The 121,896-nt window shown below is 43.8% G+C and overlaps 4 protein-coding genes and 1 long non-coding RNA gene across 6 annotated transcripts in view; 3 read left to right on the top strand and 2 right to left on the bottom strand.

The window, feature by feature from the left end:
- Positions 1–6,293: 6,293 nt before the first annotated feature.
- LOC117766396 (protein shisa-8) lies at positions 6,294–78,176 on the top strand. Of its 2 annotated transcripts, XM_034593390.1 has the most exons (7): positions 6,295–7,356; positions 7,549–8,694; positions 9,121–9,759; positions 39,883–39,998; positions 70,648–70,764; positions 77,346–77,685; positions 77,782–78,176. In XM_034593390.1, exons 3-7 carry the CDS (start codon positions 9,197–9,199, stop codon positions 77,969–77,971), a joined length of 1,326 nt encoding a protein of 441 aa, XP_034449281.1. In that variant the 5' UTR covers positions 6,295–7,356; positions 7,549–8,694; positions 9,121–9,196; the 3' UTR covers positions 77,972–78,176. The 2 variants fall into 2 exon arrangements, with proteins under 2 accessions (XP_034449280.1, XP_034449281.1); XM_034593389.1 differs by having other exon boundaries at positions 6,294–7,356; positions 77,346–78,176.
- A 1,890-nt stretch (positions 78,177–80,066) lies between these two features.
- LOC117766402 lies at positions 80,067–82,348 on the top strand. Its single transcript, XR_004614708.1, has 2 exons — positions 80,067–80,264; positions 80,295–82,348. It is a non-coding gene; the product is annotated as an uncharacterized LOC117766402 (long non-coding RNA).
- Positions 82,349–102,224: 19,876 nt separating this feature from the next.
- Positions 102,225–106,564, bottom strand: desi1a (desumoylating isopeptidase 1a). The gene is made up of 6 exons (XM_034593394.1): positions 106,373–106,564; positions 106,121–106,142; positions 105,301–105,370; positions 104,989–105,098; positions 104,773–104,895; positions 102,225–104,494 (listed from the first exon to the last, which is right to left on the bottom strand). The coding sequence occupies exons 1-6, from the start codon at positions 106,461–106,463 to the stop codon at positions 104,404–104,406; spliced, it is 507 nt and encodes a 168-aa protein (XP_034449285.1). The 5' UTR covers positions 106,464–106,564; the 3' UTR covers positions 102,225–104,403.
- Positions 106,565–107,302: 738 nt separating this feature from the next.
- flii (FLII actin remodeling protein) lies at positions 107,303–119,771 on the top strand. The gene is made up of 31 exons (XM_034593385.1): positions 107,303–107,488; positions 109,020–109,130; positions 109,839–109,910; positions 110,103–110,183; positions 110,346–110,593; positions 110,724–110,827; positions 111,031–111,206; positions 111,495–111,652; positions 111,918–112,002; positions 112,370–112,517; positions 112,635–112,765; positions 113,039–113,146; positions 113,233–113,337; positions 113,473–113,652; positions 113,859–113,941; positions 114,172–114,246; positions 114,550–114,633; positions 114,761–114,932; positions 115,108–115,215; positions 115,316–115,507; positions 115,690–115,794; positions 115,899–115,988; positions 116,082–116,221; positions 116,502–116,769; positions 116,850–117,004; positions 117,126–117,186; positions 117,295–117,423; positions 117,573–117,679; positions 117,815–117,920; positions 118,018–118,083; positions 118,185–119,771. Exons 1-31 carry the CDS (start codon positions 107,426–107,428, stop codon positions 118,317–118,319), a joined length of 3,846 nt encoding a protein of 1,281 aa, XP_034449276.1. The 5' UTR covers positions 107,303–107,425; the 3' UTR covers positions 118,320–119,771.
- A 358-nt stretch (positions 119,772–120,129) lies between these two features.
- The window catches only part of llgl1 (LLGL scribble cell polarity complex component 1), a 31,108-nt gene continuing 29,341 nt past the window's right edge, over positions 120,130–121,896 (bottom strand). Inside the window, exon 24 of the mRNA XM_034593386.1 lies at positions 120,130–121,896. This exon is cut by the window's right edge and continues 407 nt beyond it. The gene's annotated coding sequence lies outside the window, so the exon portion shown is untranslated.

Below are 121,896 nucleotides of genomic sequence, written 5' to 3'. Positions count from 1 at the left end.
ACAACCACCAAGAAATCTGACTCTAGATGAGACAAACACACACAAAACTACAACCAAGAGACACACAACAAAAGCAGAGCAACACAAAACAGACATAACAATAATTCCCCTGGAGGGTTTGTTTCAGAATCCACACCTGATGTTTATACACCTCCTTACTTCTTATGTTTCCCATATCACCACCTCCGCCTTTCCTTGTTCACCTTCGGGCGACCTTTCTGTCTATCTTCCTCTCTCACACACAAACTCTTCCTACATCTCTCTCCATCCTGTCTCACTTTCTGAGGCACAAGTGAGGACAGATCTCATCTCTGACTGGCTGATTGAGTTACTGCGGCTCGTTCCCTGTTGACACACACACACACACACACACAGACACACACAGACACACACACAGTGGATGGCTTTGCGGGGGAACTGAGGCTGCATCAGGATGAAACCGAGACAGACAGTTAATAAAACCATGGACCTCCCACAGAGACGCAGTGGGATAATCCTCTGTTGACGTGGACTGGATGACTGCACGACTACTTAGCCGGTGGCACCTTGGGCCGATGGCGGTCTGGTTGGCTGATCGGTTGCTGTCTCTAAACATTTTCTGCAGTTATTCCACATGTAGCACATTTCCAAACGAGTAGTTTCTCACCTGCAGGAATTAGTAGCTTGCTTCTGTGCACCATAATGACCACAGACCATAAACTGACAGATGTCCACTTCCTCCCGCTGTCCAGAAATCAAGCCAAACTATCCTGGATGCACAATCTTGTGCTTTTGGAGCCAGGGTCTGTGCAGGATGGAGCCGCGGCATCCAGCCAGACAACCAATCACGAGTCAGTCTCAGCTGTCAATTCCACTTCTACTGGTTTTTGCTGCCTTCCCTGGTTCTCACGTCTCCCTGTTGCTCCGTCTGCACCGTCAGTCTGGAAGAGCCCGAATACAGGTGAACTGTTTTTGACTTTTTGGTGCATCTGAGTCCTTAATGGGATTACGCCAAAGCCCCCATAAGTGTTGAGATATCACCGGTTGACATTTGTCATTTTGATTTAGCGTCAAGCTTCCAGGAGCAAACTTTCAGAAGTCAGAATCGGATCATGAGCTGCCCCGAGTCTTGAAAACATTTTTCCGGGCTTAATGGCTGATGGGTAGAGCTGAAATGTTGGCAGATAAACTTCGTCTCCTGTTTACAGTCATCAAACTAAATGTCTGTTTGCATCGCTGACTGGAAAAACTGGATTCCGCTGGTTAACAATCGGCTAAAAGGAACCATCAATACTTAAGTACATTAGCATCAGTCATCGATCTGCCCTTGGAAGGGTGTTTTGTGTGGGGGTGCAAAAACAGACCAGACATAATATGCATCCTGTAGATTCACAGAGTATGACATTACTCCAAAGTTATCCCCTCCAAAATAAACCTGAAAAGTCCCCAACAGGAAATCCAAGACTCCCAATAGATTATCCTTTTTCTGTCTCACTCAAACTGACCCACATTGTCTTACAGCGAGGTTAGAGCCCGGCTCTCCTTTCACTACGGGGCCAGTTCTGTTTTTGCTCTGATGTGAGGAGGAGACAGGGTGAGCTCTCCGGGCACTTTCTGACTGGAGAAGAGGGAAAGTCGAGAAGGTTACAGACAAAGAGGGATCACAGTGTAGAAAAGGGAATTAGACCCAGATGAGGTTTTATCCGCCAATGAAACTCTGCGTATAAAGAGAGAGCTGAAACGACGACAGCTGGGGGACATCTTTAATCCACCGGTGGGAGAGTGTGTCACCTTCGAGAAGTTTTAGTTTTTATATTTCGCCTTTTTGAAAAGATTAGACTCAAATCTGCATCTGTAGATTTGAGTCAGATGCATATCTTTACATGTGAGTTTCATCCTAATGCACTGAGCCACAAATCAGTGGCACTTACATACATCAAACTTTCAAGGTTTATACCTGTTCTATAAGCTGAAAGATTTTACCGAGGGGTTTGTTCATATATCATTCATATTCTGATCTATACTTTATAACAAGTTATTTCTAAAACATGATATTATTGATGTTTTTCATAGCTGTCGATGATATTGTTTGCTCGACAGAGTGATTTAAAGAAATGTGCAGAATCCCCTCTGTAAAAACATTTGACTCTAATACCTGAACAAAATGAAACAAAATCTTTAACCTAGTAATAAATCGACACTTCAGAATTTTCTTTTGTAATTTATGAAAAGATTTGGGCATATTTTGTTAGATTATGCATCATTTGAGTTATTATGTTTTTGGTTTATCCGTCCATCCCATTCTTGTAAACACAATATCAACACATTGATGGAGTTTTTCCAAATGTGACAACGTTCATTCTTACTCAAGGATGAATCCTTCAAAATTTGAAGGGTTTAAATTTTGACCTGATTAGATTTCACTGGTCAAAGGTCAAAGGTCATGGAAAACTATTCTGTAAAAACAAATATGGCTTCTGGTTGGTGAAGGTAAACAACCTCAGAGCAGTAATTCTAGTTCCTTGCTCACCTGTAGAGTTTCGTCTTTAGGGCGAACAACTCAGCCGTTAAAGAACAACCTGTGTCCCTGCAGTGCAGCAGTGCCCAGGTGCGTATCAGGGTCGGGTGTGTGTGTGTGTGCGTGTGTGTGTGTGTGTGTGTGTGTGTGTGTGTGTGTGTGTGTGTGTGTGTGTGTGTGTGTGTGTGTGTGTGTGTGTGTGTGTGTGTGTGTGTGTGTGTGTGTGTGTGTGTGTGTGTGTGTGTGTAAGATGCAGTTGTGCTAATTGTGAATAGAAAAGAAAGCTTATAGATGACATCCTACAATCACTTGATCTTTTTCTTTCACTCCTTGCTTTGTTTGATTTCATCTCTCTTCTAATTCCATCATTTATTTTATTTCTTTTGCAGTTTTTACTTTCTCCTAAATTATTGCTGCTTCCATCCCATATTTCACGTCCCCCTTTAACCCCCTTTTTCCTCTGAGTTCTGTCACGGCCTTGTCTGACATACCCTGACGTACCTCCACCCTTCTTTCTCCACCCTGAACTCATCTATAGTGAGTGACAGTCAGAGAGCACAGGAACCACGAGCGGCTGTAGAGAGCGAGCGGAAGTGAAAGGGAGCGAGAAAAAGCCACGAGGCAAATTGGAGCGAGAGTGACAGGTGTGGTGTGGTGTGGCCCATACGCTGCGATCTGAGAGACACGTGAGATAGTTTGACGAGAGGATTTGAAGACGAGGGGAGAAATGTAGACAGGCCGAGGAAAGGATGGAGCGGAGGTAAAGGGGGGGTGCGGTTGAAGGTGGCGGCAGGTGACAGAGATGAAAACAAAGATTGAGGCTGACTTTGAGGAAACGTATTTACCCTCCTTGGGTTTTCTAGTAAAGTTAAAAGCAAGACGGAGATCAGAAGGAAAGGAGACGAGTGCCAGGGAAGGCGGAGAGAGGCAAGAGGAGAGGACACTATGTCCAGATTTGAACAGTGTAATTAAGTGAAACAGTTTAATATTCAGACTATTAACCTTATTCTGAATAAGACATTACTCTGATTATAATGCTCACATCAGCTGCTAATAGAATATTCCAATCATATCCTTGTTACCGGTTACAAAGTGTGACTATGCTCACGTCCACTATGTCATCAGCCGACATTCCCACCAGAATATTAAAACCCCCACCTGGAATGCTGGGAAAACTCCAGTAGTAAAGTATAATGCGATTAAGACGTATACATGTGTACATATTGTTGGAATACTCCACCTGTCCTACTTTAACTATTGTAAGAAATAAACATATAGGAAAAGCACTAATCACGGAAATTCGTAATTAGAAATTAATTAAATGACCACAGACGATAAAATGCTGGTGTCGATAAGTCCTCCATATTTCTACTATAATTATGAGCTGCTAATTGGGGAAAAAAATTAATTTAAACCCTTAAAAAGCAAATGATAAGAGGCCTAATTGGTAATAGAAGACTATTCAGTCTAGACTGCTGATGTAAGTCCACTTGGCTAAAGAGAGCGAGAGGAGAGGAGAGGAGAGGAGAGCGAGAGGAGAGGAGAGGAGAGGAGAGGAGAGGAGTGGAGAGGAGAGGAGAGGAGAGGAGAGGAGAGGAGATGATGTGTGCTATTAGACCACAGCCAAGCACCGAGAGAAAGGGGAGATTGAAATGATTTAAGACAGATCTCCCATTCAATCTGTTCTCTCCCCCAGGACTTCTCCTCCCATCCCTTTCTGCCTCTCCATCTTTTCTCATCCCTCCTTCCTTCCCATTTCGCTTTTCAGCCAACACCCTCTGCTCCCATGTCGCACCGCGCGCCTTCCTGAGCGCTGAGATGCGGCGACTTGTGCGTTTGATGCTGCATAGACCTGTCTTCATTCACAGCAACTTTGATATCTTCTCTTTTTGTAAACGAATGGCCTATTTTCCATTGGTAGAAAAAAAAAGCCTCTTTAATGTCAGACTGGGTGAAAAGGGAGGAGATGGGGGAGGGTGGGGGGGGGGGGGGGGGGGGGGGGGGGGATTAGCTCATTTGTGGCACATCGCATAGCTTTGGTGTGAAGTGTGTATCTGGCACGGTCGTTTGTGTGCATGTTGTAAACGTGCACGTATGTGTTTTTCTTGACACAAGTCCTGACGCACTGTGCCAGAGAATTTAGCCTGAGAGGTTTGGACAGAGTACAAACAGTGAGCAAAGAGGAGCCGCAGGAGAAATACCACAACAAAAGAAATGTGGCTCAGACACACGCAGGTTCATATTGTGTGTGTGTGTGTATGTGTGTGTGTGTGAGAGAGAGAGAGAGAGAGTGGAAATGAAAACTGAGAGAGGGGAATCAGAGAGATTAAAAAGAGAGATGGTGGCAGGGAAAGGAAAAAATGAGAATATAATTTCAGCCCCTTAAAAAAACAGAATTAAATATATGAACAAAGCAGCTCAGTTTGCTCATGAGCGCCCAGGTCATAGTCAGACCCCGGAGGCACTACTCCTTATTGTTGCCAAGGAGGAGGACTTTGTTTGTTTGATTGTCAGCAGGATTATGCAAAAAACGACTCGATCCGTGGATGCAGGAGTGATATGATTGTTTACAATTTGGTGCAGCGTGATTGAATTTAACGGGACGATGGGGCCTTGGCAGAGTTCTGCTCCACTGAGGGATGTTCTAGTTATCCTGGTGTTTGATCTGTAGAGAAGGTGAAATGTAAAAACTGAACATTGTTGTGTTACATCAACGTTTCTTGTTGATTTCTCAGAGAATAATTCATGGATCTTGATGAAGAAAGCCGTGTTTCGGGGACTGATACATGTGAGTGGGTGCCGATCCAACTAAAAATCTGGATCAATACTGAATTTAGATGTGGTTTCATCGGGGAACTGTTGCTCTTGGTGGAGGTGTGTGCTCATACTGAGTGCTCTACTAGTCACACTGGAATTCTCTCTCTCTCTCTCTCTCTCTCTCTCTCTCTCTCTCTCTCTCTCTCTGAATAATAATCCCTCCCTTTTCTCTCTGTTAAACCTCTATAGGTCTAATATGTCACTTTCCCTTCAGAGAGCTTTTCTTTATTTTCCTCCATATTGTCATCACTTACTTATTATCTCTTTTCCCGCACTTCCTACTACCCCTCCGTCACTTCCCATTCCACTTGCTATCCTTATGTTTCTTAATCCCCCCTCCCTTCCCTGTAATAATTCTCCTCTTTCCCTCTCCCTGCTTCTCTCTGTCAAGCTCCCTCTCTTTCTCCCCCTCTCTTTGGCAGCCGCTCCGCTGTCCTCTCCTCTCCTCTCCTCCCCTCCCTCTCTTCCTCCTTCCCTCCTCCTCCTCTCCATGCATCCATCCCTTTCCTCTCCCTCTCTCTCTCTCTGTTTCCCTCCCTCCCTCAATCAGCACTGCAGCACCACACATGTTCCAGACACGCTCACGCTCACAAAGACGAAGATGTGCAGGGGAATTAGCTCAGTAATTACACGCAAGCAGAAATAGGAGACACACGTGCATGCACAAAAAAAAACATGCCTCACACATGCTACTGCTCTGTCAGCACTAATGCTCTCATTTGTGGGGCTGACTGGCGTTTTGGGATTGAAGCACAGAAGAGCTGGAAGCAGGGAGTCAGGGAGAAGATGAGAAGATGAGATGAGATGAGATGAGGATAGAATCTCCAAAATAATGGCAGAGCAGAAAAAAGACAGGTGGGGGGGAGGCAGCCAAAGAAAACTGAAAAGGTTAGACAGACAGGACGTAAACAGAGATGAACAGATAAAAAAAAAAAAGAGTAAGAACTGGGGTCGGAGATGGAGAGAACAGGAAGGAGAAAGGACAGGGAGACATCGTGAGGAGCAGAAACAGAAAACACAAAACTGAGAGGAGAGAGTGTCAGTGACACATGATGATGGAGAGAGGAGGAGAGTGAAAGCGAGAGTCAGCAAGTGCTCATTTACCCACAAAGGATGAGTGTGTGAGAGGAAGGGGAAAGGGAGGAGTGAGCGAGAGAGGGAGGGAGGAGTGAGCTGGGAGAGGGAGGAGAGAGAGAGAGAGAGAGAGAGAGAGAGAGAGAGAGAGTGTGTGTGTGTGTGTCTGTTTGTGTGTGTGTGAGAGAGAGACATTGTCATCCAGTCCTGCCGGAGAACAGCAGCAGCAGCGAGAGCAGCAGCAGCAGCAGGAGCCGACGAGATTCAGACGCACTGAGCAGAGCGAGGGAATACGAGGAATACACACTGACGAAGAACAACAGCAACAAAGGGGGAGGATGGAATAAAACAAAAAAACTGAAAAAGCATTTTACTGCTTCTTCCACCCTCTTCTGTTTGGAGCATCCCACAAGCAGAGCACCAGTGAAAACACATACATATGATATATATATAAAATTCCTATACATATATATCAAATTATGCCTGTTTTCAAAGAAGCTGCAGCCGGACATGGACTGAATTGACAGCAGAGTGAATCCATTGCATGAAAAAAATTGGGAGATAATATGCAGCATTTTGCTTAAAAACTGTTGCATATTAATGCTTTGAGATTTTTTTTTCTTGGTTTTTTTTTTTTTAAAGCTAAAACTGGCAAGTGAGTTGTTGAGGCAACATCATCAACAACAACAACAACAACAAAGAGCAGCTGCTGCAGACAGTCCCACGTTTCCAAACGGGGGCTTCTCTTGAAAAAACAGGACATTTTTTGATCTGCCCTCGGTGCCACACGGCTGCTGCGTGGCTGTCGCATCTCCACTTGTCTCTGTCGTCCGCTCGGGCTCACGGGGGAGCATTATTCCCCGCTATAGGCTTGTGCAAGTGCATCGCTGAAAGTGCAGAGGGCAATCCACAGGCACTCTGACCCCCCCGAGCTGATATTTCCTCAGGGCATGAGAGCAGAGGGTGAGGTAAGTAGAAAAAGAGGCAGGGAGCTCAAAGAGAGGATAGATAGGGATTGAGATCATAGTGTAAAAAAAAAAGCCAAAAGCAAAGCCCAGGAAAGAGAAGGAGAAACCATCAAAGAACAATCCGTTAAACAGGACCCTCCACTCTGGTTTAGTAATTCCACCGCTTTTCTCTTTTTTTTTTTTTTTTTACAGCTTCTGTTGGATGCAGCAGCACCAAGACATTTAGATTAGAGATTCAGTATCAGCACATCAGCCCTCCCCTTCCTCTCTCTTTCTCCTCCCCTCAGTCTTCTGAGCACTTGTAGGGCAGGACCGAGCAGGGCTGATAGACAGAGTGCCCGGCTGGTGTCCTGGGTCCGCTCGAGACCCCGGGATCCACAGGGGGAGAGGAGGGGGTTTCAGTGGAGTGTGCACGGAGAGCGGCGGCGGCGGCAGCAGTAGGAGCCCTGCAAACGCCGAGCACCAAAAAGCCATTGGACTCCTTGGGTGTTGCTTAAAACCTGCAGAGTGACACTGACAGAGCACTGTCATCAGGGGGATTGGAGCTGATTGTGTGTGAGTGTGTGTGTGTGTGTGTGTGGTGTCTGTGTGTGCGCATGCATGAGAGAAAACACGCCTAAGGTGCAAGAGGAGACGCTTTTGGACTGGAATAGGATCTCTGGAGTCTGGAGGTGTGTTTTAAAGAGCAGCTGCTTTTACCTGTTGGCTGGAATTAGGAAGGAACTGTCCAACATAACCTTTTCAAAATAAAGGCTGAATATTTAATATCCCTCACAAAAGACCTCAGGAGCTGAGAGACTTGGAACCAAACTTCTCAAAGAGGGAGTCACGTTCACCAAAGTGGACCAAGGTGGCGGTGAAAAGATGCCCACCACAAAAATAAAAAAGCCTACTCTGAACAGTGCCACGGAGAGTAGGAGGATGATAGATGCGAGTTAAACTCTGAGAGGGAGAAGAGGAAAACACTGCACACTGGTTTCAGGCGTTTTCTTTTTTCTTTCCTGGACTTATTTGACTCCAGACTTGAGCATTAGAGTTGTGATCCACTCAGGAATACGAGTCCGTCTGCGGAGTCAAAAGCCTTTCATGTGGGAGCCTGTGACAATCTGTGAGTTTGAGAGGAATCTGCCTTCTTTCTCCGCCGTCAGGAACCCAGAGTTCTCTCCTTTCACGGATTACTCATCCACTCAGCATGGGAGCTTATTGCTAGAAATGCCAGAGGCAAGTCCATTCGTAGGTAACACGCCCTCCTAAACTGCGTTTCCCTCCAAGCCAGCGGATTTGGATTTGTCTTCAGCCGCCTCCGCTGTCTGCTTGTGACATATGGCTTTGTGAAAGGTGACATTTCCTGAATTTTAGAATATTTAATTGCTTTGTAACACACACACACACACACATATTCAGTCACACACACACACCTAGAGTAAATTGCCAGGGACTGTGATGTGTCTGTGCATGTGAGCTCCTGCCCACAAGGGACTCATTCACCCCCATTAGAAGCATGTTGAGATGAGAGATTGATTTCTTTCACTCACTTGTTTCTCTGCCCTTGGACGACAGTTTTCTGTAACTGTGCATTAACAACTCCCACAGCACTAATTAAAGGCTGTTTTATTTCTCTTCCAGGCATGAATATAGACTAAACTCCCTCTATTTGACCTCAGTGTTATCTTCAGTGTTTTCTAACAGATTGATTAAATGAATATAATTTGAAGCTCCGGGCGTATTTAACTTTCTACTTCTTTGTTGTTTTCTCTAACCTAGGAACTTTAATTTGGGCCTCTAATTAACAATTACACATCAGCTCTGAGCCGCGAGACACTGGAAGTGTAAGTTCAAGATGGCCACCTCCATGCATCCACTCTTGAGAAGCGCGTTGCTGGCCGTTCTGCTGGGTTTGACCTCACTGGGTGGACTGGGCTCTCGGCCGTCTGGTCAGGCTATGGCCCAGGTCCCCGCCAACAACCAGACTGAGTCCTCTTTGTTGTCAGAGGTCGCCCTGGCAACACCCACACCAGAAACCGAGGACCAAACGGCTCCGAGCGACGGCAAAAGATGCTGGGGTTACTATGATGTCATGGGCCAGTGGGACCCTCCCTTCAACTGTAACGCGGGCATCTACCTGTTCTGCTGCGGCTCCTGCTTCTACCGCTTCTGCTGCCAGTTCAAAATTCACAGTTTGGACCAGACGTCCTGTTCCAACTACGACACGCCTGTGTGGGCTAACACCGGGAAACCGGCGGCACCCGTCACAGAGGTCCACGAGGAACCAGACCGGGATCGGACCCACATGATCGTGTATATTATCTGTGGAGTGGTGGCCATCATGGTGTTGGTCGGGATTTTCACCAAGCTGGGGCTGGAGAAAAGTCAAGGAGGACAGACGGACATGACCAACTCCAGGTAGGAACTGAGAGCGGTGGAGGATATTGATACTGATATTGATCTTGGGTTTGGGGGGGGGGGGGATCCTTAATTGGAAGATAATGGGTGTCATTGTCATAGTTTAGCTTTGCATAAAGACTGGAAGCAGGATTACTGTAGTTGTACTGTATTGTTTACGTAACTAAAACTAAATTTAAACAAAAAAAAATCCAAAATGTAAAGTTTTATAAGATGTGCTTGTATGTTTGTGGACGGTTTCCTGCACGTAGCACAGCAACGTTTCATTTTTCCCATTCATTTTTTTTTTCATTGCTGTTTCCCTGTTTCCAGTCATAATCCTAAAATCAGCTAATTGGCTGCTGATTCCAGCTTCATGTCCCTCATGTCTACAGATAGTAAAGTGGTATCGGACTCACACGTGTGCATTAACACTTGACGGTGGTGAAGTACGGCTAAAACAACATCCACAACCAGATGAACACAAACCAGCTTCACCGGCCGTCTCTGCCTCCTCTTGCGCATTAACGTGATTTGATTGGTTGGTGCCTCCGTTGCCGCGTGAAACAATTGAGCTCTGCTGAACTTATGTAGCGCGAGCAACACGACACAAGGGAACCACAATGCAGTACGGCGACACATGACATCGCCCTGTTCACAGTGGAGCTCTAGGAAAACAGATGAATGGATAGAAATACTCGTCTATTTTGGAAAAGAAGGAAGACGAGTCCTCGTTGTCTACGGTTCAATGAGCTCATTTGAAAACAAACGTATGGAGGTGATTTCAAGCTTTACTCTGCTGACCAGCTACTGAATGATGAAGATGAGGGGAGGACAAGTTACTTAACAACTCGATTACTCATCTAAAGTAATTCACCACTTACTTTATTAAATTACTCTCATCATAAAGCATCAGGCTTCATGTCCGTCCCAGTGACTGTACGCACTGTACGAAATGAAGTCTGCTTTGTCAGGTGCACATCACGTTAGTGTTTCTGTGTGTGTGTGTGTGTGTGTGTGTGTGTGTGTGTGTGTGTGTGTGTGTGTGTGTGTGTGCAAGAACTCTTGTGCGCTTGTCTGCATATGTGCCAGAGGGTCACCGGCTGGATAATGAATCAAGTGTCTGAATCACAGTGAGGTGATAATGGCTGTGATGTCTGTTTGAAACCACGAGGGAAGGAGGGACAGAGAGGAGGAGGAGAAGGAGCGAGGAGGAGCGGATGGAGGTCAGGAGGGAGGATGGAGATTCAAATGGGTGGATGTCAGGTGATAGTAAGGGAGGAGAGTCTGTGACGGGGGAATGGAGCTACAGCGGTGTTGTGCTGTGTTTTTCTCTGTATTGGTGGAGCCTGTTTCACATTGATGGGTGATTGATTGCTGCTGTGACACAACTCTGACTTTGGCAATGTGCGGCCTCCAGTGAACGATGAGGAGGCAGAGGGTGGTTTTTTGGTAGGGTGGGATATCGAGTGGATCTCGCTGGAGCGCGTCCAACGGCTAATTCTAGTGCAGAGAACAGGGGGGTGTGTGTGAGTGAGGGGGGGGTGACCAGATCATTGGGTGTTAAGAGTCCGGAAATGGTGTCTCCTTTAAAATCCTATCATTGCTGGATCTCCTCTCACGCTTCCAGGGAAGGAGGAGGAGGAGGAGGAGGAGGAAGACGAAGAGGAGGAGGAGGATAGCCGTGGACATGAGTCAACCATAGCACAATGAGAGCTGTCTGCTTTTGGGACATTTTATTCCCTGAATCAAATAAATGTGTGAATTGAAATACTTGAATCCAACGTTTGCTTTGGAGACGTTCCTTTGTTTGCACAGTAACACGGCAGTGACAATAATTCAATACAATTGTATTTGTGTACCACTAAATCATAACAAACATTACCTCAAGGCACTTTACATAATAAGGTCGAGACCTAGAAAAAAAGAAAACCCCACAGTTTCACGATGTGGCTGCGTGAGAGAGGAAACAAAGACCACAGCACGGGAGCTAACCGCTGTGGTCATGTGACGAGAGCACAGCTGAAGCATTACGAGGCGAGAGATACAACGACGATGATGAAGGGAGAAAGTTATACAAGAGAGTAGGAGGTGGCGCCGAGTGAAGGGCTGTTACAATCCTGCTGAATCGTCCACCGAGAGCCGTGGAAGGCTGGTCGGCTCTGTGATCACGCTGCGTGGATAATGATCGTCTGAACAAGTCTATTGTGTGTTTATTTAATTGTCTGAAATGTCTGAAACGACCCCAAAATATGATAAATACCTCTGACAAGTAAGTTGTGTGTCAGCCCCGGGTCCGTTGGTTTGTTTGTCGCAATGGTTACACAAAAACTACAGATTTCCACGAACCTCGGTCAGGAGACGACCTCTTTTATTTTGGATTGGATCTGGATCAGGGGACAGACCCAGGATTCTTAGATTAAAGATTGTATTTGGACATTTTCATAGATTTCCAAAGGAATCATTTGTGGATCTTGATGAAAACAATTAGGGGATTGATATCTATAAAAGGCCGACACACCTGATGATGCTAAGGTGCACAACTGAAGACATGTCCCTAACATCTGGATTAGTCAGTGCGGTAGAACATATAAGGAACATTCTCCATCTTGTCAAATGTCCTAAAATGGAACAGTGTTTAGACTAAAAAGACATAGAGGTAATGACGTCTGATCTACTGAGCCGCCACATGGTTTTCATAGTGCTGCCATACAAGCCAGTAGCCAGTCAGATTTACTTTTAGCCTCAGCACACCCTCAAGTTCGGCCTGTACCTTTGATTAAAAGCCTGAAACACTCAATGACGCTAAGGTGCTCATGTCCCTAACATCCACTGGTAGTTGGTAACTTAAATTGTGCAGAAGACCTTCAAACTCAAGGGATATTCACCATCTTGTCCTACATTCTGAAATGAGTGTATGGATGATTGAATTTAAGGGGACTGCTGGGGCTTGGCTGAGATCTGGAATGTCTTCCTATAGCTGCGTATTGTGTGTCCACTTTGTGTCTCTGTGGATGAGGAGGTGAAACAGTGTGTCACATCGATTTAAGGACATCGCGTTTTTTTAAATCCATTCTCAACCTGCATACATTTGACAACGGGACACATTCACCCGGCTGAGAGCGGTAAAATGAATTGTGAGTCTACGTGCAGTCGTATGTGTGTGTGTGTGTCTGTGTGTGTGCACTCGACAAATAAATCCAAGCAGAAAGCAGCTAAGGTGGTAATGCGCTGAAACCTCGGGTCAGGCAATCACAACAGGCAGCGGCACAATGATACATAGCAGCACATGCACACATGAGCATGCACACGCCCCCTCCGTCACACTGCTGCTCATCTCCCAAGTAACTGTTTGTGTTGTGCTTTCAGTCTGTGTCTGTGGAAACCGCTGCAAAGCAAAATTAAAAATGAATTATATCCTTTGAAACACGATCCAGCCGTGGGGGAATAGATGTGACGAATCAAGTTTTTAAATTTGAGCGAGAGCTCGGCTCATGTCGTCGTCGTTGACTGCAGCTTCAGTGGAGGTTTAGACGGAGGAGGAGAGAGGAAGAGGAGGCAGAGAGGAGCACGTCACAGCACAGCGGTTAAAAGCTGACATTTTGCATCAGTGACTTTGCAAAGTGTATAGAAGTGAACGTCGCTAAATCTCAGTGCCGCACCAGCGTGATCCGAGACGCCCCCGCTGTGAAACAACCGTGCACGCTGCAGCGGTGATAAACAGAACCGGAGTAATTAAGGTGTTGGTCAATAAATATTCTGCACATAAACCTCTGCAGAATACAGTTGTAGAGCATTACTGCAAACACAGCTACTGATGCATTAAGCACTTTAAAAGACAATGAAACAGCCCAAAAACACAAATTATTGAAATGCCAGGCATGAATTAATTCCAGGGTTAGAAGAGTGAGCATCAAGTGAGCAGAGTATAAATAATCAGGCAACGTTTTCTACAAGCACAATTAAATAATCAAGGACAGTGGATAAGCCTTCGCCAATATTTACTGCAGGCTAGTACTTTACACTGTGCCGTAGAGTTAGGGTAAGAAGGTTTTCATGTCAAATTAAAGGTAGGATTGGTAAGTTGTGGGTAAAATATGTGAAATCATTGGCCAGCCTCGTCAAATCCAAGTTGCTTGTGATCAGTGTTGCATGTTATTGTTTGTGAGCGGAGAAGAGAATTGCTTTTATGAACATATTCACATTGTCTATGGTAGTATAACTTCCCCTTCCCTACCCTTAGCCACCCAAGTAAATAACACATATTATTTAATATGCAACATGCAGCTCATCATTTGGGGGCAAACAAAAGTTCACTCAACCGTAAGATGTGGAAGTTAAAGCTATTCAACTCATATGAGGGATTATCAATGATAATATTCTGTTTGTTATCTTCCTCTGTGACCTTTATAAACACAACGGTTTGTTACATCACACAGATCATGATGAGACATTTGGCCGATCAAGTGCTTTTGTTTTGGGTTTGGTGCAACGAGCGACCGCTTCATGCCTAAATCTATTTCATCTGATACCCACACACACACACACACACACACACACACACACACACACACACACACACACACACACACACACACACACACACACACACACGCACACACACACACACACACACACACACACGTCCCTCTCATTCCCCTTAACAGCATTGCACCACTTATCATAAGTTATTCCTCTGAAGGGCCATGTGCTCAAGGGCACAAACGATTGAATGACCCACCAGGGATCTAAACAACCGTTTCCATCGGCCGTTCTATTCCTCCACTGTATTGTGTTTCATCAACAGCGCTCCCCTCTTTCCGCTATTGTTCAACCGCGGCGGCGCTTTTCATCATCGCCCTTGACAGGTGTGTTTAGAGCCAAGAGATAAACATGTGCACGCAGCGGGGCGGTTACAGCGGCGGCCAGATGAACATTGCGTTGGGAGCTTTGTAGTCAGAATAAAGGCGTGTGTGTGTGTGTGTGTGTGTGTGTGTGTGTGTGTGTGTGTGTGTGTGTGTGTTTCTGCCATGTCATAACTTCAATAATTTTCTTTTTTCATCTAGAACAGAAAATATCAAGACCTGCTGATTAAAACGATCAAATAAAAAAATCAAGCAAATAACCCCCAAAACAAAACATCAAACTATTCCTCAAATTGACTTTGCACTTCACAAAGAAACTCATCACTAATGTAAAATGTGTCTCCGGGCGTCAGCGCTGATTTCACCTCTATTGTTCGAGCCGTTGCTTCTCTCACCCTCGCTTCAGCAGGAGCTCCAACAAGAGTCTCATTTGCCCTGTTAATTCAACTTCCTCCATCTGAACCCAAAATAAACTCTTTGATGCTGCAGCGGGACGAGAAAATAGACTCCCGAAGTGCAGCGTTAACTCAAACCGCCACGTAATTATAATTCCTCCAGTGTTGCTCGTCGTGCCGTTCGTTAGTCTCCGTGCATATTTCAGGCTTAGAGTGATAATTGTGAGTGTTTTTTTTTTAAACCTGGGCCTTATTTTTGTGCCATCTCTCACATTTGAGTTGTTAAAAACTTTCTGTGATCTTTGGCACTTTGGATTTTAAAAGGGATTTAAAACATTTTCACACACACACACTCACACACACACACACACACACACACACACACACACACACACACACACACACACACACACACACACACACACACTGCGGTTACTAAGCAGGGTGTTGGATTTCGGCCAGCTAACAGGCTTGAGAGTTTTCTTCCACGCAATTGACTTTTTGGATCGCGCACACATCCAAATTAAGGATTTAAAAAAGTTTTTGAAGTAAACAACTCGGAGGAGCAGCAGCACACTGTGGGATGGTGTCAGGTCAGGATGTGTTTTATCCTGGGTTAGTCTCCACCGAGCTAAACAATGCCAATCTGATCAGTTTCACAGCTTCTCGTGTGAACTGTGACTGACTCAGGATGACCTCACACATAATCAACATTTGACATCCTGTAACACAAACTGAAAGACGGACGACTCATCTCCACCTCCACACGCTTTCCAGGCTTGAAGCTGAAATATCGAGGATACGAACGCTGGCATCTCGTGCACTTGGAGCCTCATCATCAGTTTCTTGCCCAAGGACACTTCGGCACACGGAACGAGGAAGAGTGAGCCACAGCCAATCCGTTAGAGTGCTTCTAACCAACTTACCAAACCTGACCCGAACCCCACAGGCTTTCTGTTGTTTGCGTCTGAACCTGAACACGCTAGTACTAGTACAAATACTTATGCAAGATTGGTGTATTTTTACATCTAATATACTTGTTTAAAGGATCCCAATATGTCCTGCAGGCGTGTCTTTTCACATGCGTGTCCCACAGAGGCGGCGGTACCAGTTGTTGTGATTGTAACTCCGCACCACACCTCAGTGCAGCACAGCTCAGAGAGACAGATTGCTGCAGAGCGTTTGAGTTCCTCAGCTCATCTGTTGCTGCAGCGGCTCCACGTCAGCTGATCTCCATACTCTTCTTCTCCTCACGCTCCCGCTGTGCGCTGTTTTTTCTATTTCCTCCTTATTTCCTCCTTTCTTACATCCTGTTGTTTTCCTCTCCTCTTTATTCACCTCCATTGCGCGACGACACAGCATCTGCCAAAACTCAGGCTGAAAAGTATGACAGATGGTCAAAATTAAATCAAAACGGCCTGATATCATAAATATGTATTCAGTGTTTGAATGATCCCTGTAGACACTTTGTGCACATTAATAAAACAGTGAACATTTGTTGGAAAAATATATAAAATCATAGTTTTTTATTTCACACATCATAATAGTAACAATGGTAATAAATACCAATATTTCTGCACAATGTATGTAGTTTATCATACGTATTTTAAATGTAATTTATGCATAATAGCCTGATGGCTCATTGTGAGAGGAAAGAAGATGGAAGATGTCATCCATCTCCTGTTTGCTTTGATATTTTAAGGTCAATATTGTATTGAATTTAGCTCATGAGGGTTTTCAGAGTTTACAATATTTGCTTCACGAGTTGAAATCCTGAAAAGAGAAACTTCAAGCAAAGAGTCATTGTTACTCCTCAAAGCAAAAATGATTATGTCCTCCGTCTCTCTATTATTAGCTTTCTTCAACAAAAGCACAATATATTCTTTTAACCTTCCTCACATCTTCTCTTTCTCTGCGGTTATTTCAAAGAAATTTAAATGAAAATACAACAGCGAGGCTCAAACTCGCAGTTTCCGTGTCTCGGCTCCTGCAATTTATTTTCATACCAAACCAAGGAGGGGAAAAAAATTCCCAGAAGTCGCGGCTCCTCTTCACCACCATCATCATTTCTTATTTCCAATCTTTGCTTCGTATTAATATTTACTCATTCAATCAAGGGTTCTATTCGAATTACCTTTCAAGCCTTTGATTGAAAAATAAATAAATCATCCCCTCAGCAGGAGGCTGGACTCAGGGTCGAGTTCCACAACAAACTTGCATAAAAGTTTGTCTAATAATCTGATAACCCCCCCCCCCCCACACACACACACACACACACACACACACACAGCCGTCAATATCAATGTGGGCTGTGAACCAGCATCTGTGTCTCTTCTGACTCTGTCATGTGGAGGCTCTGTGGGAGGCTTGTGGGCGGAACCATTGTTGAAATGCATCGCCAGTCAATCAAAGCTTTGCCGTCTCCTGGGACAATTGTGTCAGTGTTGCTTTGTGGCTCTCTGTGTGTAAAGAGTGTGTAAACTTTGGTTGTGTGCGCTTGTGTGTGTAGCATCTACTGTACATGGAGTTTGGGTACACGCCGTCCACCGTGGACTCCATTTTCACTCCAGTGATCGCGGTAATGGTCTTGTCCCAGTGTAGAGTGACGCAGGCTCCAAGTCGCCCTGACAGAAAATCAAGTGCTTACATGTAACTGTTTGCTGGAGCGCGCAGAGTAACAAGCATCACCGCTGTCTGTGCACTGTAGCTGGTCTTCTCTCTCTCTGCTCGTCTCCTGTCTGTCCGTCTTTCTGTCCAGCCGTCTCATTTTTATTCATCACCATGTCACCTTTCCCATCTATTACCCAGCTCTTAATTTCTTTGCTATCTGCCCTTCGACCCGCTGGTTCCTTCTCAGCTTTTTAATATCTTTCACTCTGTGGAGGGAAGGAAACTGAAATATATCACCCGCAGGTAAAACAGCTGATACCTGAAGAATGTTGAGTATCCAAAAAGCTAGTCTCATGAAATTAATGTATTCATTCATGCATTTTACCATTGTTATTGCAATCCTGCCTCCTCCATGTTAGTTGACGTGGGCCAAATTAAAAAATCTGTCTATACAGTTAAATCATTATATTACTGATGGCACAAAGTTCAGTCTTTTCCTCCCTTTTTTATTCTAGCTTTCAAAACCAGAAACCAATATGTCGTGCTGCGTATGTTTTCCCCAGTTTCTCTCTCCTGTCGTCTTTGCCCCTCTCTTCCCCGCCTACATTTGCCCGTCATGGCTGTGCCTCTCGGCTCTTATCTCTACACAGCATCATATCTGAGAGAGAGAGCTTATACTTCACACGCAGATTAAACAAGAAGAAGAAGGATTTTCCTCCCAATCTATCCCCTATCCCTTTTCCCTATCGTCCAAAAAATAATTACCTGCTAGCTTGTTTTGCCCAAACCCTCGTGCATGTTCCGTGTTGTGGAACAGAGATGAAACGAAAAGGGGAGGATGAGTGTTGATGAAGAGGAGGGGGATGGCACTCTTGACTTTCATCCCTTACTGTTCATTTTACATTCGAAGGCTCGTGCTCCTCTCGTTCCTTTTCCTGTCTCGTGGCTCTTTCTCCCACTCAGTGCCACTGATTTCCCCACATTCATCAGCATGCTACAAGAACATGTATCGTGAAGAATGCCGCCAAAGCCGAGAGACACGTCGATGTAGCCGTCTGATATCACACGATTGTCACAAAGTACATTTTACATGTTACTTGATGTGTTTTTTGCAACATTTGGGTCAGAAAACTTGAGTTTAAATGTTTATAGAGCAGCAGAACATAGTTAGTTTGGCGTCAAGGCTCCGACCAGATACCGTATCATTCCATTGATAGTATAGGAAGTTGTAGGAAATATCTTTACCCCCCCGTCGGAGCCTACAGGTGGATGCTGGGGTGGAAGAGACGCTGAAAATAGACGGAGGATTGTGGAGAGTGAGACAGGTCACATGATTGGAGCAGTGCAGCTCCAGTTGGCGGCTGAACTAGCTACCAAAGCGTCGCTGCATTTATCCTAAAAACAATGGTCACGTTCTTCTGGGGCTGGTCTTTATCGTCACCCTCTTTTCAATCGTTTCCTCACCAACACACAGACTCTCTCTCTCTTTCATCTATGAACTCGGTTACACACTCAAACTTGTTGCGACAGGCTGCACTGGGCAGTTCCTGCGTTGGGAACAATCTCTGCAGCACTTTTTCACTGTTGAGGCCCAAAAAACCTGTGTTATTTATCTTCCTCTCATACAGACAGACAAGCAGGAAATGAGAAAATGTGCACGTTTTTCTAGTTGGTTCTTCTCCAACAGTTACAAGGTTCCTCCCATATTTCTACTCTTCTCATTATAACCCTTTAAAAGTTATCATACCATCAGCCCAGTTTCTATCCTTGGTTTGTATTTTTCCTTCTTTGTAAAGCGTACATTCAAGATTCCTGCTCCGTTCAATGATAATTCTGTGACACAAAAGAGAGTTTTTTCTTCCCACAGTGTGTTGTTGCTGTTCCCCGGCAGCTGAGTGGGGGTTTATTCTGTATGTTGGTGGTGTAACATGTCGTATAATTGATGAGACGGGACTCTGGGGAGGGAACAAGGCCCATAGTCGATAAAACCACGGTATGATTTTGTCTTCTGCTCGACTCCCATTAACCTCCCCCCTCCCAACCCTTCCACACACACACACACACACACACACACACACACACACACACACACACACACACACACACACACACACACACACACACACACACTGAGAATCACAAACAGCCTATTCAACAAACCAGCATTAACGGCATTAGCAGCAGCACAGAGCCGTGCTCGCAATTTTCACATTCGCGGTCTCAAAATAGACGTTTTTACACTTTTCTAAAAGGCGGCCGTCGCTTCAGAACAGACTGGAAGAGAACAAGATGTTTTCAGGGAATTGATGCTTTGGCAAAATAACAAACATGTATCTGATTAACACGCGCTCGGCCTCTCTCTCTCTCTCCTACTTTCTCTCATGCACACACAGAAACAAACCCGCTCTTTCCCTGTGCCTTAAAAATAATTTGTTTTTGTTTATGCTGGATAAAATATGCCTGTCCACCGTGTCCCCCGTCTCTCTCTCCATCACTCCCTCACTCGTACTGCAGCTATCCTATATGAGGACTCTGCATTGACTTCCATTCATTGTGGACCCACTAACCAAAACCCTTATCCCTTAACCTTAACCTCACCACAAAATATATTTGTATTTCATTATGTTGCCTCATGACACCAGACTCTTGTAACTGTTTTAAGTGTTTTACGATACGAAGAGACTAAGACAACAACCCGTGTGCTTCACAGAGGCAGCAGCAGCAGCGTGTATCTCTACTATCTGTGTACTGAGCAGGATTGTGTTTGCTCTTTGTACTCAGGATTAATAATACTGCGTTTGAGCTATAATGAAAATCAATCAGGCTTCAGCCCTGCAGTTACAAACGCATGATGACACTATCATAGTACACGAGAGCTGCTGTGCTGGAGGAGTTGTAATGTCGCTGCTCTGCCCAATTTAAATTCAATAACGTTTTCCTACCTGCGACTTCTAAGTACTTAGAAAAGCCTCTAATTATCACTGGAGACTCACCCAGTTTTTCTAATTCTCTGTCAACTCGTTCCAATTTATATTTGAATGATTTTTCTGCTGTGTCAATGTTGCCAATGTTGTGTGAAGCACTGGCCGCAATTATTGTTTGTCTACTACTCAAGTGAATGATGCACTTTTTGTTGTGTTATCGTTCCAGCAATTCTGGAATAACACCAAATAAAACAGAATAATAATGAGTCACTCAAGAGTGTTTTAAAGACAAAAAAACAGGGATGTCCTTTTGTGAATGAAAGGATTGGATCAGATTTAACATTTAAATGACTGGAAGTCGCATATGCTGAAAACCGGCTTTAGTTTGTATGTGAAACACACACACAGACACACACGCACGCACACTCAAACATACGCACACTCACACTTGGCAGCATGAGGCAGTCGATATGTGTGTTCTAATTATACTGATGTTGTATCAGCGTTTCAATGTCAGGGTGACGCAACACTGACGCTGGCCGAGGGAACCCTGTCACTGCGAGGAAGAGAGGAAGAAGGAAAGAATAGATGAGCAAGGGAGCAAGAGAAGAACCAGAGAGAGTAAAAAGAGAGTTTGATGTCTTGCCCTTGAGCCGGAGTGTGAAATAACACGGAGTGGATGGAAAATGACAGAGGGAACATAGATTCCTCATCGCTACACGACAGCCCTGATGGTCAAAATACAGCTCACCTTACACATCCATTCCTCCCTCTCTCCAGGCATTAGTCTCTCAATCCATCTCCCTCATCCATCAGCGTCAAACACCCCCCCCCCCCCCCCCCCCCCCCTGCTTCCTTTCTCCTCCCCCGTTCTTTTCGTTATTAACCTGCAGAGCTGTGATCCAGCAATATTTTCATACGGCCACAAATGTCGACACACCCTGTGGCTCCAAGTCACCGGCCTTGTGTTTTTTAGCAGATATCCTCGTCTGAGTGCCGGTATGAAATGGTTAAATCCAGATGTGTGCAGCTAAGTAAAGTGATGACCCTGCCGATTAGGGAGACCACCCTCTCCGTCGCCCTCCGGCTCGCTGGCAGGCTGCTCTGAGGGTCGCCATCGTAGATATTACAAGCTGCGTCTTCTGCAAATCCTCGCCTGAAAACATTCGAAAGGCCAACACCGGAGGACTGAAGGGCTGTACATGAAACATAATCTTCAAAGAGCACGTCTGGAACATACTCGGGCTGCAGAGTATTAAGCCGTTTGAAAAGAGTTGGCAAGTAGAGTCGGAAATGTTTTTTTCAGCCTCGGTCCACGCGAACATGTTCTCGTTTTTAAAACAAATAAGCTTTTTAGTCCGTCTTTATTAAAATACCTAAAAACAAACGCTCATCCGTGTACACTGTGCACGCTGCAGCAAATACGAAGCAGATTGTCGTGTTCGGTTGCTTGGCTGCATTTCAGTAATAATCTGTATGGGTTGAAGTAAAGTTTCCATCACACTTTGTGGGTTTTATGCAGGAAATGTTTATGTTTCTATGGATTCTGCCGTTAACTTCAAGCGAAACACTTTGGCTAATTGAATTTTTTTGCCATGTAAGTGGTCAGCAGCTCCTGTCCACAGTGTATCCAGGCAGCTATCACTGAGTTACTGTGATACTGAGGTAAAACACACAAAATGTGATGATTCTCAGGGAGGATCTGGAATTAGACTCTGAGCAGGAGCAGGATTTCTGAAGCAATTAGTGGCAATCAGGTGTTAAGTGTCTTGAAAGTGCCTTAAATACCACTGCTGCTGTTCCAACTGCTGTTTGTGTTCGTAAACAGGCGAAATCATTCTGCAGTTACTGGGGTTTTTAAAAAACATTCTCGGTTGTGATTATGGGAAACTTGGCCGCAGTAAACACACTGAAGAATATAAAGTGGAGTATGATGACTGCAGAAGAGCCGCTCAGGTTTTTTACAGAGGCTGATGTGAAACAAGCACTTTAGAGTTCAGCTACCGCTCCAGGAAACAAGGTCACTTCATCTGCTCTGCTCATCTTTGCCCTCCCTCCCTCTGTCCTCAGCGATGGAATAAAAAAAACACACCGGTTACCATTAGTCCTTACAACCAATAACCCCGGCCCCTGTTTCCCAGTGTTCATCTGCGTTGTTTAACCACACAGGCTCCCTCGCACCCCCCTACGAGAAAGTGGAGCACGAAGGCGCAGAACCGTGGTTACATAACGCGGCACAGGAGAAGAGAGTGTGAGAGCGAGACAGTTTGGGGAAAAACAGAAACAGAGAGGAGGGGAAACAGAGAGCAAGAAATGGATGGGAATGAAAATGTGAGATAAGCTTGCAGATATAAAAAGAGATCAAGGGAAATGAGGCAGGAGACCAATCAAACCTGTAAGAAACCAGAACTGAAGACGTGTCGTCCAAATGCAGGGTCGACTATTTATTTGCATGAGATTAAACTAAAATATAAGAAAATATATGAAATAAACATTCACCAACAAGAACTTGATGAAACCTCTGCACCACTGTGGAACTTAACAGAATCCATTACAATTTTCTACACTGAATAAATCCTATTTCTTCTTCTCTCCTCTCGTTTCCTCGCTCATAACCTTCTTTTCTCCTCTCCCCACTTCTATTGTACCTCGTCTATTCCTCAGTCAGTTTCCTCTCCCCCCTCCGCTTGCTGTGTTGATCAGTGTGAAATGTATACGGGACATTTACATTCCAGCCACATGGTTCCTCTCCTCCACACTTTTGTACAAATGAGTGCGATAAATCTTAAGGGAGGGGAGGACCGCTGTATGTGCTGCATACATAAATGTGGTAGGAAGGCGCAAGTGGAGAAACCAGATGTTCAGTGTTTTTGCACCGTTCACAACCGTTAACGCTGAAATAGCCACTTTACTCACCGACCGTATGTGGCGACATGAGTTTAATATGGAATACACACTGGATGCTGAACAATCTAATGAAATTGTGGCTTATTTATAGATATTTATGTGAAGAGTGATGGAGGGTGGCACAGTGGTGAAGGTAATTGGTTTGAATTCCAGTTCCTTTTGCATTTTCATGTGTTTCTCTGGGTTCTCTGGCTTCCTCCCACAGAATAAGTCCTGTGATGGACTAGCAAAGTGTCCTAGGCCGTTCCCTGTCTCTTGCCCAATTGGTTTCATGACCACCACCCTTAAAAGGATAAGCACTATTATATGGAAGTGTGATGAAAACTGGGAAAGAAAGAGAGGGAATGACATGATAACAAGCTTTTAAGATAAGAGCTCAGGAAGGAAATAAGATGCATGTAGGCCTACGTACATTTTGCATGTGTATTCATTTTTAAGAAATTATTTAACTTCTTCCTAGGTCCTTTTTTAAATTCATGGCTTGACTTCACTCTTTGCAAAAACCAAATACTTTGTTCTGATGATAAAAGACGGGTCTGTTGTCACTGTGGGTGTTTGTGTTAGGGGGGGGGGGGATTCAATAACAGCTCTACAATAAAGTAAGATTTTACCCATCTGAAATAAATGTATAAAAATAGAAAAATCAATATGAGGCAATCAATGTTGATATTGTGGCGGGCTGCCATAAAATAAATCGATTTTTGGGAAATTATGAGAAAACTAAAACCGTAGCTAAAACTGAAACTGTAGTTGAGTAGGAGGTTTGTCGACGTGGCCGAGGACTCATTTGCGATCTCACTGCAAACATCCCACATGTGGTTCGAGGGATCAGATCTCAAGTGACCACACAATCCAAACTGAAGCTAACTCTGGACTGTCAATAAAGATGATGATGAGCACAACAAAAATCGGAGGATATATTTGTTGTGACTTCTTGGTGTGATCCATGTCCTTTCCACTAACATGAAGGAGGCAGGATTTAGGACAGCCAGCCACCAGGGGGCGATCAAGACACTTTGGCTATAGCTTTCGTGTCGTCTATCTTTATATACACTATAAGGTCAGGAGCTAAAATATATTCAGTTAAGCTTGGCATGTGATAATCCCTTCATTACTTCTCATTCTGTTCCAGCCGCTATCGTTACAGTTTGTTATTTTGCATCTGTACGTTTTTATTGCAGAGCGCTGACATCCCACAAAACTGAAAATGCTCCTTTGGCTACAGTAAGAATACAACTGTCTCTCTTCCTGCTCACTGACACGTCTCATCCCTCCACTCGCTCTCCTGTCTACAGCCCTCCAACACCTCTAAAGAGAAAGGAGCATCCAGCATCCCGCATTCGCTCGTGACACCACACAACTGAAGTGTTGCACTTGCACTCCACTCACATAACACACCTGCTGCTGTGAGCGAGCGGGGACGATAGTTACGCACTTTAAAAAAGGCCCAGAACGCGAGCAGGGCAGGGACGGGGCGGGCAGCATAACTCAATGTGCCACGGTGAAGTGAGAGGAGGAAGATATCACATGGAGCCCAGCATGCATATGTACACACACACACACACACACACACACACACACACACACACACACACACACACACACACACACACAGAGTTGGCATATCAGGCAGGGTTGGTCATTACACGCTGTGGCAGTCCAAAGACCTCATGCTAATAAGTAAGCAGAGTGCTCATAGGCAGATAACTGACTGCAGCCTATTCTGTGTGTGTTTTAATGTGTGAAATGATCCAAAATGGACTCCGACAGTGGACAACTTCATTATTACGACTTCATTGCGACTATTTTTTTATAAAATTCTTGGAGGCCCGTAGTAAATTAGTGATCATATATATCACACGTTAAAATAGTAGTTGTTATGTCTCCTGTTCCATCAGAGGTCATGAAGAAAAACTTGAATTTTCTTTGTGCCCGATCATTAATCTTCTCTGCCACCGTCCTTGGAGACAAACTGACACTTTGGAACTATTTTCCTTTGTCTCTCTGAATTCTCTCAGCTCGGCAGCAGCAACAAGGCTCCTTCACATATATCCTCCTCCTAAATGAGGCTTCAGCCTCTCGGTTGTTAGCTCTGTCACGACAAAACTTGTGTCTGTCAGAATGGGATCTGGTGAAAGCTGCTTATCGGGCCCCAAACTCCGTCGAAGAGCGTTAAGTTGATCCGAGCACATTTGTCCTTCCAGCGCAGTCGTTTCCTGCTGTAACGATGCCTGAGATTTGCATTTTTCATCACGTTCCCTTCAAACTAGGTTACAAGAAAATATTGCTTGTCCATTTCTCTTGAACAGAATGACATTCCTCATCTGCCTGAAGATGTTGCTTGTGTTTCCTTCACCCTGACATTGACCTGGCAGGTACAGAGCCAGTCGGCACCCCCCCTGCAGGACATTAGTCAACTGTTGCACGTTGTCTTTTACCAAATACAATACTATAGCTTTAATGAGATGTGTATATAGGGTCTGGTATTCGCAGCTTCTGCTCTATCAGTCAGTCAATTAGTGAGTGAAAACAGACGGGCAGTAAATCCTGGGCTTTGCATTTTCTTCCTATGCCTCTGTTTCATGTGTCAGGAGACCACAGGTTGTCTGTGCATGCACCTCATCTGTATGTCCATAAGTATTCATTTACACAAGCGCATCGGCACTCTGCATATAATTTAACTACTTTCTGTTGTTTACATCCCGTCTGTAAGTGTGTCTGTACTCTGCCTTCCATCCATCTCGAAGTGATGAGCATCCCACCGGCTCAGCTCATGCTCCTATCTCCAGTCATTAAGTGGATTTATGGCCCCTTCTTTTCTCTGAGCGCTATAGGAACCTTTCAAAGGCAACCAATCAATACGCACTCTCTCCCTACATGTCGGCCCAACCTGATTTCATTAGAGAGGGGGGGTGGGGGGGTGGGGTATCAATAACATACAGCACACACAAGCATCGTGGTCGTTTCATAGCAAGAAAAGCAATATTGGTTCAATATAAATCTCTTCAATAGATTAAATACTTCTTTCAACATTAATAAATGTATGTATATTTAATGCAGACGGCAATGTAAACCGCAGGAAGGTCGCTCTGAGGGATTTTGCATGTTTTGCAGTGATTGAGTGGAAAAATAATAGCAGCTTGCAGAGAGTTTTCCACAGTGCACAGTTCTTCATGGTGCAAAGACCCGTTTTGAAGTACTCAGTTTTTAAATACTACTGTGCAGCTGACTGTTAAACTGAATTTGAAGATGTGGTATATTAACGGGACCTTTCTGCTTCTCATACCTTCTTCACCTCCGTAAGATTCAAATATCAGCCAATAGCAGAGAAAGGCAGCAGTAGACGAAGCCACGTTTCTTTGTGGTGGCGATTGTAACGTTGCACTTACATTTAGTTAGGTGACCTCTCCCCCCCCCCCCCCCCGGGCTACGGTGGATGTGTGAGCTGTTTTCAGGTTGTGAGCCTCGCTGCTCTTCTGGAGAGTCTCCAGGGTCTCGCCTGTTTCCTCTGCGAAAATAATCTCTCTCTGTCGAATATCTCACAAACTTAAATATTTGCCGTTTCAAAATAAAAGCGCTCCCGCGTTGCTGTTGACTGAATCCATTAGTTTTAACGAGGTTTTTATTGTTATCGTTGCAGGACCAGAAGATGCTTCAGTCCGTGGAGTCCTGGCGTTTAGCTGAGAAAATAATCCAACTTTTATCAGAGGAAATACAGTGATTATACCAAAAAAAAACCTTGTTGCAGTGAAATGTGCTGCACACGCACCCAGAGGGAGAGTCCGCTTCTAATCTCGTGATATAACCCATGATGCACCTATTTTTATTCAGTGGAGTGCCCATTTAATTAATACCTCGGAAACCAGTGTCCCGATGCAACAACTTTAAAATCTTTGTATCATAATTGAGACTTTTTCTTTCACAGCCATGAAGAATTAGTAATATATCAATTAAGATGATTTACTATTCAACAATCGATTTTCCTCATGTTCCCTCTGGAGCCACCGGATCATTTACATCGTCTACAATCAGTCCAGGGACACGTGTTTTATTCTGTCGTCTGTGTTCACATCTTAAGGCACAAAAGTTGGCACGAAGGAAACAGTACATTCATTTAAAAGTGTTGGTATTAAGACAGGCCTGCAGGTAACTGCAAGTGTGCATGGACACAAAGCAATAAGCCAGAGAGAGGGGATAGCGGGATGAAAGAGGGGTGGGGTGGTGAAGGCGGGAGGAGAAGATGCTACAAGTGTGTGTGTGCGCTTATATGTGTGTGTCTGTGTGCGTGTAAGTGAATCAGAGGGCAGTTTGTCATGTTGCTGCTCCACAGCCCTGATCCAAGCTGACAGGTGAAGCTAAGCGCAGCTAAACAGCACACGTAACAGAGGGCGAGAGAGAAAGAGAGGGGGGGGAGAGAGGGAGAGGCAGTCAGGAGGCAGCGGAGATAAGGAGAGACCATTAGACCAAAAAAAGAGAGAGAGAGAGGGAGATGAGGAAAGAGGGATGGACATGAAGTTGGGGGGGAGAAAGAGAAATGGAGGGATTGGGGGAGATAGTCGTCAGAGTACAAAGAGAAGAAAGAAACAGCGGAAAGAGGGAGTGACTTTGAGTCAAATGGAAAGCTCGGAAAATGTAGGAGTTCAGATTAACTGGTGAAAGAAATTGAGTAATTGGCATTTAAATAAAAATAGACAAGTGGGCAAGTTAATTCTTCAAACCATCACTCCATTAATCTGTCGCTCTCTCCGCTCAGTAGGCGACCATTGTGCGAGTGCGCTGGAAATGACTGAACGTTTAAATGTGAATTATTTTCTTTGATTCGAGAACACAAGGATAAACATGAATCATTGTCGTAAATACAATCCAAAGAAGTACACCAAGTACACTAACCCTGAGTACAAAAGGAGACAAAGGAGGACAAATAGCAAGGTACAAATATACAAGATAATATCATATGAAGTGAATATTTACTGTATTCATATATTTATGTTGTAGCCACTGGAATAGTGTATGTATGTGTGTGTGTAGTAATGAAACCTTAACAGGTGGGAGAGAAAGTCAACCAAGTAGTGTAGGTTATAAAAAGAGGATGAATGCAGACTGAGGTCAGAAGTAAAATGACACAAGTGGGACGGACTGATTCAAAACCTCCGAGGAAAATCGGACGTACGAAAAAGATGATGAGGAAGAAGATACAGGTGGAGGAGGAGAATGGGAAGGAGGAAGAGGAGGAAGAGGAGGAAGAGGAGGAAAGAGAGGGAGGAGTGTGTGTGTGGATGGAATTAGAAGCAGTCAAGCCAGACAGGCTGATAGATTAGAGTCATTGATGTGATCCATCCTGTAGGTATATGCACTCACTCACGTGAAGGGAAAAGCCGACCTCAGGCTCCTCGTGTGTGTGTGTGTGTGTGTGTGTGTGTGTGTGTGTGTGTGTGTGTGTGTGTGTGTGTGTGTGTGTGTGTGTGTGTGTGTGTGTGTGTGTGTGTGTGTGCGTGCGTGTGCATGTGTGCGTTTGATTTCATGACAAATGAGGAATTGAATGACAGAGTTGCTTATACATTCTGATATTAAACTGCGAGTGTGTCCTTGCACTCTCTCTGTGTGAGTGTGTGTGTGTGTGTGTGTGTGTGTGTGTGTGTAAGTAAACGCTGTGACACTCTACATATTGCGCGCAGGTTTGATGTGTGTGTCTGTGTACGAGGCTGAACTTTGAGCTGAATGCAGCATGAAGGGATTATCTGTGCATGTGTGAGTATATGTGAGCTAAACACAGGTTGACACCTGGCTCCCACTTCTGCTGCGCTGCGTTGCTAAGCCTTTTTCTGAGTGTGTGTGTGTGTGTGTGTGTGTGTGTTGCTTTCTGTTGCATTCATTGCATCGCGTCAATTTGTTGCACTGCATATGCTGACGGATGAATTGGATTTTCGTCATCATCATCACAGGAGCAATTAACTCATCACAAAAGAGGAGCTGAAATGCATCAAATTAGTAAAAAAAAACATTAATTTACAGGGTTTTAAATAACATTTTAAGACTCGAGTGCAGGATCTGAGCTAAATGAAGCAGAGAGAAAACGATGCTGAATGTTCTCAGCCACAGTTTGTTGTCCTTCATCGGAGTCTCCTTGTACATCTGAGCTACTACGTCTGTTTTCTTCTGTCACCTCACTAAACACCTTGCAGCAACATTTGAGGCACATCTCAAAAATGTGACGTCTTCTTAGATCCAGACGTCTTGTTTACAACCTCGGTCGTTCGTCCCCAAGCAGTCGGTAACTGACGTGTTTCCAATTTGCAAAATGCTGCAAAGTCTCCAACAGGTCATCATAATGTGATGAAAACGTTTACATGTCTATATAAAGCTGGAATACTCCACATTTCTAAATGTGTCTTAATCTGGTTAATATTGGAATATCTGTGTTAACATAGTAATAATGTGTACACTTATACTTTAAGAGGATCCGAAATATCTCTGAAGTAAAGTTAATTCCAGTCCAAGTTAAAATGGGAACACTCCTGCCATGAGTCATGAAAACTCCAACATCATAATAAAAGACGTTTCAGCACACGGATGCGAGACAAAAGTTAAAAACCTCCGCACACTCGGTTACATAAAGCTTGAGTAATTCACAGCAGCATGAGATCTACTGTATTCTATTCCGTTTGACGAGGAGCTCCAACGACTTCCCCTGCACCCAGAGGTGCTCCAGCTGTTTTGACAGTCAATGATATCTAATAAAAATAGGTCGATACCTTTCTGTCCATCTGGGTGTGGTGATGGATGACGGTGAGATAAGAGCATACTGAGAACTTTTATGAAATCAATAACGTCCAAGGCTCCACCGGGTGATAGATACTTAGCAGACGAGTATGTGTGTGTGTGTGTGTGTCTGTGTGTAGGTGTATTCATGCATGGGTTATGTGTGCGTCACACTGATGACTGTTTGAGAACAAATCCCTTGAGGAGAATTAATCTGTATGTGTGTGTGTGTGTTTCGTTGTTTCTAAAATAAAGACAGCCCAAAATAATGAGTGCAGGCGGTGACTCAGAGGTTGACATATGGTATTTTTTCTGTGACATCATCCGCGGCAGCTCCACAGCTTTAGCACTGAGATCCTGCCAGCGACTGGTTTATGCTTCTTCCAACATGCTGGCTTTAATTAATTAATTAATTAATTTTTCTATTCAGTTGCCTGTTTATTGCTCCTTCCACGTATCATGATACATATAATTGAGAGATTAAAGCGATTTGTTGAATAAACAGATAAAATAATCAGTCGACTAATTTGAGAATCAATTGTGTGTTTATCAGCTAGAAAAATATGACAAAATTGTGTATATTTACAGACTTTTGCTTCTCTCAAGTACATTTTTGTTGCTTTTCTTTGTTATACAGTTTATCATATAAATTGGATTATGAAGGATTGGTGTCTATTTTTGTTATTCAGAGCATTTTCAGGGACAAACAAATTCCAAATCACATGAATAAAGGACCAGTTTGAAGGATGGTATCCGAGTCTGGGCCTTTCATGTGATAGCTTGTGTTCTTAGCATGAAGTAACATGATCGTCTGCACCGTCTTTGTGGATATGAACAGTTTGCTCATTTAGTTGCTTCTGGAATTATATTTCGTTTAGATGAAACCGGGTCTGATTTTCTTAATTCACCTGGAGAAAACCGCGTTTGGATAAAAAGCTCCTCAGTCGACCTGAGAGTGAAATGTGAACAGAAGAGTGTTGTGACGCAGCAGAGAATAAATCCACTGCAGCTTTTTGTTGGCTCACAGAATACGAGAGAGAAGCGTTTGACCCACAGAGTCCGAGGCTGCTGCCGTGTTGTATGTGCCGCGCTGCCAGAGACCGACCTAAACATGTGACCCTACTATCAACACTGACTTTAACTGAACCGTCTGAATAACCTCAAACGTTCCCTGTGACCTCAAAACTTGATATCAAGTACCGAGACACCATTTTGTTCCAAATTTTTTAAGTGAAACTCCTCCGATGTGCGGTTACACACATGCAAACGCACACAATGAGACTATGAATAAACACACACAGGCCCTGGCATGGCAGGCACTCGGCCATGCCAAGGGACATTATTTGGCAGCTGTCAGCTCTAATCGGAGTAAGGCAGGGCGGGAGACAGATCCAGGCTCTGTACCAAGCCTACAAGGGTGCACTATCTGGCAGCTAAAACATATCAGCATGTCCGCTCCGCGTGTGTGTGTCTGTGTGTGTGTGTGTGCGCATGTATCAGTGCACGGATGTTTATGTGTCAGAGAGACTGGTGTATCAGATCCCCTCTGAGAAGATGCATGCCACCACTTGTGCCACTACAGTGCCCATTTAGCCTACTATCTGTGTGTGTGTGTGTGTGTGTGTATTTGTGTGTGTGTGAGTGTGTGTGTTGCAGTGGATTACTGATAAAGTGAGACTTCAAGTGTTGGGTCTGTCATTTCATAACGCCACAAGACAAAGAGAAGCGGGGAGAGATAAAGAGACAGATAAACTAACAGAGAACGGACACACACACACACACACACACACACACACACACACACACACACACACACACACACACACACACACACACACACACACACACACACACACACACACACACACACACACACACACACACTATATCTAAGCATCTCTCTCTCTCTCGTTTCTCCTCTTACCCACAAAAGCTTTATTTCACATTCTGGCTCAAACATCCCATTCAGAGGCAGCAGCTTTATAACAATAACTCTGAACTTCAGCTTCATTTACATAAGAATCCCACAGTTTGGAGAAGCTGCTCATTGTCGCCGACATGTAAGTGAGTGCGGAAATCCTACTTAATCCTGCAAAGTGTAAAAAAACTAAACACATAAGCACAGTGAGTAACGTTCCCTAAGTGGGCGGATGATCAGATCATTTGGTCATAAGGCGATAATGGATTTCTGTTGTTGTTTTTCTCATTTGCAGTTTTTTCCATTTGTAATCAAAGAGGGACAAAGAGAAAAACAGCCCTTGCGTGGTCGCAAACTCTCGTACGTCCTCCTGCTGCTTCACTCATGTGCTTATTTTGAAATTCACGCTCCCTGCCCTGGAGGACCGCACGCAAACACACACACACACACACACACACACACACACACACACACACACACACACACACACACACACACACACACACACACACACACACACACACATGCACCCATACCCGTACAACGCCCACCCACTGTAACCTCTCCAAATTACCACCCCTGAGAATTTAAGGGGTGAGTCACACCCGAGTGGCATCAATTATCTCCCTCTAGGCACAACTGTAGGTAGGAGACCAGCGGCTGTGTGTGTGTGTGTGTGTGTGTGTCTGTGTTTGGCAATGTGCGAGCAGTGATGTGTGTTTTTTTTTTTCTGTTTGTGTAGGCTGCTCGGGTGGCAACAAGCAGCGCTACACACAATTATACAGCATCAGTGTTTGAAAACAGCAGGGTTGTATCTGTGTGCTCCTCACTTGGTTACAGGCCCCTAGAATCATCCGTGGGGTGCCTCGTAATGTAAACTAACCTGCTGTGACAGTGAAGAGTGATTCAGCTACAGAGCACTGTGTTATAGACCCAGGGGTGTGAATGTGTTTGTGTGTTTGTGTGTTTGTGTGTGTGTGTGTGTGGAGCACAATAGTGAGTGTCTTTAAACGTGACCGTGGAGTCTTTTTTCTCACTTTAACTTTTAACGCTCTTTGACAATTGAAAAACAAAAAGTGCACGTTGCCACCGCAGAACAAACGGTGGCTGCAGCAGTTTGGTTTCAGGGTTCGACTGCATCAATGCTAAATTTGACCAGGGAAACAAAATGGCCGTCCTATTAGGGACGAGGTAAAGTAAAATGTGTTTGAACCAACTTCCTCAAAAGGTCTGATACTGAACCAGTGAGCTCTGTGTCAATCATATACAACTTTATTAATCCAGAAGGCAATTTGGTTAAAGGCAATTAGAAGATACAACAAGATACAAACATAACAACAATAACTATGATACACAATAAAAGAGCCAAGATATGATTTGGTAAACAACACATAAAAACATGTAAATGTAAAATCACTTTTTTTAGTTTTCTGTCGTGATGTGAATAACATTTTGACTCTTAAATATATATGTGTGAATGGATATAATAATATGTCTTATTAATGTATACAACAATGTATTATTCATGTATATAATTTTTATTATTTCAGTAAAATAACTATACTGTACCAAACAGTTAAATGTCAGTGAATAAATCTGTCAGGGAGGTTGAATTAACTTTAGTAAATTACAATGATTTACATCATAAACTCCACAGATTCCCACACACTTATATTTATAGACATGTATTTAAAAATGTTATCCTTCTCTCTGCTTTAGTCTGTTTTAAATAAGAGATGGGGACTCAATATGAAAGTTCCTCTGTGGCTAACTCTGGCATATTTGCAGAATTGTTATTAATCTGCACCGTCCCTGTCAAGTAAAGTAATAAAATAAAGTAATAAAGACTTCCCTGGATTGTCACAGTCCAATCGAGCGCCACATGTTAAGCAGGTTCCCCCCCACTGACTATCAGAGCAGCTTTCACAGGCTAATTGTTTTTCCCACGGACGTCTGAACGATCGCTAATTGCGCCCGACTGAAAAGATTCCGCGGCGGTAGATGGCCGACTCCATTTGAAGCAATTACCGCACGTATTAAAACAGCTTCACTTTGGAAACGCACTCGTGCTCAGTCAGTGGGCTCATGGGTTTTTTAATTTGTCACTGTTATCAGTTGGAGCAGCACCGCGGCTGCTGGCTCCTTTTTTAAAAAAGTTTTCATGTTTCATCAAATCAAGTTGTGGGTGCGACACGAGGAGCCGCTTGTCGTGTTTTGTGTTTTCTCACTCTGCGATGGTTCAGTCGGGATAAAGATGATCGCGAGCCGTCCGTCAAATCGCCTGGAGAGGAGTTTTCCAGAAGTTCCACGAATAAAACTCTCTGTGGTGGATTATTTACTTCCCTCTCTTAAATATGTTTTGTTTGAGAGTTTTGAAAAGTACTTTCATTAATCATTTCATTCATATCCTGCCTTGCATTAAAGGGGGGGAAATTCCGTTTGCAGTAATTTAACTGGAAATGAGGCTGATCCAAGGCTTTGTGTGAATTCAGACCTCATGAAATTCCTTACACTGATTCACAGTTCACAGCCGCTATTTATCTTGAGCTGCTTGTTGTGCAGCCCCGGCACTGAAAGAGGCCAAACCAGCTCCAGCCTTCAGAGGCCTCCTTAACAGACCACTTTCTAACTGATTGGCGGAGGATCTGAACGCCCGCTGAGCGGAACCCGGCTCCCGCGAGCTCCGCTTCATCCTCTCTCTGGTGTGGACTGTTTGAAGGCAAATTGTAAAACTCATTAATCACTGACGAAAACTAAAGTAATGGAGTCTTGAAGAGAATTCTCTAATGAAGTACACGCGGAGGCAGAATTGAAGAGGAAGGGTCTGTTTATTCCAGAAAGGACCACAGCTCTTATAGTCCAACCCACACTTCCAGTTACTTCTCACTTTAGGTGAGGGACTTTCTTATCGTCCAGCCAATTGTGTTTGTATGTGTTTTTGTCCAGATAAGGTAACAGCTGGGAATTGCTTTTTTTTTTTTCGTACTGCAGCCAAGTTTGGTCGAAACAGTTTGTGTAACACAGGTCATTTAGAGGTCGAGCTACACACAATAGGAGCGTAATTGCTTGGAAATGGCAACTTCTCCGATTCATCCGTACACGGTCGAGCCCGAATGTGAATGTGGAGGTGGAAAGCATCAACATCTGCATCAACACAGATTACAATAGGACGCCTGTTCAGTAAACCTGATGCCATTTACCTGCTCATTCGGTGTATAACTTTTTTCCGCTCATGCCCCTGGAACATGTGGGGAAATGCACTAAGACGCAGACTGAAGTGGAATCTGCTGGCAGGAAATTGTAAATTCAAAGAGGGATTTTGTCGTGTGCACTGCAGCCATCGTCGTTTGTGCGAGTTTACAGAATTCTGTACTCTCCTCGTTCATATATGTTTTGTTTGAAACGACACTCGCTGCTTCACCTCCTATCATGAAAGAGCCAGACTTGCCTCGGCACATAGACTGGATAGATGCTATTCTCATGTGGGTTTCACACTGGATTCCAATTTCTCTGCAACTTATAGTGTTTGCGCCTTTGCCTCATGCAACAGAATGAAAGTAGAGGTTTTGCTCACAGCATCGGGTGCAAAGCCGGTGGAGGTAGAAGTCGTCTTTTATGACTTTTTCCATATGTTTTGAGTCATTCAAGCCATTTTCGAGACAATTCCAGAACATTTTTCAGACAGTTTGTCTTTCCGTCGCACAGGAAAACGTCCAGAAGACTGAATTGAGGTGTGGTGTTTGGGCTGAGCAGCAGGAGGAGGGACATGACGTATAAATTGCGCTGCAGGAATGTTTTATCGTCTTATTTTTCAGTTTTGCGGCTGTCACGTGTTAGAAATTTGTATTCTCTCTCTTTCTCTCTCTCTCTGTGTGTGTGTGTGTGTGTGTGTGTGTGTGTGTGTGTGTGTGTGTGTGTGTGTGTGTGTGTGTGTGTGTGTGTGTGTGTGTGTGTGTGTGTGTGTGTGTGTGTGTGTGTGTGTGCCGTGCTCTGATGTCATAATATTGCTCTCCATCATTTCAATAATGCTAATATTGCAAGTTGGAATAGTTTATGTGACAGTTTCCTGCGGGAAGGGAAGAGAAATGAGGGAGGGAGGCCTGAGAATACTATGGAGAGGAGAAAGAAAGGGAAAGAAAGAAACTAGGCTAAAGGGTGAGACGCTGAGAGACGGACCAGACGCACTGATGAGCGAGTGAGTGCGAGCGAGGCACAATCGGAGGCCTGAGAGGAGAAGAAAGGCAGAGACGCAGGGTTGAGAAAGTGATAACAGGGAAAGATAAAAGGCTCGTAGCAACGAAAATGACAAAGGGCAAGAGATAACGGGGGGGGGGGGGGGGGGGGGGGGGCACAGAAAGTTTAGAAGATAAGACAGACGGGTCAGAAGAGGAGAGAAAGAAAGAGAAGTTGTTTTCAGGGAGATGGATGGTGGAGAGAAGTACAAGTACGCAACAATAGCGCTCTTAAACATTCTGCAGGGGACGGGGGGGAGAGACAGAGCGAGGGGTGGCGGGGGGGGGGGGGACGAGGGAGATGCAGCTTCAGCTCACTTTATTACCCACAGAATGAGATGGGGGGGGGGGAGTGGAAGACAAATGAAGTGGTGCCCTGGATGTGGACAGATATTAATGAGATGAGAGAGAGAAAATGGATTGGGCCAGCAGGCAGAAAATGCAAAGGTCAATTGAGATGCATGTGTGTGGCCAGGTTGTGTGTTTCTCATCCGCACACACTCTCCATGTTTATACAGTCAATGGACGGTGGCCCTGAAGTTTACATCACAACACACACTGACCGATCAGACAACACAACAACTAATCAGACAACACAACAGCAAATGATACAACACAACAACCAATCACATTACACAACAACCAATCACATAACACAACAGGAGATCATACAACACAACAACCAATCGCATAACACAACACATCATACAACACAACAACCAATCACATAATACTACAGTAAATTACAGAACACAATGACAAATCATACAACACAACAGTAAATTACAAATGACCGCAACAAATCACATAACAAGTCACATAACACAACAACATTCATTTCTATTGAAAAATGGAGGCACCTGCTGACGACAAAGATCTTGTCTTGATTGTGTAATTTTTTAATTTGTTGTCGAGTTTTCCCATCTGTGTGTGTGATTTTCACTTCAGGGCCACTGTTAGTATTTATTAATTCTCTCCAATCTCGTAGTTTGTGTTTTTACCATGAAAATAAATTACATCACTGACCTTCCACAGATTTACATGTTTTGGGGGGGGACGGATGAGATTATTTATCAATTCCAGCAGGAGACTAATATCAAATAAACTTTCTCCCGAACATTAATTTGTCCGGGAGAGTTTGTGCCGAGCTGAAAGCTTTTCAGCAACACCCTGTTTCCCACAGACACCAGGGAGCCGCCCAGAGCACAACCACAGACGACTGACATGTCGCTGTGCAGCTCCACTGGAGCGGCGGGATATTGCTTAATGGCACCTTCGCTGCGAGAACTGTGTCAAGGGAGGAAAAAACGAAATACCAGTTTAAATTTTTTTTCTTTCACCCCCCTGTCTGATACTTTAGATTTTGTGCTGCACTGTGCAGTTACTTAAAGTCTCTGCTCCCCGGCTGGTAAAAGCCCACATGGCCAGTTTCTATCACATCGCAGCATCTGCATTTAACATGAGATAACTCAAATCACCTCAGAGCATATTGAACAACTGTTTCCACGGGGTGAGGTGTGCCACTCATGTTGAGTAGATGAGTTTTGATAAGTAATGACGTGTCATATTGTGATAAATTGGCATCGCTACAGCCGTCGTCAATCATGAGCTCCAGAGGGTCCAGACGTTCTCATGTGAACAAAGAAATCTCTGGAGCGTTTAGCTGCAGGTAAAGACGTGACCGATTGATCCTGCTGCGGAGATCATGTGTTTTTCTTTACAGCACATCGACTCTGGCCTTGGCCTTCGTCACCAGAGGCTCTCCTGACATCTTCATCAGTCTCTGCTACGTGTATCGCACCGCTTCATCCTGGGATGTCTGTATTCCTTTAGTCCTTTTTTAAAGTTTTGAGTCCCGCTGTGTTCTCACATGGGCTCATTCAGACATTTTCTGGAGTTTTTACGAGAAGACGGGTGAAACTCCGACACTGACATTTGCGTTGTCACACACAGCCCCTCCAGAGAATGTCAGGGGGTTATCCAGAGTTCAGTTACTACAGGCATGAGCCAAAAGTCGCTGCTGAACTAATTACCATTGAACATTTTGTGCCTTCATTTGGGAAAAATGACACAAACAAAATAAAATAAAACTCACAACTTTGCCCACGTATTAAATCCTTTGTCCCCGTTGCAGATCTACTGCTTTGTATTGTGCTGGTGTTCATGCTTTTTTATGCTCACTGCTCTCGTGACCACGGGCAGTCGTTTCACAGCGGGCTAATAAAAAAAGACAATTGCTCCGTTGCATTTCCGAAGGTTGTGCCAAGGTTTCCACAGCGAGATTAACGGTGAGGAAATATTCATGGGTCTCTCGATAGCGGCTCTCGGGGTCACGGCTGATTTGTTGACGATGTTGCTGTAATTTCCTTGTCAACGGTGACGTGTTGATGCTGAGCCCTCACTTTTACTCCTCGTTAATATGTGCAGACGCTGCAAAGTTTTGCGGAGCCAATTAGAGAGTTTGAGGTCAACAGAGGAAATGAAATCAAACTTTTCAAACAAGGGGGGGGAGCTGTGTACAGGATGTGTGGTTATTTTAGCTTTTCTTTGTGGTATCGGGTGTTTTTAATCAGTGGTATTTGTCTGTCTGTCGGTTAGTTTAATCCAATGTGGATTCATCTTGGCCTGTTGGTAGGGGGCGGGGTCAGGACCAGCGCCACTGATGAGCAATTTAACATGTGAGTGATGATTGGAAAACTCTCTCCGAGGGCATTTCTAGTTTTTAGGAGCGGAGCTGACACTCTAAAAGAAGTAGAAGTCGTTTCCTTGTGTTTTCCATGGGATGTTTATAGCAGCAAACAAAATGCGATCACTCAAACAGCGATGAAGCCGCTTCGTATGAGACAAAATCAGATGAACATGGCTGAAACCACCTTTTTTACATTCAATTACTAATTGAGTTCTGTAAACATGTTGAAATGAGAGCTAGCAAATAAGTAAACTGAACAAAATCGACCAAAAACAGTGTGAATCCCAGTTTCCTGCGTCAGGGTCTGTGTGCTCCTGAAGAGTTAAGTCTTCCTGCTGGAAGGCTGCTTCCTGCCCCTGCTCCAGTTTTGAGGAGGCATCAAACAATAAAAAGATGGCAAGAGGGGAAGTCGTTTTTCTTTTTATAAATGATTGACGCGACCAGTTGGGAAACATCCAGAGACTTTTTCCTTTTTATCCTCGATTCCGACACCGCCTCGGATTTCACTCCGAGCGTCTCTGTCTGGGTTTGTTTTTGTGGGCACGATCTTCAATGATCACAATTTTGTTTCAAACCCCCGTTTTTCATCCTCAGGTAGATGAAGGCTGATTGGATATGATTAATGTACATAAAAAATTTAATTTCCATGTGCATTTATTATCATCTTTCTCCCTCTGTCCCAACTCGAACTCACATCTAACGCTCCCCCCTCAGCCCTCCTCCACTTTCATTGTCTCCTTCCTGTGTGCTGAGTACACATGTGAGAATCCACAACGTTTCAAGTCGTGTTTTCTTCTCAGCTTGTTTGCAGGAAGCTGTAAATGTGTGTTTTCTTCTCCCTCCAGGACTCTGACGGAGCTTCTGAAGCAGCCGGGGGAGGCAGGAGTGGTGGACGGAACCGGGGTTCATCATCCGATCGGCACCAACGGCATCTCGGCCAGGGCTCTGCGCTCCAACAACGGTCAGTCCTCAGCGCACGTCTTTCTTTCTTTACACGCCAGTTTTTATAGTGTATTTACTGTAATTACTAATATTCTATTTATTAACTTTTAAAGCCTTCAATAATTACTTGAATTACTTTTCTCCGAATTGAGAGCGAGTCAGAAACAAGGCGGCGGATTCACACTCACACACACACACATGGGTCTAACTCTCTTTTGCTGTAAACACATGTGCACACACACACACATACAAGCTCACATGTGTCATGAGGCGCAGGGACAGACAGGTCATTTTTAATCAGGATGTAATTAGCCGTGCTCCAGCTCCAAAACCACTGAGGGAAACGCTGCGTGACCCATCTGTCTCGCTCTTCCTCTGGATGCTCTGACCACACACACACACACACACACACACACACACACACACACACACACACACACACACACACACACACACACACACACACACACACACACGTACAACGTCAACACAACCCTGTGCGTCTTAAGTGGATTGAGACTCAAATTAGTGGGCGTACAGTATGTCCTGGGGGCTCATTTGTGTTGAGAGCGATGGCATGTTTTCAAGGACACAGGTCCCCGTTGCCTCGCAATTTGGTCCTCGTCATTAGGCTTAACAGGAAACTGCTTCGGTCCCGTTGTATCCGTAACCAGGTTGACTCATGTGACTGTGTGTAGCAGATGAAGGAGTTCATTGTAAACCACTTACGATCAAGTTAATCATCAGCGCAGCCGTATCCAGAAAGTCGATCAATTATCATTTACCGTGTGGTTCCCGAATGACTCATTCAAGTGCAATTTTTGTTATTTCACGCTCTTAAACACACACATGCACTTGCACGTGCAGCATTTACACACAAAGAGGAAATTGCCGAGGCTCATCCCTTCACTTTCATCTTCCCCCCAATTGCAATAAACAAGTTTTTGGCCTCTTTCTCACCCTGCGCGCTGCTTATTAGCACTTTGTTGTTTTCTGCACTGCATTCCCTCGCTCCCTCCATTTCTTTTATTTTAATTTTTTTACCTCCTCTGCTTTCTCACGTTGCTTTGTCTTGGTAAATCTTCCAAATGATATATATCATCAGACTCTCTGAAATATACACATGCATTTCCGTACATATGGAAAAAAGTATAACAGCGTTTTTTCTTGGTCTTTAATATAAATTGTATGTTGGGATAAACATATTTTATTTAATGAATCACTCCTGAGCTTTAAATCCGTGAGGAGCAAGAGTCATAACTGCAAAAGGATAAGTTGGTAACGTTAGAAAGAGGAAATGACAGTGGGAGAGGTGTTAAATTAGGAATAAACAAGGCAGACATATGGAGGAGAAGGTCTCAGTGTGTGCTGGGGGTTGGAATGGGGGTACAGGGCGATGACAGTCGGGACAATGGGATGAAGCCATCCTGATCCTGCTGTGTCAGCCGTCTACACATAATCACCTCTTAATTAAACACATTTAATCCTCCAGGCCAATTAGAGAGAGAGAGAGAGAGAGGGAGAGAGAGAGAGAGAGGAGAAGCGGAGATGAGTGAGAGCGAACGAGACCGACAGGAAGAAGAAGGCACGGCAGACAGATGGTTATAAATGCAGATGAATCTTTATCCCTTCACAGTTTAGATTAAAAAACTTTTCAGGGGAGATTTCTCGGCTGAATCTATTCTCCTTCTCCGTGAGTTGAATTTCTGGGTTCATCAAAAAAGACTTTCATGCTTCACTACTTGGTGCATTAAGCAGGGATTCAAACTCGCATTCAGCATCTTCAGTCAATGATATGTAGTAAATGTATTGTGTCTGCATAATGATGTCGTTGCTGCCTGTAAATGGGCGAAAACACTATGAGACTATTTAAATACATAAGTAAAAGCTTGGAAATAGATTCTGTGCTGTAGCAGTTTTATACGTATGTCAACTATTATACCGTTTGTTTTTTTTAAAGATTCATGGTCACCACAGGATGATCCCACCGGGTTTTAGAGATCCTGAAATATACCGTAACACCACTTGAATGTATTACAGTGAAATGTGGTAAAGCGTATCATGGCTCCCAGAGGACAGATCCTACTGACTGTGGTGATCACTTATTCCCTTTAGCGGCAACAGCAGGTGATTTAACAAAAACTTTCACTTTCACATTCATCACTTGGAAACGTTACTATGCTAAAATAAGGCAGCGTTTTTCTATTATGACAAAACTGTGACAAATAAGGTCCTGCACAAAATAAATGTCCACAAAAATAAATCTCTTCTTAAACTAATATGATAAAGTCAGATGATGGTAACTTTTACTTTACCTGCTGATCATCAGGATAATAACATTATTTTCTTTATTTCTGTTCCTATCCAGTGGATTTTCAAACTAAATGAAAAATCTCTAGCACAGCATTAAACAGCAACTGTTATCGTGCATATTTAACAGTTTTCTCCCACTTATCTTCTTCGTTTGTCCACACGCTGTCTTCGCTGCTCTGTGGCTGTCGCTGCACAAAGTTAGAGAGCAGTGAGAGGCGTGAGCTGATTAGGATGAAAATAGACCGAACAAGTTCTGAGCCCTTTCCCTAATGAAGACAGCAGCCAAATCCTCATGTTTCCTCTCTGGGAAAAGAGTGATCTGCCTTCCCACTTCTCTCCTGCTCTGATTTCCAAGGCAGATATATTTTTAATTCCATGTAAGAGTATGTATGAACCGAGGCACAAAAAAAGAAAAACGTGGTTTGATGTAAAGTCTAAAGCTGGAAAAAGGGAGAAAAAGGGAAGAAGGAGAAGTATTGAGGTCATATGACAGTTACAATGACTCAATCAGTGAGACGGGAAGACAAGGGATTTCTTTGTGGTTACACAAGACGGGTGATGTGGAGAGAAGAGGGAGGAAGAGGGGTTGGTGGACGGACATTCTTGAGGACAGTCGTAGGACGAGGTTTACGGGGGAGAGGAGGGAGACAGGAGGGAGGAGATGAGATGGAGATGAGGTTAAATTAGACAAGTGACAACAGGGATGTGGGGAATGGGAGGTGGAGCAAGTGAGGCGGGGGGGAGACTGTGAAGATGGAGAATGATGATGATGGTGATGGTCTATGGAGGGAGGGTCCGTCCCAGCTGAGATGATGAGGTGATTGAGGAATACGAGAAGGGAGTCTGAGGAAAAGGGGGAGGAAAGAGAAAAAGAGGGACAAATGTGTGTCAGAGAGAGGGAACGACCAAAGAATAAAAGGGTGAGAGAGAGCTGGATATATTAAAGTAAGACGGGAATAGAGAGAATGGATAGAGGAGATAACATGCTGCTAGCTGTGAGGGGGACAGCTGGTCAGATGCTGCTCGGCTCCGTTCTGGTGTGGAGAGCTGGCCTGAGGACAGTCAGGGCGCCACACACACACACACACACACACACACACACACACACACACACACACACACACACACACACACACACACACACACACACACACACACTCACACACACACACACACAAACCAGTATGCAGATGGTTGCATGTATGAAAAATTGCCTGTGTCACCTGAGTTCAACACGGGCTGGGGAACAAGGATAGAGAGCAGGGACTGGGGGGAGTTTTCATAAAGTGGTATGTGTGAGATATATTACCGCTGATGTCAGACGTGCAAACATTGCATCTAATTGAGGCACCGACTGCAGCACAGAGCGACACAGAGCGACACAGAGCGACACAGAGCGACACAGAGCGACACAGAGCGACACAGAGCGACACAGAGCGACACGGAAACTGTCTCTGTTCAGTCAAGTCTCCGTCAGGTGAGTTCAGCAGGGGAATCGACTTCCTCACTTGACTTCTGCTGCGTCGCATCAGAGTGGAAAACCTCAATCCAAGTTAACTTTAACAAAAATCCTCTGAGGACGCCTGAAATATCCAATCAGATGAAATCATCGTGTTAAGTCTTGTTCACGTGACGCAACTTTTAGCCACATTTTCTAGTCACAGACGAGTTTTGGAAGTCGCACACAAAACACCCCCGACAACTGAATGGAAAACTGTAACAGTTGAAAGTAGCAGCGTCTTGCATCTGCTAAAATGTCCATTTATTGTATTGAGGCTGCTGTTAATGCAACCTTCATACTAACAAAGTATAATTCTGTAAAGTCATCCCCCTTTTAACTGTGCTTCTTATTCATGCACACGCGCGCACACACACACATGAATAATGCACGCCGGGTGCAGCGTACAGTGCCGGAGCGGGTGTTGAAACAGCATAAACAAGAAGTGAGGTTTAGTGGGACACTAACACTAGCGAGCGCGGCTCAATCGTTTCCTCTCAGGATGCAGAAGCTCAGCAGCCGAGCTGGTAAGCTCCTGATTTCCAAGTGGAACGCAGACCCAACAGCACAATGCTCCGTGTTGTAAAGGAACAAAACCTGAACACAATCAACGCTTTGTGTGTTTGCTGACTACGGGGGAAAATCCATCTTGTACCCATTTTTCTAGGCTACATGACGGTGATGTCTCCAGTGAGTAGACATGGAAATTGATGGCTGAAAGTCAAAGGGTTGTCTTTTCTGGAAAACAAAACAAAAAATCAATATAGCTTATATTTCCTTACACAGAAAGTGCAAGAGAAGTTCAATTTGTATTCTGACCATGTAGAAATATCATGTAGTCATATCAATGTGGACATTCTACTGATGGCTACATGCAGTAAATGTACACCAACAAACACCTACATGGATTATTATGCAAATACAACTACACACATCTCCATTTTACACACACGCTGAGATATAATGCATTGGTCTGTGTCAATAATGTAGGACTTTCTTCAGTAGCTGTCACAGGTAGCCTTCAAAGAAGCGATGGCCCTCTGTCAGGGAAGGGAAAAGGATTGAGGGGGGGTAAATATCTGAGCGGGGCGGACTCCACCGGAGGTCTCCTCTGATAGGGAAGGATTTGCATTTGTGGGGCATAATTTGCATGTTGCTGGCCTGCGAGAGAAAGAGAGAGAGAGAGAGAGAGAGAGAGAGAGAGAGAGGGAAAAGAAGTGGAGAGGAATAAAAACATCAGAGCACGAGAGGGAGGAAGGGAGGCTGAGAGGGAGGGAGGTGGAAGTGGTGGAGCGGGAGGAAAAAGAGAGAGACAAGGAAGAGTGAGAGAGAGAGAGAGAGAGAGAGGGAGGGAGAAGAAATGTGTGTTTGGTGCAGAGAGAGAGAGAGAGAGAGAGAGAGCAGAGGAGGGAGATAGGATCAGTGTGACATTGAAATCAAAACAAGGAAATGAGTATCATGGGAGCCTGCAGGACGAGTGTTAAGTGAAAAGACGTACTACATGCAGGGTGTGTGTGTGTGTGTGTGTGTGTATGTTTTTGTGTGTGTGTGTGTGTGTGTGTGTGTGTGTGTGTGTGTGTGTGTGTGTGTGTGCGCAGGAGTGTGAGAGAGAGGGTGTTTGTTTACATCTGTGCGCCCTTGATTTCTGTGGCTCGTCACTACAGTGCCACATGGGGCCGGTGCCAATTATATCTGCATTGACACCCCACCGGAGACCGAGCGAGCGAGAACGAGGGAGGGTGAGAGAGAGAGAGAGAGAGAGAGAGAGAGAGAGAGAGAGAGAGAAAACACGGCTTAAGAATATGTTAGTGTGTGTGTGTGTGTGTGTGCATGAGCGTGTGTTCACACAAGCATGAAAACACGCGCTGAACCATGAACGTACTGTACATCAGGTGGCCCACTTGTCTTCTAATTCAGCTTCAGATTGACTCGGCACCAATCAGCTTGTTGTTTAATGGTGTGTGTGTGTGTGTGTGTGTGTGTGTGTGTGTGTGTGTGTGTGTGTGTGTGTGTGTGTGTGTGTGTGTGTGTGTGTGTGTGGGAACCAGGAATGGTGTCAGTGGCGTTGTGACGGACGCCGTGTGCCCTTTGACTGACCCTCGGCTGCTGGCCTCATCCGACCACGTTTCACATTGCAGAGTAACACATTTCAGGGGGATCACAGGAATGTGCTGAAGCAGACTTGGCAGCTGCAGCACGTCAACACAGATGCCAGTGACGGCGACGCAGTGCCAGCGCGCGTTTGCCTTAATGTCAGTGTAAACAAGTCGGAGCCACCCACAACGAGGGAGAGAGGCCGGCGCAGGAGAGCAAATGTCAGGGGGGGGGGGGGGGGGGGGGGGGGGGGGGTGAGATGTTTATCTGACCAGCTGCTGTGGTTTTGTTATGTTTTAACCACATTCACTCAACCTAACACGCTGAACGGTTTTATTAAATCTCTCTCTCTCTCGTAAATCTCCGGTTCCTTTTCTTTCCATTTCACGTTTTGAATGTTGCAGACCTTTTTGTGTGTTCTCGCTTGCTTTCTTTTCCGGTCGACTTGAGTTTCCTCCTCTGGGTCTTTCGTTCCTTTCTCTCGACCTTCATAACAGAGGAGAAATGCGAGTGTGTGTTTCCCTCCTCAACTTCAAACTTCTCTTTCTCTTTCTCTCTCACTCATTCTCCCTGCACCATCGTAACTATTGACTGAACTACCGACACAACCAACACACCCACGACTCAAAAGGCATTCTGAGAGCTCATTCCCCAAATGCCCTATCATGGCATGTCAAAGCTGTGCTCTGCATTTGTAATAAAAGACAAATTCTTCCTGCCAGAGTTGTACCGAAAAGGAAATGTCCACTTCTCATAATAACATCAGGGCGTTCGGCTTCGTCACTGCATTGTGTAGCTATCGCCCATAAAGTTGTAACTGTCCACGCAGACAGACTGACCTCATAGTTTCCGCTGCAGTTGTGTGCGTACAAGCAAGTGACGTGCAATTCGCTCTGAATCGCGTCAGAACCCATTTTTGTAGTAAACTGTCAAGTAGTTTTTTTGCGTAATCCTGCCAATTAATATACAAACAAACACAGATGAAAAACCCGTCTCCTTGGAGGAGGTTATAAAGTGTGTTTTTCTTTTCCTCAGTGAGTATTTTCATGCATTTGTTGTGATGATCTCCACGTTGTCGTTATCTCTGAAGTGGCAACAAATGTGTCGCCCTCACTTCTCCAGATGTACCGATACAGCAGATGTAACAGATATACGGCAGCGGGGAGATGTCCTCGCTGATTGTTAGTCGCTAAATCTGGTGCAAACCTTGCTGATAATTCTGCAGCGCATCACAGTCTCCTCTCCCGACGCATCCTTCCCCTCTCCACTTCGCTCTCATTAGCCGCCAATCTCCTCTTATCTCCTGCCCTCTTTCTGCTCACAGCCCTGCCTCCCTCGAGGTCTCTCTCTCTGTCACTCTCGCCACTTCGTTTTTTTTTTCCTGCCATCTACCCTCCTCTTCCATCTCCCTTTCATTCTCTAAATCATAGCCTGAGTGTCTGCAGACCGAGCTGTCTGATCCCCCCCCGTTTCCGACTGAACTCTAAAGTCACCCAGAAATGATCACAGAGCTGCAGCAAATAGACCTGATGTTCCTTTTGGTGGTTTTAGGAGTTCAAGAGTTGAGTTCTGCGCCGAGTGGAAAGCAAACTTTTCAAGCTACAGGGACAAAACCTGGAGGCAGAATGATGCAGATACAATGAGAAAGCACCAAATAGAAATTGTTCAGAGTTAGTAGAGCAAATAAACCTCATATCGTATCGACAGAAAGAAAATTAATACGTAAACACTAGAAATTCACATTTTAAGCCGCAATTTACGGACATTAAAACACAAGAAGCACGGATGGTTCAATTCTATTCATCCTAGTTCTGTGAGGATCTGTAGTTGCTGCTGAAAGTCAGCCGGCTCCGCAGAGGGGAAATATCCAGAATAGTCTTGTTAATAAGCCGGGGCAGCGGCAGCTTACAGCTTCAGTGAGCCGCCGAAACAATGACGGAGGATAACAAACAGTCGGACACAAAAGGAAGAGGGTCGGTGACACATGTTTCAGAGAGACAGACGAGGATACTGTGTGCATTTCATATTTAAAAGACATTTTAATAGTCTTGACTGCAGCCACGTGTATTTTCTTTAAATTCATTCAATTATTTCACAGATTCATTTATTTGTGAATCTGTTGAGTTGTTTTTTGGGGTAATCTTGCTTACAAACAGATGAATAGGGGTTAAAACATAACCAGAAGGTAATTATGAGATCATTTAAGTTGATACGGTTTATTCTGAGGGGATAAATTATATGAATATCCATCAGAAACATAAATATCCACCTCATGGTGACACTAAAGGAAAAAGTGAGAAGGATTCATCCGACAACCCGACATGTCCGTCACTGTCCCTTTCGTCTCTCCACTCTTCTGACTGGTGGGCGTTTTATTCTGGTGTCGGTGTTCTGTGACAGTGACAAATGAAAAATTAAATGTGTTTGGACAAAAAAAAAAAATAGCCACATGGGCATCTCACCGTCCTGCAAAGCCATCGAAAATCATTACAGGAGTGTTCGTGAAGATTTTGTCCCAGTGAAACACACAGAGTTTTCAAAATTCCCCATGAACACAGACCTTTTCCTGCTGGTTGATCTTATTTCTTCAGATAATTTATGAAGGATTTCCAGGATCATCTCAGGGATTGCTTTGCCCGGGTCGGGGGTGAAGTTAATGTTTTCTTACAGTCGACCCCTCAAGGTGCTGCAGAGGACATTTTTGTTGACAAATGTATACAGCCTGCATACGGGAGGGCAGAGTATCTTCAGGCATATTGTGTAGTGTGTCTAGATGTGTGTGTGTTTGTGTGCTTGCGTGTGCGTGGGTGGGTGTGCATTGATCCTGCGCGGTGCGGGGGATATTTTCTCTAAGTCATTTGAAGGACACCAGACGTGGCTCTGCAGCCCCACGCATCAAGCATGACAGCCCCACTACACACAGACACACACACAGACACAGACACACACAGAGCAATGACAGCCATAGCGGATAGTGTTGACAGGCGACTTATAAATTGCAGCTCAATAGAGACAAATGACGGCGCGCGTTGGCTAGACGTTTGCCGCTGTGTCGACTTTGTGTGTGTCTGTTTGTCGATCCGCATGTATCGGAGATGTGGAGAGAAGCTGTGCGAGGCTTGTTGTGTGTCACCTCCTGGGCCTCCAACCACCCCGAGGGTCAACCCGTATGGATTGACACATTTTTAAGCATTTGACCTTAAAAAAAATACAGATGTGGGAAAGAGGGAGCGGAAATGTGGGCGTGCTGCTGCATGTGAGGATTTGATCGCGTTCACTATTTTTTGGCGTGTGTGTGTGTGTGTGTGTGTGTGTGTGTGTGTGTGTGTGTGTGTGTGTGTGTGTGTGTGTGTGTGTGTGTGTGTGTGTGTGTGTGTGTGTAGCCTAAATATTTAAGATCATCCATATTTCCTGTATTATTCCGAGCACTACTGTATGAGAGAGCATGGTATTATGTAGTTCAAAGGGAGAATGTGGATTTCCATGGATGTGAAGAGTGTGTGTGTGTGTGTGTGTGTGTGTGTGTGTGTGTGTGTGTGTGTGTGTGTGTGTGTGTGTGTGTGTGTGTGTGTGTGTGTGTGTGTGTCTGTTGGATACTGATATGAGCCGCTGCTCAGCCCCTGAGTGAGGTGCAGTGTGTGGCTATACATTAAATGGCCGGGATTAGCCCCGGCTGCTGCACACTCGCTGATAGTATTACTGTTATGGAGCGACTGGGAGGGATCGGGCTCCATTTTGGCTCCGTTATTCTGTCATAATGAGGCATAACCCCTCTCACAGAGGACTAAGTGGTTTCCAGGTTAAAGCGTCAGGCCAAAGTTAGAGCTCTCGTGCTGACTAGCAGGGTGGGAGATGTGGAGGCTTTAGGAGAGGGAGCTGGAGAGCGTGAAGGTTTTAAATATATGAGGAAAAACAAATCTTCCGCAGAAGCAAACTAACTTCTCCCCATTAGCAGAATATTATTTTTACAACTTCAAACATTTCCCTGCCTCTAAGGTCAAATTAATATGATATAATATGACAAATAGTTTTATAGATAATGTTTTAATAGAGAGTTTGTTTCTGGCTATTGTTAATATTGTTTATTTTGTATCTGTTGTTGGGTTATTGACCCCCAATTAAACGTGTGTGTGAAGTTAGACGAGTTCCAGTTTGGCAGTGAAACAGAACTGGTGACAGGAAGAGGCAGAGGAGAGTTTGTCTCTCTGTCCGAGCCCCAGAGGAAACTAACTGAGCCAACATCTATACTGGAAAATAAATATGTGAGAGAGAATCGTGATTCTCAATCCAGAGTCGTGTCGCTCTAACGTCAACAATTCTACAGGGAACCGTTAAAACTGTAATTGTTAGTTCTACAAAATGTGTGCATAACTGCAGAGAATACACATATTCACAATATATACACAAAGTGACAAGTTTAAGAGCTGTGGTTTATTCTATGTTGTAATTTTTACAAATAACCCCACAGTAATAAAGGATAACAACACTGGGTGTGAACGGTGCTGGGTAAATCCATTTTTGTGATTGTGTTATATTGACTCTCGTTGGCTCAGTGATTTTTACTGTGTAAGATAAATATAGGATGAAGATGCAGCTCAGTGTAACAGTGACGCCTTCTGCTCACACGCTCGCCCTGACGCTCTGTACACGTGTCCTGTCATGTTCTCTGTCAGCTGGAACCACGTCCTACAGTCGAACCAGCACAGGCTCGGTCTCAGAGTTACAGGTTTTCACGATGAGATCAGATCGAGGAAACATCTTGTTTCCTCCATGATGGATCTAAAGTGACGGGTTGTAAGTGAAGAACACATCACGAGGCTTCGTCCTGCAGTCGGGGGAAGAGTTCTGTTAAAGCTCTACCAGCAGATTGAAGGTGGCAGGTTTTCACAGGACACGAGTGAGTCATTAGCTTCACAAAGGAAACAAATATGAAGTACACGGACGAGGATTTACCTTTGATAGCAATGTGTCCTTGTGCCTGTGAAGGTTGAACCCACTGTGACAGTAGTGAGCACTAAAGAAACAGCTACTGTGCGTGTGGGCGTGCACGTGTCTAAACTAAGCCAAACAATAGTGTATCTGATTAAAATCAGTCTTGGAAAGCAGAATTGAAGGATAACACACAGACACACACAGATACACACATATACACACACACACACACACACACATATACACACATATACATAGAAGAACGAGGAGCCACTCACCTCAAGAGTCACAGACACACAAACTCTCGGCTGCACACGGCACAAAAAAAATGACAACACGTAAAAATGACACACATACAGTACATTCACTTTCTTTTTTCCCTTTCTGTCCACACACACACACACACACACACACACACACACACACACACACACACACACACACACACACACACACACACACACACACACACACACACACACACACACACACACACACACACACACACACACACACACACACACACACACACACACCATACCATGCCACATCACATCACGTCACTTCAGAGAGCGTGTTTAACCTAATCACACTCAACCATGCGTGAGCCTCAGAGGGAGAGTCAGGTCTGTTATGACAGCCGATGTGCTGTGTGACGGCCATGGGGGTTTGGAGAGCACCGACCAGCAGTCTGCTTTTAACACACACACACACACACACACACATGTATGACAAAGACCTGTGCAGGATGTGAGGAGGACATGTGGACAGACGGGGAGGAGGCCAAACAGACGACACTGCGAGGCGGTGACTAACTGTATGGTTCATTTCCATATCACTAACCTGTGTGCAGACGCAGATCAGAGCTGCAGCTCCGACGTCCCATCAGATTTGTCCCATTAAACCTGTAACCCTAGATTCTGAGGATTTGATCCGGCTTCGAATAGATAGAAAATACATGTTTGATGTCTTCCCATAAAAACACCACAAAAATGTTTAATTTCAACAATAAAAAAGACCTCTTTCTTATTCTAAAGAATGTTTTACAGCTACTTAAGTTCGTCTGGTCAGCTAAAGCTTATTACACTGCATTGTCCTAAACATGGAGAAAGTTCATTGTTTTTTTTATTAGGTTTTATGTATGATTTCTGACTTTGATTAATACGCCGCATTAAAAGGTTTCTGCAGTTTGACCAAGAGATGCTTCAAACTTTGAAAACCATGTGTCTGTGTTCTCTGCTTGTAAAAAGCAACACTGAGTTTTCATCAGCAGTGTCATAGATGCTATAGTAGTTACATCAATCTGTGTGTGTGTGTGTGTGTGTTAGTGTGTGTGTGTCTGTGTGTGTCAGACAAAGGTGAGATTGTCATGTAACAAAGTGAAGCCATACACTACTGCCAGTATACTGCTGCGTAGGTGACAGGTAACATTTATCTAGCAACAGCGGAAGGAGAGAAGTGCTCCCTCTCTCTCTCTCTCTCTCTCTCTCTCTCTCTCGCTGTCTCTCTCTCTCACACTCACTCACACACACACACTGTCACTATTAATAACAAATTTCTCTCTTAATTGAATCATTAATCCACAAACATTAACATAATCCCACGTTGGGTGTCATTCAACTCGGTGGGCCGGGGGAAGTCATCCTCATTCCAACACTCTCGCCATATGTTGAGCGGCGCTGCTTTCGATCCCAGCTCGCCAATTACAGATCTGCGACGCAAGGACGAATCAAAACATCGTTTGTACCTCACGTTAAACTGATCTGTGTTTGGATGCTGTCTGGATAAGTAGCTATTTGAGAGGGTCTTTGTGTTCACACCTGGAAATGACAAACTTAATGCTGCTATTCTGGTCATTCTTGAACGAACTTGTAGTGGTGGTTTTCTGTCCCGTGGTACATCTGTATCTGTCACCCTACGTGTTGCAGCTCCAGGGACAAGAGTTGCTCCATTGTGTTGTGAGCAGAGGCAGTGACCATCAATTAACCCCCTTTTGTTTTGGGTTTTTATCACCGCTCACATATCAGAGAGTTTTTTATCATTCATGTTTTCCACAGACACACCCACAATAAGTCAATAATCCAATCACAACCCCAGACCACAGCCACGCGGATTCTGGGCCACTATACAGAAGTGACTAGTAGGCGGCGGAGCAATGAGTGTCTGGGTCGGAGAGGAGAGTCAGAGAGGAGAGTCAGAGAGGATCGTCTCTTTTACCTTTGCAGAGGTGCTTGATCATACACTGTGAAAAGATGGACAACACATCTCCATTTCCTCCCGCTTTCAAGAGAGGAAGCCAAAATATCCAGGACACAAACAAACACTGGCATCCCGGGCATTTGTAGTCTGCACAGAAGTGATCGGGGGATGGAGCCGCGGTAGTGAGATCCTGCCGATACACACGCTCGACCGTCAGTCTCAGCTGTCAATCACGATGCCTCACCCTGCTCTTATAGCATCAAATACCCGTGGCTTTGTTTGTGCTGCCACAAAATAGGTGGTAGCATTTGAGGGGAGGAGAAAACAACCTGTAAACACACACTTATCCAATTGAACTCTGTAATCGTCGCACTTACCCGCAGCAGTCACACAAAAGAAAAACAACCCTGTTGCTGCTGGAGCACTGTGACAGAATATTTGTTAATTTTTTATTATACGACCTTTTTAATGTGCATTGAGGCGTTTTCCTGCCTGTGTGCGTGTGTGTGACAGGGAGAGAGAGAGGGAGGGAGGCAGAAAGAAAAAAGACAATAAATAAATCACAGAAAGACAGATGACAAGATAGCAAGAGAAGGCGCAGTGCACAGGGTGGAAAAGGTTGCAGGAAGTGACAGAGAGATAACAGAGGTTGGGAAAAAAAGAGAAGAGGATGTTAGAGAAGAGTGAGGGAATGAGATAATCAGACAGACGGAGAGAGAGAGAGAGAGAGAGGAGAAAGACAAACAGAGAAAACAGTTCCCTGGTGACACAGCGATATTGATCTGAGCTTGTTGCAGAGAGAGTTTCTTTGCGACCAGGGTGAGTGCTGACACAGCCATCACAATGCATTATGGGGGATCAAAGAGGGGCCACTGTTGGCCACTGTGCAGGAGCTGACGCCTGAGGGCGAGGAGGAGAGAGGAAGAAAGAGAGGGAGAGGGGGAAAAAACAGGAGGAGGAAACGCACTCTGCTAAACAGGATTTTCAATCACCGCCTGTCATTCGCTGTGGCATCTCAATCGTTCAGCGTGGCGCAGGAGGGACGGAGGGGAAGGAGGATTAGAGGTGGCGAACGGGGTAAACATGAGAGGGGAGAGAGAATCAGGGCCCAAGCAAAGAATAAAAAGGAGTGATATCAAAAGATTTCAAAAATAAAGAGATATCTGAGAGAGAGAGAGAGAGAGAGTGTTTGAGCGTGTGCGAGCGTCTGAGCGTGTGCGACAGATGGAGGCAATAGGGTGACGATGAGGTGAGAAACATGGTGGGACTCGGGGAGTGAAACCTGAAAGAGAGAGTGAGAAGGATGTGAGTGCAGTTGCTTCCAAGAAACCACAGGCTGAGTGTTTTCATGCACAGAAGTAAAACCTGTTTAAACGTCTCCATCACATCCTTCTTCTTCTTCTTCTTCTTCTTCTTCTTCTTCCTCCTCCATCTATTGTTCTCATTTCCATCCGTATATTCTGCTCTGTCTCTCTCTGTCCCTCCATGCACTGTGTGAAATGTCACTGGACAGCTTCCATGTGCTGGCTGCAGAGTGAGAGAAATGTCAAGCATGACAAAACTGCTGATGCACATTATTACAAGCAGCATCTATGTAAAATCCATGGTGTAATTACAGTGTCATATGGCTCAGGGTTGGAATATGAGCAACATGAGGAGATAGAGGTTAGATTAACATTGTGTAGTTTGAATTTGGGGTTATAGCGTTGAGGTTAGCCAAGTAGCAGACAGTTAAATGAATGGGTTTGTAAAAGGGCCAAAAGTCCTCACATGTCATGCATGTGTAATTTGTTGTTTTGATGTGTGTGTGTTTGTGTGTGTGTACATCTGAGCTCAGCGCAGCCACGTGGCCCAGCGCAAGTGTGTTTTATAGCACACCCTGCGGTGGTACACTTCACCCAGCCTGTCTCCACCAATGACAGGCTGAATCACAAATGTCAGCGTCCTGACCTTGGCATATGAAGTCACTTCTCCTCCTCGTGGACTCGCTGGGAGATTTTGAGGGGTGTGGTTCAGCAAACACGGGATTTTATTATTGTCATTAGTCACGTCAAGTCAACTTTATTGTTATTCATCCACATGCACAGGGTGCGGCCGAACGAAATGACGTTTCTCACAGGCCAATGTGCAAAAAGGAAACGATAACAAAGGTAAAAACACAATGTGCTGTTGCAGAACGTCGTAGTTCTGATGCTGTGACCGTGGGACGGACGATAAATCAGTACTGTTATTATTCTATTTGCACATAAAGGAAGCAACATGTGAGAAGTATCAACACTCAGAGCAGTGGGGAAAGTGAGGCCAGTGAAAGTACGGCTGCAGCAGGAGAAACCCGAGTCACTTGACCTCCACTCGTTCCGCCGCCGCTGATCTCTGCCCACACTGTTTGTGCTCGCCGGCTCTCAGGAGAGACTGCACCAAACCTTATGAATGAAAATGAGCAGGAAGCAGGAAAAAGATGGTCACAGCCGCCCCTCAGCAAATAAAGGTGGCACAGAGGTCGGCGACGTCGGAATCAGGTCGGCGAGCTCTGTTTGAATCGTGTCGACGTGGATTGACACTGAAGTTGATGCAGTGCATGAGCTTTTAACAAGTAACATGTCGGTTTCAAATAAAGCTCTGTCTGCGGAGGATTTTCTCATGTGGTGTGAACACTGGCTCAGTGTGACGGTTTACAAGGGAGCATGGCTGCTGTAAGAAGTCAGAGGACGCCTGTCAGTCACTTGAAGGGAAAGATGAAGTCAGAGGTCGCCTGTCAGTCACTTGAAGGGAAGGACATAGATTAGATCAACTACAGAAAAGGACCGACTCCATGTCCAAGGATTTATGTTTATAATGTGAATAAAGAAGGACGACTTTCTATCCAGAAAGCCAGAATGTCCCAGATAGGAACGCTGCCATGTCGCACATTTGGATCCAGAGTCTGAGCCGTAGCCATGTGACGTCTCACCTCATGTTTATTTTCATCAAATGACTAAATATAATCATACCAGACAAATGAGCAGCGTGATCAGTGTGATAAGAATAAGATCGACCTACAATGAGAGAAACCATCTTTGAGGAAAAACTATTTGGGGTGAACTTTTCTTCTTGTCCACGTCCCCTTCACTAACATGGAGGAGTTGGGGTTTATGACCTGTAGCCAGACACCAGGTGGCGATCAAGACACTCTGGCATTCATCAGTAACTTGCAGCTGTTTGAAAAGTGTAGCTTTTAAAATGTAAACTGGGGATTTTCTGGGGTCTGAAGTGACGCTTCTTGAAATTCATAACGAAGGTTAATTGTTTTGAGCAAAGAGCAAAGTCCAGTTTTAGCTCAGGGAGTCTGACAGAATGACAGGTTTACAAACCTCTGACCAAAAGGACAAAAGACACTCTGACGTCCCATTGCAGTGAAGGAACAGGTGTAATTAATAATGAGGACAATGGGTCTTTGGCCTGATTAAACATGTTATTCACATTTTGACTCGACACAGCAGGAAACACGTGCTGCGTATGTGTCACTCAAGCCTCTGCTCCTCTGAGGAGACATAAGATGGCGGCTGTAAAAGAGAAACAACCATCAGGTGTGTGTGGAGCGACGAGGAGACGGGGGCGACACACATATGTCCATCAGGTCTATTCCCTGCTTTGTTTTCATTCAAGCTTTGACTGGTGCTCTTTTAATTACCTCACCTCATTACTCCCTATTCTTCCTTAATGGTTTCATTCACCTGTGAGATAATTAGAGCCACAAACTAACTGCATCTACACTAAGTGGTGAATCGTTTGAGCTAAATTTAGGCCTCGTCTTCACTAGTGCAGATGTTTTTTGGATGAATATTTTCCCTTCTGTTTAAATATGTTTTTTCTAAATTCTTACAAACCTTCGTTTTGAAAAAATATCTTGAGAAAACAAAAACAACTACAAACGCTCAAACAAGCCTGTTAGACCAGTAGGTGGAGAAAGAGTCTTCATCAATCATCCGTCAGATACCAGAGAAGAACCGCTCTAATATTGAGCGAGGCAGAAAGCTGTGATTGTTGTTAATGTGGTGCAGTGATGCTAAATCTAGCTGCAAACTTGTAATCACACCTATAGCAGTGTTAACCAAAGGTATAGGGAAACGTATATAGCTGCCATTGCTGCTGTGGTTTCTGGCACCAGATGCTCTGTTTTACATGTTCACACAGATTCACAGAATCCAGAGCTTTTGAACATCTGCACGTTGGAAGGCATTTGTGAAAATATCTGTTTTAATGAGTAAAAAGCTGTTTTGCATCTGGACAAGAGGCCGGACCACAGAGGAAAAAGTTGCAAAGTATTCTGCAAAAAGAATCTGTATTACTCCGGACAGTGCATGATCCAGATGTTGATCCAGATGTTGATCCAGATAACAGGCACAGTCACACATGCGCAACACCTGGAATCATAACTACGTGTTTGTTTCACCTGGTCCTCTGAAGAATGGAGGAAGTCATTCATAAAAGGGTGAGAAAGCAGTCAGGCTTATTTTTAGTTTGGTGGCCTACATTTCACACCACCTAAAGGATGACAGCGCACAGAGAGAGTGGACGTGTAATTATTCGGAGGTGGCGAGACCCTCGCGTCCTCTCATCCTCTCTCTCATTTCTCCTTCTCTCTCTCTCCCTCTCTCCGTCTCTTATCTCCATTTCCTCCCATTCCGCTCCCCTCCCCTCTCCCTCCGAGGGGATCAGGATCCAGCTGTGACAGAATTCACAAATCACTGGCCTGGGGGAGCAAAAAGTGGGGTAGGGACGGATAGAGGGAGGAAGAGGGGAGGTGAGCAACTGATATCATGGATAGCGTTTTTAAATAAAAGGTGGAACATTGAATATAATGGGGAGCTTTTCTGGAGAGTGTTTGAAAAATAAGTGATGCTTAAGGGATTGTTTTCTAACTTTCTCAAGCGACGAGAGGACGAGTGGACGTGAAGTTGACTGAACGTGCGTCCAACATTTAAAAAGGGGGCAGATTGCTTCTCTGCGACACAAAACAGCAGCTGGATGCAGCAATGTCGATTTCTTTTCTTTTGTCACACTCGTGTCATCCGTTTCTCTTCCCGAGCCATCTGCTCCCTCCGTTTCTCTTCATGTGCCGCCTCTCTCCCTCTCTCTCTCTCTCTCTCCTTTTATCTTTCTGTCTCCCTCACGCCATCACACCTCCATCCCAGCATAAATCATGGACCTTCTCTTCCTTTTTCTTTCCATCTTATCTTAGCTGCTCACTCCATCATTTTCTTCCCACCTCCTCTCTGCATCCTTTCCTCCCTTTGTTCCACCCTCTCCGCAGGGTACATAGCAGCCAATTAGCAGTCTGTGCGGAAAGTGCTAACAGCCCTCTCACCCCCCCCCCCCCCAGCTCCACATCCCAGCTCTGCATCCCAGGTGGCCTTTGCCGCACTGACCCAGTCCACCATGTTAATCAGGTATTGGTGAGAATCACCAAGATGGAGGCACAAACAGGGAGGCTGGGAGGTTGGGAGGTGATGGCCGTGGTGGTAATGTGGGTTAGTTTGGATGGAGGGTGATTTGAAGGTCAAACACAAGAGTGCACGCAGCAACACGTGCACGCTCAGGGTCTGTCGGGTAGTGCGTCTGTGGAGCATCAATCACCGTTAGACATGGTGGGTGGGCACACCAGCAAGAGATTCACGCTTTAGGAAACACAAGAGAGGAGCTGGCTCCTGATACGACAAGACAAAGGGACCGAGAGCACGAGTGGCTCAGTGTGTGTGTGTGTGTGTGTGTGTGTGTCTGTGTGCGTGCGTGTGTGTGCGTGAATGCACATACTGATTATGCGCAACTTGTGTGTGTTGTGCGTTCCTCTCCGGCACGCCACGTGACCGAGGTGTTTGTGTTTAGTTGCTTCTGAAGTCTGAGGCCGAGGAGGAAAACCCACTGTACGAAAACAAGCTTGTTCAAGCGCAAAGTATTTCTCGCGACTGCGGCCGTTGTGTTGTCTTGTGTCGTTAGACTATTCCAAATCTTTAGTTGTAATCTTATTCATTGTGTTGCAAAAAACTGAAATTCTTTCTCTGGACTTATTTGACATTTTCTTCCTCTGTTACTTCCTCACGTCTAACTTAGCTCCTTAACTACACGTGTACATTATCAATGTTATGTTGATAGACACTATTAAACTCACATTTTTAATAATTCTAACTATACCTATGCAATGGTTTGTGATTAAAGTGAATACAGCAAGTTAAACTGATGATTTTCTATCTGAAGTATAGATAAATTTGCATCTTAATCTAGTCAGTGTTTCCCAGTAAATACTCTAATCCTCAGACATTATAAACGTTGGATGGTTCCTTTCGTCTTCATCAGCCAAGTCAAGTATTTTTGTACTTTCAGCATCGACGCTTAATTTTTCCTGCTCTTTGTAGAGTTAGTGAGAAACGTGCAGAACAGGTGCAGGATAAACGCTGGGTTGGTTTGTCTCTGATGGTTGCGTCTGTGAGGAGATGAAAAACGATGCCCCTCATATCCACATGTCTTCACACGAGTATAATTCTGCAGCATCTTTCTCCCCCAGTTAATATTCTTGATCAGTCGCCCCTTGCCAAGTGGTGTAATGGGAGCAGTTGAGTGAAGGACAGCACTGGGCGGCGGCTGCGTGTTTATGGTGTGAAGTGAGCTGAGCGACTCCAGCGCTGCTGCGGCTGCCTGGAGAATATGGATGAGATCATTCCCACAAACACACACACACACAAACCAAAGGGCTGAGACATACCTGTATATTAATGTGTGTACATACAAGCACATTGCGGAAAGTGTTTGGCCTTTACACACACACACACACACACACACACACACACACACACACACACACACACACACACACACACACACACACAGGGGATTACCATGATGTATGTGCCTGTGAGCCTATAGAGAGTAGCCAGGCATCTCTCCTCTACAATCACATCACAGGCCTGCCACAATTAGTCAGGAGGCACCAGAGCTGAGAGGAGGCCCACACACACACACACACACACACACACACACACACACACACACATGCACATATATATGTGCATGTGTGTGTGTATATATAGATGCTCTTATAGCCTCACAGGCACAACATGAAGGTGTAAAGAGGTCGGACATGTGCATGAGATACAGATGCATTTGCAATTCTACAAGGTTATTGTTAATCATTTTTACAATTAGTTAATCATTGTTGTTGAGGAAAAATAAAATAATCAGAAATGTTGTACTTTACATTTTTACTTCTATCTTTTTATCAACTTCATTTTATTGTCCATTTCCATTAAATACAGAAGATCAATGTGTGTGTGTGTGTGTGTGTGTGTGTGTGTGTGTGTGTGTGTGTGTGTGTGTGTGTGTGTGTGTGTGTGTGTGTGTGCCTGTGTGTAAACCTATTTGCTCTGTGTCGATGGTTGTCCAGTAAATGAGGAGTTACCCGCTAACAAGTAGAGAGTCAGTCAACTCTGTGTTAAACCCTAAACACACACATACACACACACACACACACACACACACACACACACACACACACACATCATTGAGTATCACTATCATCAAGAGTTTCACATCCAATTACATCACAAGAGATTACATTCACTTCAGGAACCAAAACTATTAAAGTGACACTGAGCAAAGGAGCTCTTGTGTAATAATGGCCTTCAAACATGTACAGCATCCATACACACACACACACACACACACACACACACACACACACACACACACACACACACACACACACACACACACACACACACACACACACACACACACACACACACTCACACACACACACACACACACGTGGATATGCTCTTTTCTTCTTACTTTCACATGACTTGCCCTCTTCTCCTCTGTAGCTCCTGTGCTCTCTCGTCCCTTCGGCTGCATCAAAGCTCTATTCAGTAATATGTCACAGAGAAGCTAATATGCAAACCCCCGTGCCCTGACTTCCTGTCCCGATGCATACATTAATGATGAAGTCCACCCTTGATGCTCTTCTTTCACACAACGTGGACGTGATTGGAGGGAGAGTGTGCGTCCATATGTCAAATTGTGTGTTTCTGTGTGTGTCTGTGTGTGTGTGTGGGGGTTCTCACTGACCTTCATCCGCTTCCTCTTTCAACCTGCATCTACAAGTAATAGCGTCATGCTGTGGTCGTGTTCACACATGAAGACGTTCATTAAGTATTCATCATCAATACCTTTTACACCACGATATGATATAACCGTAAGAAGAAACTTATAATAAACTTTTTAAAATTGAGTCACAGTAATCTCAGTAGTATCTATAATCTTTTGACACCTTTAATATTGTGTCTTCATATATTTTTGCCTGAATATGTTGAATGTATGACACATTCCCCGACACTTATATTAATGTGATGAGAGTGAAACTGGTCACATGTCCTGACCTCGTGAAACAAAGGGTTTACAGTTTTATTGCCCTTGGAAACTGGGTAAATCAATGAGAAGGAGACGTGGCCCCCACAGTCACAAAAACATTTTACGAAATTAGATTTAATGATTTAATGTAAAACATATTAAATCATTTTCCCCCCTCACCTCTGTTACGGATACAACATTAGCCCCAGGCTGCGAGTAAAGTGCTTTTATGGATGAGGAGGAATAAGCTTTGAATCTCCTTTTATCAGGCCTGACGCCGGCTGTGATTCATGCTCCTGTACAGAAGATCACAGAACAATAAATAGAACAAGTTGTGTCTCTTTCAGAAAACAGAGGAGGGTTAAGAGAAGGTGGGGAAGAGATTCAAACTTAATTAGAGTTAAAAAAAAAAAGAACAGTAAAAAGGTTAAATTTCCATTAAAGGTGATAAATGATTGATGAGGATAATCCTCAGGCTGCGTATATACAAACCTCCAGCAGGTAAAGCAGACTGTATGCAGAGTGAATGGCAAACCTGAGGGGGGGGGGGGGGGGGGGGTCTTCAAAGCAGTTTCCTGTGCTGCTCGTTTCTTCTGATTTCACACAAGTTGACTCAGATTGAGTGTCTGTTATCTACTCGCATCACCTGGATGGAGGCAGCCGAACAGTCTGAGGTCACTGTTTACAGAGGAGTGTGTGTGTGTGTGTGTGTGTGTGTGTGTGTGTGTGTGTGTGTGTGTGTGTGTGTGTGTGTGTGTGTGTGTGTGTGTGTGTGTGTGTGTGCGGCAGCAACGCAGCAGCAATGCATGAATTGCAAATTTTCAGAAGAGTAAATCAAGTGTCATTTGAGCACTGAAGAGCCCTTATGGTTTGATCCTCTCGCCGTAAGCCTGTGAGAGGAGTTTGAGAGATTTGTGAGTGCGGAAGTGAAGCCTTGGGAGACGCTCGGCCTCTGTCATGAAAGGGCTTGTTCAACACCCAGATTAGCTCAATAATTCTCTAGTTAACCAAGTACAGGGGGAAAGAGAGTGTGTGTCTGTGTGCACACGCTGAAGAGACACAAATACAGGTACACACATCTACAGACTGGTTTTTATTATCCCTGCAGGTAGAGCCACTGTAATATCTGGACCCTTCACAGAGCTAAACAGAGGTAGAATTCATTATTGGTAAAAAGCGATAAGGCTGTTTAGGGGGGAGAAGTTTCTTTCAATCTATTTAGAAACAGTTTTTTTTCAGGGACTGAGTGGAGATTTCAGAATATCTTTGAATCTGTTGAGGTTTCAGTGAGTATAACAAGGAGAAAGCCAAAGATGTCAGATTTAAAAAAAAGGTGTAACAGTGGTGCCATTGAAAGCAACACAAGCCCGTTTAATTGAGTTTAAGTCAACATAAACAATTTAGTTAAAGTTTAGGTTTTAATTGTGGTTAAATGGCTTTTATTAAAACATAAAAATGAAGTCATTGCCTTGTAGCAGGAGCAGTCCAGCACAGGTGGTTAGCTTGTCACACCTCAGCAACTGGTAAACCACCATATCACTACACCAGCCTTAGTCATCACCTGCATTACAGGTGATGTGCACCACATGTTTAAAGATGCTCCGTCATCCAGGTCATGGTATCTTCATGGGTTGTACATGGGTAATGCACACATGTACAACACCTGCAGATAACGTGCACTGTATCACCCACGTATCAGTTTCAGGCCTGAAAAAGTTGGATTGTGTTGTGATTTTTTTCTTTTTCATGAAAGATTAATTCAGGCAAACTAGCTGAATCCACTGCATGAGACCCAGTTTGAGTCCTATTGCATAACAGGGTTTTTACCTCTCCAAATATCTGCAGCTGTTAGGGGGAGCTGCAGATGATTATGCAACACACACACACACTTTCAGACACACACTCAGACACACAAACTGCAGATTGTTCACAGACACAAACATAAGGAACAAGAAAAAAGGACACACAGAAACCATCAGTAAATGTCTGTGGGTTAGCGAGTGAGTTCTAGATGACTGTGCAGCACAATTAACGCTTTTGAATAATTGAATCCTCAGAAGTTGAGAAGCGCTGGCCAGGGGTTTGCTTTGTTGTCCCTTGAAGAGAAATTAGATGGAGGGAAGGAGGAGGGAGAGAGAGAATGAGTCATGGTGACTTTGAGGGCGGCCGGTGGGATGTGAGGCGCCTGTCAGAGTTAAAACAGCTTCTTTGTAGATAATGAAAAATGAGGCATTCACTCACTATTTTGCACACACACACACACACACACACACACACACACACACACACACACACACACACACACACACACACACACACACACACACACACACACAGACACACACAGACACACACACACATACACACAAATGCACACACCCTCATTCACGCTTGCACAGACAAACACTAATCACTTACACATTATAACTACACTGAAAAAATGGATTCTGACATATTTTAATTGTTGCACATTTGAATCTGGCTTTTTCAACTGATTTTAATGTGTTACTGAAACTTTCATGTATTTTTAAATGTTAAATTACAGAAAAATAAGTGCAATCAACTTAAAAAAATAAACACACTAAACTTTAAATATATATATATCTCAATTTATTTTGTGCAAACACTTGACATAATGAAATTTTGTAAAAACATGTTTTTCAGTGTGTACAGAAAGTCTGGGTTTGTATAAACAATGTTAGAATATTCCAATTAATATTCCCCTGTTTTTAACCCTCAGACTATATGACATTTACACAAATGAGGATATAATTTGCTGAATATCTTGACAGTGTTTCCAAAACACATTAGCGAATGAAGGATGGATAGAATCGAGAAAAAGGAGTGTGGAAACAAACCAAAAAATATGTATCGTATGAAAAGAGGACAGATTACAATGTAATAATAGGCTCCCCACTTGTTTAGTGTCGCTTTGTACAGTAAAAACTGTCCCGTAAAGTGTGTACACAGTCGTGGGTTTGATACCCAGCAGAATGACTCTGTCCATGGTGCTGAAAACAGCTGATCTACACTCAGGGAACGATCCGAACCAAGAGGGACGTTCTCAGCTGCTGTATGATCTCTCTCTATCTTTCCTTTATCTGTCTTCCATCTGTTCATCTCTCCCTCCGTCTCCCCTGTAACTGTATTCCATCAGCTTTTACTAGAGACCATTATCCTTGTCTACATGAACTACAGTTTCCTGGTTGTTCTACTGAGTTCTTGTTTTTCCTTTAACCTTAAGAAATGTAGTTAAAGGTGAAATAATCAATATTTTGATGTTAACAATGACTTGAATTCAGTCTGACTGATCTCATTGGCAGCAACAGGCAGTGATCAATGTCTTTTATGTATCAATAAATATCACAACATGTAATATGAAAGTTGTCACTATCCTCTGACTCTGTTCCCATCAGCTCTGAGAGCGTCAACTCTTTCAGGTCATCGCAACTTCACTGTTTTGATTTTATTGAGATGGTTTTGGGTGTTTAGAGAATGTCCTTCAGAAAAAGCACTCCTAATCATAATTCACTTTCTACGCATTATTTCTGTGACCTTGCTGGTGTTAAGGTCATCGTACAATTCTTCATTTCTTCTCCTTCCTTATTTGTCTTAACTCTATTTATTAGTCTGTTTCTTCCCGGCTCTCTTCCACACGGCCTCCTCTTTCATCTCTCCCGTGGGAATGTTTTAAAAGTAAAAGGATCTGTCATTCCAATGTTTATCACCCGCGTGAACTTAGTGTGCGTGCATGCATGTGTGTGTGCGTGTGCATGTGTGTAGATGTATGGCCGTCCACTGAATTATGTAAAGTGCTGAGCAGACAGGGAGCCAGAGTTCAATGCATTCAATGTGAGGGCTAAAGGCAGAAAATAATGGTGTCATCCTGGGATAAGCCTTCGTTTACCCTGCAAATAGAGTGTGTGAGGCAGAAAGAGGGGAGGGGGGGGGGGGACGTCCACACTGGACGCAGTGTACTGAAATGACTCCATTTAACACACACAGACAAGAGAGACTTAAGTGAGAGAGAGAAGCATGTAAGAGGGAGATTATTAAATGAGCAGGCGAGCCGGGTGCAGTTACTCTTTCTGGTCATTTCATCATTCATCTTTCTTAATGTGCCTGTTGGCATTAAATAATAATATAATCACTGGATGTTTAATCTGCTAATCCAGACACTTCTCTGATAAAAGTACTTTGCAAATACATACTCCTACTTTTGTTTTACTACTTTTCAAACGTTATTGTAAAAAATAATCATAAATCTACTGTTAACAGTTTAGTGGTAAGTTGCTGTTAGTCACACCACAGTAAGTGTAGACCCAACATTTTAACAAACAAGTCGTCCAACCTGAAAGAGGAAAGTCATTGGTCCAAACACTCTGATACGATTCTACAGATCCTGTACACTAAGATACTCTCATCACCAAAATTGTAAAAATTACACTGGGCACTTGTCATCCTCATCTGATGTGCATCCACTCTAGTAAAAGTCAAAGTAGGAAAAAAATAACTTGAAACATTCAAAGGTGAGTGAGTTCTTCCCACACTTTCATTGTTTCATTACGAGACAACAGATGGCCGGCCTCGTCCTGACTGAGAGAGAACAAAAGAGTAAGACGAGGAGAGTAACAGGAAGAAGCAGGTCACAGAGAAGGAAGGAGGGAGTCAGGGAGGGAGGGAGGGAGCAGCTACTGAAGCAGGAAGAGGCATGTGACACCTACCTGTGGTGTCCTTCAAGGCTCTGTTCTGGGCCCTATACCCCACACTGCAGTCAGAGAGCTGAGGTCAGACACTCAGCTGCTCCTGGATCTGCCTGAAACTCATAACCAGAGGCGATCGAGCCTTCGCAGCAGCCGCCCCAAACTTGTGGAACAGCTCACAACTCCATATTAGATCTGCCCCCCCTCTCGCCAACGACTCAAATCATTGTTAAAGACACATCTCTTCTCTTTGGCCTTCATTTCGATTCATAACCCAGCAGATTTTCTTGTCATTAGTATTATGATATATTGTGTATTGCTGTTTTCTTGTTTTACCTTGGTCAACCAAGTTGTTTTACATGTGCTATATAAATAAAGTTGACATTGAAAAGGGGGAAAAGGCAAGTAGACACATGGAGAGAGAATAGGAGGAGGGAAGAGAGAGGATGGAAACAGCATCTGCTCAGCCTCCGTGTGTTTGTGTGATTTAGAGGAGCTACAGCATGTTGTGCTCCACGACACCTCAAACAAATGTTGGCGTGTATTTTCTTCTACTGTAGCACGTTGAGGCCGATAATAACGGAGGACCATATGTCGCACACATGCCACACCCCCCCACCCCCCACTGAACGCTTTAACATGCAACACTTCTACACTTACCTCACATGTTCTATGATGAAGACTCATTTTCATTATGTTTGGTATCTCAGCAGCTAAAAGTAAAGATAAGACAATGAAGATGTTTTAAAATCACAGGTGTGTGGCAGTAAGTTGTGTTACTACTGATGTCTACTGATAATACAACATTCATGCTGACTTAATGTGCTGCAAAAAGATCAATTCCACTCTCACATCTGTATGTTACATCTGCAGCTGAACGACAACAAGACAATAATCCAGCATATAACACTTTATTAAGTACACATTGTTTTTACACCTCTTTTTTTTCAGAGTTCAAACAAACCATGTCTTCATTTCCCATCTTTACGTTCTGATTAAACTTAAATCAAAACACCATCCGTTAGTGGAAGCGCTGTAATTAGAGAAACTTTTGGAAACGGTGTTAAATTAAATAGATACTTCTACACACTCACAGGAGGCAAAGTTTTTCAAAACCTATAGGAACCAAAAACTACACATACTACTGCTGTCAGTCTTTATGCTAAGCTACGCTAACCAGCTGCTGGCTCTAGCATCTGCATATTTAGCGTGCAGACATGAAGGTGGAGTTGATCTCCTGATCGAAAGATAATAAGCTTATTCCCTCAAGTGTATTTCTTTCAAATAAATTACTAAATCAGAATTATTTATTTAAAAAAAAGGCTTTTCGGGTAATACTGGTTGGATGCAGTGAGTGTGTATGATTCAGTAGCTTCTGCTCTAATAGTTTAATGTGCACGCAGACCTGCCGCATAAACAGCTGGTGCATTTTATGTTACACATGCTCAGTATAGAACATGTTCGGTCCCGAGTAGAAGTCAGAGCACAGTTTCCCAACATGTGTCATGAAGTGAACTTGTCCGCTGACCTGCCCTGCCCTCTCAGTCCTTGGTTTTTTTTTTCCTCCCTTCCTCTGCTTCTCCGCTCCACTCACATGAAACGATGTGACATAGACGCCACTTGGCCGTTCATCCCGCGCGCCCTACAGTTCCATAAGTGCACTCGTGTTGGCCTGGTGTGGCTCGCAGGACTCGAAACTGGCAATGGTCTGTGCATCAAACAGTCGAGGTAGAAGTTTGAGTTGAGTTGATTTATGCCCCATGCATTAAACAACACAAGCCTCTGCTCCCCACGCTGCTGCATCCTCCTGCATCTATTTCCCTCTCTCTCTCTCTCTCTCTCTCTCTCTCTCTCTCTCTCTCTCTCTCTCTCTCTCTCTTTTTCTGTGTGTGTGTGTGTGTGTGTGTGTGTGTGTGTGAGACAGTACTCATGTCAGAGTAAGGCTGGCTGAAGCCCTTGCAGCAGTCAGCCTCTTTGATGTTGAGCCCTGCTGAATTAGGCCATCACCCAGCGGTGCTCTGCTGCCTGCAAACACACACACACACACACATGCATACGTACAAAAACAAATGCATGCTGGCAGGAAAGCATGCACATGCAAAATAAAGTACACATGCTGCTTCTCACACTGCGATAGTGGACACACACACACACACACACACAGACACACACACACACACACACACACACACACACACACACACACACACACACACACACACACACACACACACACACACACACACACACAGACATGCAGGGCCCTAAATGATATGCACTAAAAACAGGTCCACATATATTTCCTGTTCTGAGTCCCACAGTTCCCATCACTATTTCTGTCAAACACACACACACACACATTTTGAAATCACATTCATACACCTCGTTTCCGCTTCTCTTTAATAAACATAAATTTGAATTCTTATGAGTGCGTCTCCTCTGAGGCCTCTATACAACACAATAAAGAAATATGCACACGCTGAACCACACACACACACAAAGACACACACACAGAATGAGAAATGTAGGACATTCAGAGGGAATTTATTCAAGAAGGTTTTTTTTCTTTCTCCCTTTCAGTCTCCTATCTTCCAATTCGACAGTACCCTGGGATTAATAGCACCGAGGCAGAACGCCCCATGAATCACACATAAATACACATTAGTGACCTTAGATTTTATCAAGTGAATATTATTTCTTAAAATGGAAACATTGTGCAAAAGAAACGGGAAATGTGAGTTGCACATAGAATTAGACAGTCTCCAGCTCTATGGGGGGTTTAAGTGTCTTTCAGCTCCTTGTTTTTGATTTCCAGCTCATAGCTTCACTGCTCTGCTTCACTCGCACTTGTCTCATACTGTGGTTGAATTTCATTTTAGCTGTTTTCAGAGGAGATCAAAAGGGAGAATGAATATCGGACCTTCATTCTTCATCAGGTGGACAGAAGCAGGGACGCTGTTCATGTCCGTATGAGGTGGAAAAAAGTCTTATGTTTGATCATTTACGCGTGAGTTGTGCATTATCTCAACAGCTATTGGACCAATTGCCACAATATTGTATCAGCCTCAGTGAGTTTTCACTTCTGAGAGGTAATTCAACACAAGAATAACACACAATCAGTGACACTGGGAGGACTGATATCTGCGAGAGTGTTCAATTTGTTGCCTGTTGACTGAATTTGAAGGGACTTGTGGGCCTTGGCCGAGTTAGGCGCTCTGCTGAGTGACATTCTGGTCAAGTATAAAAAAGACAACACTATAATAACACAACATTACAAAATCTCTCTCTCTCTCTCTCTCTCTCTCTCTCTCTCTCTCTCTCTCTCTCTCTCTCTCTCTCTGATGGGCAGGAACAGCCCTGTGGTCAAACTGGAGAATGGCCAGAGATCTTTCCATCAATTAAATGATTTCTTTCCCCCCTGTCTGTGTATCTCTGCCTTTAACTCTCTCACTCGAGTTGATCACGCTTGAGATCACAGCATCCAAACACAGGGCAGATGAAAGAGCAACATCTTTGCATTTTATTATTTCTAAAAAACTCATGAAGTGCTTACAGGGAGTTTTCAATACGTCTCGTGTGTGTGTGTGTGTGTGTGTGTGTGTGTGTGTGTGTGTGTGTGTGTGTGTGTGTGTGTGTGTGTGTGTGTGTTTGTGTGGTTGATTGGAGGTTGTGCACCGCCACATTTCCATTGTCCTGGTGGTGATGAGTGAGTGAGGAGAGCAGGTGGGACCAGAGCTTCACATAAGACAATAACAATTTTACACACACATGCATCTACACAGGAATAAAATTACAAACGCACAGTTGTGGGTCCCCGCGCTCCACGCAGCCCACAGCGTGTCACCACTGCATATCAATTACACGGGGAAGTGAAGATCTATTTCTAATTCAATCAGTCAGCGCTGGTGTCACATCCCTCGCTCTCCGGCTTTCTCCCCGCCTCACTCTCCCATTTTCTCCTCGCTTGATTCTTACTGATGCGTCTCAGTCACCGTGGGGCTGGTGGACGCGGGTGTCAGGTTTGTGTGTTTGTTTCTGCGTGCATGTGTGTGTGTGTGTGTGTGTATGTGTGTGTGCGCTTGTACTCTCCTGTGGAAATGGTTTAACTTTTGGAATTCTGGAAAGACGACATGTTAGAGAAGTGAAGTAATCCGGTCCTGACCTTGTTTCTTCAGAGCTCTGAGGTTTTTATTCTTAAAGAAGCAACTTGGAACATTTTCCCACATTGGTGCATAGTTTATTAACTTAACCCTTGTTTAACAACATCAAAACTATGGAGTCGGTTTTCAAAATTCCTTTACATATTTATGTAAAAGGATTAACTAAACCTGCAATTTACACATCCAGCTGATCTACAGGAACGTTACATTGCTGAAAGAACAAGAGGCACCAGAGCTACAGAGGACTCACTGGTGCTCATTTACTTGTGATGTTTTACTGTGGCTTCATGAGAAGATTTTCACAAGAAAACCAAATGAAATATGAACTGATTTTTATTCTCTTTGACTGACTTTTCATATGTGTTTCTCTCTCTCTCTCTCTCATAGATCACAACCATTTGAACAACGCAGCGTTGTCTCCCCTGGGTCCAGCCATGGCCTTGTCTCACCCTCACAACAACCTGGGAATCGGTTTCAACAAGTACACCTCGCTGAAGGCTGTGGGTGAGTAGGTTCACACACACACACACACACACACACACACACACACACACACACACACACACACACACACACACACACACACACACACACACACACACACACACACAGAGGGGTCCAGATTGTTTTGTCTCAATGACTTCAGGGCTCATTCTAACCCCATGCTTCACCGTGTTAGGTCCCCACAATAACAGGACAGATCCAGAACGCAGGCTTAGTGTTTAGAGGTCAAGTAATGTACAGTATGATAGAAAACACAACATATCCACATACTGAGTGGGAAACTGTTTGAAGGGGGCAAGCACCCATTAAGATAATGTATTTTTTATGAGCCTGACTCTGATCCTGCGATGTTGGATCATGATTCACGTTTGAGCGCGGTGCTTTATTCCTGATTTATGCAAACTCAGTAACTACACTACAGATACCTTAATCTAAATATTACCACCAGGCTATGCTGCTCACAAGAAAGGAGAATATTTGAAACAATCACCCCTTCGCAAATAATGTTTGTGTTTGTCCACCAGTGTGAATATATCACCGAGATCCAGCATTTAAAAATACTGCAGTTGTTTGAAGGAGAGGAAAAGAAATACTGTGTTCTTTACCACCACGATGTGTAACACAGTGTGGCAGCAGCTGCATAGATGCTAATTGAGCCACATAAATACAAAACTGGAAAATGGCTGATCTTATCGCACAACCTCGCACAACAGTGTTAATTGTCTGTTGAAACTAAATTCAAACTTTACTCAAAAGCTGTTACCGATTAGCAAGAGATTAGCAGACAAACACAAACACAGAGACACAAACACAGAGACACAAACACAGAGACACAAACACTGAGACACAGACTCACTATTCCTGTCCTGGAATATATAGTAAAATATTTCAAATGAATTATATTTGTATATAGTTTATATTTTTATTAATTTACAGTAAAATATATCATTTATCACAAAAATCTCCAGCAATATTGATTTATTTTGCGAAAGTTCATGTTATTAGAGTCACGTGTTTCTTCTTAACAGAAACCAATAGTGATAATGATCGTGAATTAAAAACCTGACATGTGAATATTTAGTTTGAATAAAATAAAACTTTGATCACACAAAAATACACTATATATAAGAGAATAGAGAAGAATCCCAGATGAGACAATGTGGATAGACCCTAACTAATGTGGAGAGAAGCTGACGTCTGCAAAATCAGCGACGGGAACGATTTGAAAAAGAGACGAGTGGAGGAGAGGAGCTCATTTCATTATTCTGCTCAGTGAGTGAGAAACAAAGGCCGACTGCCGCAGCAGCGTCGCTGCAGCCACTGAACACTGAGCGTCGGCCAAACACTTGAAACTAACAAATCTCTCAGACACCGAGGTGCGACGCTCCCTCCTCACCCCACATCTACATACTCATCTCTGCCTCTGAGTGGTGATACACAGGCGATGGACTCCTCCTCTGTTTGGTATCTGCTTTGTTTTGGTTTCTCTGTCCCTATCACACACACACACAGACACACACAAAAACATGTACACAAACACACACACACACACACTTCTGTATTTCTCTTCTTTATATGGATACAAATGAGGGTCAATGGGATGTAGAGCTTGTAAAGTGATGTTAACAAGTTAATCCAAAGGTTGTAAGTTGGTGTGAAGTGAAGCCAAAACGTCTTGATCGCCCTCTGGTGGCTGGCTGCAGTGTAGGTTACCTCCTCCGTGTTAGTGGATGAAACAAAAAGATGATGACTTTCATTTATAATTTTTCCGAGAAGTTTTTTTTCTATTAGTTATTTGATGCTATAAAAATGAGGTATAACGTCATGATCGACAGTTGGGCAGTAAACAAGCTTCTGGGTCCAGAGATCCTGGCTGTGTGGACAAAGTCATGGCGAGGACACACAGCAGCTTGGATGAGGCTGCCGACTTTTTTCCGGATGAAACCGCAGGTATCTGGACCAAGCTGCTTTGAAATCTTGAACACGTTGCAACTGAGAGAAATCTCTTTGTTTTCTTATACGGACAAGAGATTAAATGAGGCACAGGAGGAAGTAAGCACAAAAATAATTTTAAAAAAGAGGAAAGGCAAATCAGATCTTAGAGGTCGGGGAACTCCAGATGTGCCAGATGTTACAGCTGTGAGATATCTGTCTTAGATGAAGTGCTGGAAGGAGGACAGGTGGAGGAGCAGTGGGAGAATCTGGGGTTAAGATGCTAAAGGTCAGAGAGAAAACAAACAGAATGTGAGAGCGAGACGAGGAAGAAATAAACACAGAGAACCACAGAGACATCATCATAAATCCTTCAGTTTTGTTTTCATTTATTAACCTCGTGTTCATTTGGGTGTCTGGGAACTTGGAGCTGTTTTTAGTTGAAGTTAAAATGTGATTCGTGGAACTCGGCCAAAGTTGTTCTTCAGTGAGCGTCAGGAAAGACAACATGAGACAGAAGGTGGAGGGATTTTATTTTATTGTTTCAAAAAGGGTGTGAAAGGACGATAGGACTCCAGGTTCTGGTCCAAGGAAGCCTCAAGTCTGTAATTAAAATCTAATGAAGCAATCTAATGAACAGTTTGAGCTATATTGGAGATACTGTGGAAATAATTGCTGGGAAAATATATAATATTCACTATTTTTAAAAGGTCATATACATAATCTCTTTATTTTAGGTTATAAGTAAACAACATCTTTGCAAACATGATAAATATACCAATATTGTCATGGAAACAGCTTCGACGTGAATAAGGTTTGAACTTGTTTTATGGAGAAAAAATAACTTTTCCACTCCTTTAGAGTTTAATTAATTAGATGTGTCTTTACTGTCGCTGCTGCATCAAGTCTTTCATTAAAATCCAACAGTCTGAGCAATATTGGAGAAACTGTTCAAAACAATGTCTGGGAAATTAGATAATGTTCAATATTTGTTCATGCAAGATCACTAAGGACATTTTAAAAGGTCAAACAAGCAATAATGTCTGTTTTAAAGTAGGCAACATCTTCACAAGCAACATAGTTTAGACAAAGATAGTTTTTAACTTGTTTTAGGGAAGTACCTGTCCAGACTAATGAGGTGAAGCAGAGCGGTGTGGTTCTTGAATTTCCTTTCACTGAGGTGGAAACGTTCAGAAGTTGTCTTGTCAGTAGTGATCTTCTGCTGCTTGGGAATTCTGCTACGGCACCTTTACTCCAAAATATAGATATTATACATCTCACTACAAGATCTATAATGTGCTGCCATGCATCGCCCCCGAATCCACAGAAGTTTCCAAAAGTAGAAATCAGTGTACATGACGTGAAAATGTGCATCAAGTGCTGCGGTGCATTCTTATGTAACGGTTGAAGCTATAAGAACACGGCTTCTGGGGTTTAAATATTTCATTCACTGTAAGACATCATATGGCTGCATTGCATTATTGAACAAGCGGTGAGGAGACACTGGAATCAAACACACGGGCAAACCACTGTTTCTGCTGGGTATTTAAACATGTAATAAGCTGAATTTTAGGCCTTAAACATTCTTATATGTGTTTAAATATCACATGATAGGTCTCAAATACATTTAGGTTGATCTTAATTATGTTAACGCTCATTTAACGCTTCCTCTGTTGTGCTTTAACATGTGTTTTAAAAGACAAAAGACACTATACTAGATATGTTGTCGCATCTGATCCCGGTCAGAACTGATCTCAGAGCACTCGGCTTCTCTGTGGGAAAGACGATGGAAACCTACCGTCTCTGCCTCCGTGCAAGATAACAGAGTATCAAGGGTTATTCTCTTCTGGGCTCTTTCCCCTTATCTTCAATTATGAAGTAGTGTAAGTAATTCTGGGATATTCCTTTACATATGTAATTTTTAAGAAACCCTGGCAAACAGTTATAAAGGCAAGTGATTAAGAGGCTAATGGTGCACATTAACATGTGGTCACAAACGTCCATAACAACCTTGTTAATTGTAACTAGAGGTTGTAAAAACGCACAGAGAAGTTATTACAACCAGAAACAATAGATTACTTGAGAAATAATTACTTGTTAGTTCTCATTTCATTGTGATGTGTGTTGAAATCTTTTATACTGAGCAGGTTCCCCCAGTAAATCTGCTTTAACGTGATAAAATAGAATATGTTGTCAAACTCTGAAATCCTTCAGAGGGCCCGGCTTATGCAGTTATAATGCGGTGGCCCAGATTGGGCCCACGGGCCTCGCTTTAGGCTGTGGCTCAAAAGAAAGCAAGAGCTGATGTTGTTGGAGAGCAATGAAAAAAGTGCAACACAGGAGGAGAGAATGGAAAACGAGAGAGGGAGGGAGAGAACGAGAGAACGAGCAGATGGAGAGCGTGTGTGAAGCGGAGGGGAAGGCACATGATACCGTCACAGAGGACTCTGCTGTCAGGTGCTCCTGCTGGCAACCTGCGTGGAAACACTCCAACGGACGGCAACAGCAGTTGTTGTGGGACGAGCTTGTGTGTTTAATTCATTGTTTCGCTCCAGATTCGCCCCGTCCAGAGATTTAGACCAACTTAACGCTTTACTGTAGCTACAGCCGCAGCGTCACATCAAGAAGAAGAATAAACTGTAATTTCATGTACTTTAAATCCAAAAGCTCGTACAGCAGTCTGCAAACACAACCTGTCTAAGTGTTGCAACACAGCTGACGTTGAATGAGTGTCCACGTGTCACTGTGACAAACAGGCAGCAGAGGAAAAGCTGCCAAAAGCATGTGATGCACTTTACTGTGTGAAGAACGTATGTAAATGTGTTCTTTGTTGCACAGAGTCGCACACACATGCATCGCACGCGTACATATGAGACCGCAGACACACAAACACTCACTAATCCTCAACTCGCTTCTATCTTGCAAAATTTAAATGAAAGCAAATCAGTTTTTTCTGTTCATTCCCTCGTTCTCCTTCTCACCAATATTGTGAGACTTTATTGCTTCCCGCAGAATAAATGCGTCTCCTAAAATAGGCTTTGTGATCTACGACAATTGTTCGCGCAACAGACTTTGTGTTATTTTTGATTGTTGGCCCCGGCTAAATCCTCGGACCAGCGAGCGGCGACTGTTACAGAGGAGGAGAGAGTGATTACCAGCAACTCTGTCTCCTTCCTCAACGGCTGCTGCTGAAGTGCCTCGGAGTTACACAATGACGGGTTCAATAAGCAATTACCAGTCTGTGAGGACGCTGGACGCTTTTCTGACACGTGTGAATATGAGACTTCTGCTTCAGGTGTTTTCTGGAAATACAAATATAAGACGGCGTCAGTGAATCTAGATTTTATGATGTGCACAGGAGGATTTGGGAACATGTAAGAGTTTGAATTCATGCACGTGCAGAACTCAAGGAGCAGTTGAGAGCTGCGAACAAACATCGACCCAAACAGGCCGTCAAGTGCAGATTGTCTCGAGTTGAGTTGCATTTATGTTTCATAATCACGGAAATCACACATGCACTCAAACACACACATTCACGAATAAACAGCCACTAACAGCGATCGACATTTATTACAACGGATTAAACTCCGCTGGTCATTCATCCTCACACCAGACTATTGACATAACCCTATTATGTTCCTGTTTGGATTGCAATAATGATAAGATCAGTTACACACACACACACACAATCTGTCACACTGTCGTTACAACACAATGTGGCCTGATAGCAGCTGTGTCCTGTTTCGTTATGGAGATATTGAAAGATACCGTCGTCTGAGATGAAGACAAACGGCAACGAAGACACAAATGGTGACGCAGGGAGAGAAAAATGGCTCCGGTTTCTCTCCAGGAAAAAAAAAAATAGGGGGCCCACGCAAACAAGGTTGTTAGTGTCTTTCGGGCAGAGTGTGTGTGTGGGGGGGCGGGGGGGGGGGGGGGGGGGGGGGGCAGTGGTTATGACCGTGCAACAGAGTCGAGTTCCACTCAGGGAGCTCGGGCTAATCTGACTCGACATGCTCTATTTTTACTCCCTACAAATCTCCCGATTTGCCCGACACACACTCTCTCTCTCTCTCACACAGACACACACACACACAAACAAACACAGACACACACAGAGACACAGACACACACAGACATACACACACACACACACAAACAAACACAGACACACACACACACACACACACACACGCTCATTAGCTGTTGAATATATATGTATAAATATGAAAGTTGTAGATGTTGGGTCAACAGTTACATTTAAAAACTAGAATTGGCACAAACCTCATTTAAATTCTCTAGATCCACATCTTTATTTGGATCTGCAACACATTGCACACACTCAGAGATCTGTCCTCTGAATAAACCTGATTGTCGTCATCATCATCCATGAATTGTGTGTTATGAGAAATCTATGAAAAAGTTGTAAAACGTCCTATTTCACAATGTTAAAGAAAGATTCCTGGAATCCGTCCAGTAGATTTTGTGTAATCCTGCTAACTAACAAACATTTTTTAAAATCTTTATCATTATTATATTGTGATTAGTTTCACATCCACATTCACCACTGATGCTGTAATCAAGAATTGTCTCATATGAATTAACAATGTCTCTGTCTCTCCTCCCCTGTCTCTCTGCCCTTCATCCAGACACGACCCCAAGAGACTACTACAAGAGCTACCCGATGGTAGACTACACCCACCGCCAGTCCCCTCCCACTTTCCAGCCAATCAACTTCCATCCCAAGGACAAGCCCTTCCTCCCGCCGCCCGACATCCACGCGCCACTGGCCATCACCATCAACACCTCGCAAATCCCCAAGCCCAAGATCTCCAAGACCAACACGCATCCGCTCACCTCCAGCTCGGCCTTCAAGGTATGGGACCCCAGTAAGAGCCACGCCCCCCACCCGGTGGCCACCCACATGGTGCTCCAGGGGCAGCAGCATCAGCATCAGCATCAGCATCAGCATCACCCCATCCAGCAGCTGCAGCAGCTACAGCATCAGCAGCAGCTACAGCATCAGCAGCAGCTACAGCATCAGCAGCAGCAGCAGCAGCAGCAGCTACAGCATCAGCAGCAGCAGCAGCAGCTACAGCATCAGCCGCTGCACCAGCAGAACAGCCGGCGCCAGGCCTACTCCAACAAGAGGCAGTTCAGCATCGAGACGCTGCCCGAGCTCTTCTCGCAGCCGCTGGGCTACGGCCACTCGCCGCGCATGCACCCCAAGCACAAGGGACTGCCCACCAACAGCAAGACAGAGGTCACTGTCTGAACACGGGGGCGAATGGGCGAATAGAAGGGGAGACAAAAGAAAACCAAGCGGAGTTTGTAAGGGAAATCTGCAGATATCTTTTATATCCAAAGCCCAAACGGCGAGATGAGGGCGAGAAATATCGTATCTGGAAGTTTTTTTCCTCATTATTGTTGACAATACTAATAATGACGTGAGTGATATCTGTTGTACTTTTTAAGACCAGTGGGTCAAAACAGCAGCAGCAGCAGCAGCAGCAGCAGCAGCAGCAGCAGCAGCAGCAGCAGATAAGCTGTGAAGGTGGTGGGTTGTGACTCTTTGAACCCGACGGCTCTTCTGAATAATTGAGTGGCCTCTCAGTGTGTTGGCACAGCTCTGTCCTCTCTTCTCCCCCCCCCCCCACCCCCCTGCAACTCAATGACACCACACGCACATGTTCAGATCCCACGCACAAGACACTGTTTACTCCTCAAACTAACCTCCAAGACTATGAGGCTGTCAGCAAAGGCCCCTCAGACTCGGGCTTCCAATCAGCTCAGACAATGCCACTGGGGGCAGCAAATGAGATGAGGATGATCTGCACACACACACACACACACACACACACACACAACACGTCAGTCGTCAACAATTACTGAAGGTTCCAAGCGTCGCAGAGACCACTGACGCACACAAACAGACACACACGCTTGTCTCTCCCTTGTCGCAGCGGTTTGTTGAGCAGCTAATTCCAGCCACCGTCTATTGTGGTGCTGCGGATGTATACCTCTAAAGAAGAAACCACCAGGACGAGGTGTCACCATGCCGGGAAAAATATGGGCAAACGAGCCCCTGTATCCAGAAAGGTCGTTATAAAGTCAGCACATTCTCTCCCCGCCTGTCCCGCTGCTCCACACGGAGTTTCACAAATTAGAATTTGTTTGTGTGGGGAGAAATGTCAGCCAACGGCGCGCGCTGGTACAGACAATTCCTTCTACCGGGAGGTGAAGTTACGATATGTGAATATATATCGTGTACACCCTCCGACACCTTTTTTCTGGCAGCAGCGTCATTTGTTTGCAAAGAAAAGATTTCATAATCAGTTGCTAATGAATAACCCCCCAGCGCGGTGTGTGTCTGGGTGTAGGGAGAGAAAAGCAGCGACGCGTTAGGGTGACACTGTTTCCCAGTATGGCCGCTGCTACACACAGCTGTGTGATGTATGTGTTTACTGCTGCGACGCTCACATAATCTGAGAGGCTGAGACCACTCGTCACTGCACTGCAATTTGCTCCACTCCCTGTTAATGAAGAGCTCCGGCCCCCACAACGACAGCCAGCCAACAAAGAGCAGGTGCTGAAGTGAGTCCATTCAGATACAGCTTGCATTGCTCAAAGCAAGAAGGTTCCTGGTTCGAATCCTGGTTTTCTCCAACCTCCTCCCACAGTCCAAAGACATGCATGTTGGGGTTAGGTTGACTGGTGACTCTAAATTGGCTGTAGGTGTGGATTTGAGTGTTTGCTTGTCTCTGTATGTCGACCCTGTGATACGCAGGCGACCCGTCCAGGGTGAACCCCGGCTCCAGCTCCCCCTGCGACCCTCAAACAAAAAGTAGTTTAGATAATGAATGGATGTATTAAATATGTCCTGCTTTCTCCTTCTAGAATGTGCTTTCAGTAGATTTGTCCACAGCGCCCACTAGTGTCAGGGGTCACCCCACAGACTGCAGCGGGACCTTAACGTTATATCTCAAGCTGACGTATTTCAGTGACCACAGTAACACCACCAGTGTTTCTCACAACAGCACAATTTCCTTTATGTGTCTACCTCTGTGCTCTTCTGATTGATTTAGCTCCTTGTTAGTGTGGAGATGAGGTAATCTGCTATTGCATGTAGAATATGCAGGTTATTAGGGTCAGCCAGTGTCCCCATGAAGATAATGCTTATTTGTAAAGACTCCCATGCTTTATCATTCTGCGCTGTATGTTGTTTTGCATGAGTTCTTGCCCTCCCCCAAATTTCTAAGAGGGAGATGGCAAATGTAACACAACCCATAGAGTCAGAATGCACCTGAAATATACTGGAGTCCCTCTTTAAAGGCAATTTAGCCGGAGCTGGGCTGAGAAACACAAGCAGCGTAATGACTTGTGAAAGCAATAACCGTGGCTGACGACTAATTAGTAATTACCTGAGCAATATATTACATTTTCAACTTCTCATTACAGATGGCTTCAGTTCAGAAGTTCAGTTTCTGCTTTGCGCCTTCACATTGCATCCGTCCGCAGCACGTGAGTCTCACCTCCGCCGTGCAGAGCAGCGCCGAACAGACCCGCTGGTTCCATTCACCTTCATTTGTTGTCACGAGGACACCAGATATGCCGCAGTGCATATGCCTGGCACATGCTGCAGCACATCAGACAGGTGGTGGAACCTAATCAAACAGTCGCGTTTACCAGTCACACACTATTTAGCACTTCTTACTCGCTCAATCGCTCTCTCTCGCTCTCTCTCGCTCTCTCTCGCTCTGTCTCTCTGTCTCACTTGCTCCCTAACAGACTGTCATCTGCCCCCCCAACCTCCCTCTGAGCATCCGATCTCCGCAGAGGGTTGAGCGATGGGTACGACGCACTTGTCTGGCTTTTGGTACCCAGTGCTCTGTGCGATTCTCACCAGGTCCTCTCAGTGTGTGTGTGTGTGTGTGTCTGTGTGTGTGTCTGTGTGTGTGTTGGGGAGTATAATTAATGACAGAGTCAGTCACAGCATGGCAGCCTCCAGATTTCCTTCCCCGCTACACCATCGCACTCACACACATGAAATCGCTCACAGAAACTCGAGCAGGATTCACACACACACACACACACACACACACACACACACACACACACAAACAGGAACGCAGCCTGGGACACGAGTGACCAGATGCTTTGTGATACATTATTCACATTTGGAGATTTTCCCGTGCCAACACGTTACCTTTATATGAACCAAGCGTACTCTCCTTTCTTTTCTTTTTTTACTTGCAAGCAGAAATGTCAGTCAGCCAAATTCCCCAATTTGCATCTCAATTGAATGGAGCCGTGCATGTACACAAACAAATAAAGTGAGCAACGGAGTAAAACTTTAATGAGAGGGAATAAATTAGCAATATAATGCGTGTTCGTACTGCTGCCATGGCTTCTCCACTTTACCTCTCCAAGATGTGAAAACCCTGTTAAGCAAGCTGTTGGATTGGTGCACGGAGCTGCTGGCACGCCTTTGTAATAAGGGATCAGCGGAGAATGGGGATCATGAATACAAAAGCATCAATGGGATATGCATGGTGTGAATATGCATCAAACGCATCTGCGCTTACGCTCTCGCCAGCGCTGCGCGGAATATGTAATGTACAGTGTTGCAGGAGGTTGCACTGTCGCTTTGCCTCTAATCCCCGTGAGGTGGCTCCCTGCTCAGTGGGTCACTTCACATGAAAAGCTTCCTGGCCTCTAAAAGCCCGACCAAAATATTCTCTGGGGTCCGTCCTTAATCACTCGAAATGCATTAGAGGTTGAGAGCAAACGAGGAATGACAGCGAGTAAACAAGCAATATGCGTCAGTAAAGCAATAAGCGCCCAACCGTCCTCACACTATCCGTACGTCTCTGTCCCTGAGTTCAGGAGTGGGGGTGCTAATAAGGGTCCGGGTGTTAGAACCAAGGAGAACGCTGAGCAAAAGAGGTAACTGCAGAGGGCTTTAGATGAAGGAGATGAGGCCGAAAAGAGGAACGGTGTTGCATGGACACAGCAGATATGGCAGTGGTTGTTTTTCATTCAGATTTCTCTGGGTCGTCGTCGTAAAAAAAATAAATAAAAGAAACATTAATTCTTGGTTCTATCTCTCTGATGATCTCTAACTCTTCCCTAAAGAGACTTTAGCTGAAAGGGGAAAGTTGGTCTTTACTATGATTTGCACAGTTCAAAGTTATTGTTGTGTTTGGGTCTTGAAGTGGGAGCCGCTCCGACTCCTCGAACACACGCTGACCTGTGGGGACGTAAAGCTACTGGTAACAAACAGAACTGGGTTGTTACACACAGTGGCAGCACTGGAACCAGGATTTACAGTCAGCGATCGGAGTCTTCAGGATGAACCGAGTCCGAGGACCAGCACAGATATAGACTTTTTACCAACTCTTCAGTTTGTCGACGCCGCTCTCGACTGGCCGGCGGAGTTGAAACATGCACTGTGAGTCGCTGATCCTTCTCTGGTGGATCTGCATCAGAGGTGCCACGATCGTGCACAGAGATCATGCTGATGTGCTGGGAAACAGTGACACCTTCGCTTGGTGATTTCCCCGCCGTCGGCCATCCTGGACCCAGGATGTGTTTTTGCCCTTCGATGCTGGATGGACTCCTCTGACTCCCTCCAGGCAAAGTGAAGCCTGGAATAACCCAGCGGGTGAAGCCGAGTAAATCAGACTGAGAGAAAAAAGCCTCTGATGAGCCACAGTTTTGCCTCTGTCATGGATGATGTACATACTTGAACACATGCACAAAACACACTTGCACACACACACACACACACACACACAGGAAACAAGGAGCCACAGAGGTGTAATACTAATTATATCTTCCATACAATGTCCACAGATTTTGTGGTTATGAAACGGGACCAAAAGCCTTGAATCAGGAGAAACTGAGTACACCTAACTGACGTGGCCCAAAACGGTCAGACTGCTGAGGCGGTTTTGGATCGTCAGCTTAGAGTGCGTCTACTCAATCTCTCCTGATTGTCAACAGACTATGGCGTCGCTGGCTCTTCTCCGAGCTAACTGACTGTTGTTTGTAAAACTTCCTCCTATATTAAAGAAACGATGCAAGTATTCTACCGCAGGTTATCTGAATGCAACCTGGTAGACATACTTGGGCTCCATGATCCTTAGCAATATATAGATTATTGTGTACGGTTCAGTTTCTTTGTTTCCTGTCGGTTTGTTTTTTTTGTACTGTGTTTTCTTTTTTCTTTTTTTAAAAGGATTGATCTCCTGTCAAAAACAAAAACAAAAAAAAGTTCATTTGACCGATGGAACGTTTTAAAGTGCTTCCAGATTTTTGACTCCAGCCTCCCCCCCCCCCCCCCTCCTTCCTTCCTCCCCCTGACTCCCCCTCCCTCCCCACCAGAGGATGTCATACATTTGAAGCTTGTGATCGTTTCAGTTACATCGTATGGTATACATGCATACATGTATTTAATGTTAAAAAGATATTGCATTGTATCCAAGTGCTTTGCCAACACGTTTGCTGAAAGACCGAAGGAAGATTCAGTGATTTCTTGTACAGCTTTTGCATCTGCAAAAAAATGGAAAAAATAACACAAAAAAATAAATCATGCGTTGTTTCATGATAATTTGTAACAGGCAGCAATAGGCTGCTTTGGATTGCTATGTACTACTTGTGTATATATGTATGCTGTACCACTTGTCTGCTGTGAAATTTGTTGACTACTCAGCTTATATAAGGGCTTTTTATAGATATAAAAGCAGACTGGGCAATCTGACGTCACTCTGTAACTCGAGACGAGTTGTTTTTTTTTTTTCGAGACGAACTGAATTTTCATGCGTACGAAAATGCTATTTAAATAAAGTTTTGACTGAATAACTGGCTGAAACGTCTATAGGCACTCATACAACGTTGGCCCATGTGTCCTGTTTGAATAAATCTTTCAAGAAATACAGCTGCTGGTTGTGTGTTCTGACTGTTTCTGTTCAGCAGAGGCAACATGTGAAGGAATCTTCTATTGATGCCACTCTAATGTTTCTACGAGATATATGAAGTTGCCGCCACTTAGCTTAGCTTCGAGACTGGAAGTAGGGGGAACAGCTAGCCTAGCTCAGTCCAAAGGAAACTAAATCGGCTCACAAGCAGCTCTAAAGCTCCATCATTAAAGTGTTACACACAATTTGTTTGTTAAACTTTTACATTATGTGTCCAGATAACAAGTTGTGCTTATATATTGGGTTATGTGCTGCACTGTTTCCTAGATACTTCTTGTGAAACCCAACTTTCTGTCCAGCAACTTGGTTTTTGCTCATTTCCTGACATCTCATATCTGCATTCTACTTTGACTTTTTAGTTTGGTCCATGTCCCATCCATTAACCAGGAGGAGGTGGGATTCATGACCTATGCAGCCAGCTGTACCAGGTTTTGATCAAGATACTTTGGCCTCACTCCTGGGCCGTTGTCATGTCGTATATGTCAGGTATTATCTGTGTATCATATGAAAATGACAAACTAAATTGAATATCAACTTTAATGTGTTTGAATCAGAGTTCAAACACGTTAAAGCTGATATTATATCAGTGTTTAAATTGCAGAGCACAGATGCGCCATCAAGTCGAACCATCATTGTGGTGTCATGTCAGGTCGCACTATTTTAGTGATGTAGAGCAGACGTACAGCAGCCCGACCTGAATTCAGGCTTGTTGACGCTTGTCAGAAAGCATCCTGGGAAATACAAAGAAGTACAGAACTAAAAGGAGAAGTGGAGGAACGAGGGTTCATGACCAGGGCAAATTACCACACATGAAAACTTAAAAGCAACGTCTGCCGCAGACTGATGATTTAAACAAGTGCATGATAATCCAAGAGACAACCCCCAGCCCCCCCAAAATAAATCCTTATTGAAGTGGCTGTGACAACAACCCTCGTGGCAGTGATGGCAAGGAAACTGGCTTCTCTTACATGAAGCAGCCATTTCATTTAACTCTCTGTGCGAGTCCTGATAAAACAAGCTCTCAGGTTGACTAATCAAAACGGAAACTACAGAAAGTCGACCAAAGAAATCCTTATCTCCCCGACGACAGATCGTGTCGAGGAGTCTTTTCTTGTCTTGTTTTTCTCCCACCTCATCTCTTTGTCATGCACAGCCTGAAGTCTGGGTCTCCCACGGAGGCGTCTTGCTCTGACATCATGTGGGATTTGACTGCATGTGATTCCCGTGGGGTCAGGAGCGAGCTGGCAGTGTGTGTTCTAGAGCCCTCAAGTGCGTGATGTCATCCGAGAGCATGCGTCCTTCATCTGCAGCCTGTCCAGAGAGCAACACACACACACACGCTCGTCTTTTAGTGGATGAAGCTCAATGTTAACGCATTAATAACAGTGAAAATGCAGTTCAGTGACAGAGAGACGATACACACATGCAGGGGTCATTATCAATCCATCGTTTATCATGAGGCGAAATCATAATCAAGTCTGCCCGACACGTTTAACCGATAAACTGTCCCTAATTGTCTGGCAGCAGCATCTTCACACGTGGATCAATAAACAAATCCAGTTAAGGATCGTCCGACTCATTTGATTCTCAAACTGCAGCTTGCGTTTTGACAGTAAATTGGTTTTGATGCTGATAATATTATTGCCCGTTTATCCCGCAATAAAGACGCAGTGTAAAGTGGAGCGGTAATTGTTTCTGGCCTGCAGAAATGTTACAGTATACGAGCGAGAGGAGGAGAGAGCAGAGAGGACGAGGGGAGCATGAAAATGGTTTGACCTCTAATAGCGTTTGTATCGACCGTGTTTACACGCAAACATTGGACTTGCTAATGCCGTCCTTCATGCACACAGCCGAGAGAAATAGAGCAAAATAGGCATAGCTAATGTGTAGGCAGTGTGTTAAAGATGTTGAGTGTAAAGGAGCACAGATGTTTACACATGAGGACACATCGCTGCAGAACACTATAGAAAACAGTGTCATGTTTATTCTGCACGGGGGCAAACAATGTCAGCTCCAGAGCCGGGAGGTAGAACAGGCTGCATGTCACCGGAGGCACAGGCAGCCGCACACAGAGGCCGAGTGGAAATACACTTTTTATGTTTTTTAACACGGCAAATTTCATGATGATCCTCTTTCATGTTGCTGCTCCCAGAGGCTTAAAAGACCAATTTGCACCCTTCCCGCATATTTTATTTCTGAGGGCTCTTACAAAACCTTAAGAATAAAGAAAGGATAAACCTCAAACATAGCCCCCACACATGAGGTCTATTTGGAAAAGCCTGGTCCATGATATAAAACAAATGGCATTTATTATGTCTAAGAAAATTAACACATTAAAAAACACATATACTAGTTCTATACTTTATTTGTCTGTTTCTCTCCTTCTTGCTTCCACACGACCTCACAAATCATCTCTGCAATGGGAATGTTTGAAAAAGAAAAGGCTCCGTCCACCATCCAAATTTATTTTTAACAGAGTACTAGTGTGTGTGTGTGTGTGTGTGTGTGTGTGTGTGTGTGTGTGTGTGTGTGTGTGTGTGTGTGTGTAAGTGCACAGCTCGAGCAGTGGTGGGCATCATCTCCAGCTGTCATTGATGTCACAGTTCATTTGTGTGTCTCAAGGGTTTGGACCAAATCCATCACAGAGAGTAAAAAAGCCAAATGCCACAAACCATGTCCACTCTCTCTCTCTCTCTCTCTCTCTCTCTCTCTCTCTCTCTCTCTCTCCCTCTCTCCCTCTCTTACCCATGGTGGACATCCTGGGGCGCAGCACCAGTGTATAACTTCTTCTTATTCAGGTCAGGGGATACTGGAATATTGCATTACCATTACTTTTGCAGCCGTCCCGCTAATACTCTCACTTACAGTATTGAGAGGAAAGTGTTCGGCGATATCATTGTCATCTTTGGATTTCTTGCACTTAACAGTCGGATTCTGTGTCCTATTAACAGACATGTTGACTTGTCATGAGTAGGAGAAGCACACGGGGGTTCTAACAACATTAATCACGGTTCAGTGAGTCGTGACAGTGAGCCAGCATTTTGTTGAAAACCAAAACAGCACTAAGAGGGTGACTGTTGGATTTGCATTCGCCTGGTGGCCAGGAACACAAAAGGAAAAGGAACGCTGCTAATGTTAGCTTTATGTTAATGTCGTGCATATTGTTTGCAGAACCTAAGTGGCCGAAATATGAATTAAGACCCTTTGTGTGCCAGGTAGGAAAACCTCTCAAAAGGATTATAGAATAGCCTTTAGAGGATTGTGGAGTTTTTGGTTTGTAGGAATAGACACTGCAGTTATGTCCCGTTCTCTCCCAAGACCCAAGTAGCTACAGAGCAATTCTGTACTTATCAGAGAAAAGGACAAAGGATGATGTGTCAGGTTGGGAGAGGAGGAGGACGTGTGTCCCCTTGCAGCTCAACCGTGCCGCTGTCGGTCCTCTTGTCGGTAGCAGCAGGACAATCAGCTGCAAGGTGGTCCACCAATCAGCATGTCCTCTTGGCACAGACCTGTTTGCATGCAGCACTCAGTGGAAACACAGGCCAGCTTTCACCATGACGGGGGAAAAAGAAGCCAAACATCTTCACCACAGACAGTAGTCGTAACGTTAATGTTAAATTATGAAAACATTAAACATTCATAACAGAGACAATCGATTTTCTCCTGGTCGAGAGGCAGCTTGAGGGTCAGATGAAGACAAACCAGAGGAAATCAAGACTCTCTCGGTGGTGTACAATTATTCCTCCCCTTGCAATGTGGAGGCAGCTCTGGCATTTCACCAGCCCACCTCCGTGCGTCCTACCTATGAATGGATTTCAACCTGCACCTGACAGGAGCAGATAAGGCCGGAGCTGCCACACAAAGCATCTCCCTGGGCCTGATAATGACAGGACAGAGAGCCAAATGAATGAAAGGAAGAAATAAAAGACACTAAAAAGCCAGACGAGGAGGAGGAGGAGGAGGAGGAGGAGGAGGCGGCAGCGGAAGAAGAATTCCCTCTCTGATGAGCTACTGTCAAACAGAGACTGAGACTGTGCCAGATAATACCAGGAGAAGAAAGGGAGGGGACAAAGGAAAACTAAAAAGAAAAAGAGAGATGACATTTCCTGCTGTGCGGGGGGGGGGGGGGGGGGGGAGAAGGCAAGGGAGATGTGCACGTTTGCCGCAGAACTAAGAGAACAGGCACAAGAGGCAGGAAGAAGACAAAGGACGGCTTTACGTGTGTGTTGCTGCAGGAGAGAGACAGACGACCAGAGCGAGCAGCGGGAGCGTGGAGGTTAATCCGGCTAATGCTGCGGTGGACTGGGGAGTTCACAGCTGGAAACGAGGGCCATGGGGAGCGGAGGAGGCGATGAGCCGAGTGGTTCGAGGGGCTAAGTGACACGAAGAGTGAAAAGCATGTGGATTTGACTTGTTTGATTTCCACTGAGCTGCTCTAACGCACATCCTTAGACCCACTTTGCTCCCTTTAAACATAAGAACCTATATCCATGAGCAAAAGAGTAATTCATCCAAAATAAGGAATGTTTTCCGTCCTTTGCCTCTTGTTTTGTCCATTTCCTAAGGATTTGATTCTCCTAAAGTTTGAATATGAATCTGAAAACATGTTCTAGTTGGTTAATAAGCTGCTCAAGAGAAGCTTGACAGAACTGGAACGCTTGAACGAGAGTTAATAAGAGGTATCAAGGTAATAAGATGTGTGTAAAGTGTGGAATTATAATCACAGGCGTAACAGCGTGACTCTGAATATGTGCTCATGGAAAGACAGTGGTGCACACACAGGTGTTTCAGCCTTTTCACACACACACACACACACACACACACACACACACACACACACACACACACACACACACACACACACATACACACACATTCCCCCCGTGCTCTTTTATTCATGCAATAATATGCAGCCATTAGCATTTCATTCTCCCGCTTTCTCATAACTCTGCATCCCACAGAAATCCCTCTCCCTCTTTCTTGCATCTTCAATCAGTAAATTATCTTTCATACAAACGCACACACACACACACACACACACACACACACACACACACACACACACACACACACACACACACACACACACACACACACACACACACACACACACACACACACAAATCTGCCGACAGCTCCATCAGTCTGGTCGGCCGTCAACACGATCAGGAGTGTGACAGGCGGACAAAACATGTTTAAGTGCACGTGTGCTGGTGCATGAGGGTGTAACTGCGAAGCCAACGGTGCTTAAATATGAGGTAACATGGTTCTTTCCCATGTCCGTTCACCAAGTTCATCAGATTATTATAGCTGGGTAACGAGGCAGAATTAATAGTGTCACAGTGTTGATATTGACGTTCAATGATGAGCACTGGAAATCCCAACTAACGAAATAAGCTCAACAAAGAACACTATTATCAGAACGAGGCACTGAAAAGGGGAAATAACAGGGTTCAGTCTGAGGCCGAGCTGAATACACACACACACACACACGCACGCACGCACGCACGCACGCACGCACGCACGCACACACGCACGCACACACACACACACACACACACACACACACACACACACACACACACGGCTGGTGTTTTGATTGCAACATCTGTACCGTTAGTGCGCTGGATGTCTGGCGTGAATAAACACAAGCGACTGAGCTGTTAAATTCCCACCTGTTGGAAATTAGACCGTGAGTCTTATTGCCTATTCCAGTATAATTACACAGCACGAGAATAAATACAACTAAACAGAGAGAGAGGTACATGTTCACCTCTGTGTTAGAACAGATACCAAAGTTAACCGTTAGTGAAATGTACAACATTTGTGTAATTTTGTTATTATACTGAGGGATAATTAGCAGTTTAAATGAGAGTGAGTAGCGTTTGTGTGAGAGGAGAAAGTAAAGAAATGAGCAGACAAGAGGGAAGAAAGAGGCAAAGACAGTAAGTGAGATGAATAGAGGAAGAACGAGGGGATGGAAAAGATCAGGTGAACGATGGAGAGCGAGAAGGAAGAGTTCCACAGAGATCACGGTGCTATTAGATGGATGTCCTCCATCACTCCGCTCCGTCCACTGCTTCATAAACTCAATTAAACTGCAAGTCTCCTGAGAGGGAACACTCACTTTCTCCATCTATCCATCTGAATCCCTCTCTCCATCCATCCCCCTCTAATCTGGCGGGAAATCTACCTGTTTTTGCCGCTAATTCTCTGGTCTTTCCCTCTTCAACAGCACGCCACGCCTCGTTTGTCAGGGGCAACATAACAGAGGAAATTAAAAAATATCCCCATACAGTTCATACATCCTCTAATCTTCACCTCATTTATCTTTGTCTGACGTTAAAAAAATTGATTTTTTCAGGATTCATCTTGTTCTTAAATGTTTAATTTATTTTCTTGCTTTCGGTCAAAAACTTATATCAAGGGACCTCGGTTTTTATTAACCACGGTGACGAGTGATCTTTCTTCCGTCTTCAGCTCCAGAACAACGGGGATATACAAGAGAGGGGAAAATAGAGACAAGCGCCCCGGACGACTTCATAAAACACAGACAAGCCCCAATCAATACATCTGCTTTAAAGGGGGAATGATGGGAGATGGAGAGGTGGGCGGCGGACAGCACATAAAACTGATGGATGGGCAGAGCCAGGACCTACTGCACAAAATTAATTAAACTTAAGGGAATTCATGGTGATTGGACACATCCATAATTACTCTGGCTTGATCCTCGTGTGCATGTGTGTGTAATGATCTCATCACAGCGTGGGCAGGGTTGTGTGTGGCTGACACTTGATGGTACAGTGTGTTGTGTGTGTTCTCTCCCTCTCTCTCAAATGAAGTCTTTGGAAGTAAACTCCCAGTCAGTAAACCAGTCAGTCATGGTGGAGCTGGGCCACTCAGTCAGTCTGGTAGTCAGTCACTCCGACCTGACCTGGACTTCACCCACTATCAATCAGCGAGCGTCCGCTGGGACGACGCTTCTCCCTGTACGTTAACTTTTATCTCTCCGCTGAAACTCTGCTGAGTGCAGCACTGTCGTATACCACACAGTCATAATGTGCTGCTGCCTGCTGATGCCCGCTGATTAGCTGGGAGTTATGTGACACGCTTAAGGAAACACACTGACCGGAGCCGTATTTCTGAGATCAACTCTGGAAAACGTTGGCACGACAGAGTCTTGACTTTTCCCCCGGACTTTGCTTTTCACATGCAAACGCAGCAGGAGGAGCCGACGTTTGTGCAGAATGTTTTAAAGATCATTTTGGGGTCAAATAAAGCAAGTAAATGGCTGTTCCTCATCTTCCTCTGTTCCTCAGCAGGTATATACAGGTTTTTTAAACGTGCTAAAAAAGGTGATTGATAGCTTTCCCCATTGCCAGTAGAGGACTCGTTGAGCCACGTTCGACGTAACAAATGTGGCGTAAACCAACAAGTTAGAAACCAACACTTCAGAAGCAGGAAACAAGACACATAACAGAAGAAAAAACCATGGAGACACTTTTATATTTCTCTCTTTCAAACTCAATGGCGACTTAACGATTTTACAGTGACGGATGTAATTTGTGCAAGAGATGACAGAGTGGCTATTTATGCACCAACGCCCAGAAGTTTAAATGCGTGTCATAATTTGCATCGCAAAAAGTGCAGTGTCAGCGTCTGAACTGCTAAAATAAAGACTCTGTGTATGTAAATCCATTCTCATCGCAGACAAAAGCCAGATGTTAGTGGTTTGTTTGATTAGTGGAGAAGGGGGCTACAGTTTCCTTGGGGAGAAAGAAAATCTTACCCCAAAGTCACTGTGGTGAAAAAGTAGATAATAGATCCACTGCTTACCGGCAGGCGCACCTCAACAGCTTCGCAATAATCTTGATTCATCTTCACACAAACAGAACAACTAGAAACTTTAGCTCAAACCGACTCGTATAAATTTTGATGTTCGCATTAAAAGCCATCTGCTGAAATTCAGGATTCTATCATATGCAAGTCAGGACAAACCAAACCCAACATACAGAGTCCTGGTGAACCTGATGTCTCTGTGAAGCCTTAATCGTCTCCCCACTTTTATTAGATTGGAACAAATACCCAACGTTCTCCTATACAGAGCTATTAATAAAATATCCAGCACAATATGAATCATCGGGGAGCAATGGCTGTGTGATGATGATCCTGTCACTCTCCATCACGACTCTCTTACTGTCTCTGCTGATCCTCCACTGCACCACCACCATCGCTCACCATAGCGGGAGCCGCACTTATTCCACCCAATTATCATTTATCAGCTTCATCTCAGGCTTTTGTTCCCTTTTCTCCATTTCTCTTCTCCCACAGGGTCGAGCTGCTGCATTACGTCAAAGAGATAATCATATAAAAAATGTGATGCTGTTCTTTCTATTTGTGTCAAGTTTTGAACAACGTTATTGGAAAAAGATATATTTTTAAAGCCAAAAAGAGGAAAACAAACATTGTGAGTTGTGCGATATAGGTAAAGTGGAGAGCGAGTCCCATTTTCTTTTGTACGGCCCAAACCATTAAAATCTAAGAGGTAATTTTCAGATGATCAAAAACTCAAATTTTTGGAAGCAGTTGACCAATCACAACAGAGCAGATCAGCTGGCCAATCAGAGCAGGCTGGGCGCTATATGGAGGGGGGACCTTAAAGAGACAGGAGCTAAAACCAAGTGTTTCAGACAGAGGCTGACAAGAGGAGCTGCAGCAAAGGAGTTTTCTGAATATACGAGCATGAAAACCTTTTACAGTAAAAACCCAAATTTGGATATGAGCAGAATATTTATCTCCTTTGATAGAAGATAGAAGAAGCTCCATAACATTCACATTATTCTAAAATCTTGGACTGTTTGTTGGTAGATGGAGTAAAAAAATCTATTGTAAAATCGGTGTAAACTGCCGTGAGAGACCAGAAAGCCTGACAGGCTCTGAATGGAGAAAGTTTCCTAACACCAGATAATTGTTTAATTGCTGTGGGCACACACGTCCATAATGAACCAACTTCTACACTTCTCCCACATTTCCCACTCAACGCGTCTTCCTATTTAACGGTACGTCAGGTTAGATTTGCATTTCCACTCACAAAGCGTCACTGTCCTGATTCCCCTCGCACCTTTTAATCAGCCACATCGCCTGGTAATACATGTGACACCTGAGAGCTGCAGAATTAATCCATTACAGCTTTGCAGTTGGTGCGCCTGGCTCCCCCCCCCCCCGCTGCGCCGCAGTGAGCGATTCGATCCCAGTCACTTCCGGTTAAATCAATCCAGTCTGTCTTTGAGATCGCTGAATGAAGCCGTGATGCCAAAGCATTCAAACACATAACCAGAATAGTCTTATAGGCTAAAACAAATCCTGACTGTGACGCGTGAATGCAGAACATCCTGCCTGTGTTCCCTTATTGTCTGTGTGAGTATCTGTTGTTTCAGGGTCAGCTCGTAGGAGGATGTGACGGCCGTGTTGTGCAGTTAAAACTACAACACTTGACAGCAGCAGAAGAGAAAGTCAGGGATCCTGCAGCTCGGTGTCTTGTATCCTCCCTGCTATCCGATTCTTTCTGTTTTTTATTTCTCCAGCCCCTGTCTCCCTGTGATAAGATCAATCTTTCATGATTCCAGTTGGGAGGGAAAACGCCTCCGAGCAACGACCGGCGGAACGCTGCGGCAGAGAGAAAGTTTGGCGGAACAGAACAAAATTGGGTAAATGAAATGTACCGCTGAACAAAAATGTATGAAGATTGTCGACTAAGGAATAAAATAACAAAGAACAATGAAAAACACACACAAAACTGTTGCAGTAGCTGGATGGAGATACTTACAGTAGAATATTGAGTCTAAAGATTTGAGTCTGGCTGTGTTTGTATTCTTGCCCATGGGTGTGTTTCTTTGTGTGCCTCTATCTAATTCTGTTTGTGTCCCCCTCCTCTCGTTGGTTTGACCCGGCTCTCGGTGCCTTCGCCATCTTTCACAAACTTTGCTCAGGGCCACTTCTTCCAGCTCATCAGTAAATTCGGCCACACGGATCAGGGCTCGCTCACATCTGAGAAAACATATCCAAACTTTCCAGTTGCTATTTTTACTCATCTTGCGACAGTACACCACAGTTTTCCCTCGGCCAAGCAGCCACTGTGCAATATAAACATGTTTTGGTTGCATTATAAGTTTTCCATATTGTGTGTTGAAAAGAGTTCTTATCTTGCAGAGTGTATTCTTCATGGGTCAGCAAAAAGATCAGAGAAGTGAGTCTGAGTGGCTGTGAGATCTTCACTCATTCAGGATTGCTGAAAGTCTTCGGCTGCTTCAAAAGATTTTCTGTGGATAAATAATCGGGTGGTTTGCCGCGGCGAGAGGAATCAAATATTTCTAGTAACAGTCAAGATTCAAGTTATTTAACATAATCCTTTCGGAGGGAAAAATGTCCTCAGCTTAAACTAAATTGATTTCAGCACACAAAGAGTGAGGACTATCCAAAAGGGACAGATGTTCTCAAAAGTTGTTTAACAAGACAATTTGTCTTTTTAGCTCTTTCCTATGCTTCCTTTTCTGCCAACTGCCAGAACTTCTCTCCATTTATGCCCTTTTTTCCTCTGTAGCATCTCGGGACATCTGGGTTCGCTTTATCACATCTGCCACTTTCTGACTGCTAATAACTTTTTAGAACTTTCTTTTTCTTTGTGCTCCTCCACCTCCACTTCCACTTACCACAGTTTTTGTGGAAGTCATCTGTCGTTGTCCTTCCTCGTAATTTCTCTTCGCTCCTCTGTCTTTTGAAGGCACCGATCCAGGTTTTGGTTGCACAGAGTCTTTAACCTTTCCAACCTGACAGCTCACAGGTTTAAAAACACACAGCTCGCCTCGGTTGTCAATTAATGCACTTTTAAACAGCGTCTCATGTCGGCCTGAGGTTGAACTGGGTTCACAGTTCTCCCCTGACCTGCTGACACCGTGTCAGTCTGGGTGCTGTTGCATGTCGTGACCTCATCTCCATGATGGACTGGCTCCAAAGCGCTCCAGTGGCCCAACTGTCCATGTAAATCTTTTACCTTTGGACCTATACCCGACCTCCCACCTGTAAATGAACGTGTGTGTGTGTGTGTGACAGAGAGTGTGATAGCCCGTGTCTCAGCTGGTCTTCATGCTAGTGCCTTTATCTCAATTCAGAATAATCCTCTGTGAACGGGTTTTGAGTTTGAGGAGCGAGGACGTCAGTGCCGTCAGTTTGCAGAGAGTTAAATGAGAAGAACACTCGAATGTGCGAGATCTGTCAAAACATTGAACTATTCCTTGATAGTACTTTATACTTCTTCACTACATTTCAAAAGGAATTATTGTACTTTTTCCTCCATTGCATTTATGTGATAACTTTACTTTGATTTTACACACAAACTTCACCATTAGCTTATAAAGTGTGATGCATTTTTGTAGATTAAAGGTCAAAATGATGTCCACACTTCATTTATGTTAGACCTGCTCAGTTTGAAGTTCCACTTCCGAGCCACTATTCAAATTACCATGTTGTAGAAATGTATTTGATGTGAACTTGGACTCTTTTAGATGTCTCCGTGTCCCATCCACTTACATGGAGGAGGTGACCTATTCTGCAGCCAGCCACCAGGGGGCGATGGAGATGCTTCTGCTTCACTTTTGGGGAGCAGTCATGTCATCCGTGTTTATTTACAGCCTATATGGTTAAGAGTCACAGTCTTTTTAGTCATACTCCAAGGACATAGAGTGTTTGATATGATCATAGCAAATATATTTTATTTTCATAACTGACACTGCCCCTATTCACACACCACAGTGATATCATACACACACACACACACACACACACACACACACACACACACACACACACACACACACACACACACACACACACAAACACACACACACACCAGTATGCACTAACGTTTGAATCATCTGTATAAAAACTGGAGGTTTGTTTCTTTGACAGTTTGGTTTGACATAAATATTTATCCTTACCGCGGCAGCAGCATAAAACACCTTCGGGGGAGTAAGGATGAAAAAGCCTCGGTGTGAAATGTTTATTTGCTGCTTTTCCACTTTTTTTCAGTTCACGATGACAAGGGCACTTATTTTATATTATCTGAAGTTGCAGAGCGTAGGTTCACATAAATGTGTCTCCGCATTCTGTCTGGCAGATGTGATAGAGAAGATTTGAAAGAAAGGTGTAATTGATAGTCGAGGTGCTGCTGTTCTCATCCACTCAGCTCTGTTATAATCATCTGCTGTGATATAATACGTTGCTGTGTTCTGTGAGACAAATTACTCTAATAGGAGGACAAGAAAACAAAAGGGAGGAGGAATAAAAAACAGACTTTATTCATAAAACGGATCTAAAAGTGGGTTTTACAGTTTTTACACTGGTGCCATTTAGCAAATGATGTAAATTACAGTTGACAGACTTGGCGGCGGCGGCGGTGGCGGAGCCAGTGTTTCTCTCGTTGATCCCACAGAACAAAAGAGAAAAAAATATGGTTCCATCGTCGGCACTCATTCTGCTCGCAGTGATGTTTTCTAACCATTGTGAAGGTTTCCTCTGAGGGGACGTAGCAGTGCTGGATGCAGAGGAACCGGGGAGGATGCCAGCTGGCTGAACCTCTCATCCTTCTAACCCAGAATCTGTCCACTCTCTCCTCCTCTGTTACTCTATCTCCTTCCTGACGGAGATCTGGTCGTCTACCAGCTGCTCTACTTACACGGCCTTGTCACTGTAAACACGTTTTTATTTCAATTTGTATTATTATTTAGCATAGAAATCATGTCCCATCCACTAACATGGAGGAGGACACCTATTCTACAGCCAGCCACCAAGTGGAGATCGAGATGATTTATAAAGAGTCGATGGTAAAGAGACACAGTCTTTTCAGTAATACTTGAAGGACATAGAGTGATTTTATATTTAAGACTAAAAACAAAACTCTAAAACTTCCTAAATTCCCTGAGATTTTTAATCTATATACTTTGCTTAAGCCGTCTGAGAGTGTTTTGGTTTTCATTCCCCTGCATTTAAATAATTTCAGTGTGCTTTGTATAGATAAATACCCCAAAAGAAGACAAATTAGGTCTGGAACATATTGTTCCTTTCAAACACAACACGTGTTCAGCCTCAATTACCTCGACAGCTCCGGTGCCAGAATATCTGTCCTGTGTAGGTAACACTGCTCTGAAATGTTGCCATCAAGTGGAAAGTGTGTGAAATGCTAAACTGGGGATTGTTGCTACTGAGGAATTTAAAGCTTCCAGGCTTGTTCTAATTATAGAAAAGCTATATCACAGTTTGAAATCAGCTTCGACTTCGCCAACATCAGAAACTGTCTGGATATGATGTCGAGGAGTCGAAAAATGTGCTGATGCTGATAATATGTCTAATTTGTCTATTAATACCCATTTAAGCTGTCTTTAGTTTTCACTCTCTCTGGAGGAGCCTGCTCTTTTCACTCTCTCTCTCTCTCTCTCTCTCTCTCTCTCTCTCTCTCTCTCTCTCTCTCTCTCTCTCTCTCTCTCTGTCTTCCACCCTCCCTTTTCGCCTCCGGCAGAATCCACAGTGACCTGATCAGCCACCACAGTCCTGCGACTACACACTTCTCCTAATGATGGACAAAATGGGTTTGCAGCCCTGATTCAGCTGTGGATACAACTATCAATTTATCTGTGTGTGTTTGTTTGTGTGTGTGTGTGTGTGTGTGTGTGTGTGTGTGTGTGTGTGTGTGTGTGTGTGTGTGTGTGTGTGTGTGTGTGTGTGTGTGTGTGTGTGTGTGTGTGTGTGTGTGTGTGTGGTGGTAGGTACCAGAAAGATAAATACACAAGGGCAATTTCCTGCACAGGGATTGCATGCATGCTTCGGTTTCGGATTATTTGACCCCACAGGATATTTTCAAAATAAAAGAGAGAGAGAGAAACTGTTACCGTATCTCTTAAAGGAAGTTTGACATTTTGGGAAATGCACTTTAATGCTCTGTTGTTAAATGAGGACATCAACACTACTTCTCATGTCCTCTGGTCTGCAGTTCAGACTGACGTGCAACATTAATCCCAGAATTTACTCACTCCTCCTGAATTGGTTTGTTCTGAGAACTACAGGTGATGTTAAATAACTGTCACACAGTCGTGCAACAGGTCAAGCATCTAAATCATCTTCTGAAAGAGATCATCAATGTAGACAGTTTTCAATAAGAAACTCAGGGATTCACTCTCAGCAAGATATTAAAGAAGCAAATTTACCAAAATGCAAAACTATCCTTTCAAGTGAATGTTGCTTAAAGTTCTGAATAGCACAGAACAGGCATCATGTGCACACACACACATCCACAATGTCCAGATGGGACGACCCAAGGACATTCAGGGAAACAGCTGCAAATGGCGAGTGATGCGGCAAAAGGTCTCGGGGACAGTTCACGTATACTTACACATCTATGTATTTATGCAAGGACGTGGCAGTTATCCTGGCCTTGGCTGGACGTAGACAAGGAGCACACAGCAGCTGCTGACCCAACCGATTCCCAAACGGCGACCTGGCCAGCTGGTTGGCCGTTCCCCAGCTGGTTGCCTGTGGTGTTGGCTGACAAGTTACAGGGGTGGCGGGGGGGTAAACGAGGTGGGGTGGAGAGGTGGAGGAGCGTCAGATCAGGACAAAGTGAAGGCGAGAGTGTCACACCTTCATTCTCTCGCTTTGTGTCAAACGCTGACAACGTTTTTTGAATTCAATACTCAAGTTAACACCAGAGTGAAACATGTTGGTGCACGAGATTAAAAACTGAGCGGCAGCGACTCATAAACAACTGGAACATGAGTATTCTGACTGTGGGTGTGTTTCTGTGCATTTGAGCAAAACAACAAAACCATGAGACAAAAGCACTGTGACATTCAGGGACTCTGGTCGTTTATGTGCTTTGGATTCGCATGAGTGCCTTTATAAAGTTATCCTGAAGAAAAACTCAAGGGAATTGTTTGTAATGGCTGCGAAGTCTAAGCCCATTACGGCTCGAAAGCAAAATGGATAATGGAAAATGATAGAGGTTAAGGAACAAGGTCAGAGGGAGTCAGAGGAGGACCGGAGAGCGGAGGAGGCGCAGCCAAGCAAAGAACTCTCTGGGTAATTAGGGATCTTGAGAGGGAGCAAATAAGCAAGGAGCGATGAAATGGAAGGAAATAACGGAGATAGAGAAGGGAGACGAGAGACTGTGGAGAAACAGGTGAAACATGAAGCGAGGGTGAGCGTCCCTGAAGACATGAAGTGGGAGAAAAGATGGGGGAGGATGAAGATGATCGAGATGGGAAGGTCGATAATAAATATGGCGATTGGTGTTAGAGGGAAGGAAAGAGGAGGAAGGAAAAGAGGGATGAGAGTTAAATGGGTGCAAAGACGGATATCCTCTATTTTTGGGGGGGGGGGGGGGGGGTTGGGGTTAGAGAGGCTGCTGCGACGTACTGACGATCATTCAAAGTGACACTTGCAGCAGAGATGAAACCATGTCCGAGCAAGCATGACTGGACAAGAATAATCGTCACACTTACTGATGTGGCGCACAACATTTAGCCCGACTCCTGTGAGTCTTCATCAGATGTGGAGAGAACTGTCGTAAAACAACACACGATCGCATCTGTGATCGCAAGCAACACTTATTTGAACGAATTGTTTTTAGCGTCGGAGGAAATCTAGCTCAGTCTTGGATCCTTGTTTGGGTTTAGCTGTTTAGCTGTTTGAAACTGTCTTCGTGGCCGGTTTGGTTTCCGTTGAATGAGATTAGAGAAATTAGACTTTTTCCACGACGCAGGAAACAAACGGTAGATTTTTTTTTCAGTGACTCACAACTCAGAGCCTGACACTCACCCTCTGTGCGCTGCATACATTCATTATTCCTCGCTCACAGTGGCAGGGTAACCTTCAAACATGCTACAGCAATCCCTTAATTATGCATATCAGGGCTAAATGAGACATCAGACCTCGGGGATGTGCTTTTTTCCCCCGATAAAACCTTTAGTAGAGCTCAGGAAACTGCGGCTTTTAAACACTTACCTGTTAAAAGCATCCATCTGTCTCTCACCTTCACAGCGGCACGCACACACACACACACACACACACACACACACACACACACACACACACACACACACACACACACACACACACACACACCTCTCCTTTCATTTGCAATGTCACAATCCACTTGATTTTGTGTGGTTAACTTCTGAACCACTCACTCACGATATTTTCAGTGTCACTCAAACTGTTTACTACTTTGCAGCGTTGTGCTGTTGCTCCACCACTTTGGTCCAGACTGAACCGGTGTTCAAACACACAAACACATTTTTATTTGTTCCATTTTGTATTTGATTTATGACCAAACACCTTGCAAAACTAATGACGTTCCCCGTTGCGAACACAAAACAAGTGGAGACACAGTCAGGGGACATCAGACAAACTGACACAAGGACAAACAAAAAAATAAAGAAATAGGCAAATATATAAATAAAGAAGGAAACAAATCCAAACAAGGATTATAATGAGTTTGCTCACAGTAAAAGATGGTGTGTGTGTGTCTGTACGGAGGGTAGTTGTGTGTGTGTGTGCGTGGGTGTGTGTGGGTGTGTGTGTGTTTATTGCATAACATAGTACTAATATATACACATCCACATACAGTGAATGCTAATGTTTCCCTGTTTATGCTGGATGTGTAAACAGCCACATGTTTGCCAACACATCTGGAGTAAACACTTAAAATTATGAAATTGTGAAGTCAATGTTTTGAAGAATATCATGTTGCAACTATCGTAACATCTGTCGTTAACAGATTGTAACAGCGACACTTTCATGTGCTTTGACAGCCGGACTTTAGTTATGTAATCCTATAATTATGTTGGCTAAACAGTGAATGTATCAGGTTTAATTTATTCATAACTTCTTCAGATTTTTATAATATCAGTATTCATAGTAAGAGGAACTTTGCACCACAGCTAAAACAGAGCCTGTAGGAGGAGAAGCCAAGTCACCCCTATGTGTCATGGGAGGATACGTCACCACAGCAAGAGGCTCAGTGTTGCTCACTGGCTTTTGTCACAGAGGTACTGCCGTGCTAACGACTCTGGCACGGGCTGACGGTGACCTTGAAGTTTGACAGAAGGTCAAAGTTTGTCAAACGACACATGCACGCTCACGATCGTGCTACAAACCGAGTTGATTCAGCTGCTCACCCACGGGTGGCGAGGACAGAGTGGGTCTGAGTGAGTTCATCATCAGCTCTCTCTTCGGAGTGGGGGGGGCGCTGATCCAAAGGCCACGGACCAGGTTCTGCTTCACATCTGTCTGCTTCACATCTGTCTGCACAGTGAGATCAGGATTCACATGAGTTCAGACATGACAGGGTGTGTTTTTGTGATGAATGTCCAAACTGAGCAAAAACCATGAACTCCAATCATTGTTGTGAACTAAATGTAGAATATACTTATCCACAGTAGAAGTTGACTCTAACCCCAAATTGTGCCATGGACATAATATCTTTACTTAATGTCTTACGTTCACCTTCATCACTTATTAGGTTGGTTGTGTGTCAGTATTAAACTAGATGAAGTGCATGAATGACCTTCTACTTTTCTCCAAGAGGATCTGGTTTTGCTGAGTGTTCACTTCCCTCTGAACACCGTCACAGGTAAATCTTGTTGCACCATCATTTATTGCTGGGTGTGGATATAATGGTGTTTTTTTCCCCTGCAAACATTTAAAGTTTTATTTTGAAAGGGAGAAGTAAATACTTGTAAATGACTAAATTGTAATTCAATTGAAGAGTAAATTTGTTTGTAAATAATGTGTAAATTATGTTTAACAGCAGCAGGAACTGGTTAAAAATCAATCCTCTGTTGGGAGAAACATCTTTAAACTTCAGACAGTGTTAAATTGGTTTAGTGCTCATGAAGAGTAAATAAGTCAAAGTGAATTCTGATTAACACTTAAAAGCTCTTAGTGTAAAATGTAAATAACACAATGGATGTTATTTTGCTCCTAACTTTATTAACACTTTGCAGTGGAGTGTAAATTATTCACTGTGTAGTGTCTCTGTTATTGGTTCTTGATAGAAATCTATAGAAAGTGATGCATTGATATTGATTCTGCAGCTGCTGCAACACAAGATAAATTTCCCCATGGGGACAATAAGGTATATTTGATTGGATTTGACTCAACGCTCTAGACGGTTCACTCTAGGTTTTGAAATCACAACTTCTTAAATAAAATCTATCTGTTGTTGTGAGGATGCATCTGGAGCTGGAGAGACAGAGCAACACAGTCCCCTTGTGGATGATGGAAGAACTGCAGTGAGTGAGTGCAGGAGTTTGAACAGGTGACATGATCATTTCAACTGCAATATTCCCATTATGAGAGTTTGCCTTATGTACATTAATCCCTTTTCACACTTAAATCACCAAAGTCTAAGATTTTCACATAATTTCTCACACATTTGCAGTATTTTGAAAGTGTGAAGTCCGTGTAAAATGATAAGAAACACACAAGAGAGTCACAACATTTGCAGTCACTGGCTTTATGTATAGGTCAGATTACAAAAAAACAAAAAAAACAATTACACAAACCATACAAACAATATGCATTTAACATATCCACCATAGTTAGATTATTCAAATAGGGAATAATATCCATGAATATATCTGTTTTGAATTTCACATTGCAGGTCACAGCCCAGCAACGACACGTCACATCGAGGGAGGGGCGACTTGTGCAGTAATACATTTCAGTGGTCCGGTTAGCTTGTCAGTTAGTTGGTTAGCTGAAGGCAAAAAACAACAGAACCCGGATTCACCTGAGCTTTCTGGCCTCTCGAAGCACGATTCAGTTTCATTTCTCTCAAAGTATCCAAATACTTAAAAGACGTGAGGTTGAGCTTTTAGCAGCGGCTGCTGGGAAGGTCATGTGTGTGTGTGAGGTTTGTTTATTGCAGGAGAACACGGTGAGTTAAGTTAATGCTGGTTTAATCACTCTGCGGTTTTTCTTTTTCTGTGCTTCTTCCATCCTTCCATCCTTCACTCTGTCTGTTGGCTCATGAGGTTCAGTGTGTTTCATGTAAATCAGATCAACTATAAGCACGTGAATGCAGCGGTTTAACTTCGCCTAATTTGAGTTTTTTTAAAAGATATTTAGGGTCGGTTTACTTCATGCAGTAAATTAAAAACTTCACAATGTATCATCTGTGCTAAACTATAACCACGTCAGCCCACAACGGCGTGACTGCAACCAAGCGACGGGGAAATGAAGGCACAGAGATGTATTTTGAATCAAACACACTCTGGTGGCTGTTAAAGGACTCAAGCATCGGCTGTTAATACGTCATCAGTGCAGAACTTCAGTCGACATATGGTCACCGCTTCGTTACAAATATCTGTGGATGTGCAATTGTTTAGAATTATCCACATGGCAACTGGAACATTGGTATTTAAAATAAGAAAAATGAAAGAAAAAAACAGTATCAGTGATCAGCATCTACCTCTGGAGGTGGTGGCACAGGCCAAGAGGCACAACTTATGTGATGTAACTGCGCGGTAGTTCACTTTTAGTAGATTTTAAACAAAATAACTTAAACTCTAGTTTGTGTCTAGCCGAGAAAACTCATTTCATTTTCCAAAACTGAACAAAAATTATTTCTACAGCCCTCACCTTCATCAACAGGGTTTCCTTTTGTATGCACAGACATAAGTGAATCTATGGTGACCCGATCCCAGTCCTGCTATAGAGATAAACACGTTATCTAATCTCTTATATAAGCTTAAAACCTCTCAGCTCATGAGGCATCGGTCACACGCTGTTTGTCATTTCACAAACTCTGTGACAAGTGGAATGATAATGGAAGGTTCGGTAAGTAGGCGACCGGAACGGAGCTGAACTCAGGAGAAACAGAGACAAATATTAAAAAAGGTACAAAATGATCTCTGACGAGAAATGCAGGCGACCAAATAACAAAAAAGTAAAACAAAACATAAAAGTGCAAAATTAAAATCTGATCATGACATTTAAAGATTAAAACTCTATTTTCTATCTATATATTAACCCGCATTCCATCGATTTGAATATATTAAACATACCTATGCTAAAGTGTACAATCTGATTCTTTCCATTGTAGTCAGCAGGAGATGATTCTCGCTGGAGGAACCATGTGTGAAACCTGATATGTGCGGAACAACTTATCGAAACAACTTCATTAAATAAATAACATGTTGCTATATCAACAAAAATACAATTTATTATATATTATACTATATATTAATGCACCAATGTGCTAAGAGGTATTTTAATGTATTAAATCTATGATGAAATACACTTTGTTGCCATTTACTTCTAAAAACTCTTTGAGGAGGCAACTCATCAAATCTTCCTTGTTTTATCAAATCTCGATACAATAGACTCTGCTGGTCTGGTGAAATGAAAACTTTTCAATTGATCATTAACACATCACATTTCAACTGACCAAGGCACCATCAAATTTCATCAAGTGGGCAGGGAGTCAAATTCACCGACCCACTGGATTTTAAGGAAGAAGTATTATAATTTTAAGAATTGAGGTTTTGTCTATCAATTATAGCTTCCAAAACTGAGAAGACAGAAAGAAAGACAGAAAGACAGAAAGAAAGACGAGCTTGAGACGTATTAGTGACTGACTACAATGGAAGTGACCTCGGACACTGTAACTCTCGGGTTAGACGTTTCTGCCTCCGTTGATGACGTTGCCCCCTGGTGGTGCGATGTGGATCGAATCCAGGATGGGCCGCAGTATTTGGCCGAATGGTCTAAAGACAGAAGGAAGGAAAGAGTCGATAAGATTCTACAAACATATTCATACAGGTGATGTTTTGCTGCCACACCAGAAACAAAATGACGCAAGACAGCATTTTGAAACAGATGATGTGGTTGGCTGATAGTTTTAAGTGTGATTACTGAACATCTGAGCCTCTGTCTTGCTCAGATCTTATCAGCGAACAGACATGATCATGTGGTGTCCGATGGTCGGGGGGAGGGGGGGGCTGCGTTAGAGTGAGTCAGCTGAGGGGCCGAGGTCTACACTCACGTGGAGAGGACTTCGGACGGAAGGTCGGTGATGTAGGAGGGGATGGTCCTGCCCGTCAGGAACTGAGCCACCTCGTTGGTGAAGGTGTTGCAGTTGTGCTCAAACAGACGATACCTGTCCCCTCTGAACCAGGAGGGAATGGAAGACGGTTAATTAGTCAGATCAGAGCATATAATCCCAATGAGGTGAGGAGGAGATGAAGAAGAGTTATTTCACCTGTATGTGCTCTCTCCCAGGGAGGAGAGGTATTCCATGAAGATCTCCTCGGACACTTCGGTCTCACCCAGCTCCACTACTGTGTCTGGAGGTCCCAGCATGGTCCCACCCTGACAAACATATAACACACACACACATATTGACACAATATGTGACAGCTGTTGAAGAGCGTAACCTGATCATTGGTGTTTGATTGATCTGAGCCTTATATACTTCTCTTACACTAACACTTAGTGAGTATACACAGGTTTCAAAGACGGCTCCTGTCCCTTTGCCAGTAGAGAAGTTTCACCAGGAGTCAGCCCGACTTACCGGTGAACAGCTGGAGATCCCCTCCCCGCCGAAGAAGAACTCATCACCGTACGTCACTATAGCCGTGTGCCTGGAAGAAAAACATTACTCAACATTGGCAGCGGCATTTATTTAATATTAAAATACATATGTCCTGAAGGACTATTGGGACGTTGTTCATGCTTAAAGGTCCAGTGTGTAAGATTTAGGTGAAAGGGATTCTATTGGCAGAAATTGAATAAAGAATAATCCTAGTGATGTTTTCACGAGTGTGTTTCATCTAAATTGTATGAATTATTGTTTTCTTTACCCTAGAATGAGCCCTTTATATTTAAATACTTTATATTTACATCGGGAGCGGGTCCTCTCTACGGAGGCCGCCATGTTTTTTTTACAGTAGCCCAAACTGGACAAACTAAACAGCTTTTGAGTTTTTACGATAACTGAAGCTACCACAGGTTCTCTTTCAGGGGAGGGTGAGGTGAGGGGTGTTCAGCTGCAACATGCTACTTCACCACTAGATTTCACTAAATCCTACTCACTGAACCCTTTAATTCATGTCTAACGACATGTTTGTGACAAAGGGTTGTAATTTACATTTTGTTGTATCTCCTATGACTAATTTGTCTTGTGAATTTGTGGTTTAGAAACCTTCACACAATTTATTTTTAGCAAAAAACAAAAAACCAACAAACTGGGACAGAAACACTGACACCAACAAGCAGCTGATTTCACCCAAGGGAGAATGTTAAATCCTAAATGGGTCACTGGTCCACATCTGACTGCGCTACACAGTAAATGACAGTGTTTCATAAGTGAAGAACAGAGGAGAGGTTCATACCATATCCCATCCAGTTGTTTTCCTGTGTGAGAGAAGAGGGGACAGCAGTGAGAAGAAGCAGATGATCCTCTACACAAGACATTTGTCAACAAATCCAACCATGTTTTACATTAAAAACTAAGGTGTTTAAAATGACTGTGTGGTCCTGACAAGTTGACAGCAGAGAGGAGTGCTCACTGCAGCCGGTATCTGTCATCATCACTTGTTTGTGCCTGAGGCCACACTTCACCGGGCTGTTCTCTGTGGACTCACCCAGCATGATGGGGCTGAGGCTGCGGGCCATCCCTCGAGACAGGTCGTAGATGTACAGCTGCACATTGTACCGCGTAGGATTCTTATCCATCGTGTACAAGTATCTGTATTTTAATGGGTTTTCCTGTTAGCTGCCTCGGCTAGGTCCGTCCCGAACAGCTGACTGGGCGGGGCTGAAAATGATGATGTCATGACGTATTCTTCTTCCTCGGTTTTCCGGCAGAACAGATACAGTTTGGCGCACTGCTGCCCCCTACTGTTATAGCGTCAACATGAATTTTTTTGTTAATTATATATAGATACATATATAATATATTATAATATAATATATTATAATATAATATATTATAATATAATCATGTATTAGTCCCACAAGTGGGACATTTGCAATATTACAGCAGCAAGACTCAAAATATTCAACAGTACTTAAGTGCAAGGAATATATCATATGTAGAAAAATATGAATGTAATTAAACTAATATATACAGTGTAAAAACAGGAAAAATATGTGAAATAATATAGTAAATATAGTATAATATAGTATGATATTATATGATAAGATATTATATTATCAAAATAAAATGAAATGATATAATATGAGAAAATAAAATGATATATATATTATTATATTTTATTAAGGTATATACAAATACAAACAAATAAGGCTTGATCAAATAATTCTGTCACGGGTTAAAAAATACATTAAACACCTTAAAATAAAAAAATAAAACACACACATAATCAAACAAAAGATGATTGAATAAACAAAGAGTCCGGTTCATCTCATGTTGGACAAATTTAAGTGATTCCGAAAAAGCTTTTTTAACTAAAACGAGTTTTTAGTTTTGAAATGTCAAAGTAAACAAAACTTCCCACACACGTGGTTCCAAACTCGCTGGTTTCCCCCTCCGGAGCACCAGGTGGCGCTGAAGCCACCTCGAGCCTACGTCAACCCCCCCACACACGACGAAGACGCCCGTCCTGCCTGTAGCTTATCGTGGGCTCGGCACCAAAATAGACAGTCGCGGGCTGAGCAGCTGACTTCCAGCGGTAATGGCTGCCACCGGAGTTCTTCCCTTCATCAGGGGGGTGGACCTCAGTGGAAACGACTTCAAAGTAAGGATTCGAACCCGCAGTCTCTCCCGGCGAGAGGCTAACTTTAGCTTAGCTACGCGGCTAAAGCTAAAGTTAGAAGGCTGTAGGCGTAGCTCGCTGAAACGTTAGCTTCGCGGCTGTTAGCATTGGGCGTTAGCCAGTTGTCAGATGTTTCACATGGACTAAGCAGAGTCCGGATAGTGTCCTGTGTGTACGTCTGTTTATACACGGAGTAGTTTACGTTAAAAAAAAAGAAAGAAAAGTCGTTGTTAGCTTTTTGAATTAGAATCCGTAGTTTGGCGTAACTTCCAGTTTGTCTCCAACGTCACGTTTGCTAGCTGCTTAGCATCGGCTAACTGGGGCTCTATCAGTGTTTACCTTAGATTACACTGCGGCCAAGAGCAGCACTGGTTTGTGTGGCTGCTGGTTTGTGTGGTTGCTGGTTTGTTGAGTGGCTGCAGACACACACGTGAACTCTGACCCAGTCTGAGCTCAGCGGTGAGGAGCAGCAGTGACAGCTGAGCACATCTGACGTGAACTGACAACTATCTGTCAGTCAACTGAGCTCTGACTTCATTACAGGTGTATGAATAAAGTGAAGTCACTGGTTCGTCGAGTCCGTCTTGTTACTCAGTGAATGGCTGAGTCTGGGATGACATCATTTCCTCTGCCTCATATCAACACGACCAGAACAGACATTTTCTCATGTGTCACATCCTGAGAGACACAGACAACAGGCCATGAACTCATGTGGCTGATTTGTAACTGACCGACGTCCACATTTGTACTGTCACACCCACAACCTCTTAATAACATTGACTCCAACAGGGCTGATGTCAGATTCTATTCTAGTTCGCAGACTGGGGCTGGGCCACAGAACAATAACTATCACAATTCAATTCAATAGTTACATAACAAAGGTTCATAATTTACAAGATTCTGCATATGCATTAGTTTATCTTCCTCTTTTTTTGCTATAAATAACAATGCAAATTCGTCTATATTTGATATGGAGTATGTAGGTGTTTGAGTATATGTATTTGTGTACATTATATACAATATAGCACGCATGTAAACAACATAGGAAGCTGGTTAAGTATAAGATAATTATAACTTAATGACTTTTATTAGTTAATGATTCATTAATTAGTACGTTTCTTAGTAATGAGTTTGTACTTCTTACTCCTTTTCAAATATGAAGATCAAACCATTAAGTTAAATCATTCACTGTTTGTAAACAATACTTTTTTTTAAATAAAAATTAATGAAGAATGAATTAATGCATTGTGTAATCCCAATGAGAAGGTATAACACACAACTCAGAAGTGTGTTTGTCATTCTCAAAAAATAACTAAACACCACAACCTTCGTCGATATTTCAGGTCCAAATGATTCTGGTAAATTAATGTCACTAATGTGTTTTACAGGCATCATCACAATCGCTCGGTCACACAGCTACACTTAAAGAAAACAAAGCATTAGTTAATGCAGGCAGTTGAAGCTTTATTGTTTTCAGAAGTCACTTATGTCTCCTAATTGTCTGTCTTTCCAGGGCGGATACTTCCCAGAGCACGTGAAGTGTATGAGCAGCCTGCGATGGCTGAAGCTGAACAGGACAGGACTGTGTTACCTCCCAGAGGAGCTGGCCTCTCTGCAGAAGCTGGTGAGACATTCTGGTGTTTTTGTATTGGTAATAATATGAGTACAACTTTTATGGTAGCAACCTAGATTACCTGAACCATTTTCCAGATATTAGCGCTTGGTTGTCATCGGTGTGCTCAGTCTCTCGGTCAAAACTTAACAATGTTTAACTTTATACTGTAAGTGTGGGTAACAGAGGAGATTACAGGAGCAGGTTGATGTGTTTCTCCTGTTGAACCTCACCTGACCAGGAGCGGACAGAGCCCTGCTTTAATCCTCAGTATATCTGATAGGATTATCTAATCTAACTCTCCAAAGCAGTGCTCAGCCGGCCACTGTAAAAAGATGATCTACGCTAGTATGCTTGATCTCTTACAGAGATAAACGAGATTAGTGTGTTGTCACTGCTCACAGTTGTTGTTCTTGGGCTGTGTTTTGATAAACTGCTGCTTGAACTTGATTAAATCGTTGTTGTTTTTTGAGGGAATAAAACAAGAAATGTACAATACAACAACAACCAATGCCAAAATGTTAAATGACATTTTAAACAGGAAAGATGAAGAGGGAGGTCTTAGGCTTTAAAAAAAATCCTGTTTGTAGTTAATTCATTCTGCTTAAAGACAACTGAGCATTAAAGCAAGTGGCACTTAATGTGATATTTTTATGTTGTTTTAGATTATTATATCTTGGTTGTGTATATGTAAAGAAAACCCCCTTTTTCTTTCTTCAGGAACATCTTTCAGTGAGTCACAACAGCCTGACCACCTTACATGGAGAACTGTCCAGTTTACCAAATCTACGGGTAACGGATACACGCACAACAAAATGCATATAAAGTACATGTAGAATCATTTTGTTATATCATAGTCAATGATTTCAATGTAATGCTTTGACAAGTTCACATTGTTTTAGTGGGTAACTTCCTAATTGTACCATATATGTATATAATTCAGCTATAATACTATAATTATTATGTGTTTCATTATGTGTGCAGGCGGTGGTAGCCAGAGCCAACAACCTGAAAAACTCTGGAGTCCCAGATGACATCTTTCAGCTCGATGATCTCTCTGTGCTGGTATAATAATCTCAAAATCTTTTCTACCCACACTTTTTACTAATTTTTTCCACTTTAACTTCACATATGTCATCCTCTCCCTGCTTTTTAATTGGTTATGAAACAGCCTTGTCCCAGACATAATTCTGGACCCAAGCTTTAACTGTCTCTCTTCTCCTGTAGGACCTGAGTTTCAATCAGCTGACGGAGATCCCCAGGGACTTGGAGAACAGCAGGAACATGCTGGTGCTGAATCTGAGCCACAACGGTATCGACTCCATCCCCAACCAGCTGTTCATCAACCTGACAGACCTGCTGTACCTGGATCTGAGCGACAACAAGCTGGACAGTCTGCCGCCCCAGATGAGACGCCTGGTGCATCTGCAGACTCTCGTACTAAACAACAACCCACTGATGCATGCCCAGCTGCGGTAAAACACACTATTATTCTTTGCCATCTAAATCAGGTCCCATGTTAAGTCTAAAAGTTTTAAATGCATTTCTTTTGTTTGTTTCTTCTGCTGCTCTTGTCTTTGTGTGTCTGTGTGTGGGTCCGAGCAGCCAGCTGCCGGTCATGGTGGCATTACAGACCCTCCACCTGAGGAACACGCAAAGGACCCAGAGCAACATGCCCACCAGCCTGGAGGGACTGACACAATTAGCAGGTAATACACACACACCACACACACACTATCACTGACATACTCACACAGACACATTCATACCTACATTCTTTCTTTATTTGCGCTTACATTTTTTTAGAATTCGATCACTGTACATTTCCTCATACCCTTGGAGGGAAATTCACCCGCTGTTTTTTAATATTTTAACAAAGTGCACTTCCTCGTCTCCCTCATATCTCTGCCAGATGTTGATCTGTCATGTAACGACCTGAGTCGGGTGCCGGAGTGCCTGTATACGCTGGGCAGTCTGAAGAGACTCAACCTGAGCAGTAATCAGATCTCTGAACTCTCCCTGTGCATTGACCAGTGGACTCAGCTGGAAACGCTTAATCTGAGCCGCAACCAGCTCACCTCACTGCCGGTAAGAACAATAACCATTAAACCACCGTATCTGTCCAAGTGTTCAGGGAGTTATGTATTTGGGGTTGTTGCAACCACAAACAAACTAAATTTCAATAATTTCTTATACTGAAAGTTAAATTAGTTTGCATGTGTCTCTGTGGCTTTGTATTGTATCCAAGTGTTGCATTTTATTGTTTTATTTTTATAATGTATTTAATCATGGGTGTTTTGTAAGTAATCAGCCGGTTATTTTTAAAAACACCTCTGTAAGATGTCTAACATTTAAAGTTTGTGTGTCTCCACCTAGTCCGCCATCTGTAAACTGTCCAAACTGAAGAAGCTGTATGTAAACTCCAACAAACTGGACTTTGACGGGGTTCCACCCGGTGTGGGCAAACTCTCCAGCCTCGTGGAGTTTATGGCTGCAAACAACAACCTGGAGCTCATCCCCGAGGGTCTCTGCAGGTGAGACTCAGGCTGAGATGCCAGACTGATACTTTCTAAATTGTCAAATGATAAAAGACAATGTTATTTTGTAGAAAAGAGACCAAAGTGAATTCAAGTGTTTATCCCATAAGAAAATGAGATTGACGCAGGAACTGAATTTTCTCTAGTTCAGGATTTCTTAATCACTACTTCCCAAAAAATAATGGATCATTATAAGGAATGTGGGTGTGATACAGTCAATTGTGTTGGAAAAGGTAGATTCTCTTAACATGCTGTTTTGTAGGTGTGGCAAGTTGAAGAAGCTGGTGCTGAATAAAAATCGCCTGGTGACGCTGCCTGAGGCCATCCACTTCTTGACTGACCTGGAGGTAAAATACTAATCAACTACTCACGTGATACAGGACTCAGTCTTTGCATGTATGTGTAAGATCAATGATTAAAAACTGAAGACATGTTCCATCTAATTGTGTTAGACAGAAATAAATAAAATATGAAGATAAGGTTTTATGAAGCCAAATGAAGTGATAGAGGATACGTTTTAAGTTTTATATCTATATATATATATATATATATATATATATATATATATATATATATATATATATATATATATATATATATATATATATAACAATGCATCCAGTAGACATTAAAAATAAAACTAGTTTTCTATAATTTCTATAATCTATAAGGTCTTTAAACCATCTAAACCCTGTTGTCATTTCCTTTCTGTAGGTTCTAGACGTGCGTGAAAATCCCAACCTGGTGATGCCTCCTAAACCAGTGGACAGAGCAGCAGAGTGCTACAACATTGACTTCTCCCTACAGAACCAGCTGCGACTTGCCGGGGCCTCGCCTGCTACTGTGGCTGCTGCTGGAGGAGGTGTGTGTGTGTGTGTGTGTGTGTGTTGCTGTGTGTGGAGCTTGACTTTTGGACCATATCAATGTGTTTGTGTATTTTCTAGAGGCTCAATCTGTATCTGTTTGTACATGCGTCCAGGAGCCAGCCCCAGAGATCACCTGGCGAGGAAGATGAGGCTCAGGAGGAGGAAGGACTCTTCTCAGGACGATCAGGCGAAGCAGGTGCTGAAGGGCATGAGTGACATCGCACACGATAAGAAGAACTTAGAGGTAAGGAAAACGTATATATATGAAACGAACAGTGTGAGAAAGGATCCATAGAGAGCGTGTGAATCCTGTTATTATTAATACAATTCACTGCCACTACTATGAATACATTATTTTGAAAGCATTATTTGGTTTAATTACTGTTCTGGGAGTTTGATTGGTTTATTAATGTGTCCAATTACCTCAGGAGCAGTTGACAAATGAGTTAAGGAAGAGTAATTAACTCAAACAGGTTTGATTTACAATGAATTTACCAAATAATCTGCTCATTTGCAGGAGAACGGAGAGTTGAAATACGGAGATTTAAAGCTCCGACGATGGGACAAGAGTCTGGAGAAGCCTCAGCTCGACTACTCTGAGTTCTTTATTGAGGACGTGGGGCAGGTATTGTTTGTTTTTTGACAACGTGTCTGCTTATAAATGTTGTTTTGAAGATTGAATAGTATCATTCACGCTCCCCTTCCCTTCAGATTCCAGGTGTAGGAGTGTGGCAGATAGAGAATTTTGTTCCCATCCTGGTGGATGAAACTTTCCATGGAAAGTTCTATGAGGCGGACTGCTACATTGTCCTCAAGGTAACATGTCAAATATTTACTGTAGATATTTGTGGCTGGAAAGGAATCTAGCTGGAACATCTTTAAGTTTTCCTGCAGCATATTTCCTCTGTGAATCCCGCTCCTCTATCTCACATGCTTCTCTTTGCGATGTAGACCTTCCTGGATGATAACGGAGCTCTGAACTGGGAGATCTACTACTGGATCGGTCAGGAAGCCACACTGGACAAGAAGGCTGGCTCTGCCATCCACGCTGTCAACCTCAGAAACTTCCTTGGAGCAGAGTGCAGGACGATCAGGGAAGAGATGGGAGATGAGAGCGAGGAGTTCAGTGCAGTATGTATACAAATAATGTGCAAATATACCTATACAGAGAAAACAAAATATTGAATAAACTTGTTATACCAACCCCGTCAGACTTACAGTAGATTTGCATAAGGGCAACTCACTGTGCGTAATACAAAAACACATTTATTCTATTGGCTGTGATACAGAGACAAAGTTTTTTAAAACTCCTGTAAATGACTGTTTGTCTGATGCAGGTGTTTAACAACGAGATATCCTACATCGAGGGAGGAACATCCAGTGGATTCTACACTGTGGAGGACTCTCACTACTCTGTCAGGTAGACTGGAAGCAACGTTTTCTACAAAGCAGATCTTACTCTGTGAATTCAGTCAGACATTCTTGCAGCTTTTGTTTTGAAAAGCTGTTCACAAATCAGATACATGTGTTCTCTGAATTCATTTGGCTGTTTCCTGCACATTTGTGTGTAATTAATTGATCGTCCTTTGGTGTGAATGTTTCTTTTTGACCTAACAATATTTCATAATATATAACTTGTGTGTTTCTCAGGTTGTACAGAGTTTACGGAAAGAAAAACATCAGACTGGAGTCTGTGCTTGTGAAGGCCGTTTCCCTCGACCCTCGGTACGTCTCACACACTCTTCCTGCTTTACATACGATTTTCATATGAACCACACTTGCATATTCACCTCACCTCACCCTCCAACACACACACACACACACACACACACACACACACACACACACACACAGACACACGCCCTCCTTTCCTAATACCTTTGTTATCCGTCTTATGTCTGCTTGTTGATTCGTTGCTCTTTTTGTCCGACGGCTATTTGATATGTACACTGTCTCACTCGGGGGGGGGGTGTAATTATGTCCATAACATTGTGTTTCTTTAACATTGTTTCTCTCTTCTTTTGGCAGCTACGTCTTCCTGTTGGAGACAGGGATGGATATCTTTGTCTGGAGAGGAGCCAACGCCACTCTCAGCAGCACCACAAAGGCCAGGTGAGACACAAATCAAGTGCCGACACAAACTTCTCTGCCACTTGGTCGACATATCTCACGTCAGTTTCCACGTTTGGGACTCAAATGCACAACCGATAAATGCAGTGATCTCATTGTCCTCTTCCAGGTTATTTGCAGAAAAGATCAATAAGAATGAGCGCAAGGGGAAGGCAGAGATTACAACCCTCATGCAGAACCAGGAGCCTCCAAGTTTCTGGGAGGTTCTGGGAGGACAACCGGAGGAGATCAAGAAACACGTTCCAGATGACTTCTCTCCCGTCAAACCTAAACTATACAAGGTACATCTTTATAATAACCTTGTGGTGTGGGTGTGATGCACATTGGTCAGGGTTGTGTAGGAGGTTTACTGTTAAGCTTTCTGCTTGATCACCGGCTTAGAGTCGCATGTTTTCAAAAGGCACGATGTGTATAAACATCACAATTCACGTATGTTTTGTTTTGTTCAACCTGTAGGTGGGTTTGGGTCTGGGCTACCTGGAGCTGCCTCAGGTGAACTACAAGCTGTCAGTGGAGCACAAAGACCACAAGATCAAACTGGACACTCTGCCGGAGATGAGGCTGGTACGTGGCAGCAGCTGCATGATCGCTTAAAGGCACGAAAACCTTCCTCCCTTCCTCCCTTTTTCACACCTTCCTCTTTTTTCCCCATCACTCTCTTCAGGTGCAGTCCCTGCTGGACACAAAGGGCGTGTACATCCTGGACTGCTGGTCGGACGTGTTCATCTGGATCGGGAGGAAGTCTCCCCGTCTCGTCCGAGCAGCCGCCTTGAAACTGGGTCAGGAGATCTGCTCCATGCTGCACCGGCCAAAACACGTGTGTGTCACCCGCAACCTGGAGGGCAACGAGTGTCAGGTAACAAATGCTGCTGCTGCTGCTTTCTCTGTCTTTCTTGTGAGGATATACCAATTTTCCACTTACAACATTCCTTAGTGTAATGTTTGTCTTTAAATCTTTTACACCCTTGCAATGAAATGTAAAATACTACTTCCTGTCTCTTTCTTTTCTTCACTTCTCGTCTTCGTCCTCTTTGCCAGGTGTACAAGTCCAAGTTTAAGAACTGGGACGATGTGTTGAAGGTGGACTACACCAGAGCAGCTGAGACTGTACAACAGAAGGACCAGGACAACCTGCAGGGCAAGGTCAGTGTGTGTTTTTCCCACAATGTTGATTTGTCAGATGATAGGACTGAAATGTGTCCCATGTGTTGGTGCTCATGTCTATTTGTGTGTGTTTTCTCTTCCAGGTGAAGAAGGACGCAGAGAAGAAAGACCAGATGAAAGCTGACCTCACCGCTCTCTTCCTGCCCAGGCAGCCAGCCATGCCCCTCACTGAGGTAACAACAACTCACACACAGACACACACACAGTTAATCTCCTCCTTCACAATCCCTGTTTGGTAACACACTTTGTTTGTGTTCTGTCTCCAGGCTGAGCCGCTGATGGAGGAGTGGAACGAGGACCTGGATGGGATGGAAGGATTCGTGCTGGAGGGAAAGAAGTTTGCTCGGCTGCCAGAAGAAGAGTTTGGGCATTTCTTCACACAGGATTGCTACGTCTTCCTCTGCAGGTGTGTGTGTGTCTGTATGTGTGTAGGAGAGAGAAATGTGTGCGCTGATGATTGAGGTGTTAATTAGATGTCACCATTTAAAACAGCTTTATGCTGCTAACTCTGTATGGAAGTGATCATTGGTACATTGTGTACTTGCCGATCCCCAACCCAGCATTTTTGGCTGTGTCATTTCATCTGGAACATCTCTAGTGTTAATGTTCTGTGGAAAGGTCATAATACAGAAAGTTACAAACCACTGACTGTTAAATTGAGCTCTAATGTCCCCGTGCTTTCTCAGATACTGGGTCCCTGTGGAGTATGAGGATGATGAGAAAGACAAGAAGGACGGCGAAGGTGCTGTTAGTGGTGTTAGTGGTGGTGGTGGTGGAAGAAGAGGAGGAGGAGGAGGAGGAGGAGATGATGATGAGGAGGACAAACAGGCGGAGGAGGACTTCCAGTGTGTGGTTTACTTCTGGCAGGGCAGACAGGCCTCCAACATGGGCTGGCTCACCTTCACCTTCTCCCTGCAGAAGAAGTTTGAGAGTCTTTTCCCAGGAAAACTGAAGGTGTGGAGAAAGATCAGTGCTTTTATCATCTTCTTCACCTTCATCACAGTTTAGTGACTGCAGCCTGTTTTGCTTGGTAGGTGGTGCGAATGACGCAGCAGCAGGAGAACCTGAAGTTCCTGTCCCACTTCAAGAGGAAGTTCATCATCCACAAAGGGAAGAGGAAACAGAAGACCGACTCGGCCCAGCCCTCGCTCTACCACATACGCACCAATGGCAGTGCGCTCTGCACCAGGTTAATATGATGCTTGTTATCGTTTTCATCCACGAGTCATAACACCGCTGTCCTCCAGAAACCCTGTCGTGTCTTTCTCATTAAAATGATTTTGTTTCTACCGCACCTCCCCCCCCCTCAGGACCATCCAGATTGGAACTGACTCATGCAATCTCAACGCCGAGTTCTGCTTCATACTCAAGGTTTGGGTTTTTTCTGTGAATCTTTCTGTAAAGTTGTAGATTTCTGTCTCCTCCTCCTCCTCCTCCTCCTCCTCCAAGCAAACATGAAACATGAGGTATTCTGTGCAGGTTCCATTTGAGAGCACAGACAATCAGGGCATCGTCTACACGTGGGTGGGCCGAGCTGCCGACCCCGACGAGGCCAAACTGGCTGAGGACATCATGAACAGCATGTTCGACGACACGTACAGCAAACAGGTACGTTAGTGTGTGTGTGTGCCAGAGGAGCAGTGTAACATTTAGTTAAGGAGGAGCTGTATGTGAGAATACAACCTGAAGTATTAGAAAAATCTAGGTGTGTGCGTTTAAAAGTCTATTTTAAACTGATCAGCCCGTTTGTCTTCTAGGTGATTAATGAGGGGGAGGAGCCGGAGAACTTCTTCTGGGTGGGGATTGGTTCTCAGAAACAATACGACGAAGATGCAGATTATATGAAATATGCTCGGCTCTTCAGGTGAGTGACCATAACCTGTTTTTAACTCTTTAATCATTATAAAGGAACATGTGATACATGTTATAACTTCCCTCCTTCAACTCTTTCCTTTTGTCTTCCATTCTTCTTTACCCCCCCCCCACCTCCCTGCCTCAGGTGTTCCAATGAGAAGGGTTATTTCTCTGTGTCGGAGAAATGCTCAGACTTCTGCCAGGACGACTTGGCTGACGATGACATCATGTTGCTGGACAACGGCAATGAGGTAACGATAAGTGATGCTGTGATTTGCTGTGTCTCTCTCTCTAATGGCAACGGGATCAGTTGGATTTCATCACTTCATTTTCCTTGTTGTGTCTCAGGTGTACATGTGGGTCGGTAGTCAGACCAGCCAGGTGGAGATCAAACTCAGTCTCAAAGCGTGTCAGGTGAGTGAGAACCTGCAGCTCGTCTTCTCACGTTTAGTTTCTTTACTTCTCCACCCACATCTTACTGATCATCTCCTCCTCCTCCTCCTCCTCTTCTCCAGGTTTACATCCAGCACATGCGCTCGAAGGACACCGAGCAGCCGAGGAAGCTGCGACTGGTGCGAAAGGGAAACGAGCCTCACTGCTTCATACGCTGCTTCCACGCCTGGGGCGCTTTCAAAACCCCCCTCGCTTAGTCCAACACTCGATTGATTCGCTGCCATGTATTTTCTATCAGGATGATGATGATGATGATGATGATGATGATGATGATGGACTTTAGGCCAACATGTTACTGTCAGACAAAGATTTATTTCAGTGAGGATTCTGCTGTTTTTTTTAGGCTGCGTTCTCCGTTTCTTGTCTTTGGGACAAATATCAGTTTTTCTACAAGCTTTTCTTGGCAGCACGTCTCAATGCTGCTGTTGAACGAAAAAGAGAAAATATGTTCCGCGATAAAACAGATCAAAGGTGTATAAAGGCTTTATAAAAACCCAAAGGGAAGTGAATCCCCCGACATATCGATCTGTGTCGCTGCTTTCACGTGGCTTGCTCTGCGCGGTCGATAGTTTTCAGGGGAGGAGGTTAAAGGTCGCTCCTCTGGGCTTCGTGCCGTCGTGTGCATCTCACTTGAAGCAGTTTAGAGAAGATACAAGTTTATTTTACAGTTTTTGTTTTTTTCCCCACACCTTTGAGGAACTCAACAGAAAACAGCACTATATTTGTTTTTCGGAGGAATGTTAAATATATATATTTTTTTCTCGTCGTGTGGAATATACACGGTATGTCTGTGTTTACTCCCCCCCCCTTTAACTGAAACGGGATCTGCTCTGTTCCCACGCTCCATCTGTTCTCTCACCTTTCACTTGACCACTGACCTGAAGCTTTGTTCTATAAGCTCAGTGTCTTATTTAACGATGCTTCAGACACGTCAACATAAAACACTGTTAAGTTAATTTACCCAAAGAAATCTCGAGGTCAGTGTCCAAGTTAAAGATTGAGAGACGGATGTTCAATGTTTTAAATGTGCAATCAGAAATATCTGGGAAACTTGTCAAAATGTTTAATTTCTTTGCTTTTCTTGAGCTGAAGAGTTTGCTTCCAAAACTTGTGGTGAAATAATTTTTGAAAGAGTAAATGCACAACGTTTCAAATCTTCGCTTCAATCAGACTTTGATGTTAATGTGTTGCTTTATTTTTTCTGCTGGTTTTGAAGCTTAACTTTATTTTTATCGCACACTTTAAATGGGAGATCTCATGCACCATATCAGTTCATATCTTTTAACAAGTGTCGTGACTTCTGCTTCCGCTGCTCTCAGATCAGTAGTTGATTATTTCGGTTCACTGATGTTCAGTAGCCCCAGCGTCACATTGGGCTGCAAACACTGCTGCGATGCTTCTTGTGATCACGTGACCTGTGTAGTGTGCAGGTGTTGGTCCCAAGCAAGACATGAATTCTCTCTGTATTCCCACATGGCTGCAACTTTCTTCTTGTCTGTTTATACTATATTTTGTGGGGTGAACTGTTTGCCTGCGAGTATGTTGAGTCCTACACACGCGTGTGTGTATGAATATGTGCACATGCTCCTGATGCCACCTTCAGATGCTTTATTTATGTATTTTATATAAAAATAAATTCTCACGCTGCACATCTGACTTGTCTGGTGATCATTCCCATGTTTGTATAAGAAGGAAACGGCATCAAACTACAGTGAGTGGTTTGTAATTTATATTCAATAAAGCTTTACTAAATTCTGTTTCATCAGTTTTATCACTGACCTTGACCTGTGACCTTTCGCCACCAGAATCTAATTAGTTCATCTTTAAGTCTAAGTTAAGGTTTGTGACAAATGTGAAAGGATTCCTTCAAAGTGTTTCTGAGATATCGTATTCGTTTCCTGCCTTTATGCTAAGCTAAGCAGCTGCACAGGCTGTCTGTAATATGAGAGACATCGAGCCACAACCATCATGTAAAATTATCAAGTAAAAAATAAAATATCCAAATGAGAGAGTAAATAATTTTATTAACATTCACAATTTTTCATCAGCAGAAAAAAAAAAAGCTAAATGACCTGATTAAAATCCTACACACGAAACTGAATCACAAAGTAGAAACAAACGAATCGTAATTGTGGAGTTAAAGGTAAATCGTGCCAGCTGGAGCATGAAAGGGTTAATTATTCAACCAGAACACCAAACAAACAAAAAAAAGAAACTAACACGAGAGTAAAAAAGAAGCGTGAACATGATTCCTACCTGTTGAGCTACATTAGTAGTGAGGTCCCTTTTTTACGTTTTACACAAGGTGATGGAGAAGCTAGAAGAACCGAGCGGTTTTACTATCGTCGGCTCGTATTAAACCTGTCTTTAGCAGAACTAGATATAGATACTGGATCAGTTTTTTGTTTTAATTAATACAGTGAATTCTTTAAAAAAGTGGTGGTGAACTTAAAAAGTCTGTGTCTAGCCAATATTACCCAGAATGCACCCGTTCACAGACAGAAACATCCCACTCCTCTTTCAGACTGACTTTGCTTCCCTTGCCACACGTGCCGAGTCCAAACATTCAGGGGAGGAAGGAGCTCGGATTTCGTCTTCCAAACAAGGATTTGATTTAAACATCGGATCTATTGGCAAACAACTGATTATTATTTTCCGTTTCAAGTTTTTCATCTGTGTTTATTTACGGTTTTAGTGTAGCTTACATTGAGCCCTTCATATCGACAGAGGGAGAGGGTCCTCATCAGTCCGCCATGTTCTGTCCCACGTTTCTACAGGAGCCCAGAAGGGACAAAGCAAACCTCTAGAAACAAACTAACTCTTCAGGCCGTCACTTATTCCGTAACTTCAGATCACACCGTCCGTTTGTAAAACTGCCAGCGACGTCACATTAAAGAGCAGCCAGATGTTCCACTGAGGCTGCAGCTGTGTCGTACCATAAAACATCGAACCGGCCACCTCTTCCTCACATTGCACCGACCAATCAGAATATAACAAATTTAAAAAGGTAGTTGAGAGAAACCAAGAATCTGTTTTGAAACTTAAGACCGTTAATTTAGTAAAAGGGAAATTTTCAACATGTTTCAAAGTATAATTTCACCTGAATCTGCTCTAGTCCTAAATACCAAGAACACCTTCACTTCCCTCCTCTGCTGGTTCCCTTTGTCATTGCTGTCAGTTCTTTCTTCTTGTGCCCCCCAACTCTATATTTCTTTCTTTACATCTTTACCTTCTCCAAAAGCCATAAAAACATATTTAACAGTGTAAATCTTTGCAAAAACCCCTTCAGATTGTTTTTCTTCAGTACCGAGAGACGAGGCAGAGCCTGTTAAAACCTGGGGAGAAAATGTGCTTGTGTGCGACGTCCGGTTTGAACCAGAAACAGCTGATTTATGCTCCACCTCCTCTCTGGGTGAAGGCAACTCAACTGCCCTTACTGGCACCGTAGAGGGGGGGGAAGAATAGAAATGCTACAACTTTCAATACTCTAATATTCAAAATACTTCATTGCTAGTCTTGATCTCTGTGAAACGCTACAACTCTCCCTCTTTCAGTCTCTGCTGGACATCTTCAGGTCATCAGCAGCCTGCAGAACAGTCCTTCACTTCCACTAGTGTGCACGAGGAATCGACAGTTCCATCTGTGGGAGAAACTCAGACCGAGCCGAGCACGCCACAAAACTCTGGATAGAAAAATAACAACATGGAAACGTTTTCCGTTAAAGTCTCTTTCCTGGAAGGCGGAGCTACAGTCATTGAGCGAGACTGCCTCCAC

Source organism: Hippoglossus hippoglossus, chromosome 8 (genome assembly GCF_009819705.1).
Source record: "Hippoglossus hippoglossus isolate fHipHip1 chromosome 8, fHipHip1.pri, whole genome shotgun sequence".
NCBI classification, from domain to species: domain Eukaryota; kingdom Metazoa; phylum Chordata; class Actinopteri; order Pleuronectiformes; family Pleuronectidae; genus Hippoglossus; species Hippoglossus hippoglossus.
Note: the sequence above shows the minus strand (reverse complement) of the source record. Positions and strands in the feature narration are given on the sequence as shown.

What these genes read in the sequence shown, in the direction of transcription:
- LOC117766396 (XM_034593389.1), top strand. Translation starts at nt 9,197, where the DNA reads ATGGCCACCTCCATGCATCCACTCTTGAGAAGCGCGTTGCTGGCCGTT. An exon ending in ACGGACATGACCAACTCCAG is followed by an intron (nt 9,760 to 39,882) that starts GTAGGAACTGAG and finishes TTCTCCCTCCAG; the next exon opens with GACTCTGACGGAGCTTCTGA. An exon ending in CACCTCGCTGAAGGCTGTGG is followed by an intron (nt 70,765 to 77,345) that starts GTGAGTAGGTTC and finishes CCCTTCATCCAG; the next exon opens with ACACGACCCCAAGAGACTAC.
- desi1a (XM_034593394.1), bottom strand. Translation starts at nt 106,463, where the DNA reads ATGGATAAGAATCCTACGCGGTACAATGTGCAGCTGTACATCTACGAC. An exon ending in CTGGGAGAGAGCACATACAG is followed by an intron (nt 104,896 to 104,988) that starts GTGAAATAACTC and finishes CTCCTGGTTCAG; the next exon opens with AGGGGACAGGTATCGTCTGT. An exon ending in CCGTCCGAAGTCCTCTCCAC is followed by an intron (nt 104,495 to 104,772) that starts GTGAGTGTAGAC and finishes TTCTGTCTTTAG; the next exon opens with ACCATTCGGCCAAATACTGC.
- flii (XM_034593385.1), top strand. Translation starts at nt 107,426, where the DNA reads ATGGCTGCCACCGGAGTTCTTCCCTTCATCAGGGGGGTGGACCTCAGT. An exon ending in CTCTGCCGGAGATGAGGCTG is followed by an intron (nt 115,216 to 115,315) that starts GTACGTGGCAGC and finishes CACTCTCTTCAG; the next exon opens with GTGCAGTCCCTGCTGGACAC. An exon ending in GGCAGTGCGCTCTGCACCAG is followed by an intron (nt 117,005 to 117,125) that starts GTTAATATGATG and finishes CCCCCCCCTCAG; the next exon opens with GACCATCCAGATTGGAACTG.